This window comes from Manacus candei, unplaced genomic scaffold (assembly GCF_025592945.1).
Source record: "Manacus candei isolate 608988 ecotype Guabito, Panama unplaced genomic scaffold, ASM2559294v1 h1tg000119l, whole genome shotgun sequence".
Taxonomy (NCBI): Eukaryota; Metazoa; Chordata; class Aves; order Passeriformes; family Pipridae; genus Manacus; species Manacus candei.
The window spans coordinates 3,299,113-3,432,212 of NW_026138167.1; the positions used below are offsets into that span (position 1 = coordinate 3,299,113).

Below are 133,100 nucleotides of genomic sequence, written 5' to 3' on the forward strand. Positions count from 1 at the left end.
TGCCTGACTGTGCCACAGAAAAACAGCCACTGTCACAGGGACCTTACAGTCCCCAAAGACAACCTCAAGGCTTGGATGGTCTTAGCTCTGACTTCCTTTCTCTGGAAAGCTCCTGCTGAAGTAATTTTGCCTTTGTGTATAATTTGGAAATGTTAAAGGAAGCCATAGTGAGGGTATTTGCAGCTGGTGCTGGGGACAATAGAGAACTATCCACACCCTTTAATGTTCATTTCCAGACATTTTCATGTATAAGCTAAAAATGTATATAAACATTTATATGATACTGATGTGCATAAAACTAAAGCCTATATCCCCAAAATACTAACAGAGTTGTCTCCTCAGTAATGTGAACAAAACATAAGCCAGAGTCAGTTTTAAAGCCAAGTCCTTTCAAAGAAGAGTTGGCCAAAACAGGTGTAGAAAGCATTAAAACAAATAGTCCAGCTGAATTTTCATAACACACTGGGGTAGGTCTTAATTTATAGTTTTCAGTGAGCCCTTGGCAGTTACTGCAGCCAAACATCCACCTCACAGCTTGTTAGTGCTGAGCTCAGAACTGTCTGTTGGTGCAGCTGAACACAAAGTTTTTTGCAGTCACTATTTCCTTGCTCTTGCACCCATTATTTCCTTCACGTTTAATTGCTTGGATTTTAGCCTACCAGACCTGCAATTCCAGACAGACACTTTGGGATCCAGGTGGCTTTCTCAGACAGCTGCCACAGTCACTGTCCTGCCTGCAGATCCTGATAATCTGTGTGGCCCTACAGATCCTCCTCATCCCTGACAAACCCCCCGGCCAAGGTCACAGCGCCCTGAGAGAAGGTTGTGACTTGACACTGAGGGTTTGGTGTCCTAGGATGGGGTGTCAGCAGCCTGCAGCAGCACTGTGTTTACAGGTCATAGATGTACATTCTCCTGCTCTTCACCATCCCTCCCCTCACTCCATTTGAACTGCTCGGATTTGTATCTGGGAATATCAAAGGATACCTTCGGAGCTCGCTGTCTGAATTCCACCCTCAGCAGTTCTAGTTCAAAGTGCTGCCACTGTTTCTAAATATAACAACAGCACATTCCAAATTCTCTTTCTTTTCTCATGTTTATTTATAAATGCGTGCCAAGAAACTATAGAAAAAGGGAATTTATGCATCATTTATCATTCTGACAAAATTCATCACGCCTCGGAAAAAGGGTCACTTAGATTGCATTCCTCTTCCAAAATGACTTCTTTCTTTACTCCCATCTGTCAAAAGACATAAGAAAATGTATTTCTGCTGTAGAACTAGCTACTATAGTAAAAATAACATTTCAAGATGGTGTTAAATGTTTGCTGGTTCCATCTCTTCTGATTGATTTCTATTTCTTTTCCAGACCTTTGGTGCTGATGATGTTGTGTGCACGAGAATTTATGTAAGAGAGTAAAAACATCAATTTGCTTGTCATCTGGGATGAAGTGGAGAGCTGTGAACCCCCCCAGTGTAATGAGTATCTGTGTGTGCTGTTCCCAATGCGGTGTTGTATGTGACCATGTGTGTTCTATCTGAACCCAGAGCCTCTGTTAAGTGTATTTTGCTTTCATTTTTCAGTGCAGACACAGTTCCTTCCCACTTTTATGCCATTGTTTTCCGTGTCTGCTTTGTATTTTGTAGTTGTCACTTGCTATGGTTTCCTCAGTTATTAAACTTATTGGGCATAACTCACAGGTGTTTTGGGGTGTTTTTAATTGAAAACCCAGCAGTGCTTTGGACAGGACTGAAACACTTCCTCCCCTCTGCTGAAGGGAGTGTGGAGTATCCCTGCTGCTGGCAGGTACAGGGAACACTTCCCAGGGCAACACCAAGGGATGGAGAAAAGGAGTGTCAAGGCCTTTGGCAGAGCTGCAGGCTACTCTCCCAAGCCCAGAGCTCTGCTGCTTTCCTTCTTTCTGTCCTCTCTCCTTGGGAGGGTTGTTGAGGAACAACTCCTGTATCCTGTGATTCAGCTGAACCAGACAAGACAAGGCGAGATCTTTACCCTCTTCCCTGCTGTGTCTCTGAGGAATGCCCAGACTTTCCCTGTTGAGACATGCACTATCCAAGAACAAACCCCAGCTGCATCTACAGGACAAATAACAGTGTGATCATGACTAATACTTATTGTCAGCACAGTCAGGCACCTCAGGCCTGTTCAGAGAACCAGAAGAATCTGATAGACTTTACTTGTTTGGGCCATAAAAAAAATAAAGCTGAGGAAAGCTGCTTTTGTCCTGCCTTCTCACCTGGGACAGAGAGAATTTCCCACAGCTTCACTCCCCCTCTGTGCTACAACTCTCACTCCTGGTGATTCAACATTTTGTTCTTTGAGCAACTAAGTATTTCACAAACCAGGGCCATAGTTCAAGAAACACTGAATTTAATGTATTTATTCTGGCTCAGAGTTCTGGCTGCAGCACTATCAAGTATTAGTTTCAAGCTGAACAGACATTCCACTAATAAACCAGAAAATCTTTTGTTCTTCAGCCTTGGAAGTACCTGGAGATTGAGACTAGGAGCACTGCTTATTTAAGTGCAGTATCCAACCTTATCTGACTAGCTTTCTGCTTTGCAAGAACGATTTATCTGCTTCATGTCACACAATCACACAAGGTTTTTGAGAGGTTCAGTGTTAGCAGAGTATGTGCCCTGTTCACTGGATTGTGCTCAATATTCAGAACGGGAAAACAGGCCCAAATCTTGATCATCTTGGGACATCCCTGGGAAGCAAATTACTGTGTCTCTTCCTCACTCTCATAGCAGTGCAGAGGGATCCCCTTGGATAGGGCTGTGCAGGAATCAGCCAGCTGTTCTACATATTGCAGGATGAGCTACAGAAGCACAAGAGGAGACAAACACATGATGTTTTCGGTCTCCTCTGCTCTGACAGGTCGTGCTTGCTTTCCCTGCCATTGGCACTCAGGATACCATATTACAGCTGGAAAGAGGGTTCTTTACTTCCACACTCTGTTGTTAAGCCAAATCCTGTGTCCAGGACCTTGGTTCCATTGGTACCAATTAACACAGTGCATATTAGCTCACACCAAGATGAGGGCTGAAACTGGTTCATTGTGGTTTGGATGCAGCTGAAGCGGCCCCCCAGTAAGAATGAAACCATGAGGGGGGATGACAACGATCTATCTTTATTTTCTATCTTCTTTTAAGATCCAAATTAAAATAGTTGGGTGTTTTGTTCCAGACAAATTCCACTTCAGGAGTATGTGGGCCTACTTGTGCAATCAGCTGTGCCAAAGGGACCCCAGTGAAAAGTGCCAGGCTTTGAGCTAGCTCAGAGCTTCTCAGGGGTGCAGACAAGACTGTCTTGCCACATCAAGGCTGAGCAGTGAATAGCACTGTGTTGCAGGATGTGTTGGCACACGTCACATCCCAGAGCACCAGGAGCCCACCAACACCACAGAGGGCTTTGCCTCCACCTCCAAGAAGGTGGGTGGTGGGTGTGGGGGCTGGTACAAGCTGATGAGGCAAGGAATAGAGGCAAAGGCAGTAAGCAGCAGGGCTGGTTTGCCATTCCAGGAAAACATGGAACTCCTGGCAATCACCTTTTCTACCTGTGCCTAGAACAGCCCCAGTGCACTGTTTGTGAGGGTTCAGCAGGGCACTGGTATGAACTCACACTGTCTAAAGCGTGTGCATTATCTTCAGTGTTGTGGCAGCTTGGGGCACTGCAACATAAGAAAGATTTGAAGGCATTAGAGAGTGTACAAAGGAGGCAACAAACAGGGGGAAGGGCCTTGATTTGAAGCCGTGTGAGGACACTGAGGGCACTTGGTGTGTTCAGCTGGTGAGGAGGAGACTGAGGGGAGAGCTCACTTCCAGTTTCCTGGGCAGGGGCAGAGGAGGGGCAGGGACTGAGCTCTGCTCTTTGGGGAGCAGAGACAGGGACAGGGCCCAGGGAATGGCTGGAGCTGTGTCAGGACTGGGTTAGGTTGGATTTTGGAAAAAGGTTCTTCCCCCAGAGGGTGGTTGGGCACTGCCCAGGCTCCCCAGGGCAGTGGGCACAGCCCCAAGACTGCCAGAGCTCCAGGAGGGTTTGGCTGATCCTTTGGGGCACAGGGTTTGACTCTTGGGGATGGGCCTGTGCAGGGCTGAGGGTTGGACTTCATGATCCTTGTGGGTCCCTTCCAGCTTAGCATAATTTTGGGATTCAGTGATTTAATGGAAGCAGTGATTTCTGTGCTTCATTTCTAGGAAGGCTCATGCTAAGCTGTTGTGCTGTTCAAGCAAATATCCTTCAGAAAACTTTCCCATCAACTGGAAAATACCAAGTCCAGTTTCCATGCACTTGGCAGCTTCTATCCAAGTAGAAAAGCATGAGCTGTGTGTAACTAGCTTGTAGAGGTTATGATTAAAAACAGGCTCTTGAGATATGAGCTACCCTGAATATCTGGGAGCTTTCTTCTTCCGTCCCTGAAACTGTTCCCCTAAGCTTCATTTGCAGTCTGGCATGACAGAAGTTCCTTTCTTTAATAATTTCAGTGTGGAAGATTCACCATTTGATTAACTTTTGTGGAGTTACATTAAAGTTACTGGTGCTTGGCTAAATTCATATGAACTGAGACTAGAATTGGTCCAGGGTGTTAGTTTTATGGCTCATTGTTGAAACAGTGCAAAGGCCAAATTGCACTTTGTGAGTCCTCTTGGGTTTAAAAGCTCTTCAAATCAAGGCACACAGGGATTTGGAGTGTATTTACTGGCCAAAAACTTTACAGTTGTCTCCTGCTTTTCTTTTCTTTGCTGAGATTAAGCTCCTCTGGGAATATGGGAGTTGAATGATGCCAGGGTGACCAACAGAGAGACAGTTTTATTCACTTTTTGTGTAAAAAATCATGAATTCACTCCTCCCTAGATGAGGTGATGGAACAGAGTAGAGTTACTGTAGCTCACATCCACAAAAATTTGGCCTCGTGATGTCTGAGTGTTAAACGGTTGCGTGGCAGAACAGGGTCCTGAAAGCTCCAGGCACACAGGAGGGAGGCACTTCCACAGGCAAAGGGGCCAGGACAGTGGAGCACCTGAGGGTTCCAGGAATGCTTTGTTCATCACTTGATAGCGTGTGGATGTCTGAAGAGGGCCCCAGGGATTGTATGGATATTGTCTTCCAGAGTCTAACCAAAGACACACTGTCTGCAGCACTGTCACTCAGCCAGGGGCAGAGCTGGCTCAGAGGTGTGCCAGGGGGTGGCAGAACTGCCCCTCCTGCTCTTCTAACACTGTCCCTTGGGCTGGAAGCTCTCTGTGGCTCCAAGCACTGGCTGGTGACATGGATTGACCTCCCTGTGCTGTCCTGCACATCCCTGTGCCCCGGGAGCTCCCAGGCCAAGAGACCTTCGGCTTCATTGCCAAGAACTTTCTGATCACAGAGTGGCTGCATCAGGGACTCTTCCCTGTGAGTTTATTACACACTGGTTATGTTTGAGAGCATTTCTCCACACAAGGGCAGCAGAATGCAGTAAGCTAAGAAGGCGAGTTCTTCCTCCTTGAAGCCTGAAGGCTTTGTTGTGCTGTGGCCTGAACAGTCCTAATGGTCCAATGGACACAGTACAAGTGAGTGTTCAGACACCTAAACATGGGTGTCTCCAGCTGGTTTAGATGTCCTGTATGCCCAAGAGATCTGCACAGAGCTGGTCTGCAGGAGAGCTGGGCCTCTTTTTGGAGAGGCAGCAGGAGAGCAGGGACAAAGCCTGAGGGCATCACAACTGAGGTGGCTGTGATTGGGCGGCTGACTCCCAATTCCTGTGCCTGCAGGTTTGGGATTGTGCACTGCAGGGACCACACTGATAACTCACTGCTCCAGGAGACAAAGAAAGGGTTATACAGATATCTGCAGCTACTTGGCACACATGCAGCATTTCACAACAGCAAAACTTCCCCACATGAGTGGAACACTCAGATACAGAGGCCATATTCTCTGCCCTAGGGCAAGAAGAGTTCAATTTAGGATTTTCCTTTGATTTTCATTTTCATACTTCACTCTTAAGCTGCTTTCATAAAACATTTATTGTTTTTCTTCAGGAAAAATAAACATCCTAACCAGTAAACAGGTCAGGCAGTGAAGTTAGATTCAAAATAATCCACTGTGGGAAACTCAAAATATGAAAAAAAAAAAAAAAACTCAGCTAGAAATGTGATATTACATTGACCAGTTCAGTTCACACAGATCTGTCCCACCAGCTCCTTTTGTGTGTCTCAGAGCTGTCCCACTGCTGCTGAATGCTCCAGAGAGCTACTGCTGCTTCAGCTCAAGTGATCACTTCTGGCACTCTGAGTGCAAAGAGAGCGATTTATGACAGGAAGCTCCAAATCCCACATGGCTGCAGAGTGGAGAGTCTTTGAATCCTGTTAAAATACGTGCTGTCTGAACACTGCCATGTCAGAAGTGGGCCAGCCTGGTGCTCTGCTGACATGAAGTGTGGCGGCCACACAGCGCTTTTGCCGCGGTCTCAAAACAGAGAGGAACGTGGCAGCTGATCCCTTCTACAAGCTTGAGCACAATTTGCTGTTGGAATTTGCTGGATGGTCGCACACTGCAGCCAGAGAGGGATGTGGTGAGGCTTGAAATGGTTTCTGCAGCAGACAATACCACAGTCTTCTCCTAGATACTGCTCTCTCCTCACAAAGCACTGCTGAGAGAGGCAGTTTGGTTGCTCAAGCAGAATGGCTGTGACAGTGTGAGTGACTGCCTGAAGTGCAGGTCTCTGAGAAGCCCTGGAGATGTGTATCTCAGGGTTAATCTTCACAAGATGTTCATGTGGAGCCAGGGGACTGATTTTATCACAAGTCTGATGAGTTCACAGAAAGTCTTCAAAGGGCTGAAGCTTTGGTGTCTGAGCTGCTGCTGCCAGGAGATAAAGGTGCAACTGGAAATGCAGTGATCCTACAGAAAATGCAGATAGGAATAGCGAGAGTGGGTCAGTGCAAAGGTCCTCTGGGCCTCTCTCCACCAGAATCCAGTCCCTAAGCTTCTTCCCTGAGACCCCTGTGAGCCTGCACATCCCTTTAGCAGGCTGACAGACATCCAGCCAGTCTGCCTCCAGACCAGGCCTTGGAAATACCTCTGTGTGCTTGTGCCCCAGTCCCTCCCATTTCCTCACCTTTGTGTTTTACACACACACACACACACACAAAAAAAGGCAGGAATTTTTTACCCCCATCAAAGAGACCGAGGGATTGGTCACTTTTTTAAATGCACTGAGAATTTCTGGCACCTTTGGCTCGGCTGAGACAGACAGCATAACTGAGAAACACAAAAGCTTTGAGAATCAAGGACTTAGGGATTCTGTACATTGTGAAAGAAACAAAAAGTCTGCTTTGCTTTTGTGTTTAGTTTCTATTCTACCCTGCGATGTAAACGCAAAAAATACACCTAGAAGATATCTTAGCATCTCTGGAGAAAGATCAGTGACTACAAAAAATCTTGATGGAAAGCAGTGCTACCAAAGTTACTCAAATCTTTTGAACACTAATATATAGTCCCTGTCAATGCTGAGATTCTGATGCTATTAAGGGGTTGCTGATTGCTGAAGCTGTTGCTTTCCATTTCTCTTGCTGCAGTTGGGAGATTACTAAAATGTTCCATATGTGGAAGTTTATGTAGAATTGACACTGTGCCATAATGATGCGTGGTGAGTCTGGAACATCTAAATATTGATATTAATTTGCATGATCCCCTCTAGGATGTGCCAGGACATCAGCAATGACTACAGTGAGAAAGTCTGTCTCTGAAGGAAGCACCTAATAACTCTTTTTGCAGGAGTTTTTAACACTGAGCTTATGCAGTCTGTGGCAAGGCTAGAGACTGAGAACATATTGCAGTTATTACAGGGCTTGAAGTCCAAGTTCCTTTTCAGACACGTCACCAGCAATGTGTTTTAATCAGAAGTATTTTAGTGAAGTAAATTGGAATCATCTGGTCCTGACCAGCATCATGTTCTCTCAAGTGTGATTTATCCTGTAGTTCCTTTAATGAACTTGGTACCAATACTTTGGGATGAACAGGAAGAGCAAACGGGAAGGATCTGTAATGCTTCCATCAGCACAGGTTGGACAGAAACGTTGCTGTTGTTGACTTTGCTGCAGCAACAAAGAGAATCCTCAAAACATGTCCCAGGGCAGCTGTGGGAATGGTCAGGATGCTGTAAAAGGTCCATTTTCAGGGACAGAGCTTTCTTCCTTGCTTTGTTTAAGTAAGAGGAGAATGAATTAATTCACTGATTTATCGCCAATATTTCATCCTGCTGAAAAAATATCCGAGAATATTCTCCAGGACTCGGGATGGGGGACATCTTGCAGTGTTTCTCCTAACCCCACAGCCAGAGTCCCAAGCAGGAGGGACATGAAATCATGTTTTCAAGAAAGGGAAGTGGGAGGCAGGAAAGGTGCAGTGTGTGTTCGTGTGTGTGTGAAACAGCCCCTGGTTTTCACACAGCTCCAGCAGGCACGGCTGGAGATGAGCACAGTGCTCTCTTGCTTTTCTTCCAGTTCATTAGGAAGTGACCCAGTTTGTTCAAAAGTCATTCACTTCTGCCTTCTACTGAAGGACAGACAGATGGCATGGCTGAAAAACCTCACCCCAATCCTGGGAAACCAGGCTGAGCCCCAGGGAGAGATGTCCAGCTGACACAGTTCTGGTGACAGGAGGGGACACTGCACACTCCTCAGGTGGGGTGAACGGTGCTGTTAAATGTCCCATTCTGTTATTTTCCCAAAGTGTTTTGATTTTACATGGGGATTGGCACTGTGGCACACGAGATTTTCCACACCAACACAAATAGCTCTTTCCCCTCTCACCACAGATAGCATTCTGTGTGTTAATGTGTCAGTGGGGAACACTCTGCATTGTATATAAAAGTTAAAAAAAAATCTCAAATATAATACTTGGAACCATAGAAGGATCTCAGCATAAAGCCCTGAATCTGTTCCAAGACAGGGAGGAGGAGAATAGAAAGGGAATTTATAACTTTTTCTTACCACTTTTCTTCTTCTTTGTTTTGGCTAAGAAACAAAACTTTAGGAAGGGTTGGAATACTTTGCTGTAATTAAAAGCCTAGGAAGAGCTTCTTTGTATGCTTTTTAACTTACATGCATTTGAACAAATTGCTGTATAGCTCCCTAAACTGTTTGACATTTGCTCTTGTTAGAGCAAATTATGGTTACATCTACTTCTGACCCTGATATTTTGTGAAAGAGTAAGCTGCTCTCTTCTAAGTTTAAACAATTACATGTGCTAAATGCTTGTAATAAGTGCAGTGGCCTGTTAAATTAAGCCTTAATTTATTCAGGATATGTTAATTTTATGAATACTTTTGAATAAGTAATTATAATTTTGCCCGAAGCCTGTCATTTGGATGCTGCAATAATTAGGGTGCCCATTAGCCAGATTTCATCATCTAATAACACAAAGTAAATACAGAAGGAAACAGAGGAGAAAAAGTTTGCGTCTTGAAGATATTGGGATGAGAAGTTAAAAGCCATTTCTCTGTAAGCAGGACGGGGGCTCAGTGGGTTTTTGGAGCCGATTCAGCAGCGACACAGTTGCTGTCCCAGCTGAGTGGCTGCAGGGAGCAGCAGCCCTGGGGATGGCAGGGGGCCGCCACTCTTTGTGCTGGGCACAGCACGGGCATCCCATGGCAGCCCACTAACACCCCCCTGGTAAAGAGAACAGTTCACATGGTCACAAACAGATGAGATCAGTCTCGAGGAAATGATGAGAACCTACAAACATCCTGGTGCTCACTGGCTGGGAACGGTGTGAATCTCCCTCCCAGTTACCAGTCCTGGAGGGGTGTAATCCCTCTGTTATCCAGCACTCTGGGCAGCAATCCTGAGCTCATTCCTATGGAACTGCATCATAATGCTCCCACAGTTACCCACATGTATGTAAAGGGGCTTTTTAAAATGAAGTCTTCTCTCTGTAGTTTGGGCACGTGTTCCCAGTGGAGTCCCCTGAGTCTCTGCACTGTTCAGAGTTCAGTACTGCTGCACACCAGATGGAAGGAAGGAGCTGCTTTGGAGGGTTATCCATGGCCATAAGGTGTGAGAAGACCTTGCCTCCCACAGATGTGAGCCCTCATGGAGCAACACGGTAGAGGATGCAACACACAGAGCCAGTGCCAGTCAGCAGCCCCAAAACAACTTGCCTTTGGTCAAGGAAGCAGCTCTTGCTCCTCCTCTGCCCCTGCTTGAACAGTCAGGATGTGGCTTTCTGGATGAGTCTAGGAATGGAGGGAATGACAGGAAGGTGGATGGTCAGGGATTGCAGCCAAGATTTACTCAAAGAGAAAGTGTTTGTGGGGGACACACTTCTATCCCTTGAAAATAGATGCAGGAGTGTCCTTACACGCAAGGATGTGTCACACAGCTCCTTCACCCCACCCAGTCAAGGCCCCTGAGTTCAGTGCTGCTCCCCTGGCAGCCACAGGGCTCCTTCCCAAGGGCTGCCTGGCATGTGCTGGCCCTGCACACACACACACACACACACTCCAGACTGGGAGATCTTGGTGCAAGGCTGCTGAGGGAAACCACTGGTGTGGCCGTAAAGGGTTTCTTTGAAAGTTCATCTGCAAAGTGCCAGCTGCATTTCTAACTATAAAAATAGCAACAGTGCCCTTTGTAAATATGACTTAAAGGGCATAATTTGTCTTCTGTTGGTATAATAACTACTGTCTTCTCATGCTTAGTGTTGCAAGAACAGCCAGGAGGCATCCAGCCTGCATGAAACCTTCATCAGAGATGTTGTTTTCTCCATAAAACATGGCAAAGTCCTCTATTGTTTCTGGAGATCTTTGTAGCTTGGCTGCATTGTTCTGCTGTCTCATCATCCGTGCCCATGATAAACTGGGCACTTCTGACAATTGTTTTATAAAACTGTGGCTAGGAAAATTAAATGGCCTTTTATTTTATTAAGGCAACAAAGTGATTTATGAAAAGACACATCCCCTTCCCCGCTGGGAAGTCCACGTGTGCTTCAAGCCCCAGAGCTGACTGTGGGCTGAGAGTGTGCCTTTGCCATAGCTGTTCACCAGTGGTATTACTGGAGTGCCCAGGAGGACTGAGCCCCTCTGCTGCCCCCAGCTCCACCGTGCTACCTGCTGAACAGAGATGGTTTGAGGCCCTCCCAAGCTTCAGTCTTTGTAAATGCCCTGGGGAAATACTTCTAGGGGCAGAAAGACACACTCCCTTCCCCACGGGGCTCAAATGATCCACATGGAGGTTGTCATCTCTTGTGTTCCAGTGGTGAGCTGGAGGGACAGGAGGAGGATTAGAGCAGCACAGAAAACAAATCATTCACACAGCCTTGCTTCAGTGCCTCTCCTCTCAGCTCTCCCCACAGCAAGGCCTTCCTCCAGAGCCACATTGTTTTCACTTCACTGGGTTCTTGGTCTCTGTCTGTGCCTGGGAAACACTGTCCCATCTGCTGGGGGGTGTCTCGGGCAGCCCTCAATTGTGTGACATGAAGCTGTGCCCAGCTTTATCTGGAGTTACAGCTGAGTGCATCCAGCTTGGCTGGGCAGCCATCGGAGCTGGCTGGGGCCTCTTGGCTTCATCTGGTGAAAGGTAAATGACTGAAAGGATGAAAACAGGGCTTTTTAATTGCCAAGCCACTTGAATCAATAGGGAACTCTGCATGTTACTACGTGTGGTCTCCATGGACCCCATATGAAGGATGAAGGCAGCTGTGACCTCGCTTCATCACCCTGGCCTCAATCAATAGCTACCAGCTTTTAAAGTCCCAAAAGGTGTGATTAAGTCTCTGCTGCATGAAGTTAGCTTTCCTAGCATATAGCCCATTGTCCTGACTGAAAGGACCTGAAAGCCCTTATTCTGTGGGGGTTAATGACCAGATGTCCCTGGAAGGAAGCCCATCAGCCCTGGGCCTCAGTGCCAGGAATTACTGCAGCTGATCTCATACCCCTTTGCACCCCTACCTTAGCTGCAGTGGGCAGCACGGAGCACTTCACGTGGGGAAACAGGTCTGTGTGTGCAGGGATAACCTGTGGATAACCAGGGATAACCAGTGGTGTCCTGGGAGGGGGCTGGAAAGAGAGTTGTGTTATTCTATTCTGTTGCTCTTAGTCTATGAGAGGACACTTCAGACCCTTCCCCACCTGAGAGTGTGACAGTGCATGTTTCAAATCCGTACATCTGGCACTTTCTCTGGGGCAGCCCCTCTCATGCAGTGAGTGTGTACATGTGATAGTGCCAGCAAGGCCTAAATCAGACTGTCCCCTTGTAATATCAGGGCTTTAATGATGCATGAACAGGACAATTGCATTGTCTGTGTGAAAACAGTAAGGACAAGGTTATGGTTTGCAACAGCAGGTGCCTCAGCACCTTTAGCAGGAAGGGAATGGGCAGAACAGTGTGGAGACACAAATGAACAAAGCAGAAGTTGCCTCATATGATGTAGGTACCTGACTCACTTAGCAGTGCTAATATTGATACATCATTCTCAAAGGGCCCCTTCCATGTCACCATTTTCATGTAGAAATCTAACAGCACATCCTTCAACTTGAAAGGCCTCTGTGAGTAGCTGCTTTCATGTATTTTCCTTTTGCTCTGTCTCATTACTGATCCTCCAGAGGCTGTGAGGATGCCTCACTCCAAGGAAAACACTAATACTGGTATCTTGCTCTCCACATGGTGTTTTACTGACTGTCTGCTACTCCACTCAGGCAGCACAATTGGATAGGGAATTTGGTTAGCACAGTATAACCAGGGTGTGTGATAATTACTGGAGCATCATTATCAGTCTTATGGCATGTTTTTGCAGTTGTTAATTAAGGCTTTTATCTTCCTTTGCACATTAAAACTTTGAAAAACATTGAACAGCATTAATAAATCTCTAGTCCCTGTAGCCAGCAGCAGCTTTGCTTTTGGAGAAAGAAAAGCTCTGAAAGTCTTCCTTCCAGGCTGCTGTGCCTTGCAGGTGAGCCTGTGACAGATCATTAAGGATTTGCTGCTCAAAGACGGAGGCAGAAATCAACTTACATATGCACAGAGCATGGAGCACAGATGAATCCAGCCATGATTCACTTGGAGTGCAAGATTAGTTTCCTTTGAAATGCCATCAGAAAGCATTTGCTCACAATCTAGGTCACAGCAACAAAGGCTACGGGAGGGATTGACTGAAGGCAAGAGGAGTGAAGCTGAAATTACCTATGTCCAACAGCTGCCCCAGCCAGATGTTTGCAACGTTAAATATTCTGTGGGAACAGAGCTCTGTAGCCATGCAGAGCCTTTAGTGGGAAGAAATGGAATTGTACATTTATGTGAGTCCACACAATGATCTCATAACTCTCTTACCTGTGCTATTGCTAAAAATCCCTGCTTCTCTTTGTGCTAAAAGTGTGTTCACAGCTCATGCTGTGGGTTTTTTTCTACTGCTTCACTTCCTTTCCCTGAATATAATAATTGTTCTTGGAGCTCAGGACCGTGAACCAAACATTGATAGAGATTAAGAAGACCGGCAGATGATGGGAAACAGAAAATTCAGCCAGACTCATTAAGCATAAACAAATATTTTGAGGTGCAGTGCTCAGGCAGTGATTAGTTTACCAGCTGTAGGCAGAGCTACAGAGGAAATTAAAAAGATGGAGTATGCTGAAAACTGCAGAGGGAAAGAAACTCCATCAGGGTACACTGACTCATAATGCATCAGGGAAAGAGTGGGGTTTAGACTGGGATCTGCTGGATTTTAGGATTCTTGCTTCTCTGAGAGCCAGCCTGTCTGTGAGACACTTTCTGTGTCACGCCAGCAGTGGAGCGGAAACTTTTTTTTAACAGGCAGGAGGAGGGGGGAAAGCCCTGCATAAAACCCAAGCTCTCATAAGAGGAAAATATTGCATGCACCTTTTCAAAATCCTTCAGGATGCAGCTGCAGATAATGAAGACAAATGATACCTTCAAAATAAAGATAATAATGGAAACAAGCTATGCCTAGAATTCACCTCAGCTTCAGATTCCGATGGCAGCAAAGGTAATAGCATAATGGAGCCCATTAATGCAGTAGGAGGCAGAAACAGACAGAAACTAGAAGGATGAAGGGTTATTTAAAATGTCTAGGGGATGTGTACAAATGAGTCTGAGGCAGCAAATCATCACTGAGATCATGAAAACATGAACAGTCCTGATGCATATTGGAAGTATGTTATGGCCTCTCTACTTGCTGGTAGTTGGAGCAGCATCTCTAGTGCCCTCTCCAGAATGAGATGTCTCAGCAAACAGCAGCAAGTAGAAAACAGTCAGAATGTTTTCAGAAATACACTTCTTTTTGTCAAGAGACATCAGTGAGGCTCCAGACCTCTCCTGTCAGTGATGGATCATCAGCCGTGAAAAGGCAGTAGGTTTAAGGTAGGATCTCTACTGAAAAAGCACCCACTTATAGAAAATACCCCAGTAATTTTGGCACTCCAGAGTATTGCCAGAGACATGCAAAAGCTGGTTCCAAGATCTTCTTCCTGTTTTAGATGATGCCATGAGCTTCAGGCAAATGATGTGGAAGATGCCTGCTTGTGGGAAGAGCTTTTTGGCAGCCTGGAGATTCTCCTCATCCCTGGAAGTGACAAAAAGATCTGAGAGAAAGAAATCTAAACTATATGCACTTCTAAACCAGAATACTTGTCACCTTATCACTTTCCAGATAATGCAGCAAGGCTGGAGTGTCTTTTTGTGTTACTTCCTCTGACTTTTAAGAAAATTGGGGACATAATTTAAATGAAACTAAATAGAAAAAGCATATTTTGAGCCAGAGAGGGAACAGAGAGGATTCAAGGATGGGGTGAAACAGCTGGGGGAGTAGAAAGCCTGGTTCTTTTCTGTCAAACTCCTCACAGCATTCCTGGATGATAACACAGGCACTGCCTGAGCCCTCGTGAACCCTGAGCAACAGGGCAGGCCTGTTCCATGTACAGAAAATGTGGAGTTGTCACCAAGGTCTGTTAAGAACGAGGCTGTAGGTGTAGGGGACACGCAGTCTTGGCAGGGCTGTACTTACAGATCCCTGCTGGAAGAACAGCTGGCAGCCTGGATTAATAAGGTTTAATCTGTTCTCCAAGGAGACCGTAGATACATGACAGGAGTCTGTGACCTCCCTGGGGGAGGACTGCTGACTTCACCAGGACAGGTTAGAAATGATCTTGTAGCCCTTCCAAGGCCTCTCCTCTACTGATTCAGCATCTCATATGCTTTTCAGAATTTATCTCACACCTGCCCTTGAAACCTCAGCCTGTTCCTTTTTAAACTTACCCTGACAGCTCTCTTAGACTTCAACACATTTGTAAAAATCCCCAGGGACACAATACCATCCAGAAAACCAGCCTGTGCTGAGCTGTGTGTGACACACAGGGCAGTGCTGTGGCAGCAGGAGGGCAGTGCCACTGCTCCTGGTGGTCACTGGTGCCCTGAGCCTCCTGCAGCTCTCAGCTGCTCGAGCTGCTGCAGCAGGAGCAGCCTCTGTCACACATGCACAGTCTGTGTTACACCAGGGTCTGGGGCTGGAGGCAGCAGTGCATTACTGCTAAAGAGAAAAATACTGCCCTGAGAGAACAAAGACTTTCAGCTGTGATTAACATTTTATTGCCTGGGCGGTGGGTATCAAAGGGCTTTTGGGCTCTTCTGGAGGCACTTCAGTCCAGTTGGATTAAAATCAGCACAGCTGTTCCCCAACTGGCTTTAAAAATGCTTCCAGCAAATGCCACTTCCTGCTGTTGCTGTCCTTCTGGAAGCTGCATCCTCCTGCTCAGCTTCGCTCCAAGACTTGCTCTTCTGCTTCCTCCTCCTTCCCTGTGTGTTTGCCTGAGACCCAGCAGTGTCCATCCCTGCATCCTCCCTGCACTTCCCAGCACCAGCCTTCAGCACAGATCTGAGGAGTGGGGCGTGGTGGGGGGTTCCCAAATGGAATTGCCCACACAAACAAGTGAGGCTGTGAGTGTGGGGGATGTCAGGTTATCCTGCTCTGCTCTTCCCTCCACGCTGGCCTTGGGCACCAGGGCTGGAAAGCTCCAACTGGCTCTTCCTCAGAGATGGACAAGGGGAGCTCTGCTGTAGCCAGCTGACCCCCATCTGCTGTGGGGCTGCTCAGCAGAGGCAGAAGCACAGCTATTTCCCTGGACAGGCCATGTGGAGGGGAGACTTTGAGATGCTGAGGATGGTACAACCAGCAATAACAATTGTTTCTGCCTCTGCTGCGTGTGCAGAAATCTTTGGTAGCAAGGTTGGAATGAAGAGGGGCTGGAAAACTCAGGTCTCTGACTGCACTGGGAAGTGAGCAACAGAGGGTGTACATTTAAAAGCAAATAGCTGAGAGTGCCTGTGCAGAAGAAGCCAGGACAGCAGGACTGGAGCTGCTCCTCTTCTGCCAAAGAGCTGCTGCTGGGAGATGCCAGTGGGATGCTCAGCAGCAGAGTGACAGAAGGAGGGTTCTGAGCGTCTGAGCTCCTTTGATTTCTCTCTCAGGCACTGCCTTGCTCCAGCCTAGATTTCACTCCATCCCTAGGATGCAGATGCCATCTGCAGGAGCCGCTCGATCCAGCCTCCTGTGAGCTACAATAGCTGGGAAGGGAAAATCTAATCCAAGTAGTGGAAGAAGTGCCAGAAAAGAGACTTAACCTGCTTCCCTGCCTGCCCCCAGGAAGGCAGCACAGCCCTTTTTTGTGGAGAGACCTGCAGGGGTGAGGTGGCAGCAAAAGTGCCCCTCACAGCCACGGGCCAGGGGTGGGGCACACTGGTTTGCTTGGGCACCCTCCTACCTTAGGGTACAGATTGAAGGTAGAGCTGGGGGACTCCCCCCTTCAGAACAAGTGTGTTGGACAGGATTTAGACAGAAAGACTGGACTTGTCTGTTCCCACAGCTGACTTCTTGCCCAGTTGGCCTCTTGGGTTCTCCTGAACACTCAGCTCTGTGGGACTCTTACCTAGTCCTGACTTGGGGACCATGTTCTAAGACAGATGATCTGGTGTTCGTAGCTCAGACCGTTCCCAGATTTTAGGAAGGATGGATATGGTCGTTTGCTTCAGAGGCTGGGGTTTATCTTGCTAAAAGCCTCACACAGTGCAATATATTAAGAAGTCCTGAGCACACTCCCAACCTCTCTCTGTCCTTTGGGGCACAGTGACTGAGCTGAAAGCAGAACTTGCTGTGAGCCACATCCCAACTCACCAGAAAAAAACACATCCTTGTGGCTTGTCCTGCTGTGGAGGTTTCCATGGATGACTGAAGACTGTCAGGTGTGGATGAGCTGTCATCATATTAGAAGCATTTAATAGCAACCAGCAGTTAAAAAGAGCTTTAATACCATCCAGAGGCACTAGGGAATTGCAGTGCCTGGTGCTGAAGGGTGTGACTTCATGATCATTCTTGCCAACTGTTTCACTAAATTCCCCAAATTTCTTTCTTGTGGATATATGCAATATGTTCCATGCTTGCCATCTCTCTCTGCAGGGCTGGAGCTCTGGGTCTTTGGGATGCACCCAACAGCAGTGCCCAGCACTCCACCCCCTCTCTTTCCCCCTGCAGATGTGGGAAGTGCCCGTGGTGGCGCTTGGCAAATGGAACATTCTCCTGCAGTGAGTGAGGAAAGCGAGCAATTGGGCTCCCCAGAGCAGATGGCAGGTAAGCACTACCTCCCTGAGAGGGAAAACACTTGTTCCCAAGGGTTTTAGGAGTGTAAGCTCAGCCAGCAGAGCCTGAGCTCACAAAAAATCCTGAGATAAGAAAGCCGAACTTGCCTCCCCTCTCCATTTCCAGCAGCGTTAAGGGAAGGAGGCAACAGATGCCATCCATTTAAAACAAGCATGTCAGTAACAACCACAGCCTGAACCAAAACAGATGTCATCTCCAGGGCTGTTAAGCCTGATACTTCCCAGGCTGCCCTAAGCCCTGGACAGTGTAGCTGGAGGTTCCCCAGTTGGTTGTTGCATTTCCTGAAACGAAGCCCTCGTGCTCACAGCTCAGAGTTCAGCTCGTCTGCCATCAGCATAACAGAGTCCTTCTTCTTCCTGACATCTCGGGCAGGAGGCTTTGCACACACTCAAACTCTGCTGAGTAACTAGAAAGGGCAATTTTTCAAGCTCCCTCATGACACAGGAGGCACAACGGTGCTGCAACCTGAAAGTAGGTGCCTGGTTTCAGAAGAGCAAGAGTTCACCACCTCATTCCTTTATCAGATGTATTTGGAAGTAAAGGCTGTTCACTGGATTTCCCTTTTGGTCCTAATAAACTTTTCACAGCAAGGCTGTTCTCCCAAACACAGTTCCTGAAGGATACTGTATATTAGCCCTCCTTTCACAAGTAAAACATCTTAAAACATCTTAAACACCTCTTTCCTTCATCTGGAGAACAAAATGTGGCCAAGAAATAATTTTAGAAAAGCTACTTCCATGACACTTGGGGCTCTCCATGTACCCAACCTGAGCTTTAGAACAGTTCAGGTGCTATGTGTAGATATTTACAGAACAGCATTATCATCTGACTCACTGAGAGTCTCCTCAGTGCTTGGCAAGGACTTTTAGAGGGGGTTCAGAGTTGTGTACATCCATCTAAAGGGCAGCTCTTGTAAGAGACTAAAACTAAATTTTTGATTTCCTGGGTGCCAGCATTTTAGAGGAAAAACTATGACAGCAACTTGAATTGTTATCAGTGAATCAAGTAACAAACACTGGTCAGAGTTAATGAGTATCCCAGGGATGAGAAATCCAGGGAGCATCATTTCTTAGTTGGGCCTTAGCATGGGTAAGGAGCTTGACTTTCAGTGTCTTTTGTGACACTGGCTCACACAGCACAGACTCATGCCAAGAAGAAGTGCTTTTCCCTCTGGCAGTTATGAATCTACTTATTTTGATATTAGGGATTTTTTGTGGTGAGTATAAGCAATATCCAATAAAAAGCAAAGCTTACATTCATATTCTTGAAGATGGCATGGTGGCACTGGGGATCCTGCACTACAAAAAAAAAAATACATTTACTTAAGCAAAGATTGTATCTCAAACCATGTGGAGCCAAAAGTAAATATTCAGTCATGTTATTAGTGAAATATCCAGCCTGCCATATTCTCAGTTTACAGCTCACCTGACTCCTGTGGCTTTGCTGCTGTGGCACAAGAAATAGGGGAATATGACCATTTGATTTTTTTTTTCTTACAAATTGCTCAACCCGAACTTTACAAGCCCTTTTTTCAGTTTGTTACTGAAATGTGCCGATGCCAAAATGTCGTTGTGACCTTTTCAATCAGCTGCCCCAAGTAGCCTCAATTTTGACATAGTCTGTGCACAGATTAGTCTCACCCCCCCCTCTGTACATTCACTTGTGGACTCAATTGATTGGACTGACCTAAATTTTTAAAGTAAATATTCTAAAGACGTTTCCCAAGTTTTCTTCCTTGTTCTCACAAATTCATTCAAGTGGAATAAAAATGTAGGTTGCTATGTTATTTTGTTCCATCTATAGATGTGTAAGGATTTTTACTCTCCTCCTCTGAAGATCTCTCACTGCCTGGCAAGAACTGTGTAAGATTTACTGCATCTGAGCTTTAAATACAGCAGTCATATGGAAGCCAGGATTAGAAGTGATTTATTCAAAGGGCTCTACTTCAAACTCCTGGATCAACCTGCTTCTCCTGCAGGGGAATGTGTGGCGTGGGTGCTCTCTGGTTCTTCCTGCTGCTGTCCTCCATCCATCTTCACAGGAAAAAGGGAGGAAGACAAAAGAAGGGCACAATTAGGGGAGTGTATTGTGTTGCACTGGGTTCTCTCTGCCGTGGAACACACACCTGAGAGCAATATTTAGCTCAGCTTTTTCCACAGCAAAACCCCTGTCTGTGTCTGAAATGTGGTGAAACTGAAATTCTCCCCGTGGAGTGACTGCCTCTTGCACATGGAGCACGAAGTAATTCCCTCTATTCACATTCCCTTCTCCACTAAGACTCTGCTTAGCCTGTTTCTGTCAGCTCTAATTACAAACCAGCAGCACCCAGCTCCATTTTCTTCTGGATAAGCTCTCCCTTGGATTTGACTTATTGCAGGATGTTGGATGCCAGCTGAGAAACAGGGAATACATTCTGGAGACTGCAAAGACATCTTTCTTTCTAGACAATTACACAATACCTTAAAGGACTTCATGGAATCCCACAAAAATCACACAAAAAGCTAGTAGGCAGAAAAATGCAGTAGCTCAAGTGCTAATAAGCAAACACAAAGAAAATTTTTGGTATAAATTAAAAGCCAAACATTTTGTTATACATGTAAAAAATATAAGGAATTTGGAATATTTATATATATAAATATATGTGGAATATATATGGAATATACACGAAATATATATGAGATTTGCTTTCCAAGAATCCATCTGGTATGTAAGAAGGGCACAAACCCCTAAACATGAGCAATCTGGTCAGACAGACAGCTTTGGGCATGGTGAACATGCACTTTGGGGAGCCCCTCTGGACACATCTGGGCCACATTCTCCACCACATCCCCACCCACCCCGTTCCCTCTGCCTACAGTCTCTCAGAGATAGGCCAGACATCATTTGCAATCTAAAACAGGGGAAAGGAGGCTGGAATTAGGGTTTCTCATGCAATTTTGAGTATAACTGTTTCAATCAGTGTGTCAAGTCCCTCTGTGACTGTTCAGGAAGGCAATGGCAGTTTAGGGCAAAACAAATGCAGGCAAAAAGTGGGTCAATTAGAGGCTGAGATACAGACATCCTGCAGGTAATCTTTGCTGCCTGAGACTGGTGGTGAGTTCTGGCTGCATTAGTGTCTAAACCCCAGATATTATCTATGTGTTATAGCCTGGAGAAACTACTGCTGCTTGACTTGCTCACCACTGGGAGCGTGGCCTCGTGTTCTGCCACCGCTGCACTAAAGATCAAGACAAAAATAAAATTCCATCATCCAGCTAAGAAAAAGAGATTACTTGAGAGGAAGGGAAAAAAAAGAAAGATATGGAAAGGAAAAAAACCTCCCAAAGAAATCCAGTGTGAGAGACAGAGCAGAGCCAGGTCAGGCCCCACTGTGGGACAGTGCTGAGCACACGCCTTCCCACTCCCGGTGTGGGCCCTGGGGATGGATGTTCCTGCCCTGCTCTAGGAACCAGCTCATGGGCACTTTTCACCCCCTGCCCTGGGGGAGGTTTGCTGACAATTGTTTATTCCTCAGGGGCCGTCCTTTGCCATCTGAGCAGGAGGAGGTTGGTAAGAGAGCGGGGAGCATCTCCCCCACAACGACGGGCTGGGAGAGCTGGGGCTGTTCAGCTGGAAAAGAGAAGGTTGTGTGCAGACCTCACAGCTCCTTCCAGTGTGTGAAGGGGCTACAGGGAACCAAAGGGTTCATCAGGAACTGGAGTGACAGGACAAGGAGTAATGGGTGAAAGAGGGGAAATTCAGCTTGTATACTGGGGAGAAATCCTTCCCTGTGAGGGTGGGGAGGCCCTGGCACAGGTTGCCCAGAGAAGCTGTGGCTGCCCCATCCCTGGAAGTGTCCAAGGCCAGGTTGGATGGGGCTTGGAGCAACCTGGGCTAGTGGGAGGTGTCCCTGCCCATGGCAGGGGCTAGGAATGAATGACCTTTAAGGTCCATTCCAGCCCCTTAACATTCTATGACTCCATGTGCCGAGGCGCTGATCCCAGGGGTGGGACAGGGCAGGGACACGGACAGGGGCAGAGGAAGGGGCAGGGAGAGGGGCAGGCACAGGGAATGGGACAGGGACAGGGAATGGGACAGGGACACAGGGACAGGGAATGGGACAGGGATACAGGGACAGGGAATGGGACAGGGACTCAGGGACAGGGAATGGGACAGGGATACAGGAGCAGGGACAAGGGCAGGGAATGTGAATAGGGACAGACACAGACACAGGGGCAGTGTCACACGGTCACACTGTCACACTGTCACACTGTCACACTGTCACACTGTCACACCGTCACACTGTCACACTGTCACACTGTCACACTGTCACACCGTCACACTGTCACACGGTCACACGGTCACACTGTCACACTGTCACACGGTCCGTCCCACCCGCTCCCTCCCGCCGTACCGCTCGGTGCCGCCAGGGGGCGGCCTCGGCCCCGCCCTCGGCCCCGCCCCCAGCCCGTCCCACGGGGTGGCCCCGCCCTTTTGCCCTCTCTGTTATCGCGAGAGCGGCCGCTGCCCTCCCTCGGGTACTTCCGCCCTTTCTGCGAAGCCTCGCGGCATCTTGCGCCCTTTCTTGCCCGGCTCTGAGGGCGGTCTCGCGAGATCCTTCCCCCCGCGGGGGCGGGGCGCAGTCTCGCGAGATCCGTGCCGCGGCGGCGGCGGGGCGCGGCGCAGTCTCGCGAGAGGCGCGCGCCCCCCCCCGGTCCCTCAGGCGGACATGGTGGCCGGCGATGGACCCTCCCAGCGCAGGTCGGTCACCGCGGGCCCGGGGCCGCCCCGACGGGGGCCCGACGCAGCACCTCGCCCTCCGCGCCGCCCAGCGCCGCAGCCCCGGGCCGCGGGGGTCCTGCCAGGCGCGGCGGCGCCGTCCCCGCCCCACTGCCCGCGCCCCCCCCGGGGTATTTATTCTGTGCACTAATGGCTGCGGCGGGGCTCGTTCTGTCCCTCGGCCGCATGACGCCGGCTCGGCGGGCAGTGCTTTGTGCCTCCCGCGGTACCGAACCCCGGCTCTGTTATCTGCGCCGGTGCCTTGCTCTGTGTGTAGATGGCAAACCGAGACAACAAAGGTCAGGTGTGTGCGGGCTGTGCCCGTGACCTGCGTGACCCGTGTGCACCTGCTATTGCAAGTGCTTCTAAAATCCACCTTAGTCACACACCTGCATCACGAGCTGTCTCAATCCGTTTAGAAGCCTGTCCGTATTACATTTACTTACAGTCCAGAGGAACGTTATTTTTGGTAAAATCAGAAATAAAATCCTTTTCCTGTGAGTGCTCCGTGGGCGCTGGAAGCTCCCGTTCCTTGGTGTCTGTAACTGTTTGTTTCCTCCCCAGGAAGCCCCTACCAGCCCGTCATTGAAGCTTTGGAAAACCACCCCCAGAAGAAGTTCTACAATGTGTCCAAGCTCGGAGGGACCAAGTATGGTACGTGGTGCTCTGGGGGGTGACTGGGGTGGGACCAGCAGCAAAGGGCGCCCTGACTGCCCTGCAGGGTGGGGGGGTGCAGGCAGCAATTCCTAATGCTTGGAAGCCGAGCGTTTCCCCCTTTCTCACTGCTTTAGGAAGCTGGCAGGGGTAATACTTGGAGATTTTTTTCATTGGGGTGTTGCTGGAGTTTTCAGCAATATTCCAAATCAGAATAATTACACTTTTGGAAAAAAGGTGAAGTGACAAAGAACTCCTTCAGAAACAGAACCAGCTTTTACTGTAGTTTTGTGCAGCTTTGTGGAGTTCTGGTTTCACCTCCCCAGCAGCCTCACGTAGTCTGTGTTTGCCAGAACGTGGCTCCTGCTGCAGGAAGGGGAGGCTTTGTTTAATCCCAGCCTGTCATTAGTATGTGACAGTGGTCTGTGCCAGAAAGGCCTTTATTGGGTCTGCCTGTCCCAGTGCCTTTTGAGAGCTCCCAATTGCACATGTGGTGGGAGGGGATCCAGGGGAGGGAGCTTTACCCAGTGCCAGCTGGAGCAGGGAATCAAAACACACTTGTGTTATTCTCTCCCTTTGCTCTCACGTTAAACTAAAATACTTACATGAGGTACTTACTAGAGGCATTTGGGATTTTTTTTTTTTCAGTTTGGCAAGGTCTGAATTCTGTGTTCACAGGATTTGTGATGTGTTTGTTAAGTAAAAAATTACCAGTGGATGTTTCACTTTAAACTGGTATTTGACACAATAATTAATACCCTGTGTCTTGAAGGGGAGAGAGAGGGGAGCACAGGGCACAGAGTCTGCTGACACTTTGTGCAACAGCTGAGGGCTCTTGCAAATTCCTCCTGCTTGTGGTAACAAAGTTAATCTTTCAGATAAGCACAACTGAAGGAAGGAGAAGGTTTCTGCTGGTGGCTTTGCCCAGGGAGAAGCAGTGCCCTGGTAGTAACAAAACCAGGCAGTTCCACAGCAGTTTTTTGAAAAGCCTCAAGACAGGAGTGGAAATACAACCACAAGATACCACCTTCTGCTAAAATGTGCCATAAATCTTGGAGCAGCAACGGGTATTCCTGAAAAAGCTTGCAGGAATTTGGATTAAGAGGGTCTTTGTCTTCCAGAAGAAACTTCTGTACAGAAGTTGGAAGCCTCATGTTAACTACAAGACAGCAAAATATTAAATAACATTTAGACACGGTGTGGGGCAGCACTGGTAGCAACTCCAGCCTCTGGAATTGCTCTCTGCATTTGTTTCTAGAACATTTTCAGTTTTACCTGTTTGCCCTCTGCCTTGGGGCTTCTGGCTCTAATTGTTTATGTTAATCAGATTGCTAGTGTAAATGTTAATTGATTTCTTTGCCAGTTTTCTAGGGAGATTGTCTAGTGTTTAAAAGTTACAGGGAAATGGGGACCTGAAAGAGCTCAGAAGGGTTTAGGGCGGAGGGGATGTGGGGATGCAGACCAGGCTCCTGCTGGGTCTGGGGAGCCTTTGTCAAGTGAGCTCTGCAAGGCTGGGAGGGCAGAGACTCCCCCCTCTTGTATCCTGTGCTTCACCACCCTCCCTGTGAGCTGCTTTTTCCTTGTATCCAGTCCCAGTGTCCCCTCCTGCACCCTGGGGCTTTCATTGTGCTGTCACTGGGTGCTTCTCGGTCAGGCCTGCCCTCGTCTGCAGTTCTGGGGGTGGTGGGTGCTGCAGGCCCCTCACTCGCTGTGTCTCTCAGGGGCAGCCAGCCCACAGCACCTGAGGCAGGCACAGCAGTCCCAGAACTCTTGGAGGGCCCTGTGCTGGATGTGATCCCATTTCTGGAGATGTCCTGGATCCTGGGAAGCCCCCACTGCCCACGGGATTGCAGCTGGGAGCTCGCTGTGCCTCCTGGAGAGGAGCAGTTGGTTCTCCACAGCTGGTGCTGAGCAGCCCTGGGGCAGTGGATTTGTCACTGCCTGGTGTTGGTGACCCATGAGAAACCAAAACAGTCCCTTCTGGGAACTTGGCCTGGAAATCACGTGAGGGGTGGCATGACAGGTCATTAGATGTGGTTCTGGTGACATCTTTATACTCAAACTCACCCAGGTCTTACACTGGAAATAGGGACTTGTCTACTTGGACAACAATGAATAATGTCTGAGAAAGACACAATGAGAACAGAGTCAGCAAATTCTGTATTAATGGTTTGTGAAGAAACCTCTGGATTAGGTTAAGACCACCAATTCTAACCTTTTTTTATTAAAGCCTGAAGTTAACTTTCACCTCCTTCTAACTAACTTTTTTTGTATTTCTCCCTGTTCTCATGAAGTTGACTGCTTGAATGATGCTGAAAATAATGGGATTTGGGGGAGGAATCAATTAACCTTGATTTTGTTTTTGTTTGTTTCTGTGCTGTGAATAGTGACATTGGGGATTTTTTAAACTTGTCTCTTTTTTCATTATATTTTCATTTCCCTATTTTTTTTCTGCCAGAAAACTGCTGCTTGTCAGTACCTTAATTCAGATCAGTAACAAACTAACTCAAGTTACATTTAGTGAAATGCCCCTGTTTATATTTTATGAAGTGTGTTTCATTTTAAAAGGGCACATGGCAGAATAATTTCTGGTCTTCATGTCACTGTTTATTAAAATAATATTCTGGCAGTGGATGCTTTTGGCTTGATATCTGGAGTAATGCAATGGTGACATTTACAGTTAAAAGTGGGTTTGAATATTCTAATTGCAGTTGCTTTTGGCCTGCTCTGATCAATAATCCCAGCTCTGTGTTCCTGGGTGTCTCCCCTGTCAGCATAACATACCTTCCTGAATGTCCCTGTGTGCACACAGGGGGTCAGGCCACGGGTGTGTCCCATTCAGATCCCACAGGATAACTCACCTCCTGCAAGATGTACATTGTGCAGCTCACTGCTCCAGACTGTGTAAGGAAGATCAAACCCAAAGGCAACTGGAAGAGCAGGCTCCTGAAGCTCTCAGCCTTCCAGTGCCTAGCAAAGTGGAATTCTCCAGCAGTGGGGGATGGTTACTTTCCAAAGCTGCAGGTGCTGCAGTCACTGTGTCCCTGCTCCCCAGACACTCTGCCTTACTCCATCCGAGTGCTGTTCGAGTCCAGCGTCCGCAACTGCGACGGCTTCCTGGTGAAGGAGACGGATGCCATGAACATCCTGGACTGGAAAACAAAACAGAACCATGTCGAAGTGCCCTTCTGTCCTGCCAGAGTTGTTCTTCAGGACTTCACGTAAGTGTGGGAGCGCCCAAAGCCCTGAAAGCACCTGTGTGAACTCACGGAGCTGATGTGCAGTCCTTGGGCTTGGCAATAAATCACACCTCACCTTCGATACCCAAGGGTCTGCTTCTCCATGGAAGCCTGTGCACTGCTTCTGCTGTTCAGGGGATTCCTTGTGATAGTTCCATATGATGCAAGGGCAGGAGCTGTTCCATAGGGTGCCCTGGCTTTAGTGCAGGTTGGCAGGGCTGAAGCTGCTGGTCCACAAGGAACACTTCACAGGATAAGAGCCAGAACACAAATGGAAGTGGTGATGTTTGGCTGTAGCCAGATGGCTGATGGTTCACTGAAATACATGGAATTCTTGCTTGAGATAATTGAAGATTAAATATTGCTTACTCCACAATGAGTAATCCAGTTGAATCATGAATAATACATACATCTAAAAAGCAGTCTCTTAGGATATTAACTTTCTTTGTGATTGGACTCTGACATAGCTGAAAGGGCAGTCCTTCAGCAACTTGCAAACATTCAACTGAAGCTGTCTCACTGACTCTATTTATTAAGAAGCAAGATAATTAAAAAAAGGAATTATGATAATAATAAATTTGAGGTAACTTCTGCTTAGCAGGCAAAGCCAGTGAGGTTTATGTAGTTCTGTGTTGTATAAACATTACCCCCTCTCAGCTTTGTACTTCAGGTGTGCTTATTATCCGTGTCATAGCAACACAAATAGTTTTGTGAAATGCTATGAGCTTCAGAAGTGGCTCTGTTAGACAAAGAACACCTGCTGAGGTGTTAAAATGTACAGCAAGGTTCCACCATAAAGGTAAGGAGTATCTAAAGATTAGCTCTGCAGGGAAGCACAGCCAGACACGAGAACTGTGGCTGTGTCTGAGGGGGTTCTGTGTTCATGTCCTCACATGTGAGGGGAACATGAACCAACTCCACTGGCTTCAGAAATGGTCCAAGCCCTTTAAAACTGAGAGAATATAATAACAGGGGGTTGGCATCTGAAATGAGACTTAGCTAGATCTAGAATTAAATAATGTTAAAAAGAAGTTTGTGTGTTTTGGTGAGTTCATGTCTCAAGTGCTATTTTGTTTTTCCATCTGTCAGTGGAATTCCAGCAATGGTGGATTTTGCTGCCATGAGGGAAGCTGTGAGAAATGCTGGAGGAGATCCTGTGAAAGTCAACCCTGCCTGCCCCACTGATCTCACCGTTGACCATTCTCTGCAGATTGATTTCAGCAAATGGTAATGGACTTTTCTTTTACAAACTATACATTTTTGTTTGACAGTTGAGGTGTGGATTCATTCAGGTCCTGGTACTGTCCCATCAAATCATTTATCCTGAGTGGATCCTTGCAATGAGACGTGGTGGTAATTGAAAAAAAGCTGGATAAAAATGGCTAAATTAACACTCTTGAAGGAGAGGAAGAATGTTTGTGAAGCATTCTGGGTGAAGCTGACTGATAATCCCAATTCTGGGCAGGATTTTTCTGAAATAACAGGATCTGGCATGCTTTCCAGAAAATAATATGTCTCAAGAGGATGAGGCAGAGGGAGTTTGTAATTTTGCTTTGCTCTGTTTATATTGTTCAAACAGATAAATGTAGCTGCATATATTTTCAGAATAAGTGTACTTGGAGAAGTCTGGACAAGTATGAGGACTGGAAAACTACCAGTGTGGTTTTCCTTGTCTGACAGGCAGTGATGTGATGAACACAGCCCGGGGCTGCCTTTGCTGGAAACATAATACTGCAGAAGAGGAACAACTTGAGTTTTATTCAGTGTTTGCTGAAGGAAACACTAAATAATGTGGCTTCCCTCCACCTTCTCCCCTGCCCCTCCATCGTGGAGCCTTCCAAACTCATGCAGAATTGCATAAACTGCTCAGGCTCTTTGGGAATTTTAAAAGTTCGTGGGGAAGAGAGGCCTGTGGTCAGATGGACATGGATGTGTGAGTCATTTCTGTCAGCCTTCCAAGGGCTCCCAGGATTTCAGTCTGGTTGGTGGTGGATGTGCCGTGTCAGTGCTGTGCTCTGGCCGTGCCTGTGTCTGCAGGGACAGCTGATTCCATTGCAATTAGGCCAGCCTAAAATTATCAGGCAGACCAAGCATTGGCAAGAGGTCTCAGTGTGCTGCTTTGTAATGATAAATCCAGGCTCTGTAGCAGCATCACTTGGGAAGCTTTTGGGTCTGGGCAGCTGCTGGGCTGTGATAAGAAGCCCTTCCCTGCAGGGTGGTTTGTGCTGCTTTCACAGAGCTCCCACCTCCTGCAGACCAGGGTCTGCTGGGCTGGGGTGGGATTTACACCAGGTATCCTCTGAGCCAGCACTCTCCTGCCCTCTGATAACTGAGTATCTGCCTGTGTTGCTAAAGCAGGAGAAAGCAGTGGCTTTAATTGCAGATATGTGATTTGGTAATTACTGAGAGGTAAACAGTCATTAGTTTTTTACAAGCTTTCTTTGCTCTCCTGCACAGACTGGGTGAATGGAGGGTACTGTGCTGTATGGACTTAATTTTTTTAAAAAAACCTCCAGCTTTTCTGTCCTACTTCTGACTGACTTGAACAGTGTATAAAATTTATCTGAATCTTTGAGAATTTGGATAAAAAGCCTAATTAAATAATAAAGTTACATTTCTTTCCTTGAGAAAGCTTTGCCTGTAATTGTTCCTCTGTGGATTTAACAGAACATGTACAGAACAGTCTTAAAAAAAAAAAGAAACAAGTTGATTCTACTGTTTGGATGAGACTGTGTGAACACCTTCCAAGTTTAAAACCCTGAGTTCAGCCTTTGCAATGCTCTTTATAAAGATTTCTGGCCTATTGTGAACAAATGGAAGGAGCTGTGTGGTGTTAATCTTTCGGACAATCCAGTTCTGTTCATTTACTTCTCACCGTGCCACATTACTTAACCAAGCTTATCCAGCCGTAGTTTACTTTGCAACAGGATCGTAGTAAAATAACTCAATTTTTTCAGATGATATTTTATAATCTGTAGAAGGGATTGCAAAAAAAACCCAGGTGGGAGTGGGGAAGAGCAGACTGCTGACCGCGCTGTGGTTCTCTTTGTGTTGCAGTGCAATACAGAACGCCCCCAACCCCGGCGGCGGGGAGGTGCCGAAGCCGCCGGCCCGGCTGTCGCCGCTGCGGGCGCAGCCCCGGAAGGTGCCGTGCCGGGGCCAGGGCGGCTGCAGGGGCGGGCCCTGCGAGTCCGGCCGGCACCCCGCGCCCTTCTCCGCGCAGATCGAGAACACTCCCATCCTCTGCCCCTTCCACCTGCAGCCCGTGCCTGAGTATGCAACCTCTTCTGAGTCGCTTTGTACCTTGTGTATTGTTGAGATCTGCCTGTGACAGCTCATGGAAGTGGGATTTTTTTACACGTCTGTCTTCCTCAGCTGTGCCATAGGCAGGTTTCAGTAGCTAGAAGAAGGTCAGATGTAGCAGATATGAATTAGTCTGCAATAAATTTATTGTTTTACAAGAAGAGCTTTACTGAACTCAGTGCAGATGGCCAACTATTGGCTTATGGCTGTGACTTTTAAATTAAATTTTGATACTTCCCTTGTTTCTTCACAAGGACAACAAAGCAGAGGATCATAATCCTCTGTGTGTTGGAAAGCAAACCCGAGTGAATAAATCAGTGAAGCATTAGTTTATTTCTGAAAGTAATTTATAGCTTTTGTGTGATAACTTTTCAGAAGTCTCTGGCTCTTAAAAGTAGCTTATACATCATCCCCCAATCTTTACAGGATCCCACAGTCCATCTGTCACTGGGCTGCAATTCAGTAAATATCCTGCCCTGTAATAGCCCAGGGGAGGATCATCTCTGCCTTGCCCAGGTTTCTGTGTTATTCCCAGGTCGGTGTGTGCTGCTCCATCTCTGCCAATTACACGTAATCACCCTTCCCTTTGAGCTGCCTCCTTGGTGGGATGGACTGTTCAGATCCCAGTCTGCCTGTGCTGGACAGGTGGAGCATTGACCAGCTGATCCAATCTGCATCCCACAGATACTGTGCTGAATGCCATGGTAATTTTGTAGCTGTGGGGACATTCCTGCTCAGTGCAGGTGCAGGAGTGCAGGAGGAGAGGTGTTTTCAGCAGCACTGGTGCTGTGGCACAGCCCAGCAGGGGTGGTGATGGAGCTGCAGTGTCACACTGGCTGTCCCTCAGGGCCTGGCAGAGCACTGGAGCTGCTGAACTGCTGCTGCTGCAGGGAGGAAAGGGAAGGCTCATGGTGTAAAATACACCTCTGAAAATTGAGAGCTTCCTGGTACAAAGCAAATGTATTCCCTTCCTTGTTCAGCTACTCAAAGCAGAGAATATTCCTCTTAAGTTATGGATTACTCTATTATAACAACTATCAGTATATTAATAAATAGAACACTTACTAAGAAAAGATAGTTCATTTTATGAGGCTGCAAGTGAGTACTTGTGAAGAAAAAATTGTGGCATGGAGGGAAATGGAGGAATGGAGGACAGTCACAATTGCCCTGATGTTCTACTCAGCTGCTGAGGGCTAGTTCTGAACGTGGAGCATGTTTTTCCAGTAGCTAGTGAACATCTGGGTTCTTTACTGTGTGGGGTTTTGAGGTGTGCAGCCTGTGAGACAACTCGTGGGGGTAAAAAAGCTTCTGTGTATCGTAGCATATGCCTGGAATAGATCCCTTAAAGTATTTCTGAGAGCAGATGCTTTAGGCAAACCATACCTGGAATAAACCTGTTCTCAGGAGCAGCACACGTGGAGTCAGCTGTTTCTTACTGTTTACAGAAAGCTTGCTGCAGGGAAGCAATTATCTTTGTTCTAATAAACCACTTCAAATAGTCCTGCAGGCTTAAATGAGTCTTTCATCAAACAAGCTAAAACTACAACTTGTTCTTCTGTAATTTGAAATGCATTTTGACAGTCCTTGTGAACTTGTTATCTTCTAGGCCTGAGACGGTATTGAAAAATCAAGAGATGGAATTTGGCAGAAATAGAGAGAGGCTTCAATTTTTTAAGGTATGTCTGTGCACCTGCTGGCTTTGTGTTCTGGGCTTTTTTTAGGAGCCATTTGTCCACCAGTGTTCAGGTTTAGATGATAAATTTAAGTGTAATCATTTGGAAGTGTTAGACTCTCAAATCTGAATTTAATACAGGAGCAGAAAACTGGCTTTCTAACTTGAAAAAGTTTACTCTGATTCGGTTCTTGTCCAATGGGGATTTATGAAGCATTAGTCTTTTTAATGCCTTTTCCTGAGCTCAGTGCCTTAGGTCACAATGAATCTCTGGATAAAGGGTTCATTTATCTCCAGCCCTGTTATAAAACTTCCTGGAGCTGGGAGTGTTGAGCAGAGAGCAGTGCTCAGACATGGCTGCTCTCAGGCTGGGCAGCACAAGTCCCGTGGGGAGCATCAGCTTCTTTGCTGCTGGGCAGAGACCTGCAACATTGGCATTTGATCCTCATCATATGGACTAATCTGACATGGTTTAGGAATTCAGTGCAATGATCTAAGACTCTTTTCATATGTGTGGACTGGGAGGTTTCTCTCTGAAGCAAATTAGCTTTTACATTATTAAAGAAGGAAATGGCCAAGCTGAATCTTGTTACAAGTTTCCATGTCAGCTCTGTTAAATGTACCATCCTGAGTTTGCAGATGGTCTCACTCGGGAGTGTCAAACCTAAACTCAATTATGCTATAAATATAAATTCTGCTATAAATACAAGTGCTTAGGTTCTGTTCTCTAAATATCAGTCTTAGGTGGGCTTGAAATAAGTTGTGTGAACTGGAAGGTAAGAGATTGCTGCTGCCCTGCTTTTGAAAGGTAGGTATGAATTATTGATTCAGCCTTCACAGGAGTCGAGTGAGTGGTTTTGTTGATAATTAGGAATGTATCCAGGGGGATCAGATGCCTCTGTTTGACAAAGGAGCAAAAGCCCCCTGGGTAAATAGTAAGGACTCCTTTATTGTGTCTTAGTTTTGCCTTTTTAGTTATGTACTAAGAATTAAATATACCTTTGAAAAAAACGCAACTCTTTTTCTTCTCGTTTTGAAAACATTTCAGTGGAGTTCAAAGGTTTTCAAGAATATTTCCATAATTCCACCTGAGACTGGAACGGCTCACCAAGTGAACTTGGAATATTTGTCCAAAGTTGTTTTTGAAGTTAAGGATTTGCTCTATCCCGATAGTGTGGTTGGCACAGATTCCCACACAACCATGGTAAATGGCTTGGGTATCTTGGGCTGGGGTAAGTATGCTCAGAATAACTTCATTGCACTTGGACAGCCACACTAAAGCTGCATGTTCATATCTCAAGCATAACAGACTCTTGAATTATTCTTCTACATGTTTCTTGTCTAAAAGCAATCTTGACTAACATTTCTTTCCACTGAGAAATGACTCTGTAATTAAAAGAGAAAACAGCCAAAAACCAACTGATATTCAAATAAGTGCTGTTTGTACAACAAAAATTTGCATGAAGGTTTCTCTCAGAAAATTAGCTTTAGATATGAAATATTTTCTGCCTGGCTGTGCCATTTAACTTGAGCAGTGGTCGGGCTTGGTTTGAATCTTGGATTTTGATTTAACGCAACTCCTGCATTTCTTGCTGTGTCCGTGTGGGGAATGGAGGGATGTCCTTCACTTGCAAGAGAAGCAGCAATATGTTGGTTGTCACAGCTGTAGGCTTAATAAAAGGGTGTTCTTAGATTGTTAGGAGCTGAGCATGCAGAGTGTTGGTCCCTGAAGCTGACAGGACGCTCTGTGGTGTCCCTTCCAGGCGTCGGGGGCATCGAGACGGAAGCGGTGATGCTGGGAATGCCCCTCACCCTCACCCTGCCCGAGGTGGTGGGCTGTGAGCTCACAGGCACGGTCAGCCCCTTTGCCACCTCCATAGATATTGTTCTGAGCATTACAAAGGTAAGTGTCTGATGCTTTTTCAGACTAGAGAGAGTTTGTTACCAGTAGCACCAGTGGTGGTTGAGACCTGAATTAAACACCGGGAGTGTTTTTAGTTCACCTTTGATCAGGGCAGTGCAGAAAGGTACAAATAATCTCTAACCATTTTTATTTACTAGACCTTTGAAGTAGCAGGTTTTTCTTTACCCTTATTTTATTTACATGTCCTCTTTCACTAAAAAGTCATTTATAATAATTTTTTTTTCAAACATAACCTTAGGGTTTCAGCTTTTTATATTAAATGTTCGTGACTCGTGAATTGTTGTGACAAACATGGCTTGCATTGTACCTCTGCACATAACAAGTGTTGTTGTGTGTTCTTTCCAACAGCATCTGAGGCAAGCCGAGGTGGCTGGAAAGTTTGTGGAGTTTTTTGGGAGTGGTGTTTCCCAGCTGTCTGTAGCAGACCGAACCACAATAGCAAATATGTGTCCTGAATATGGTGCTATTCTGAGTTTTTTCCCTGTTGATAATGTGACACTGAAGCACTTAAAGCATACAGGTAAAGATGAAATTAAAATAGTGATTCCTTCTAATTGTGCTTTTGATTTGTGGTAATACAGTTTTTTTGCTTAGAACTCCATAGGTTTTACACTGTGTAGAGTTCTGATGTGGATTTAATGTATAATTAGACTTGTGCTTGAGGTTTGTGTCCAGTCTGGTTCATTTGTCTAATACCTGATTTATGAACATGATGTTATTTTTGAACGTCCACAACCCTTGTTTTTGAAAATACCTTTAAAAGAAAAGTATGAAGGAAATTCTCAGTTACATTTTGAAATGTGTATGGACTGTAAGTCTTCTCAATTTGAAATGAATCCATTAACCACCTGTAGATTCCCTGCAGAATCAAAATTTAAAATGATTACTAGAAAGGAGTGAATCTGCAGAACAAATCACGTCCCTGATTTTTTTCCCAGTGGATTGTTTCCCTTTGAAGCTCATGATTTCAGGCTAAACAAGGAGAATGACAGTTCCTTATCAAGCTGCTGCAGATAGCAAAAAAGGCTCATTCATGAGGGAGCCTTTCTGAAATGAAATCTTTCAGTTTTAAATGAGTTAAATATTTTTAACAGCAGATATGTTTGTCTGGCTAGTGCAGAGCAAATGAACAGTTTCCAAACAGTAGCCAGCAATTCTGCCTATTGTCAGCTCAGCACATGGTCTGTATTAAACCAGTAAATCTTAACAGAGAAAAGCCTTATGGCCTTCAGGGACACATCTGTAAATTTAATTAGAGTCACAACTGCTAGAGCTGGAATAACTTATTTTATTCCTTGGTGTAAGAAGACAAGTTAAACTAATTTAGAAAAAAATATAATCATTTATAAATGTTTTAAATTGTGTATCATTCCTGAATAGTTTCTGGAGGTTGGGGTATGGAAGTGGTGTGCTTGGAAAAAAAATACTTTGAATGTTACACTTAAGAATCTAAACTTCTGAAAATTGTGTGTTTTGTTTTACTTATGTCTTTAATGTGACTGTTCTCATGTTTGAAATCACCTTCCTAAGGTTTGGACAAGGCCAAGCTTGAAGTCATGGAAGCATATCTTAAAGCTGTGAAGTTATTTAGAAATGATGAGAGTTCTTCCAGAGAACCTGACTATTCCCAGGTATGCTGGAAAGGACTTGGTGGGGTTTGTTTCTCCTAAATAACTGCTGAGGATTTAACAGGCTTGTCTCCCCGTCATTTGCATTGCTTTCAGCAAAGTTATGTATTAACTCACAATTTCAAGAAGCAGAGATTATTTGCAAAACATAAGAGGGGGTGGGGAAAATAAGGGAAGTACAGTAACATTATGTCAACTAACAGATGCTGAATTTCAGTCACTCTCGAATCTTATGGATGGTAGAAAAGTTAAGGATCATGTTGAAACCCCTGGGATAAGATGGGTAGCCTTTTACAGTGAGTGGTCTTGAAAGTGGAAGCCCAGAGTTCTAAATGTCTGTGAACATTCAGGTTTTTAACAAGAGTTCCACATCCATGTCCTGCTGGGCTGGGATTGGTAATGCCTGTGCTTTCTGTTCCTTGGTTTTTTAGGTAGTGCAAGTTAGTCTAAGTTCTATAATTCCATATGTCAGTGGTCCCAAGAGATCCCAAGATAGAGTGGCTGTTAATAACATGAAGAGTGACTTCCAAGCCTGCTTAAATGAAAAGGTTTGTACCACTGATGTTCTCTTCCTAAGGTGTTTCCTGCAATCCATGTGAATCAATGTTATGTTGCCTGTTCCCTGCACAGCTGCTGACCCTCCTTATTGCTACACAACTGCTTGGCCAGGGTGTTCTGTTCTTGCTTGACAAGTGTCCCAAGGGTAGTTAAAGTTGGTAAATCATGAGTGGTTTGGCAGGAACATGAGCTTCCAAATATCCTTAATGTCACAGTTTAGATTGCTGGGGAGGAAGAACTTTAAGTAATACACAGTGTGAGCTTGTGAAACTTTTTCACTTTTTCAAGGATTTTTTAAACAGTTGTGTATTACTTGATTTCCACAACAGAATTTATCAGGAGAAAAGAAAACTCATCATATCATAAAGGAGATTCAGAAAGACTGCCAAGATTTGTAGCTAAGCAGCATTCCAGGTTCTTAACTTAGCAAATGATTTTTGCTTACAGCTTAACTCGACTTCACACAGTGAATGTTTTTACTCTAAGGTGTATTATTTTTGGTTAGGGATGTATTCAGGTATCTAAGAATGCAGCCAATACAGGAACGTACCTTCATTTTTAGTGTTTGTCACTAAAGTTCAAGACTGGCAGCAGTGTTAGTAAGAATTTATCCTGTTGGCTTTGGCTTTTATTGAGGCTGTGACCCAGTGGTCAGTCGTGCTGGAGGAAGTGGGAGCTGACTGTGGAAGGCAAAGAAAGGGACCCCTGAGGATGTTTGAGTGCTGGGAGCACTCAGGTGAGGGTGTGAAATGCTAATTACCTACTCTGGTTTAGTTACCATACTCTTACAGTTAATCTTGGACATGCTTCTAATTCAGCAACAAGTGTTGTGTAGGATTAGACAGGGACTCATAAGGGGTTGTTCTTTGCTGGACAGCAGGGAATGAGTTGTGGCATCAGCCACTTGTAGACTGGCATTTGTTCCCAACTGCTGCAGAGTTAAAGCTGCAGAGTTGTGAAGGAAGGATGATGAGACCAGTGTATTTACAGAGGGGTGTGAACTGAGGGCTGCCTGTAAAATCTGTCTGAAGGTTCCTAATGGCACAGCTGAGGGTTATTTCAAGATGAGGCTCCCCTTGGTCTCTCTGTTGTCATCCTTTGTGTACTGTAGCAGCTGCTAACAAGTATCTTTGCCCCCCAGTGTGGTGTGAAGGGGTTCCAGATTGCAGCTGAGAAGCAGGAGGACACGGTGCCTGTTCAGTATGAAGGAAATGAATACAAGCTGTCCCACGGCTGTGTGGTCATTGCTGCAGTGATCAGCTGCACCAACAACTGCAACCCCTCTGTCATGCTGGCTGCAGGTAGGTCAGGAGCACACAGCCCACAGCCTTTGTGGTGCCCCATGTGTTCACTACTGGAGGTTCTCTGCAGTGACTCGACCTAAAGGTTTGAAACTACAGACTTGTAGCCTTAACTTGTGTGTTCTGGAGGTGATCTAGGGGAAGTTATTTTTCCACAATACAGTCTCCAAGTTTGTGCCATAAAGCAGTGTTAAAGAGAGTAATTAAGAATATTTACACCTGGTAGTACTCCAGCAGGGAAGCAATTGCAGGGCTCTTGTCAGGTGACACAGTTGATGCACAGGGGGGCTTTAGCTTGGAGCCTGTCCTGGGTGATGATGAGCTGGAACACCATGGAACAGGACAGAAACTCTGCATTGCTGAACAGTTGATGTGTCACTTTTTAAGGGGTATCTGCTGCACCTTCACAAGCTGCAGATGGTTTTGCTGGAACAGCTCATGTGTCACACTTTGCTCTCATGTTTTAAGGTCCTCTGTGGGCAAGGTGAGCTTCCCTTTGGGCCTCTGTGGCCAGTCTCTAACACTGGATGGATTTGCACTGTAAGCTAGAACGTGGGAAAGACATTTTCCTTACAGAAAAGAAAATGGGAATGGGAAAAAAAACCTGTGTGTTATTATTCTGAGTTAAGAAACTTTATTCAGGCCAGTAGTTGCTTTAATAATTTAATAAACTGGAAGTTGTCTAATCCTCTGTGGGTTTTTATGCTTCATTTAACTAAGGTAGCAGCATACAGGTGTCATGTTAAGGGATATAAAGGGATATACAAATCATAATCTGTCTCTTTGGCTTTTCCCCTTTTTGTTTGGTAGGACTCCTGGCCAAAAAAGCCGTGGAGGCTGGCCTGGTGGTGAAGCCCTACATCAGAACAAGTTTATCACCAGGCAGTGGCATGGTTACACATTACCTCAGTTCCAGTGGAGTATTGCCATACCTCAGCAAGCTCGGGTAAGGCCTGGCTCCCCTTGCTGCTTGAGGCAGGTGGTGCACAGGGGGTTTGTGCCACCTGATAAATAGGAGTGCTGTTCATTTGGAGCTGGATAATTCTTAATAGATTTTCATTTTACTTGCTGACTTAAAATTGTTTTGCCCCGTTGTATTCCCACTTTACAATTTACTATGTGTAGCTCTACCCCATCTGAGCTCTGTTTTTTCAGTACTCAGCTCCTTGATTATAAGTGTTTTGCAGGACAGGATGCACTTGATCATGTATTTTAAAAGTGGAAGCTGGATGCACATTTGTCAGGACAGTCTGTACTAGTCTTCTCTTGGCATTGCTGCTGTCAAGGGTTGTTCAGCATGGTTTTGGTGGCTCCACAGCAGATTATGCTCATAATTCTGCAGCAGTGCCCAGCTGTGCCTTGCATCAGTGAGATGTAACGTCTGCTGCTCACCTCCTAAAGAGTTTTAACTGCCAAAGGAAAAAAAAATCTTAGGGGTTGCTAATAAAAGAAAAAGCAGTTTTGCTGACAAATTGCTTGTGACCATGGAATGTGTGACTTGTTTGGTTTTCCCATGCAGGTTTGAGGTGGTTGGTTATGGGTGTTCCACCTGTGTTGGGAACACAGCCCCTTTGCCAGAAGCCATCAGGAATGCAATAAAACAGGTAAAGCTCTGCCTGGCTTATTAAATACAGAAATGAGTTTCCCACCCAGTTAAGAAATCAGGAAATACAGCAATCCATGCAAAATACACTTCATTGTTGGTTTGGGCTTTGCATGATGTTTTTGCACATTTGCAAGTCAGAGAGACCTGACAATTCATTGCTGTGTATAATAAATGTTATAAATGGTATTTGTAGCATTCAGCTGGAAATTACAAAGTAAATACTTATGATCTAATCTTATGGAGGATGCAACGTGTGGGTTTTGTGTCATAAACGAAGAGGAGGTTTTTAAAGAGCTGTGGACTCAAATCACTTTAACCAGCACTGTCTCAACAGCTGCAGCTTTTTTCCTCTTCTGAAGCAGAAGAAAAATACAAGAAATAAAAGGCAGGAGAGGAGTTGACTGAAGGGACAGGAGAACACATCAGAGGGTCAGAAGGGAAAAAGAGAAGGGTAGTGGGAGAGAGCAAACTGCCTTTCAGCTGTAGTGTTAGAGGAAATGTTTGAAGTGGAATGCTAAAGCACATCTGAGGTAGCTAAGCCAAACCAGCACCACAACTTGCTGTAACAATACACCTGGGTCTGCCTCTCAGGGTGATATCATTGCCTGTGGAGTGTTGTCTGGCACGAAGAACTTCGAGGGCCGCCTGTGTGACTGTGTCCGTGCCAACTACCTGGCGTCCCCCCCCCTGGTGGTGGCCTATGCCATCGCAGGCACCGTCAGGATAGACTTCGAAACGGAGCCTCTGGGTGAGTGTTGTCTTACAGCTTCCAGTTCTGCAGGCAGGGCACGTGGGGACAGCTCTGCACGTGCATTTCAGCACCACAGCCTGGGTGCCTGAGGAGAAAGCACAGCTCTGTTTGGTGCTACCTGTGGCTAAAGCAAAGCACCCATTCCACTGCTCAGATTCGTTGCCTGTTTGGTGCCATCTCTGAAGGCCTGAATGTGTACATGTGTATATTCTAATATAAATCTGAAGGCTCGTGTTTTGTTCTTTAAACTGCTGTTCTGTTTGAAATCTTACTCAGGCATTGGCTTCAATGGCAAAAGTATTTACTTACGAGATATTTGGCCCACCCGAAAAGAGCTTCACACAGTGGAGGAAGAGTATGTGATCTCATCCATGTTTAAGGAATTGAAGGAAAAGATGGAGGTAAGAATGGTCTTTCATTCCCCATAATTTAAAGGTTGCTTTTCATTGTAGCTTCATAGTATCTTCCAGTTGAATGTGATTGGTTTATCAGTGACTTCCAAGGCTTTAAGTGGGAGGGATACTGGCATTAAAAAGTGATTCATAAGTAGTATCCAGTGAAGTAACTTGTAATATATGATAGAAAATTATTTATGAAATAATAGTAAGTAATAGAAAATCACCAGTAAGTCTTTGGTTTCTTGAATGTAAAAATATAATTAACTAATTTCTGTTTGTTTTGATTCATTTTCTTTCTTGTAGAAAGGAAACAAACGATGGAATTTACTGGAAGCACCAGAGTCAACTTTATTTCCCTGGGATTCGAAATCTACTTATATCAGATGTCCTTCCTTTTTTGATAAACTTGTAAGTACAACAGATCTATCCATCAGATGATATGCATTGCACTGAAGTAAAGGAATGGGTATTCCAGTAAATCTTCGATGTTTAAGTAACAAATTTAATTATCACTAATATTTCTCAGTCCTTGAAATACTGTTTGTGTCTCTGGAATGAGCGTAGCCTGTACATCAAAGTGCCCTCATATACTGCAGATATGTTTTATGTCTCTAAGGGTCTTGGAAGAAAATGTTTCTTACACTTTTTTCCCTTGTGTTCTTTCCCCTGCCCCTTCTCTTTCAGGCCAAAGAACCAGTTGCACCCCAGCCAGTTGAAAACGCCCATGTCTTGCTGTACCTGGGGGACTCTGTCACCACAGATCACATATCCCCTGCTGGGAGCATTGCCAGGAGCAGTGCTGCTGCCAAGTACCTGACCAGCAAAGGGTGAGCACTTGGCACCTTCACCAGCCCCTGCTGTGGCACAGGAGTGCTGCACATGGCAGAGAACTGAGCAGCAGGGCTGCTGGCCTTTAGAGCTGCCCCTCTGCAGAAAGGGGACATTGTGTGGGGAGAAGCCCAAAGTCATCACCTTCTGGGCAGCCTGTCCAGGTTACAGCAGACACTGAGACACCCCCCTAAAGAGCTGCTCCCCACAGCCCTGGCCACAGTAACAGCTGCTGCCACAGGAATGCCAGGGCAGAGCTGATGTCCTCATGTACAAATCAGTGCCTGATCTGTTAGCTGAGGTTAGTCATTGTCACTGGCCTCAGGAGCAGCGAGATGCACAGATGATCAGATCTTTTTTAACAGGTCAGTTTAAGAAAATGAAGCCCAGTTTTATAACTGAATATGGTGTGGACTCTTTTTTCTAACCATTACATTCAGTCTGAAGGAGTCTTATTGCAGGAAAGAAAAAAAAATTGGCCTTTAATTCCAGGATGGTTGGTTGATTGATGAGTAAAGCTCTCAGATTGGTACAAGGCTTGTTAATAGATGTGATGGTAATGGTAAGAGGAGTAGTGAGCTGGGTTGTTTCCTAGAACTGTCTGCCCATAATTCTCCTGGAAGTACCACACTGCTTGTAGCACTTCATAATGAAGTTGTAGAAAATCAATTTAAAATTGCAGCTTTCCTCCTGAGTAATCTAGCAGTGGTTTACACATGCTGTTCATGATTTATAATAATTACATCTTTGGAGGACTAGTTCCTTACATCTTGCACCGAAGGCTTAGATATGCTGCAGTAATTATAAAAAAATCATAATATCCTTTTAACTGGATAACCTTTAAAGTAACTGATTCCCTCTTCAATTTGCTTTTTATTCTAGACTCACACCTCGTGAATTCAACTCTTATGGGGCTCGAAGAGGTAATGATGCTGTCATGACAAGAGGTACCTTTGCAAACATCAAGCTTCTGAATAAGTTCATAGGAAAACCAGCTCCTAAAACAATTCACTTCCCATCAGGACAAACGGTAGGAATGCATTTGTTAGCACAGCTACTCTGAGATGGGGGAGCGGGTTCAGAAGTCACTCACACTGTGTCACTTTGCCATTCCACAGCTGGATGTGTTTGAAGCAGCAGAGCTGTACCAGAAGGAAGGCATTCCTGTAATTATTCTGGCAGGAAAGAAGTATGGACTGGGGAGCTCAAGAGACTGGGCTGCAAAAGGGCCTTTTTTACTGGTACTGCTGGTTTGTTTGGGTTTGGGGTGTGGTTTTGTTTTTTTCTGGAAGTACCTAAAAACACATCATGTGCTTTCTTTGTTAGAATCTTCATGGGAAAGAATCACTAGTCAGGATAAGTCAGAATTTCTTAATTATGTAACTTACCCTCTTGGGTACCAGACTTTGAGATAAATTAGGCATTTATCTAGTGGTGACCTCTCTTTGGTCTCCAGGGGGTGGTCAGTATCTCACTGTTGGAGACTGATTTCCACTAATATTCAGAATAGTAATAGCCAGCCATTGATTCATGTCCTGCTAACTCCAGCGAGGTCACTGTCTGTGACAAGCCCCATGTCATACTCCGTGGGCCTGCTCTGACCTGTTTGCTTCCATCTGCTGTAAAACTAAAAGATACTGCAGTGCACTTAGAGGACTGGTGTAAACTGCTGTCTTTGCTCTCAGTTTGGTGGCAGGGTTTTGGACATGAGGGGTGTGTGAAGGTCTCACTGTGCCTGCTGCTCTCCTGCAGGGTGTTAAAGCTGTGCTGGCCGAGAGCTTCGAGAAGGTGCACAGGAGTCAGCTGGTTGGGATCGGCATCGCTCCACTGCAGTTTCATCCCGGGGAAAACCCGAGCACTTTGGGTCTCACTGGCAAAGAGCAGTTTTCCATATTGTTCCCTCCAGAGCTGTCACCCAGAATGACTGTGGATGTTAAGGTATCTTTGCAATATTTTTAATTTCTCTGTTGAACGTGCTGATGATCGAAGGCAGAGAAAGATAAGTTAGTCCTGATGACAGGAAGCAAAGCAGGAAAAAACAAGACTTAATTCTCTTGGAAGGTAAGCTTATAGTGCTGCCTGCAGGTTGGCATGGCTGTTGAGGTTTCCCAAAGCACATACACACATGTCCTTTCTACACAACTTTGTATGCAACCTGGAGTACCTGATTGTTCTTTTGGGTGTTGTTTTCCCTCTCCTGGGCACTGTGTTAGGGTAGAATTGAGCTGTTGCTCATTCAGGCGCTTTTAAAGACAAGGGTGTGATGATTTGAGAGAGGCTTTGGCTCTCCCAGAACACAGTTGGTGCCACCTTAGGGACATGGTGTTTTCTTGGTTACAACAGGCACGTCTCCCACTCCCAGCTCCATCTACACTGGGCACTAAAACAAGCCCCCCATCTGCTCCCAGCAGTCTCGGGGCTGTAGTGGCACATAAGAGGGTTGAATTCCCTTGTGTTCAACAAAACATGGGGTTAGAATGTTAGCTGGGAATAGGCCAGGAGAAGTGAAAGCAAAACTTAATTAGTTTCTCTTTTTTTTGCTTTTGTTTTGAAGACGAGCACTGGAAAAGTATTCAGCGTGATTGCCTTGTTTGAAAACAACATGGAGATAACTTTATACAAGTATGGTGGAAGTCTAAACTTTGTGGCTCGAAGATTCTTATAGTAGCTACTGACTGTCTGGGTACCTTGCATAACTGGTAACTCTGCAAATGCCTTGTGTGAACCCAGGAATCTGTACTGTGGAACTGCAAACAGTCCTAGTGTGCTCAAAGTTACTTCGTCCATGGATGTAAAAGATTGTGAATCATTGTAACTGCAACAAGATCCTTTCTGATTTTAAATAATATTCTAATGGTGCTATTAAACATTGCTAAAATCAACATGTGTATTGTGGCAGAGAGCTGTAAGTATGGAGGGGATGTTTTATCAGACCATTTTGTAAATAAACTATGCGAAATCTGAAACTGATTGTGCTGAAGATTCTTATGTAAGAAGATTTTCTGCAGTTGTTTCCGCTCAGTTTTTGCACCTGTAAATCTGTTTGTTGGTTTAAGGGGAGCAGATGGCCTGGAATCTTAAAGGCCAAACAGAATTTTTTTTTTTTCATCTGGAGCTTAAAAAAGATGCGGAGTTTTGAATTTCTTGTTCTTCAGGTTATGGGCTGAACAAAAAGCAGTCCACGTGAGGCCCGTGGGATCCTGTATCACAGATGATGACCTCCTTACCTTTATTATGGGATTATATTTCATCTGGATACAGATTTAAAACTGCTCAAGCTATGAAATGTGTGCTTAGAAATATGGGAAACATTTCTGCATTTAAAAACAAAGCTCACGGTTGTTTGGTTCATGCAGGTTTGTTGGTGCCCTTCTGTTGAAGTTTGTCATATCTGCTTCAAGGGATGCAGTTTGTTGTTTGTGGCATCAGATTTTCCTGTGCTGTCTGCAATATCATCAAACACAGTACCTCCCCGAAGGGTTTTAGCCTTTACAAATCTTTAAAAACATCTCCTAGGACTGTTTAAATTCCTCTGCTTTAATTACAGCCTGTGTCTAATAAGTTGTCCTTGTCAGATGTTGAAGGGCCAGGTGGCCGTGCTGCCTTTCACTGCTTTCTCATTGCTGTCAGTCCACAGCTCTCCCCAGGTGTCCCGTTCCCCTGTGGAAGAGCCCAGCACACTGGAGGAGTCTCCTGTGGCACTGCAGTGGCTGTGACTGTCAGCACACGGAGGGCAGACCCCGTCCCACAGCTCAGATCAGCACAAGGTGCAGAGTTGCTGCAGAGCTCGTGTTCCCACTCCCTGAGCGTTGCTGTGTCCCAGCTGCCCAAGGAGTGCAGCTCCAACCCGCTCCCGCTGTGCTCCTGTATCCTGAAAAGATTCCTCACACCTCCAGGGGTCTGTGTAGAGATTAATTGCTGCTGGAGAACAAAACTGCAGTACTTGCCTTTTGCTTGAAGACTTTTTGTTCTTGATAAACATTGTCTTAAATATCAAAATATTAGCTTTACTTACCTGTGCTTTTAATTTATAATCAGACACTAAGCTAGCTGACTTGCAAACTAACAGATGCACTGTTCAATTCTTTAAATAGTATGTTTGACATTCCTTAAAAAAATCCCCAAACAAACCCCCCAAAACCTCTCACAGTTATATAATTACAGTGTATTCATTTTTTGACTGTTCAGAGGCCAAACTAATTTAATTTCACTGACAAAACTTCAATATATCTTTTTCTATTTTATTAGACAGAGTGCACTAAAGTTTGAAGTTATGTGTAATCTGTTTTTATGTTTCACTAGTTTGATGTGGTTTCCTTTCAGGTGAGATGAAAACCCTTCCTGTGACTCCTGCCACTGATAAGGGGGATCAGTGGATGCGGGTTTGATTGTAATATCCAGCTGAATGCTGAATGAGTCCCTGCTCTGTGCTACATTCCCACTGATTCTATCCAGAGTGACTGAGCAGATCTTACTCCTTGTACAACGGTGTCTAATGCTATTTTATCCCAGCTCAAAGTGTATATTCTTGATTTAGTTCAAGAAAATGTACATTACTGGGGAGAAAATGGGAATTTAGTGCTGGCACATTGTGATGCCTGATGCAGATGATAAAACTGCAACTCCAAGCCTGTTTACAGCTTGTGTAACTGCTGAAGCTCGAAGGGAACACAGCCTCCCACCCTCTCTCAATGCTTCAGGAGACAGGGATCCAAGCCCTGCCAAGGCAAACTGGTGGAGTGAAGTTAAGCACAATTTCAAGGGATGTGACTTGTCTGCAAGTTGTCACCCGTAAAGCATTCAGCTCTTTTCAGAGCCATGATGGCTTTCATTACCACAGCAGCTGCTTTAGTTCTGCTGCACTGCTGTGTCTTACAGTCCATGAGAGAGAGAGGGGGAGAGGGAGGTTCTGAGCCGTGCCTGGGGCTGCTCAGCTGGAGGCTCCTGCTCTTGTTGCTGCAGCAGGTCCATCTCAGGTCAGTGGCACCTGAGCTGTGCAGGCTGACTGCTGCCCTTGGGTCTGCGCCTCTGGGTGCAGGGGGTCTGTGTGGGACCCAGCTCCTCCCGTGGGGGGAACTGCCAGTGCAGGTAACACCCCATCATCCCTGGGAACGTGCCTGTTCCCACTCCTTGTGCAGCAGTGAATGTTGTAAAGCCCAGCTCAGCAGCCCAGCAGTGAATGTTGTAAAGCCCAGCTCAGCAGCCCAGCAGCCAAGGGAAGATGTTTAACTTAGGCCTGCTGGGATCCTGTGAGCTTTAGGTGGGCAGCAGTGACCCCTTTAGGTGGGGCCTCTGGCAGTGCAGGGCATGGACAGAACTGCTGTGATCACCCCCCAAACGCTGTTCATTAGACCTCTCTAGTATCTCAGGAGGACATGTACCTCTCTGAGAAGTGACTCGCTGTGTTAGATGTGTTTAATCCAGACTTCTCTCTCCATTTTGATTTGGAGGAAAAATCTGTTACAATTTTTCTAAATGTTTTCTCTCCTTGCTTCCCTCTTCCTCCCTGTCCCAAACCAGAAAGCTTTGGGATAGTGTTGATGTTCATACATTTTACACCTAAGTATAAGAACATGAAACCATGTATATTAATCATATTTAAGCAACTGCAAATCAGTATCTGCTGTTTAAAGCCAACAGAACAGTGTAAGTTTTAAGTTCAGTAAGTATTGTAGAGATAAACCTTGTTTGATTGATGAAAATTGTGCATAAAATGTTACCAATGCTGTAAATTATTTTTAATAAAGAAAATTGTATCACAGTTCTTGTATGTTACCATCTGTTTTGAGTAGAATGGAATACATGTAAATTGGTACTGTAAGTGTGTCTGAAGGGGTGGGGTGGATATGGGAAAGGGATAATATTATGTATTATATAATTATGCATGTTTCATTTTCTTGTTGGGATTGTCACGTGGGCTTGCTAAGCATGTTTAGGTGGTATCCAAAGATGTTCTCTGTGTTAGCTGAGCTGCAGATACCAGACTGGATCTTACATCAAATGATTTTTGACTAACCTTTTTCTCCCCTTCAGAGTAATGTATGATTTAGGATCTAGATGAAATTCTGAATTAAAGCACTGGCCAAGGTCACAGCTGTGACAAGGTCCTCAGCAGTGATTTGGGGATGTCTGACACTGACCCAGCTGTGAAGACTTGCTTTTTCAGGCTTGAATTCAACCTGCAGGTGCTAAATTACATCTGATCTTTCTACAGGTATGGAGAGAGGCTGAAGCACAATCTTCACCCTGTGCCTTGCCCCACAGCCAGGGTGTGCTTCCCCCCAGAGCACTGGGCAGGCAGGAGAAGCACAGAAGTTTATAGGTCTTAAGTTTTGGCACTCCTGGCTGGCAACTGAGGCAAGAGTAACGAGGTACAGATCTGCAAAGTGCATTGGAACTTTGTTTGCAGAGAGCAATATGCTTCTGTAAATCTTAAAGCACAGCAAGAATGCTTTCCTGCTGTATCCATCTTGTTCCAGCGAGCTAAAGCTTCAGTCGGCCTCAGAAATTAAGAGAGGGAACCCTAAATATTTTTCAGAGCTTTTATTCTTGAAAAAACTTAGTTGTGTGATTTCTGGTGAGAGTAGTTGGCCAGTCACTTCTAGTAACATCTGTTCTGAAATTGGAGGGGGAAAATTTGTTTCTTGGGCAAATAGTTTCCCTTTTCTGAATTGCCTGTTTGATTAAAATAATGTTTTCAAGTTCACATCCATAATATTACAAATAATACTGAAATAATGGGATGGAGGATTCCTAACTGATTTACTTATAATCCAGATGTTTGGGTTGTTTTGTTTCCATGGTTTGTTGGTTTGTTTGGTTGGTTGGTTTTTACTTCAGTATGCCTTTCCTAAATTCCTTTTTTTCTTCATGTTCAGAATTCTGTCACAGCAGGATCTCAACTACTGTAGATTAATTTTTTTTTCATTAGGAGTTTCAGAAGAGATTTCTTCATTAATCTTGAGGTTTGTCATTAAGTCTAAAATTCTCTAGGTCTGGACACGTGGCCTCAGTCTGAAGGTACAGTCCAAAGGACATCCTGAGCAAGATGCTTTAGGTTTGTTATGTATATATATATATCTAGTCTTTGGTCTAAGCATTTGGCAGATTTTGATCTCCTGTGCTGATAAAAGGATTTAACCGAAATAACCGAACGGGCATCTCCCGGCAGCACTTTTTCTAAGTGTCTTCGCTCTGTGACAGTGTTGCCAGTGTATTTTAGGTGCTGGAAAAATCTCCAGGAGCAGTTAATTAGGGGTGAGATAAGAAAGGGTTTATTTGCCAAGGCAAGATGTTACAGGATGCGTGCCGGCGGTGCCTGAGAGGTTACATTTTATAATATCATCCATCCAGTCCCAGATGTGCCCACCCTGTGGCCTTTCCTCTGGTCCGCCCCGGGTCCACCTCCTTGAAATGAGTCTGGGGTGTATTTTGGGACCCCCCCTTCCTCATCTTCATCATCATCAGAGCACAAAGGGTACATAGTTACCTAATTCCTGACCTATTCTGTGGTTTAGGCCCTGATATGCTGTTCTGTCAACCGTCTAGGCCTTGCCTTGACAAAAGACTAAACACTCCTGCTGTATTCAGAAGCAGGATTGATATGGGGAGCATAGAATGGGGTAAGAGGGTTAAGGAATGTATAAAAAAGGGTGCTGGAGAGAGGGAAAGGAACAAGGGACAAAAGGGAGGGGGAGGTTGCTGCTTTTAAAACTTACTTCTAAAACTTACAAGTCTTACAAATATTAGAAAAATAATAATAATTAAAAAAAAAACATTAGGGGCTTAAGGCATCACAGGAAGTGGTGCTTTCCCTTCCCTTCTGTTGGACAACAAGAGCCGTGCCCGAGGTTTCGCTCTGGGCAGCGGGAGGAAGGGGAGGAGGCGCGGCCGGGGAGGCTCCTGCGCAGGGCCCGGGGAGAGCCGGGGACCGGCTCTCCCCGGGCCCTGCGCAGGAGCCTCCCCGGCCGCGCCTCCTCCCCTTCCTCCCGCGGGTGCTGGGGAGCGTTCGGGAGCGAGGGCTGGGCTGGCGAGGCCCCCCCGGGCCGGGCAAAGGTTGTCGGCGCTGCCTTCGAGTCCAAGGGTTGGTTGCTCGTCTGTCTGGGGGGGGAGGCCGAGCTCGGGGTCCCTGCGGCTGCGCTGCTGAGAGGGGGGAGCTGAGCGTCTGTCTGTCTGCAGGTTTGTGCTGCCTTTTCTTAGCGCGGGGATTGGGAAGGCCGTGGCCAAGCGCGAAGATTTAAATTGCTTTAACGTTAGGATTTACTAAAAAAATAGTTCTTGTCTTTTGCAGGCGTGAATTCGGAACTTCCTGGTCAGGGATTCAGCAGCTCTGTTCCTTAGGAAATCATTCCTGCCTATCAACAATACCAGGTCAGGCTGCTGCTCGAAATGAGCTAATAAAAGTACTCCCAGTTAATAAGCTTTTGACATCTGCTGGTTCTGAGCAGATGGAGTGCATCACTCCAGGAGTCTTTCCTAAGCAGCTGATAAGCTGTGATGTAAAACCTGGGCTGGCTTGGTGGCTTTTCTTTGGGAACCCTCCTCCAGTAGCTGAATGCATTTTGTTGCAGTGATTACTGCTTCTGATGTCAGAGTACAGATCATCCAGCTCCTCTTTTTCTCCTAGAGACAATGTCTTCTGGAAATGACTGTCGACCCCAGACTTTGACCAAACCAGCATTGAGTGAGAAAGAAGCAGCTGAATTGGTTGACAGGGTGTTTGGATTAAATGTGTCTTGGCTGAGGCCACTCCCCAGCTATGACGATCAGAACTTCCACGTGGGTGTCTCGGGAAACAACAACGGGGCTGAAGGTGCCGATGAGTATGTCCTGAAAATCACCAACTCGGCAGACAGCCGGGAGCCTGAGCTCATCCAAGCGCAGACCCAGGCCATGATGTTTCTCAGTGCTCAAGGCTTTCCTTCAGCTACTCCTTATCTCACAAAAGATGGTTCCATAATGTCTCTGGAGTCGGGAGGTGAGCAATTGCCAGCACCCTTAGCTCAGCAGGAGCTTGTGTGTGGCACACTGTGTGGGTACTAAAGGGAAACTCTGGGCTTTTGTTTAAATATTAGGGGATATGTGTCAGGTGACCTGCATTCCACCCATAATAGTCCAAACTTAAAATACCAGAAGCCAAGCAACTCAAAGAAGTAATAATTAACTATGAAAACACTTAGGAAATCACTTCAATATAACGAATTGGATAAAACATTTATATGACATGTCCATGCACAAGAAAAGGAAAAAACCACCTCATTGACTAAGTGATGCTTGAAATTATTTGCCTGCAGAATGGTGTAAAATACAGTTCTAACCCATCTATGAATCCACAACAAATTGCTTTGACAGTGCTAGGAAGAAAGATTGTGTTGACATTTGGCTTTTACTGTCACTGTAACCTTCATGCAAAATCTGAGATTCCTGAGACCTCCTGTTCTGCTGCAAAGCTGTCAGTGGGTGTGTGTTGGCAGAGTCAGTCCCAAGCACAAGGACTTGAAATCCAGCATAGATTGCAAGTGTGTTAAAGGTTTCAGCATCATTGTACAGCACCCTGGTAAATCAAATCTTTGCACGCAATCTGTTTTATCAGCTACATCTGACGACTCCAACACTGGGATAAACCTTTTTTGCCTCTTGCATTAACTGATACTCAGTAGCACATATGGAAGCGACTGACAGATCTGTCCTTGCTTGTCAGATCCTGGGAACAAGAAGCACATGGTCAGACTGCTGAACTACCTGCCAGGAACGCCGGTGGCCAAAATTGCCCCCAGTGCCCAGCTCCTGTATGAGATCGGTAAACTGGCTGCCAGCCTGGACAAAGCGCTCGCAGAGGTGAGTTCCCATCTGCAGCCTCAGGCTTCTTTCTCCCTGAGTGTCTCCTCAGCGTTTGTTCCTGTGCTCTGCCTGCTCTCCCGGGCTGCAGAATGCAGGCTGGCTAATGCAGGTGTCACTGACTCATCCCTCAGTGTCAGCTCCAAGCTGGGCTGCTAAAGCCTCTCCCCGCTCCAGGACCTGTGATGAGGTGTTGGTGATACTCTTGCAGTGCATTTTTGTACCACCTACTGGGAGACAAGGATTTCCTTCTGCTTATGCAAGCTCACCTGCTTAGTGTTTCAAACCTGGCAAATAAGGAGAATGAACTCGAGGGTGCTCACATTAGAAGCACACCAAGCTTGTTTTAAAGGATTTCTGTGTAGTGCACAGCTGGCTGATCCATTCCTTTGAATTCCTTTTGACTTGGTGTCTTTCTCCTGGTCATTAGCCCTGTGACCACTTAACATAGGTTCCTTCCCTACAGTGCCAGCTGTGCCAACAAACAGAGGTCTCTGACACTTCTCATTTGCACTGCTACCACTCAGTCTTAATGCAAAGTAAGTTATTCCTTTACTCTGTAATTATACAGGATAATAAAGGTGATAAATCAGCCCGTAATTAAGTTTGATACATAAAAGAACTCTTGCATTATTTATTGCCTTTCATTAACCTTTCCTTCTCATGTTCTGACTGCTAGCTTCAGACAATTATGAAATGTGAATTGCCAGCTTTACTAACCACATTCTTAAATTACAAAACCATTTTTCAATTGGGAAAGATAACTTGCAGTTGCCTTCTGGCACACTGGTCACACTCTTTTAATGCGATTAAAACAATTTATATAGGCGAGCTGGTCTCAAAATAAGCCTGTGACTGATCCTGCCAAGGAGGAAGTACTTGATGAGAAAGCAAATTCTGAGGGAAAAGGCTCTTTATGCCCTTAACATATGGATTATCATCTACCAAGGCTTGTCACTTAAAAGAAAGCAAATTCCAATAATTCTTGTCAAAACTTCAAAATGTCGTTGGCACTAAAAATAATACCTAAGGTATTAAGTTTCCTGACAACAGACCGGAAAGTACAGCCTGTCTTTTTTACCCAGTTAATTTACTTTATCACCTTGACAGCAAAGCACCGTGCCATGCTTTGTTTTGTGCCCCAGCTCGTATTGCACCCCCTTCTCTGGCGGTGTCTGTCTGGCTCAGATGTGCCTCGCAGCCCCGAAGTGGAAATGAGTTTATGGCTGACCCCCTAAGGCGTGGCAGTGACGAGGGCTCCTGACTTACCACCCTTACCGGCAGGTGGCTTCATTCCTCCCGACGTGTGGCTTTCCACAGCGTTAGGGATCCTGTGCTGTGATTTTGGTTTAGGCTCGATGATGTTCCTTGTTCATACACGGTCTGTTTTGACTGTCATTTAGTGATCGTTAAGAGCCTTAATTACAAGCATAGTTTTTTGTTGTTGTTGTTGTTTGTTTTTTTTTAAGAAGGAGCCAGCTGCTCTCATGGGAAGTCTTTTTATTTGGTGCTGGTCAAATCTGGCCCACAGGCCACCCTAATAAGCATTCGAGGAGTGCAGGTGTGGGGTGTGCAGTGGGAGAGATGCTTTTCCTCTCTGAGTGCCTTTTCCAAACCACCTTTTCCATTTGCTGGTTAAGGACCTTGTTTGTTTGAAATAGCGAGGCCTGGCTGTACAAAGACAAATTCCTGTAAGAATGAAGTCATGGTCAGTGTCTCCAAGAAGGACTCTGTCCCCAGGGGTTTTCACACACCAGCTGTTCCTAAAGCTTGTCCCCAGAAGCTGCCACCTTTAAAAGCACGGAGTGTGCCTGTTCCCAGCATGCTGGCAGGTTTTGTGTCTCTTCTGCCCTGACATCTTTCTGCAGTGCCAGCTGTGCAGGCTGGGCTCTGCCAGCCTGGGGCTCTGCCTTGGCAAGGCCTCAAAGTCCCCACATCCCGTCACACTATGGACAGTCAACAGCAATTTTAGATTATTGAAGTGACAAATGACTTAAGATAATCTTTGTACCTAAACCATGGGAAAAAACCAACATTCAGGCTGTGTGTAGATATTAAGATGCTTGCCTTAATCATTCTTCAGGTTATTCTTTTACTTGATGCAAAGCAATAGTGCAAGTAATGGTGCTTTTCAGTGAGTCTCATTAGAAACCTGTTAAAGTTAATAGGGGCTTTGAATCAAGCCCTTTAATCACAAACCCAGCATTTCTACTTATGGCCTGTTTTATTGTGTGCTTTTTCCAAAGAAATTCCACCATCCATCAGTAAAAAGTCTGCATCGAGGTCAGTTCATTTGGAACCTGGCAAATGTTCCTCTTCTAGAGCAGTACATTTATGCCTTGGGCCAGAACAAATACCGTGCAGTTGTGGAACAAGTTATTGAGCAGTTTAAAGGGAAAGTGATACCCAAGCTAAGCAGTTTTCGAGCCTGTGAGTATTTTGTTCTCATTTTAACTGTGTTGAAATGAGACACAGAAAATTCTTTCAGGAGTTTGGGTCTGTGTAGAAGGAAAAAAAAAAAGGCAAAAAAGTAAATCTCCTTTCTCCCCCACCTAGACATGGGCAAACATTGTGCTCAATGGACACAGCATCTGTAAGCCAGAAGGAATGTGCTGTCCAGGGTCAGGGTCAATTCCTTTCTGCTGAGTTTGCTTCCAGTTAAGGTGATGATTTTCTGCTGTTGTATCAGCTTACTGTTATATGAGTGCACCACTTCCTTTCTTAAAGGCCCAGATAAGTACTTAATCATACTTTTGGAATTCTGCTCACATTGATCTCAATGACAATGTGACAGTTTTATAGTTGGAAACTGCTACTGTGTATTTGGAAAACAGGTAGCATATCACAGGTTAGTACCAGACCAGTCAGATCTTGAAACATTCCCTCCATCCACTGCTGTCAGTGCGGTGGAGGTTCCTGGGCAGCAGTAATGGTGTGAAAGGCACCTCTTGATGCTGCAGGGGACTCGTGGTTTTGTAGTTGAGTGTTAGTTTGAGCGTCTATGCATCTTCTTAAAGCTCTTCCACTGAGAAATACGGGAGGGGGGGAAAGTTAAATTCTGCTGCTTATTAATTATTAAGTACTGTTTCTGCTGTGCTTAGGTATCAATCATGGAGATTTTAATGACTACAACATCCTAGTAGACTGCAGTTCTGCTTCCCCGGAGAACCCCCAGTACAGAGTGTCGGGCATCCTGGACTTCAGCGACATGAGCTACGGCTATTACGTGTTTGAGGTCGCCATAGCCATCATGTACATGATGATCGAGAGCCCAGACCCTCTGGGCGTTGGGGGGCATGTTCTGGCGGGGTTCGAGAGCGTGGTGCCGCTCACGGCTGAGGAGAGAGGGGCCCTTTTCCTCCTGGTGAGCGGCAGGTTCGCGCAGTCGCTCGTCATTGCCGCCCACACGGCTCTGCTGTACCCGGAGAACAAGGAGTACCTCATGATCACGGCCAAAACCGGCTGGAAACACTTAATGACAATGTTTGAGATGGGCCAGGAGGCGGTGGAGAAGAAATGGTTTGAGACTGCCCAGGCGTACATGCACCGCGCACCTGCCCCGTCGGTCGGTGGCTGCTGAGGTGTCACTGGCAGTGACACTGGACCAAATAAAGGCAATAAAGTGGGCGCTGCCTGGACTGGATGGGACTTGTTTGCAGGCAGGGGTGGGAACTGGGCTTGGTCTACCTTCCCCAGGGGCTGTGGCCATTTCTCGAGAGTGTGCCCGTTACTGACCCTCAGGGCACAGCTGTGGCTGTTATTGGCAAGAGTGTGGCTGTCACTGACCCTCAGGGCGGGGGTGTGGCTGTCACTGACCCTCAGGGCACAGGTATGGCTGTTTCTAACCCTCAGGGCACGGGTGTGGCTGTTCCTGCCCTCAGGGCACAGGTATGGCTGTTTCTAACCCTCAGGGCACAGGTGTGGCCGTTTCTAACCCTCAGGGCACAGGTATGGCCGTTCCTGACCCTCAGGGCACAGGTATGACTGTTTCTGACCCTCAGGGCGGGGATGTGGCCGTTCCTGACCCTCAGGGCACAGGTATGGCCGTTCCTGACCCTCAGGGCACAGGTGTGGCCGTCACTACCCCTCAGGGTAGGGGGGTGTGGCCGTTCCTGCCCCTCAGGGCGGGGGTGTGGCCGTTCCCGCCCCGTTCCGCCGGCCCCGCCCCGCGCGCGTCAGGGAAGGGCAGAGGCCCCGCCCCGGCCCGGCGCGCGGCACCGCGCAGGCGCGGCGGCCATTTCCGACGCGGCGGTGAAGGCTCGGGCGCGGCCGCAGCGCCCGGTTCGTGCCGCGGGACGGGACCCGCCGCCCCCGCCCGGCCCAGCGGCTCCTCTCCGGCCCGCCGTGAGTGGGGGCGGGCGGCGGGCGGGCTGGGGGGTGCGAGGCGCGGCCCTGCGCGGCGCGGGGGGCGGCGAGGCCCTGGCGTTCCGCCGCGCTGAGGATGACTGTGCAGTGCGGGCGGGCGGCAGCGCCCTCTGGGGCCGGGCCGGGGGCGCTCGGGGCCGGTGCCGGTTCACGTGTCCCGTGTTCCCCCGCAGGCCCGGTGCCGGTTTACGTCCCTGTGTTCCCCCGCAGGCCCGGTGCCGGTTCCTGTGCCCGTTCCCCTTTCACATCCCTGTGTTCCCCCGCAGGCCCGGTGCCGGTTCCTGTGCCCGTTCCCGCTTCACGTCCCTGTGTTCCCTCGTAGGCCCGCTGCCCGCGGCGCGTCCCCGGCACGATGGTGAGTGACCCCCTCTCCCGGGGCTCTGCGGGGCGCGGTGCTGCCGAGTCACGGCCCGGGCCCAGCTCACCGGCTGGTTGGGTCTGTTCTGTCACACGGGGACTTGGAGGGTTGGTGACAAGGGACTGACGGTACTTACTGAGCTATTGCTTTTTACAGTCTCGAAGATATGACTCCAGAACTACCATATTTTCTCCTGAAGGTATTTTTTAACTCCACACTTTCAAGTAAACTCTGACTGCTCTATTCATCTTCTCACTTGCATGAAGGTTGGTTGTTTATAGCATGTTTCCATCTGTGTATGAGTTAGAGAAATCATATTTACCCAACAGAAGTAGTACCCAGTTCTGTAAGGACACCAAGGGTCCGAAGTGGACATTTCCAAATTCATTCTGACTGAAGCAATAATAAACCCTTCCCCCATCAGTGAGTAATATCACCTGCCACGTTTTTGAAATAACTATTTATCTTTTATTTGATATGGGTGGATTTTGTCACTGTTCCCTAAGACTGGACAATATCCTGCTGGTGCAGTCACACCTCTCCTTGTTATTCTTACACATGCTGAAACAAGTGTTTGCACACCATGTTTTCCTGTTTCTTAGATGGAGGAACTCAAAAAGTTCAGTATCAGATATTTTCTTTGATTATCAAAAATCCATTTTGGCTCATTTTGCTGCAGTAGAGACTTCTCCAGTTGTTTTTTTTTTTAATTTTTTTCAAGAGAGGGTATTTTCCCCATTTTTGGATTTTCCTTCTCTGATTCCTTCCTCCTGTTCAACCTGTTAATTTACTATCAACTGGTAATAGACTGGAGAAGTAAGAGCAGTTTGTATAACGAGCATCTGCCAGATTCTTGCAAGTTCAGGTCACCGTGTGAACTCGGTGGTTTTGGGTGTTATTTTTTGACATTCTGAATTGAAACCCTCTGCCAGGTCGCCTGTACCAGGTGGAATATGCCATGGAAGCCATCGGACACGCGGGCACTTGCCTGGGAATTCTGGCCAACGATGGAGTCCTGCTGGCAGCGGAGAGACGCAACATCCACAAGCTGCTCGATGAAGTGTTTTTCTCAGAGAAAATATACAAACTTAATGAGTGAGTCGAAATGACGATCAAATGTCCAGTGATGTTATTAGTAACAGAACACTGACTAGCACATAAGCTGCTTTTATTTAATTTGAAGTGTTTACAGTCTTTTTGTTTGGTGTTTTAGGCAAGTATGACTGTTTCGTCGTTGCTCACTTTAGTAGTTCTCCTTCTGAAGCAGAAATATTGCTGGGTTTGAGGTTTTTTTATCTCTAGGAGAATTTTCCAGGTGGAATGGCCTGTTTGTTGTGCTGTGCCATACGGGGTAATGGTATTGCAGCAGTTCAGAAAATGGGGAATTCTGTTTCACAAAGTACCATTGGGGGGCAGAATGAAGAATGCACACAAGAACTACCATGCTACTTCAGCTCAGTATCCTCCTCTGAGTCTTTGTTTTTCTTTGGTGACTCAAAGAGAACAAGATTATTGGATGTCTTAGGCTTCTTTGCCACAATTGTAGCAGAAACGATACATCTCCCAATTACAACTTCCATTTTAGTTCTCTGGAAATTAAATTTGGGATGTCACAGCAAAGATTATTACAGATTATGCTTTCTTGCCTGTAAGGGAGGTAGAGCTTCATCCTTGCTGGAAGGTGCACATGAAACACAAATAGTTTTTCATCCTGTCAGCCTCCCATTCTGTGTTGATCGTGAAGGCAGTTAGAACAGTAGGAAGCACCGGATTTTAGAGGAGGCAGTGTAACAGTGCACTGGAGCAGTCCCTAGAACAGCCCTTCCATCTTTGGGGAAACTCCTAATTTCACAAATCCTTCTTGGGTAATAAAAGCTTTGTAGCAACATCAGGTTGGGCTAAAGAGTTCTTAAACAATGAAGGATGTGAAGTGCTTGGTTTTGTCAGGGTCACATCCAGGTCACTGAGTTTCAGTGACACAGATGCCGTGTGTCAGCCAGCAGCTCCCACTGGAGGCCTGTCACATCCGTGTGGCTCCATGTCAGGTGGCTCCTGAGGGGCACCTGCATGTACCTGATGGCTCCTGTAAAGCCACCCAGCACTTGATCATCCTTGGCATGACCCTCCTCTCAGAACTCTCTGTGTAACTCATGTGCTGACTCACCCACATTCGCTGTCCAGCTCTGCTCTCAGGAAATGGTTACTGAGATTTTTGGTGTACCCCAAAGGCAGGAGCTGATGAACCTGTTTTATGTGGCAGCTACGTAGTTTTGATCAGAAAAGCCTTGACAGAAGGTGTTGTGCTTAGAGCCCTGTGTTGGCTGGAGGTGGATGGAGTTCAGTCTGTGCTTCCATTGCAGGGACATGGCTTGCAGCGTTGCAGGAATCACTTCAGATGCCAATGTTCTCACCAACGAGCTGCGACTGATTGCCCAGAGGTGGGTCTGCTGGGAGTTAACATGCTTTTACTTGCCTGCCCTGTCACATTTGGTTCCCTGCATGTTAAATCAAAATGAACATGCCTTTAGTAGATCAGAAGTGGATTGAAATAGAACAACTAGATCAAAGAGGCTCTAACTTGGGAACTTGTTTCCTCTTAAATGTTGTACAGGATACTGTTAGCAAAACAAGTTTTGAAAACCGTTTTTTCTCCTCTTTGATATTAGGTATTTGTTACAATATCAAGAGCCCATTCCTTGTGAACAACTAGTAACAGCTCTGTGTGATATCAAGCAGGCTTACACACAGTTTGGAGGTAACGAAGTGCCATGAGTCATTGTGTTATTAAATGTCTAAGGAACAATTCTCTGACATAATATGAAGGATCTAAATCTCTGGACAGCTCTACTGAATTCTTCTCTTAACAAGTTATACTGAGAAAAACAATAGCCTAATTTAAGAGGGGAATGGGTAGTCATGGTTACTGCTTTGCTGCTGAAGGTGCTACTTTTTATTGATTGGGAAATTGATGGCTCAGATGCCAGGCCATTGCATAGAATGCTTTGAGTGCTCTTGTATTTAATCAATGCCTTCAAAAGACCAGTAGAGAATTGTATGATAGGCAGCTTTTCAGTGTTTGGGGCCCACCCAAAATGTAACACTTCAAAAAATACTATTTCTGTGGCTCGAGCAACATGTCAGAGAACGAGGTTGTCTTGTTCCTTAGTATGTGAACATTAGTATGTATTCTCTGTTTTACATATATGTAGTGTGAAAGAATTACCTTTTTATGTACTTGGCTTTTGACGCTGTTAAGTTAAACACTTCAACAGCTAAGCTACATACTTTAAATATTCAATTTTGATTTAAAGTCCTGAGATGATAAATTACAATTTGTGGAGACAGAAATGAGCTGCTCTTAGGGTTAAATGGAATAAACCTCTGCTGCCCCCCACCCCACGACTTAGAAAGAAATGCTGGCATGCTTATCTCAAGCAACAGAAGTGCAGGACTGTCTGTTAAATCCCAGTTCACAGGAGTAGATTTGGAAAAAGAAATCAAAGAAAATAATTGTCAGTCATGACCAATCTCGTTACTAAATTTAGATTGCTAATAGCCTTCTTTTCAACAGGAAAACGTCCTTTTGGTGTGTCGTTGCTCTATATTGGCTGGGATAAGCATTATGGATTTCAGCTGTATCAAAGTGATCCTAGTGGAAATTATGGAGGCTGGAAAGCCACATGCATTGGGAATAACAGCGCCGTAAGTTCTGGGGCTTTTCTTCTCAAAAAACAAGGAAAAGGGTGTAAATTGCACTGTACTAATTAAACTGAGTTGTTGGTTACTAGTGCAGAAGAGATTTACAGGTAATTTCAGCAATGCTGCTCTTACTCATGTATTGATACTGTCTGCCAAAAAGCCCAGCAGTTTGGTTGATTGCCCAAAGATGCCTTTTTAATTTCTGTCAAATTTACAGGCAGCTGTGTCAATGCTAAAGCAGGACTACAAAGAAGGAGAAATGACCTTAAAGACTGCCCTGGCATTGGCCATCAAGGTCCTGAACAAAACCATGGATGTTAGCAAGCTCTCTGCAGAGAAAGGTGAGCTCCTACAGTGACACAGGGAAGGCACATGCTCTAGGTGTGGGTTGTTGGCCCTTTTGTCATGCAGATGTAGGGGTGACACAGTGAGTGTGTGTCTGGGAGGAGATGATGCAGAGATGATGCTCTTGTGTGCTCTGCTTGCAGTCAGGCTGCTGGCAGGGGGAGGACAGGAGCCTTCTGCTTCCCTGTGATGCCAGAGCTCGCCCTTGTGCTGCTCGCTGTGCCCGCAGGACAAAATGTAACGCGCTGTCTGTTCCATGTGTTTCAGTTGAAATTGCAACACTGACAAGAGAGAACGGAAAGACAGTGATCAGGGTTCTGAAGCAAAAGGAGGTGGAACAATTGATTAAACAACATGAGGAGGAGGAAGCAAAAGCTGAACGTGAAAAGAAGGAAAAGGAACAAAAAGAGAAGGATAAATAGAGTATGAAATCAAGTGTTGTCTAGATAATAAAGGACCTGCTTCAGTAAAAGATAATCTGGATTTCTGTCTGGTAGAAGCCTGCAACTACGCCATGGAGGACCCAGAATTACTTTTGATGAACCAGGTCCTTAATCATCATTTAGATAATTAGTTTACCGCTCCTTACATTGACCAATAATTGCTTTAATTCTTGAACACACTCTCTTTCATCTTCTATTTTTTATTATGGAATAAAATTTAAGAAGAATAGCGATGGGTGTCTTTATTTCCTTAGTAATGCCTGGATATGCACAATCTTGAGGAATTTATTCGCTTTAAACCATTAAAACAAGATGTATGCTAGTTGGTAAAGAACAAATATGGTGTTAGAATTGTTAGAATTTTGTGTGTATGTGTGGGTTTTCCTTTTAAGGTAGTGAAAAGAGCTCCATAGTTTGAGAAGTCATTTCACAAATACAGAATTAAAGTGTGCTGGCATGCCAAGTTTTAGTTTTGGCCTATTTTGTTCTATAACAGGCTCTGTCAAACTGATGGTCTTGCAAGCAGTAGTGTTTTAAAAATGCCCTGTAGCAAATGTGTTCAGTTTATCATAGCCTTCACCAGTGCATGTGTTTTGTAAGAAATTAATCATACCACACGAGCTGTATTCACACAAACTAGAAAGACATTTTACAAAGGCCATGTGAAAATGTTAATCTATCTTGTCAGAATAAAAATAGGTAAATAAAAGAGTGCATGATTTTAGGCCATGTTGACTATTTCACATTTTATCCTGAAAGAAAGTTGAGATGTTTTATGTTTAGCTTAGTGTTGCTGATACTTCCTCAGAGAATTTGGTTCCTTTCTCTGGCACAACAGCCTTAAAAAATACCAGTTAACAACCTGAGAAATCATAATGTTTGTGCATGAATTAGAAATTATTATAATTTTTGTCCAGCTTGCCCCTATACTGAATGCAAGAAAGTGTACTTGCCAGATAAGCAAAAATCTCTTCTGGAAAAAAAAATAGAGGAAATGAAAACAAGTTATTGAAAATTATTGTGCACCCTTTCAGATCTCAAAAGCAAAGTGAAAAGCTCAAGTGACCTGCTTAAATGTGAGGCCTTACTTGCTGAATTTCCAGCTGTGACACTGGTGATCCAGCCCCTTTGTGCCCACCCTGGATTGTGTCCATCTTGCAGCTTTTTTGGTTGGTTGGTTTGGTTTGTTGGGAGTTTTACCCCAAAGGTTATGTGATGTGTACAGGAGTGAATATGACCATTTAAAGAAACTGAGTGAATCCATGCAGTGTTTTGTTGTTAATCCATCCCAGACATTTTTGACTAAAATGTACTTTGTCAACATGGCCAGAAATGACCCTTCATCTCCACTAAACCCATTTTGGAGCTCGCTGCTGTGAGAGTCACTGTTGAGAGCAGAGGGAAGGAATCTGCCTTGAGGTGTCTGTGCTGCCCCTGGTGCAGAGGCCCTGCACTCTGGCAGCCTCTGCAGGGACAGCAGGGCTGGCTGGGGGCTCTCTCCAAGCTGCAGGACCTGCTTGGTCATTCTCTACAGCTCAGTGCAGGCCAATTGCTTTAGTCCTTTGCACTGAACTTAGACAGCACATGGTTAATATTCAAATTTTACAGCCAGTAAAAGTTGGACTGACTCTTCTTTACACCCTGTGCAACAGCAGGTCTTCCAAAGTAACCCAGGAATGGTGTTTCATGTAACGAGCCCTGAGCAGTTGCAGACAACGTGCAACGGGTAAGATTCAATCTCCATCATAAAGGGTTGTATAAATACCTCAAGCTCCATTTTTATGTAGGATTCCAGTGCTCAGTCTTTCTGTTTTTTGATGCCATGAATGCAATATATCAGCATCTTTTGCAGATTTCTGGATCACTGATGATGGTTATACAAGTGCTTGGAACATGCTCTAAAACAGCAATGCCAAAATGGAGTTTTGTCTCACTTCTCAAAGATGACTTGCAACAAAATGTGATGGGCTCCAGCAATGCTTTCTGTCTTTTGGGAAACCAGGAGAGCATCTGAGCTTGTGTTCATCGATGTATATAGACCATGCAAGGCAGTTTGTTCAGTGCAGTAGTGTAAGTATTATTAGCTTAGGATATAGACTTACTGAAATATTTTTTCGTAAATGCATCTTTTTCTAACAAAATGGGGATAATCTTTGTTTAAAGAACTACCAATAGCATTTCTTTGCCAAACACTGCATAATTTGCTGGTAAAGGAGAACATTTTAGATACTGTAACAACAAAAAAGTTGGAATGACTTAAATAATTTTTTGATCTGTACTCTATTATGTCTTGAAGCATTAAGTTGTGTTTTAAAAGATCTATTTATTTAAAGGTTTTGTTTACCCAAAGCAAAAGTAGTATCAAGTACTTTATGAGTATAATCTTTGAACAGTAATTACCAGTTTAATTTAAAAAAAGTCATTTCTCCTGAGTGCCATTAATAGCTGATTGTGAGCTGAGCCTCAAGTACTGCCTTGGAACAGGCAAGTAACTCCAGCTGGCACTCCTGCCCAAGTTGTACAGCAAAGTTCTCCTGAAATAAATTTAATTTCTGATTTTTTTCTGCATTTGAGCCTAGGGCAATAAGCAGATGCTGGGGATCTTTCATGACTAGAATCTTCCTGAGCCATCCTTGCAAGTTCCTTACCTGTTCTTCCTAGAGATAAGAGCAGTGTTTGACTGCATTGGCCTATTGTGTTGATTCTGGCTTTGTGTGTTTAAACAAAAAAAACCTAAAAAAAAATCACCACCATCTGTGCCTTTTCTGGGAGTGGTTTGGGGATAAGTCGTAAGAACAGAAAATGATTCCGGCGATACATTTGAGGTATCTTTGCTAATCAAAAGATCTTCCTGTTCTTTGTATGTTTTTTTGGTGTACGTAGTGTTCACGTAGAGTTTACAGTGTATTACATAAATATTTTAAATATTTAGCTATTGCTGTGGCTTAAATGTTACTTTAACACCAGAACTTTGTGTGGTGCTGTGGAAGGTGACAGATTTTTCAACTTAGGTAGAAGTATTTACTTGAAACTGTTTGCATAATATGATGTTTGTAAACTTAAAAACTGGGTAGCTTATATCTCACTTGACTGCATGATAGAACTTGATAGGGCAAATATGCAAATATTCACAAATAGATTGTCCTAAGAAATTGTAACGTGGTTTGTTATTCTAAGTAGCTTAAGAGGTAATGAAACTACCGCTTCTCCAGTGATATCTGTGCTGTCCTTGCATCTGTCAGAGTAAAAATACAGTTAGCTTGTTTTCTAGGTGACTGTATCCTGTTCAAATAAAGTCAAACTTACTTCTAAGCCTGCTTCTTATCTGACCTCCTTTAGGTTTGCTTCCCTCTTCATCCAAACATTTTACTTGTTAGTTACGAAAGCGCCCAAATTGAGATGAAAAGCTTCTGATGTTAAATTCGACAGCTGCTTCTGGTTTGTTATGGATTTCCTTCTGTTCATAACCTTAAAATTAGGGACAATCCCTCTCCACTGCGTTGTGAGAATGAATACATTAATGACTGCAGGGTGTTCAGGTGAATGGTTTTGGAGGCCACAGAGCTGTATGTGGTAACAGATAACAGAGCTAGGTGTATACAAGACATTAAGTCCAAGAATTTGATGCACTTGGGTGCTTCATACATGAGAGAAACTGTGTAACTTCAGACTAGATGAGACTCTAGGACTTAAATGTCTTTCATTTTCTTTAAAGAATATTTTCCATTACAGTTCTTCTGTAGTAAAAGCTGTCCTCATTTTCAAGTTTTAATTGCGGTTACTTCTATTGCAATATGAAAAACCACCGAAGTAACTTGATCTAAGGGTATCCTTCACTGGCTTTAATCTGGAGAAAATTCAGCTTCACAAAGTTTTTAGAATATTTCTGATTTCAAATAGAGAACTGAGCAGCTTGCTATTTTTATCTGTGTTTAATTTGGCGTTTGGCTTTCCAGTTAAACTACTCTTCAGTGCACAGTAAAAGCTGCCATCAGCCAATTTACTGCAGATTCTGAGAGCAGACTCTAGTGGGGACCTTCAGATGTCACCTCCTGCAGACAAGGGCCCTTCGAAAGACACCATTACTCATGTAATTGTTTCGGCTTTCACCTAATGACAAATACTAAACTTAACACGCTGGTGTTAACATTTTACTGCAAGCTCAAAGCAGCAGGAAGAAACAGCTGCTTATTTATAACTACTGTTTTCTAAAACAGTAATAATACAACATAATTAACATGTGCCAGATGACACTACATGAAATATTTAGCAAAAGGTTGGGCATGTAACCCAGACACTTTAATCCTTTTATATCTTACAGCATCTGTTTTGCCTGGTTAGGACCCAGCTGCACACAAATCCACAGTTATGTAATAAAACCAGTTTGCTATGTCCTGCACGTTCCAGTGGCAGCTATTTCAACACTGTTAACGAGACTTGAAGGCTCTAAAATGCAGTTACTGCAATGCACACACACTCTGCTAACAGAAATACAGATTTTACACCATAACCTTACGTTAGGAACACCAGGTGCAGTGCAGTGGTGAATTGAACCAGTTGTCATCAAAAACTGCAGAGTTGCAATTTCAGTACAAATATTGCCAAGTAATTTTTGGAGCAACTCAGAAAACGCCAGAACTCTGGTGTGTCACAAAAGAAATAAAATAGCGTTCTTTTGTGCCTTGTTTTGGGCTAAAATATATTTTTTATTTACTCTAAAATCTTGGGTTGACCACTGCATACACACTGAGCATTTCAAAATAGGAGAATAGGAGTCATGCTGCATCCTTTCACACATATATCTTTTGATTGTGCAGTACACAAATGGATTCTCACTATATAAAATGACCATATTTACTGCAGAGTATTCAAATCAATAGGAGTGTGCTGGAAGAAACTCCTGGGTAAGCAGCCTTTTTCTGGGTGCTTGCACAGACTGCATTGTGCCTTGCACAGACATGCACAACCCAAATATGGCTGCAGGGTAAGATCATACAGAAAAAACACAAGTTTAAAAACTAAGGGATTAAAATGCTCCAGTACTCTGTTCCAGTCATTGAGAAGATTCACAGTTTATACAGAGGGATGCACTATTTTCCTGGAAAAGAATTTTGACAACTGACAACACACTTCATGAAATTGCTACTTTGGGTAATGCCCGTTTTAGGAAGGTATGAAGTTGCTAAAATTATTTGAATTAAATAAGGACCTTATTAAATAAGGACCATTTTCCTGAGGAATATGGTATCTAGCACTTTTCATCTTGCAGCTGATTAACACTTAAGCCACCTAGCCCTTATTTCCAAATCTTTTCTCTCTGTAAAATATTAATATCCCAGATGTAAAAAATGCATTACTGCCAGTTGCTTCTATTTTCTGTGGCAATGTGCACACCGTTCATTTCTATTAGGACGATTTAGGAAAAATCATTGACTGAGTTTCACAGTTCGTGCACTGAAAGTTGTCTTTTGTAGCAGATTTTATTGATCTGATGCAGAAAAAAAGGTGGGTGTTTTGTACAGGGTATTTATTATGTATGTTATATATAATATCTGTTATATATGTTATATATATATGTGTTATATATATTATACACGTTATATGTTATTATACATATGATGTGTATCTATATCTATAATATATAGAGAGATGGAAATATCCTGGGTCTTTGTAGCTTGCATCAGTTTTCCTATTTATTCCTAAAGTTCCAAAATATTCTGATTTAGAAACTTCTAAAAACCCTATTCTTCTAGAAACTTAAAAAAAAAAAAAAACCAAAAGAAAAACAAAACACCACACAAACCTACTGTTTCATACAGAACAGAAATTAAAAGTTAGTTTAATTTTCTTTTTCTTTTTCGCTAGAAGTCAGTGAAACTCACGCCCTCCCAGGAGCACGGTGTGGCAGCAGCAGATGCTGACCGGGGTGGTCCGCCCGGAGCTGTGTTACGGGCGGGGACGAGCCTGAGGGAGCGGCGGTACCTGCCGGGAGCTCCTGCGGCGGCACCGCCTCCCGGAGCGGCTCGGGCAGCCCGGGGGGCCGCGGCGGGGGAGTGCGGGTGTGCGGAGGTGTGTGGGGGTGCAGGTGTGTGGGGTTCAGCTGTGAGGGGGTGCAGGTGTGTGGGGTTCAGCTGTGAGGGGGTGCGGGTGCGGGACACTCGAGTCCCCGCGGGGCCGGGACCGCCGCCCGCGCCCTGCGCTGGTTCCCGCCCCCCGCGCCCCCTCACGGCCCCCGCGGGGCGGGCCCAGCTCCGCCCGGCTCCCGCCGCTCCCGGCTGCGGGGCTCGGAGGCAGCGGGGGCCGTGCCCCAGCCATGGCCGGGCGTGGAGCGGGGCTGCGGGGCTGCGGCCGCGCCATCCTGCTACTCCCGCTCCTGCTCAGCTGTCTCTGCGCGCCCCTGCTCGCCCAGCCCGGAGTCCCGCAGGCGGGTAAGGCGGCGCGGGGCGGCCCCCGCGGGGTGAGGGCCGGCGGGGGGAAAAGGCACCTCAGCAGGAGCCGGGAGGGTGTGGGAGGGCAGGGCACGGCCGGCCGGGGGTCGGAGCCCTCCCGGCGCTGTGCGGGTCCGCCGGGGATGGAGGGGGTGGTTCCGCGGCCCGGAGGCTCGGGCGCCGCTGCCTCCCCCGGCTGTGCCCGGCTGGGAGCGGTTCGTGAGGGGAGACGGGCGGGATCTGTGTGTGGGGAGACGCCGCCGGGGCTGGGGCCGCCACGGACCTGCTTCGCTTTCCACGGCACCAAGTTTTGGCCGGACTCGGCTGAGGTGCGGCCGGTGCCGAGGGGGAGCGGGTCCGGCGGGGGCCGAGCAGCGCCGGGGGAGCTTCAAAAAAGGGAACGGGACCTGCAGGGACCGCGGCCAGACCGCCTCACAGGGCTGCCCCGGGCACGGAGGGGAAGGTGCCTTTGCCAAACTACGGCTTTTCAGGTGCACGCCAGCCTCGATTGCCACACGTTTCATTACACAGTGGTTATGCTTTCTAAATGTGTGTGTACTGTGATACACCTTAAGGATTTCGAGTGCCACAGCTTTCCCCTTTTGCTCTGCTGACTGGTACAGCTGTAGGTTTGTGTGCCTGCAGCTGGTACGGAGGTGAACTTTCAGAATATATTTTAGTAATTGCAGTTTCGCGTATGGATGTGACTGCACATAAAAACAACCCTCTTAAGAATTTACAACAGAACTCTCTCTAGTTTGGTCATGTGTTATTTCTTCGACTTCAAAAGAGTCAGTCTCGTAGTTCAATCAGGGTGTAACTTTCCAAGTTGAAGGATGTAAAACAGCGTGTGAATCTGGAGTGTTTATAGAATTACACAGAGATTAAAGGAGCAAAATCACTCGTCAAAGATTTATTTAGAAACAGTTATTTTAAAGCGTTGCTTGTATATGATTTATGGGTACATTGCTAAGAGTTTTGCAGAATGTCTTGGAACCATAACTGCCATATTTGCAGGCAGAAAGAAAATGAATGAAAAATGAATTTGACCTTTTTTTAAATATTAACTCAAAATTGAAAAAGTGGTTGTAAGTGTGGTTTGTGGAAAGTTGATTGTGTTGATGTCTTGGTTTTAATTCAGCTGACAAATACTCAGTCTCTTATTGCTAAAAGATTATTCTTTGTCTCAGCATTTGGAAGAGTGTTTTTCATCATGAGAGAAGATACTGCTGTGCAAAATCATTTTGTTACATTATGTGATTTATATGACTACATGTAATTACCCACAGTTGTCAGGTTAAGCCCAATTTGGCCTTTTGGCACAAACCAGCAGTTTTGACTTCATTGAGAACTGATCATACAGAGTAAGGATAACATTTTCTCTTCACAATTTGTTTGCTGTAAAATAACACGAAATTTGCTGTAAGAGTGCTTGTAAATTAATTTGGTGTTTTCTTTCATTAGTAGTGAACTAACATTTTATCTTGGATAACTCTGAATTGTTGAGGCAAAATACTTGCTGATTTAAAGTACAACCAAATTATGAGTTTTGTTCCTTACACTGAATCTTAAACTAAGAGGTGAGACTTAACTGCCCAAAAAATGAGGTTACCAAGCACCTCTAGCATTGCTGTGCTGCAGACCTGTGGTAGTGTTTCCTCAGGAGTTCATGCACCCAAACTATTTCCAGTCATTTTAACAGAGCAGATCCTTCTCCCTGCCCAAAAGGGAGCTGCAAACCTTCCTGCTTGTATGGGTTTCTTGTGATTTTCCTCTTAAAATATTCTGTGCTTTCTTTGGAGATTCTTAGGAAAAACATGAGCATTGATTTGTGGAGAAATGTCTGTGTTGATTTGTAGAGGGAACTGTGGAAGGAAGCACTTGCAGTTTCCTAGTTTTTAGAATGGTAAAACCTGGGGTTTGTGTGATATTACATGTTCTGAAATCTTCTGCTCTGTATCTAGTTTTGAGCAGAGTGCCTGGTTTCTAAACAGAGTCTCTGATTTCAGTGAGCTGTAGGGTTGTGTGTTCTGGTGTATCCAGGGCTGAGATTGAGCTGGGTGGGCAAAATGCTGCTGTGGCAGAAGGTAACGCCAGTGGCTGCACTGGCAACTTGTGAGGAGCCCCAGCCTGTGTCTTATTTACATAAATCCTGGATTTGTGTACACTTCCGTGATGCACAGCCTCTACATTTATATGTATAAATGGTTCTACTGATAAGATTCTACATCCTTGTTCTTCCTGTTTCTCCCTGAGCTCTGCACTTGTGTGCACCCTGTTTGCTGCTTGTTCTCAGCATTTCTCAGTGCAATCTTCACGGTCCATCTTCAGTCCTTAATGACAGATCAGCAATCAGTGGAAAGGATGAAATGATTAAAAAACGGTTTAAAGAGAGATGACAAAACCCTGGATCTGTTACAGGAACAGTCCCCCTGATTTGAGAGTGGTGGAATTTTTGCCCTGGGGCAGCCTTTTGCGGTGCCCCGGCTGTGGGGCAGGGAGGAGGATCCCGGGGCAGCTGAGTGGAGAGCTCGGGAGGAGATCACAGCCCCCGTTGGACTGCAGGGGCTGTCAGTCAGGAGGTGCTGCTGGCAGCAGTGTCACCAGAGAGGTCACAGGGTGTATGTTCCACAGGAACCACAGCACAGCTGTTCAGAAAGGAGTGCTTTGTGCTCCAATTATCTCCTAATCTAAAGACTGACCACCAATTCATATCTATTTCTTGGTTAGTTACAAACTACCTGGCAATATGTTATTCTGTTACTAATCAAACTTGTAAATGTATTCAAAAACATGGGCCATAATTATACCTTGATGTTAAGTGAGTAGGAGATAGTTTAATTCTACTTTACAATTATGAACTCAGAACTTTAATTTTTAAATTTGAGTTGGGTGTAAGAAACACCTTCCCTGCTTTCTGTGGGCAACTCTTGTACCTCTGGGCATGTTGGTAAGTACTGAGCAGTGTTACAGTTCAAAATTTCTCATAGCTTCATGTCCAATAAATGTCATTTTATTTTGCTATTGGTTGGGCAGAGGTTGATGTGTGAGGTAAGAGGGAAGGCAGAAATCCTCACAATAGCTTGAAAGCCCTGTATATGGGTATATATATGTACCTTTTCTAAGCTTGTAGATGTAGCTTTTTAAACAGGGGAGAAAAAAAATAGTTCTGGGGAGTTCAGAATGTAATAGCTGGCTTTTCTGACCCTTTCTCAGTAAACTGGGTGGAGTTAGTAATGCTGCTTTGACTTCCAGACATCCCAGAAAAGATGATTTTGATCTCTCTAAATGCTTGCTGTTAATTAAACGCTTGACTGTTCCTGATTGGGTTCTTGGCAATTGCTAAAGCAAGGGAGGAAAAGTAGGCCAAAAAATTGAAGACCATGCAGAAAGTGTGAGTCATGGTCCTTTTGAAAGGGAGGGGGGAGTCAGTACAGAAATAAAACTTCCATTTTATGCTTCATTTACTATATTACATGTGTTTTCTACTTAATGAAGTAATGGTGGGAAATCATCTCAATAAATACGAGTGTACTGAAAGCAGGTGTATTGTATATATTCATTCACCTTCCAGGCTTGTAAGAAAATTATTAGTTGTAGTTTGTAGTAGTTAGATTTGTGGGTAATAGTCTGTATGTTATGATAACACAGAGTTAAACAATATAATGTTAACTACAAAGTATGGATATTTTGCAATGTTTATTGTCCTTAGCAGTGTTCTTTTTCACTGTAATGGTGTATGGGTTATAAATGTGCATCAGTAATATGTATTACTTCTGAATCCACATCTTAACATAAGGCTTCTAAAAAGGGACCCTTTCCTTTTTCCCATGGACTTCCTTTGAAAATGCACCAGGTAGTGGTGCAAAGAAAACCTGAAATCATTAACACTCAGCTATATCAATTAGCAAATGCTTTGAACTGTGCTGTTTAATGTGTAAGGACCAGCATTATACCTGCAATCCCAATGTGGTTCTTAGACACATTATCTAAGGAAGTGCAGAGGAATGCAGAGTTCAAAGAAAGCTTATTCTTTGGAGAAACATGGACTGTGGTGTTCCCTCATTTAAAAACAAACAAATATTTATGAAAATACATCTGAGATAAAGCTGCAACACTGACTGTTTAACTGGTAGTTCTTATAAAAAGAATAGTGCTGCCAAATCATATTAACATGCTAAGAAATTTAATCCCATAATGGTACAGGAAGAAACAATTTAAAAAGATGGATTTTACAAAAGAAGACCACTTTTGTGATTTATCTGTGGCATTTAAAAAGTCTGCCATCAGCAGCACAAGTGAAATTTTGACTTGAGAATGTGAACAAGATGAATAGACATGGACATGTTTTGTCGTGCTGTTCGTGCATCTGAGACCCATGTAATGCTTCCTCCTGTTTTCTAAGTAGTTCTTCCAAAGTACTTTAATAAAAGAAGTTTGTTAAGTGCTTAGGGAGGAAATGGTAGAACTGAATTTTTAAATACAATTTTGTCTAAGATCAAGTGTTTCATTAGAATTTTTACTTAACCATTTTGTCAGAAGTGTTCTCCAGCTATTTCAGGGTTTAAAAAAATTTGAATCATCAGTCTGCTTTGTGCATAAACATTTGTTTCCTTTGTGCAGAATTCAAATTTAGGCCATCCAGCATCCCATGTGATTTAGGGGTTGTTTGGGTGGGGTTTTTTTGACATGGCATCCCACAGAGAGGGAGTGAGAAGGGTTTAAGGTGCAAGTAATCCAGTAAATGTTGTCAGTGAGATTTCTCACTGCACAATACAGAACTCCCTTTGACCGAGGCTGCAGAGGTTACCCTGCCCCAACAAAAATGAAGCCACACAAATACAGGCAAGCTTAGAATTGCCCTTCAAAGGCTGCAAATCTCCCAAGTTTATTTTTGTACAGGGAGCTTGTGGCAGGGGTGATGCTTCCATAATCTCTTGCCATCTGATTTAGGATGAGATTGTACTCCTGGTTGTTGGTTTGCTAATCTTGCTAGTCATAGGTTTTAACCTCTTTCTGTTTTTCGTGGTTATTCTGCTGCCTTAAACCTCTGACTGTGTTTTACCTGTTCTCTTCTGTACATTTGTTCTGCTTGTCACCAGTTCTTCACAATTTTGTTATTGATACGGGGGGTAACTGAGAATCACACCCTTTGTTGTAATCTTAAAAGCATATCCACAGTGGAAAAGAGAATGAAACTCGTGCAGTCTGTGCAACAAATTAGTTGAATAGTCCTGTTAAATAAAATATGCAAGGTAGGGGTGGTTACTTACTTTACTTTTGCTAATTCTTAATATAATGTTACCATTTCCAGCCTCCCCAAGGAGCTCTCCTTTGTATTAGCAGTCTTTCATAGACCAGTATGCCCCAGCTTCTTCATAAACAGAATAAACTAGAAATACTGAAAAGCAGGGATATTTCTGTGATAAGAAAAAAAAATTAGTCAAACTATATTGTTAGTAAATAATGGTCATTGTAATAGATCAGTGAGTGTACTGTAGGTCTGAGTGTAAAACGTTTGGACAAAGATCTGTAAGAGTATAAAAGCAGTAAAATAACGTGTCCCCATTTAGCAGAGCAGAGAAGTTGCTGTGTTTTAAGAGAAGCTGAATCTGGAAACAACACATGCCCTGAAATGCTGTGTTGCTGCACAGGAGGTCATCTTACAGAACACAGAAATGGTGAAAGTGCAACTTTGCCTCTGCATTGCTTCAAGGTCAGTTAATGCAGAGAGAATATCCAGCTGCACAGTCAGCCTCAAACTGTACAAAAAATTCAGTTGAGAGTTGTAACTGTAGAAGGGAAATGTAATTAATGGTAATACAAACATTAAGTATTTCTGAAACATTAGGCTGAAATATACACAAAACCATCCATAATTCAGGAAATAGGGATATGGAGATAGAGAAATCAAATTGTGTCTTCAGGAAGCGTTCTTTTGGATGCCTGTAGCATGTAGGACTTGGCAACTCTGTGCATACTTACAAATAAGGAAAATTCCTTGGCTAATGAGGATATACTGAGCCAATTAAAATAAATATATTTTAACCTAATAGCTGTGAAGGCAGCTTGTACGTGTGCAGCCTTGTGTTGCTGCCTCATTTTTGGCAGCAATTCTTGTGTGCTGTGAGTTTTCCTGGGCCTGCCTGAGGTGTGTTCAGTGGTACAACCCAGGCTGCCCACAGCTCCCTGCTATCACACATCCCCTGTGTCAGCAGCCTGGACATGGAAAGGGGTCCAATTGTAGAGCAAGTACAGATAATCCCTCTCCAAGAACAGTGGGTTTGTGAACAGATGAAATTAGGTTTGTGTTTTGAAGCAGAAGGGGGAACTGTCTGAAAACCCAGATGTTGATTGGGCCCACAGCAAGAACCACTCAGCAGCATGTTGGTGTGTGGGAAGATCTGGGGGGAAAAGGAGTCCTGCTGCTCCCCCTTTGCTGATCCTGTCCCTTAAGCTGCATTCTGCTGTTGCTCCTCCTGTGACATTTCAGAGAAAACCCAGTTAGTATTTAAATACTGGTATTTAAAAAACTAGTTAACTAGTTTCAGTTAAAATACTAAAATCCTAGTACTGGACTGCCCCAAAGCACCAGTGCAGAAGGCAGGGAATTGCCTCGTTGGGCCCTGCAGAGCTTTTTGGATATTTTGTCCAAAGGATCTTTAAATTAAAGCCTTTTGCAGCACAGCAGAGCTGCTGTTGTCACAGTTTGATGAGCGGGAAGGAACTTAAAAACTTCGGTTGCCTGCCTTGGTTGTCTGGGCTGCAGTGGCTGCAGTCACACACAGCTGGGTTAGGCCAGCCCAAATTGATGGCTTTGGCAGTGGTAGCCAAACCTCTGCAATAAATGCAAGTCACTGTTGGTCCAACTCTGAGGCAGCTTTTGCTGGTTGTGTTGGAGTGAGAACTGACACCCTCTGCAGGTGTGACACTGCCTGATACACAATTTGGTGATCCCAGGTAATTCCAGAATTCTAGTCCTCCTCACTGTCTGATAACCTCTGATTTACTGAATGTTGATGGTGATGAGCTTCAACTGGGCATTGTTTCTGCTGCCTTTAATTGATGCTTTATTTCCTTTACCTTCTTTTTTGAGAAAGATTAAATACAACCAATGTTTTTTCTGCATGTATTGGTCACTACTTGCTCTACTTCTGTTATGTTGACTAAATTTACCTCCTCTCCAAACAAAATAGTGTTAAGCTTTTAAATCTCTCCTTGTATGGATGACTGTCTCCGGTTTTAATCTGTTCATGACATTTTCTGGTGCTTTTCTGTTTCTGATATATCTTTTTTTAGATGGATGCTGTTAGTGAGCACATGATTTCTAGAGAGGTCATGCCATACATTTATGTAATGGCATAATATTTTAAGTCTGCTTTAAAAAGAGATGGTGACAAACTTCTTTCTTTTGTTTGCTCTGTCCCTTAAAGTGAAAGTATTAATTGTTAGGTCTTTTTGGCAGTAGTTTCAGTCAGTTCAGATCTCATCAGTGAGTAATAAAAATCTCTGTCTAGAGCATATGTTTGTGTTTTCTGGTGATTGTTCTGACTTTTGTCTGGGAATTGGAGAACCCTTCCATTCAAGGTGATGTGTGTAGTTTGTACTGATTCTTGAGGCATCCTCAGGTGTTTCACACCACATTTGAAGGCTGTTCTTACTGAGTTACTCAGTTAGACACTGATCTTGCCTTTTTTCCCTCCCCTATCTCTGTATCTTCCCCAGGTTTCTCCTTCTCTTGTTTTTTTAGGGCATATGACATTTATGTGGGTTCTCACAGTGGATAAACCTTAGACTTTGCCTTTTTTTGTGTGTGTAGCAGGGTTTCTTCTGACACAGTTCAGTGAGAACATGTAGGTAAAAACCAAATTTTTCACAGATTCCCAAAGATAAAAGGACAGCAGTTACTCAATGAGGTGCTTGAGGACAACTTACATCTCTCCTTTAAAGTCCAGGCTGCTCTCTCTACGCAGTTTCTACATCTACAATACTTCTTTTTCCAAAAAAAAGCTCTGCCATGTATTCCATTCTCTCAGGGGACAAAAGAAGTTTCTACTTTTTTTGTAAGCTATACAAAGACTTCTAGCTGTTCCAGTCCTCTGTCTGTCTCCAGGCATTGAATTGACTCCTTGAGAGCTACAAAAAGAACTAGAAAGGTGCTTTCCAGTCAGTATAACATCAGGATAGGTAGAGGATAGGCTGGGAAATAGAATTGCACAAGCATTTAAGATGCAAAACAGTGTGGGGGGGAAAGTGCTCTACAGGCAAGAGCAGCAAAGTTTATACATGACAGATCTGGCCAAACATTAGAAGAAATAATGTGTAAACATGAAATCAGTGGTAATAAATTCCTTTTTTCATAGGTGTGTCTGAACCTTCTTTCATTGCTAAAAGTGAAGATCGTTTGTTCAAGCACTTATTTGAAGACTACCAGAGGTGGGTTCGTCCAGTGGAGCGCTTGAATGACACAATCAAAATCAAGTTTGGCCTTGCAATCTCTCAGCTGGTGGATGTGGTATGTATAGCTAATAAGTTGGAGTGGTTTTTTTCACTAACTTTAAAATTCTGGAACATAATGTCGTGTGAAATAATTGTGCATATTTTAGCTTAAACACAGTAGATTAATCTTCTGAAATTATTGTCAGTGTAATGAAAAAATGCACTGTGGGTGCATCCTCATATAAACATACTTAGTGACTGGAGTGCTTTCAGAAGTATATTTTGTACTCTAAATTACAGACCTCTATGAACTAAAGCAGCTATCTACTATGGTTATTTACTATGGTTATTTTTTGTAACATATGCTTTTCTTTATAGGATGAGAAAAATCAATTGATGACAACAAATGTGTGGTTGAAACAGGTATGTGTAAAATATTGATGAAAAATTCTGAAGCTTCGTGACTGCAAATGAAAATCTGGAAGAAACTTTGCTAATTACTTGTATGTTTAAAAAAACTTAGTTGCTGAAAAGTTTTCATTCAAAAGCTTTATTTAGAAAAGCAGGGGTTGCTGTAGTGTTCTGTAAAATAGCTTTGGGTTCTTTTTCTTCTGGGATATTTGAGATTGTGGGATAAACATCACTGAAGAGTTTCAGTTTCAAAGTTGTATATGCTTGTTATAAGGAAATACTTTTCCCTCTTAGGAATATTTGGGTTTGGGCAGAAAAAAGCCTGAAGCTTTATAATAATCAGGGTCCAGGGCTGAACTTAATTGGCAGTATTAACTTGGGAAATGCTGCTCACAAGTCATTCTTGATTTAACTTAGCAGAATGTTTGCAGACCCCGATTATACTCACTGTTTTTGTTTGGGCTACTTCCCTTCTGTTTGGTTGGTTGCATTTTTTTGCTTTGTTTTGTTTTTTCCCCGATGATTCCCTTCTTTTCCAGTAACTGTAATTTCAGGCCAAGTTTTTATTTTCAGGGAAACTTTGAGACTACCTAGCAAATGTGTTGAACCACTTTAAATGAAATAGGAACTGACCTCTATATATGTTTAAAATTCTGTTTGATGGCGAATTCTTAGAAACTTAAATTCTTCCTCTTGAACTTGTAGTTCAAGTGTAAAATTACCAAAACACTACTGTGCTTTTAATGGTGCTATTTTTAGTGTTGCTGGTAGAAATCAAAACTGCCTTTTAAGAGTTGCATCATGATGGATTTTTTTTCTGTCATGGAAATGTCTAAATTGCTTCTGATTAGCTTCCAGTGTTTGGTATTGATTCAGAACAAGCTTTTTTCAAACTTAATTTATACAATTAAATTATGTTATAGCAGCCCTTACTTATGTATACATGCTCTGGAAAAGGAACTTCATATCTTAAGTTCTGTACAGAAATAATGTCAAGTGGCTCTTACAAGAGAAAACAAATACTGAGTGAGGTAACTACATGACTGTTCAGCAAATGAATTGGTTTATACAGATTTTAGAAGCCAGTCTCACTGTTTTGAATTGCCTTATTATCTGTTTTCATCTGGTGTTGCCCTGCTTAAATCTGCTTCCCCACAGTAATGATTTTTGCATCTCACATATCCACAGGAATGGATAGATGTGAAATTGAGGTGGAATCCTGAAGACTATGCTGGAATAACATCTATCCGTGTCCCATCAGATTCCATTTGGATTCCAGATATTGTGCTGTATGACAAGTAAGATTTGAGTCTTTTCACAGAAAACCCATTTCTGTTCTGACTTTGCTGTCCCAGCTGGTTCTGGGAGGCTCATTGGACAGAACCTGTGGACATTTAGTAGGGCTGAGGCTGCTGGAAGAATTTGCCTCTGAATGCAGAGGGACTTTGCCATTTTAAATGCCAAAGGTTTTGCTTTTCTTCTGTATGGCATTTCTCATCTCTTTAAATAAAGTTTATTTCCATTTCTTCATGTAAACTCCCTATGAGAAAGCAATGTCTTGCACAGTGCTGAGTACAAACAGTGTAGGGTGATGGGAGGGAAGCAGCTAATTTATACTATTATAAGTCATATTTAGCATGGAATTGAAATTAAGTACCCTCAGCTTTAAGGGGGGAATTGTGTTGGGTTTATGTTGTTTGGTTTTTTTTTCTTTTGAAAATCCCCAAATATCAGATGCAATAACTTTTGAATTGACCTTTCTGCTCAACTCAGGTGCATGTACAGTGCTTTACATTTCCTGACTTGTTGAATCAGGATAAAAGGCTGTTGCAGTGATTGTAAATTCCAGTTTGGAGGTGGCAAACAAGTATTTTTTTTACCTGCTTCATGACTTTTTTTCCTTGATAATTATGATTAGGCCAAATTGAAAAGTACTTATGCTGCATTACTAATAGAAACACCACAATTGGGTCATGCTGTTGAAGGTCAGGGTTTTCACAATCCTTTCATAAGTCAGAAAGTCTGTGCAAGAAAGTTGCACAGACTTTTTAATGACTTAAAAATACTCTTCACTCTTCCAAAGCTGTTTACCTTTGTGGGATTCAGACCTAACCAAAAAAAAAAAAAAGACTATGAAGACAGTACCAAATTTTGGCTTTCAAGGGGGATAAGGGATAAAGAGCTGAAATGCCAATAACAAAGCATATTTTGCTAATTAAATGCACCCCCAGACCCCCGTTGTAATTGCAATTACTCTCTTCTCTCAGTGCAGATGGACGTTTTGAGGGAACATCTACAAAAACTGTGGTTAAATATGATGGCACCATTGCTTGGACTCCACCAGCAAACTATAAAAGTTCCTGTACCATTGATGTAACCTTCTTCCCCTTTGACCTCCAGAATTGCTCAATGAAATTTGGGTCCTGGACTTATGATGGCTCACAGGTTGATCTAATTCTTGAAGATTATGATGTTGACAAAAGAGATTTTTTTGATAATGGGGAATGGGAAATAGTGACTGCAACGGGGAGCAAGGGAAACAGGACTGATGGCTGCTGCTGGTATCCTTTTGTTACATATTCATTTATAATTAGGCGTTTGCCCCTTTTTTACACGTTGTTTCTCATCATCCCTTGTATTGGACTTTCGTTTCTCACCGTCCTTGTCTTCTACCTGCCTTCAAACGAAGGCGAAAAAATCTCACTTTGCACTTCAGTGCTGGTCTCTTTGACTGTTTTTCTTCTTGTCATTGAAGAAATTATCCCCTCATCTTCCAAAGTTATCCCACTTATCGGAGAGTACCTGGTGTTCACTATGATCTTTGTGACCTTGTCCATCGTAATAACCGTCTTCGCCATCAACATCCACCACCGCTCCTCGTCCACGCACAACGCCATGGCACCTTGGGTCCGCAAGATCTTTCTTCACAAGCTTCCCAAGCTGCTCTGCATGAGAAGTCACGTGGACAGGTACTTTGCCCAGAAGGAGGAAACAGGGAACGGGAACGGCTCGGAATCCTCGAGGAACACCTTGGAGGCGGCTCTGGATTCCATCCGCTACATCACGAGGCACGTCATGAAGGAGAACGAAGTTCGTGAGGTGGGTGAGTTGGTCCTGTCACACTGATCCTGTACACGTGGAAATCAGAAAACCCAGTTATGGTTTACTGGGCAGTGTCCTGTTAAAGATGTGCTAGGGATTTCCAGGCTTTGTGCTCCACTGGAAGCTGTGTAATTGTTTCCACTGGAAAGAAGTGCAAGGATGGTACAATGCTGAGAGTTCTTATGGATATTGGGCTGATACAGCACAGTCCTTGGGTTCTTTAAAAGTCTTTTGCTTTCTTCTAGCAGTTAGGTTCATGTTGTTGGTTACACATTGTGAGGCACTTGTGTACTCTAACTGTTCTCTGCAGAGCTGCTGAGATGAGGAGATATTTTTCCCTTGAATGTTGTACCTGGAGGCTGTCTGAACAGTGCCTTATATTTTACTTATATTCGCCTTATATTTTCAGAATAAATATGACCAAACCGTGTTTTTCACCTTTCAATTCCAAATAAAAACAATTTCAATGCTCTAACTTCTATTAGTTTAAATACAAGCTGTGGCCCTATGTAGGTCAGTTTGTGCCGAGATCAAACATGGACTAGATGACTTCCTAAGAGTTCTCTTCTACCCTTATTATTATTTGTCTCTAAGTTATATTAAAAGATGCCAAAGGCTTTTTTTCAGTCTGTGCATTTGCACTCTGAACTGCCCTAAATGGATGTTTACACCACTTGGGTAAGAGCACTCTGAATCTGTTTTCTTTACATGCTTTTTGAGCTGGCACCATTGGTACACCAGAGACTTAAATGCAATCTGCAGGCTAGTTTAGAAATACAGAAGTTTGTGTGTGGTCTCATGATACTGCTGCCTGTTTCTGATGGCACGGCCTGGGATTATTTCAGTTTATATGGAAAAGGCTCTCTTCAGAAGCTGCTGGTTGCTAAGAGTGTTCTCACAGTCTAGGAGTAAGCAAACTCCTCTCATGTGCCCTCTCAGGACTTGATTCTGACATTGTCACAAGGGATCTGGCCTAGATTCTTAATAAATGTATCTGCTGTACTGTTAAAGCAGCATCCAGCAGCTCTGCATTGTATGAACAACAGAAATAATTTGCTATTAAATACATAATTCCTTGTATATTATGGGTTGCTTTTCTTTCTCCTGTGAAGTTACTGTATTTGACTGTGAGTGACAAGAGAAGTGATAAGTATTTTGTTTTTCAGATGTGATGTTTTTGTGACTCTAAACCTCAGAAATTAACATACAGATGAGTGGGGATTCACCTGTGTTTTATTGCTTGGGCTCCAGAGAGTTTGCAAGCTTTAATTGCAAAAGTTGTTAATAAACACTATCTAGCTAGTGCTGTTGTAGCCTTACATCTTGGGAAGCATGAGGCTTGGGAAATGTGGAGAGCTCCAGTTCAACTCCAAGACAGTTGTTTGGCAGGGATTTCATTTGCTTGCACAGTTATATCTGCTGTACTTGCAAAACTGTGTATAGGTATGAACAATCCTATAAAAAGGAAGGTAGTCTTGGAAGTACAGTGAGTGTTGTCCCCAGAGTGCAGTTCTGTGCAGCAGTAACTTCACAGCTTTCAGATCTTGTTTGTAACACAACAGCTGCTCAGTGCTGTAATTTTATTTATTTTGTTTTTTAGTTTGGGAGGTTTAGTGTTTTTTGTTTAGGTGATGGGAGGGGTTGTTGTCTTTTTTTTTTTTTTTTTCTTAATAACTTTTGTTTCTAGCTCCTGCCTGGGATTTCCACTTTATGCTGTCGTGTGGCAGGAATGCTGCAGTGTGTTAGAAAAGGGCATACCAGTTTCATCTCTCTATAGATGAGGATTTTCAGTGCTTGCCAGGGTTGGTTTCTGCATTAAAATCTAATATTGGTCTACACAGCTTACCAGTCTTCACAGGGGGCAGTTTGCTCCTGTTCTACCTCTGAGTGTAATTATAAAATGTTGTTAAACAGGATTATCTAATGAACAAGGCTGAAAAAAGTGTACTTTGAAATGATTAAGAATTGCAGGATGTGGTACTGTATTTTCACCTGTTCTTGCACATACTGACCATCTCTTGTGCTCTTTTATCTCTTAGGTTGTTGAAGACTGGAAATACATTGCTCAGGTGCTTGATCGAATGTTCTTATGGGCTTTTCTTCTGGTTTCAATCATTGGATCACTTGTGTTATTTATTCCTGTTATTCATAAGTGGGCAAGTATAATAGTACCTACACATATAGGCAGTACAAATGCATAAAAGATTTTTGGAGCTGTCTCCTGCTAATATGGCTCCAAAGAGTTTTGCAGTAGCTCTGTTTCCATGCTCGTTCTTTGTAGGCATGTTTCTGATAGAGTGAAAAAAAAAAACCAGTCCAAAACTAGAAAATTAGGATTATATTAAAGCATGGCATTCCTAGGACACATAGAAGTCAATTTGCTTATTGCCAGTCTACTAAGTTACTTCTAAGCCAGGTCAGAATTAAAAGAACTTTCTCAAGCACTTGCATGTATGATATATGAAAAAAGCATACACTGACACCTACTGCAAAATAGAAGGATTTAAATTTTTTTAATGATGATCACTGTAGTCCAATTATTAAATTACTATATAAATTGTTATACAGAGTATTATATTTGCAGTTACACAGTAGAGTTGCTTATTTCGATTTACTATAGTATAAAAAGGAGAATTTTTATCAGCTCTCTTTAATGTGCTGTAAAAGTCATTTAAAATAATAGAAAAAATGCAAGTTAAACTTCCTGCATGTCCAATATACAACTGAAAATAGTGATTTGGCCATGTTTTGCCTCTATAAATTTTCAGTGGAATTTGCTGCTAAACTGTAGATCTTGTCAATTCTATGATACTAACATGAACATTCAATAAGCCTTAAAATGCCTAAAGCACATGTGTATGTTGATGTCTCCATCAGCTTTGGAAAGGAAGGCAAAGACAGTTAAATGAGTTCCCAAGTTGCACAAGGGCTGGAACATTCAGGTTTCTTTATCCTTGATGAAGAATTTGATACAGTTTGTAACTTGCAAACTTGTTAACTGTTTCCTGTCTTTGTGTGTTTCTCAGAATTAAGTTTTTAAGCAGAGGTTTTTAATTTTTTAATTTTAAGGAACCTGGGGGAATGTCTTTCTGAAGGAAAGGTTATTAAATTATTATGCCATGGAACCAGATACAGATGATGAAGTTTTCACACGTTTGTTAAACTGAACTCAAGAGACCTGCCTTGAGTGGGTTCTCTTGCTTATAAACCCACATGTAACTCTAAGCAGCAAGGACTTACAGCTTTCCATTCTTTCTTTTTCCTGAGATTGTTGAAAACAAACTTGCAAGTTTTCAATTATTCTATTAAAATCTATTCTTTACATTGATTCCAACGCCACCTTTCTTCCTTTCTTAAAAGGTTTATTTGTGGAAAAGACTCTCAAATAGTTGAGTGTTTTCCCACACCAAAGTTTTGTCAGTGCTCTTCAAAATATAGTTGTTATCCTGTAGGACTAGCAGAGCAATGCCAAGCTAGAGCAAGTCTGGGGAAGTTTTTGTTTGCTTAAGTTACTACCTTAATAATAGCAGGTTTAGATGAGAAGTTTTAATGTAAATGGTGGTATCTTCGATAATATAAGCTTTTATAGTGGTTATAAATTTGAAAACCAGACACATACTCCCCACACACCCCCCTGGAGCTCCTTTAGCATAGCCCTGTTTGATTATAATAGTGATTGCTTATGCCATAACTTATATATAACTGAATGTTTATTTCAGATTGTCTTAAACTGTAGGATTTTCTTGGTTTTTTAAGGCTCACAGGTAGAGAAATGATGCCAGGCAAGCCTTTTTTTAAAGAACAATTTATAAATAATTCTGATTGTAAAGGGAGTTACTCTTCTTCAGCTACCCAATTACATTTGGCATTGGATATCTGTGTTTCCTCTACTGCCATCATAATTTTAAAGGTGAGCTTGCAAAGATTACCTGTTTTAATCCATTAATATAAGAATTTTAACTTCCTTGGTATTACTAAGATTAAACAATGCATCAGTGACTTCTCTGTGTGGAAGTTGCAGAAATACTTTAGAAAACTTGTTTCCTGTTCAAACACAAAATTTCCTTTTATAGTCTTCCTTGGGTTTGAATTACTGAAATTTACTCTTACCCAAACAGAAAGCAAAGTAAGTAAAAAAGTAGATTTTATATATATCTATATATAAATATATATATATTATTTTATTAACTCTCCACCTTATCTCTTTCCCCTTGTCAAGTGATGTCTGTAGACTGCCCTGATGGGCAGCACATTGCCCAGTGGAGTCACAGTCCTTATAATAATTCCCAATTTTTGCAAATGCATGAATTTCTTTTAGTCACTTCCACAGTCTGATCATGGTAGATTTAGAGCTGACCCTGGAATCCTTGGGGTCTGCAGCTTATCAGGTGTGTCTGAAACAAGAGAATGTTAACAGACTCAGAGAAATGCACCTTTATCCTGTAACTTATAATGAATGTATTGAACTGTAGGCAATGCTACCTTATCTAGGTTTTTGTTACTTGGTCAAAATAAATGGAAAAAAAGGCACCATTTTCAACAGTTTGATTCTCTTTATTTTCATAAATGTCACACCACTTTGATACACTGTATTTCCAAAAGGTTGGTACAGAGAGAACAGTTAATATTTGTACAAAATATGTTCTCATTACAGTATTTTGTTGCATTCTTTATTCATGCTCTTAAATAACTTGCAGTTGCTGATTAAAAAAATGAAGATATATATGCCTAAGCAGTGATTTTTAGCATACTTTACAGGACTATTTTGTGTCATAAACCCCTTTGCCTCTATATCCAAACTACCCCATCAGTGTTTTGATCCTTTACACCACCTGCAGACTGTCCCAGTGTGTGTTTGACTTGTACACAACTCTAAACATCACTAGGTTTGAGTAGCTTTTTTTCCTGCCAGTCTCCACATCCATTACCCTGTGGGATGTGCAGAGTTTACTTCCTGGCTGCTCTGTTACCATCATCTGCTATTTAAATTGGCTTTCCTTTTGGAACAAACCTGCCTGTGGTCCTTTCTTCCCACGCCGTGGGGCAGTTTACACTCCAGGTGGTGATGTCTGCATTCCAGCACTTTGGTACCTGTGCCTTCCCAACCATCCCATCCACATGAGGGCTTTCATGGAACTCAGGATGAACTTCTTCCAGAAGGTCCTGTCATGGGCTCAAAGACTCTTGGTGCCAGACTCATGAAAACAGCCCAAAGCATTCAACCCTTCTTTACTTTCCAAATATTCATGTAATTTTCTATTTCTTTATTCACCCCTTCTTAAACCATTCCTATAAAGTTTAACATTCTACCTACATCACTTCCTGTTGTGGCAAGAAGTAGCTGTGAAAGCACAGCTCCTGTTCCGTGGAGATTAGCTGTCATAAAGGTTCAAAATCATTTCTTTTCCCACGTTTTTAACAAAGCCTTCTTCATCAAGCAGAGCTGAGAGTTCCTTATTCTGCTACACATGGAAGAGACATGGGGTGCTGGGGTGGCCACACAGAGTTGGTTGGCAGTTTTATTTGATTTCACAACATATTATTTAACCTTTACATGTCATCTCCAGCCATCAGAGGTTGTAAAAACAACCCTGCTGTTCCTAGGATACATACCAGGATGAAAACCCACAGAAAAATACGATCGATGACCATGGCAACGTACTTCCAATCATCCTGAATCTGGAAAAATTAAAAAAAAAAAAAAAGGAAAAAAGAATAGCAAGTTGGCATGTTTATTAGGGCAATAATTTGCATTAGCAACTAGTGGCATTTTATATAGATTTTTCTGTGTGTAGGTGTCTTTCATGCTACACAACTTACACATCTCTGTTTTCACTGACTAATTCATCTTGAAGAAGCTTTATTTGAATATGCTCTTTGTGGCAAAGCCAAAAGCTGCTACTTCAAATACAGAAAGTTTTTCACCAAGACACTGGACTTGAGGAGATACAACTTCTCTTCTCTGTGCCAAAAAATGAAAATGTAAAGCTTTACATTCTCAGGTGAAGAGGTCTGTCCAGAAAACTTGACTGAAACAGACTGCTCCTACTCATCTTTAGGCAGTAGGTAAAAAGCAAAAGCTAATTGATATATAGTTATTTGGTACTTTTCTTATGTAGTACTGAAGTTTGATTGTTCTCCTGCATGGTGTAAAATTCATCTCTGTACTTTTCCTGTAGAGGAGGTTTCAAAAAAACTCAGATTTTTTCTAATTTTTTTTTGTTTTTTTACAATGAGTGTTCTAACAAGAGTGACACTGAAACATTATATGTGCTATATATTAACAGTAACCAGGTGATCATTTTAGTTCCCATTGAGATTGCAATTTAAATTTTTACTTTGTTTTTCTTCAGGAGCACTAATAAATGAATAACGCGTTAGTTGGTTTTGAAATTCAGGCTTTTTAGCTTACAACTTGCTTGTTAGGGCAGACTTAAAAACCCAAAGCAACCCTGTATTTTTTGTACCAACTAAATATAAATAAAGCTCTGATTTCAGCACAAATGAAGTAAAGTGAGAATGAGATTAAGTGCTATACTGCAGAGGGTTTAAATTCTGTGATAATTGTGGGGGGGTGGCTACTGCTCATAATATGTTTGAGGGACATGATAGAGAGAAAGCTTTCCATTTTTGTTTTTTTTTTATTGCATTAAGATGCAGCTTTATGAAAGATGCTGGTCCCAGTCTTGCAGCAGTTGCCTCATGTAGCTACAGAACTTTATTCTGCAGCAGCAACAGAATGAACAACATCATCCCTACGAGGGACATCCACTCGTGGTTTTGTTGTTGATGGTAAGCTGTGGGAGGGAGAATGTAACTTCCCAAAGGCCACAGAGTCAGCAAATTCCACTGTTAAGATCATGACTTGGAAAATCCTAACTTGAGCTCTGGTGGGATGGATGCTCTCCTATGTTCCCCAGCAATGGTGACCTTAACATGCCTCATTCAGTATTTATATTGTCAGTAAAGAGAATGTTGTGCAGCAGAGCTGCTCCCCAGTTATATCAATTCAAAATTGCACATGCTTGTACACAGCTTGGGTAATTTACTTTTATAAAATAATGGTCTCTGTTGTTTTGGGTTTTTTTGCTTGTTTGTGTATTTGAGGTTTTTTTCTTACAAAAGACTCCAATGACAGAAGGTATCTGCAGTTTGAGCAATAGTAAAGTATGTCCTTACCTCTTTTGCTTCGTTCTGCATTTTCATATTTTCTGCAATATATTTCACACTTTCAATAGCATCTCTCATTTCTGGTGACAGAACTGAAAATGAAAGCAGGGGATCTACAGACTCAGAGCTTGAACTCCTGGTGAGGTTGCCACTGAAATCCGAGAACTTGGTGCGTTGGTACTGGCAGCAGCTGCATGCCATGTCTTGACACACAAAGCCATCTTTGCAGCATTTGGCTTCAGAACTGCTGAAGCAATTAAGGTTTGAAAACTCAGAAGTGAAGGGTGGCTTTGGCTTCTGGTTGGTCTCTTCATCACTGGCAGGCCTTGTCATGAACATGATCCTGGGAAGTAAGTTCAGGAAAATGGTTCTCACCCACACGGGCATGGTGTGTGTCTTGGGTGTTCTGTAGTGCACATTCAGCACAAATACCGTGATGACAATGGATAGAGTTACAAATATCATGGTGAAAAGGAGGTATTCCCCTATAAGGGGAATTACCAGGGAAGTAGAAGGTATGGTTTCTGTGATAACAAGAAGGAACACTGTTAAAGATAGAAGGACTGATATGCAGAGTGTCACCTTCTCACCACAGTCTGAGGGCAAATAGAAAACTAATACAGTCAGAAAAGAAATCAGCAGACAGGGAATAATCATGTTGATGGTGTAAAATAAAGGCAAACGCCTAATGTAAAGAGAATATGTGATATCTGGGTATATCTCTTCACAGCAGTTGTATTTGATGTCATGTTTATACCCAGGAGCTTTAATAATAGCCCATTCTCCACTCTCCCAGTAATCTTTCAGGTTCATTGTGGAGCCAATTAAAACTAAGTCAATTTTGGCTTTATCATAAGACCAGGAACCAAACTTCATGGTGCAGTTCTGATAATCAAATGGGAAGTAGGTTACATCTATTTTACATGAGCTTTTAAATATAGCTGGAGGTATCCAGGTCACATCACCCGTGTATTTTAGTAGGGCCTTTGTCTTGTCATCAACCTGGAAATCCCCAACTGCACTGTAAAACAAATAAAAATAACAAAAATTAGAATGATCTACTCCAGGTAGATCATACATTCAGATCATATACATTAACTCTTTAATCTGCTTTGGGAAAGTCAGCAATTACTTGTTGACTTGGAGCTGAATTGCATGTGCAGGACTGAGCCAGTGGCCACCATAAATTTGCACAGTTAAACTGAAACAAGCAGCTGTATAAATTTACCAGGGAGGAGTTGAAAGGGAATATTATTAATTCCCTTATTAATAATATGGCTCAGTGCAATCAATATTCAAAATGGCAAATAGCAGACTGCAAATGGCAGTTCAGCTAGATAAGTCTTGTGGGTCCCTTCCAACTGAACTATTTTATTCTGTTCTATTCTAGATCAATCAAGCACATCAGAACCCAGGGGCTGATAAGAGGATACCTGTATTACTGGTATTCCCACCTCTTCTGTGGACAGTGCAGGTAGTAACTATTGAAAGAGGGATTAGGGTTGGGGTGCATCTTTGCCTAAGGAGAGTATTTGGTGAGGGGTTTTTTTTGAGTCCCACTTTGCTATCCTATATGATCCATGTGACAATTTCAGTTGTTTCTATGAAGAAGTAAAACTAAAAAAGTAATCTGAAGTTTTAAGACCACTGTTAGAAAAGGAGTGTCACTGCTGTTGATCCACAGAGCTAAGTTTTGGATCTGGGTAGGTAAGTCCATCTCCCTGAGAGCTGCTTCCCTACTTAGCAGAGGGAGCCATTGAGTGGTGGTTTGGCTCCTCAGTGTCTCAGCAACTGACATCTAAAGAAAACTTTATCTGTCAACACTGTTATTAGAAAGGCTGTGAATTTAAATTGCGAATTTAACTGCTCAAAAGCTGGAAGTTGCATTTTTTTTTCAGTTAAAAGTCTGACTCACAGACAAGAACTCTCCAGTCTAAGGGAATTCCTGCCAGCTCCCCTGGTAGACAGTGATACAAATAACAGTAAAAGTGAAGGGGCAAAACCAGGTTCACTTTGGCTTGCCCACTTGCAGCTCCAGGTTAGAGCTGGCTCCTGCCCAGGGATGCTGGTGGAGCTGGCATGGAGGTGAGGACAGCAGTGGGGGGTGTGGGACACAGGTGTGGTGGAAAGCAGGCTTCTCAGTGTATTCAGGGAACTTGCTGCTGATTTTTTTTTAAACTGGTAACATCACCCCCCTTCTTCCTGAATTAAGGAGATAAATATGCAAGAGTCTTACTTGTTATATAAAACAATATCTGGCTTCCAGATCTGGCCAGATGGTACTCGGATGAATTCAGCACCTCCGTAGTCTGCTGGATTCCACCGAAGCTTGTAATCATTCCAGATCTAATTATGGACAAAATGAGTCTGTTAGGTTTGTGAAGAAACTGAAATTCAGTGGACTAGACCTGAACCAAGTGTTGTCATATCACTCCTAGGGTTGTTTTATTTTGGATACGCAGTGTTTAGCTGTTTTTTTAACAAACATATATGTGTGGTGTTTGTTCATATGCAGATTGTAGGTGGGCCTAGATATGACCTTGTTGGTCCTATCTAGATGTGACTTATATGTCTGTGACTCTGTGCCAGGAATGTCTACTCAGCAGTTGAAACAAGGTGAAGGAGTAAGACTCTTGTCAGAGAACGTAGGACTTTAATAATAACTTCAGTCTCAAGAAACCAGGTATCTGTGAGATGGTGAGAACAAATTCGTGGAGGCCGTGGGGGTAGGTGTGAACATCGAGTGAGGGACCCGGGGTATGTGGGTCAGAAACAGCTGCAGGGTGTGGTTGCTCAGTTCAGTAACAGCCTCGGTCCTTAGGGCTCGTTAAACCCCGCTTAAACAAAATTGAATATCAAGCTGAAAGCGGGAACTAAGCTGGTTATTCAGCTGACTGCAACAGTGAGTAACTGCATTTTTAACCTCTAAAGACCCTTTTTAAGTGAGGCAAACACTTTGGGTTTCTTCTCACTTTCCGGGAACCAAACCAAGTGATGCTGTGCGGGACAGCCGTGCTGAGTGTCTGCCAAGGCAGCTCGTATGAGAATCTTGAGAGCAAAAATGTTTTATTTAGCGACTCCCGGACGGTGTAGCAGCGCTGCTCCGCTCCCGTCCCTTCCTATCCCATCTCTTCCCATCCCTTCCCGTTCCCCCGGGCAGAGCGGGCCGGTGGCCGCCGGGAGGCAGCAGAGCGCCAAGGACGGGACCGGGCGGCGCTGCCGGCGGGGAGACCGGGATGCTGCCCCGGGAATGCCGCCCGGGAATGCCGCCCGGGAATGCCGCCCGGGAATGCCGCCCCGGGATGCTGCCCCGGGAATGCCGCCCGGGGATCTTGCCCCGGGAATGCCGTCCGGGGATCCTGCCCCGGGATCCTGCCCCAGGAATGCTGCCTGGGGATCCTGCCCCGGGATGCTGCCCCGGGGATGCCGCCCGGGGATCCTGCCCCGGGGATGCCGCCCGGGGATGCTGCCCCGGGGATGCTGCCCCGGGGATGCCGCCCCGGTGCTCCCCGAGCCCGCAGCCCCCTGGCAGGGCGGGCGGCTCTCCCCGGCCCGGGTGCCCCGGAGCACTCCCGCGCTGGGGGGGAAGGTGGGTCACTACTCACGTGCTTCAGCCACAGGTTGGTTTCCATGATCTGGTTGACTTCGTCCTGGAAGAGAGAGTTGTGTCGGGAGAGCTGTGTGGGGACAGGCCGGCCCCGCCGCGGCGCGCGGTACTCACCACCTTCACCAGCTGCGACATGGACACCTCGAACTGGATGATGACCGGGTCCGAGACGTTCTTGACGGGGCGCACGAACTTGTTGTAGCTCTCGAAGAGCGCCGCGTAGAGCCGGTGCTCGGCCTCGGAGCCGCCGCAGCCTGCGGAGGACACGCGGTGAGCACCGGGGCAGAGCCCCCCCCTCCGCCCGCTCAGCATCCCCTGGGCTGGGCACTGCCCGAGCCTCGCCCAAGTGGGCAGTACCGTGCCAGGGGGGTACAGCTTGGGCTGGGGAGAAGAAAAGCAACGAAGGGTAACGCTATGATAGACGTCTTCTCACACACATCTCTGCAAATGAGTTAAAAAGTTTTGGGGAGTTACTGAAGAGCTGGAGGTACAAAAGCCCTTTCCCCTCGCAGGCCCGGTCCCCCAGACCTGGCAAAGCTGTGGAGCACAGGAAGGGGAAAGTGCAGCCCAACAGACCAGGCCGCTTGTGAAAGGTCAGAACGTTTTGCAATAGGAGGATTCCCAGGAAACAAATCTGCTTTCCAGCCTGAGTCACGATTGTGTGATTATGGCAACAATAACATCCTGCTTCTTAAAATATATTTAAAAAAAAAGTATTAAAATTTATTAACTGTTATATTCAAAGACTTTTCAGCACATTCAAAGAAATGTGCTAATTACCCGTTTTTTTATTCTAAATAGGTTTTATTTATAATAGATTTGTATTGTCCCTTTGCCACTCACAACTGCAGTTCATGGTACCCTGTGGCCTACAGAAAAACTGCAAACTGAAATTCTAAAAAATTAGGGTACTTTACTTGTTTCGGGATGAGGTGTGAGAGCCTGTATTTTACATTACCTTTTTCCTCTTTAACTCACTAGGCAATGACCATCCTAATGCTATTTAAAAAGCAGTGGTCTTTTATTTTTAGAATGATCTCTTAAAACTCTCTTAAACTCATTCTGGAGTCCTTACGAACTCCAACTGAAAAGGAAAACGAGGCCTGTTTTGTCATTAATGGATGGCACTATGCAAATTTGGCAAAGGCATGAACTGAAGTCTGTTGAACATATTCTACAGTTCCCGTGAAACACAAATATGAATCTACAGATTTGCAGGGACATGGGGTTTTTTTGTCAGTTGTTTTTCAGCAGAGAAAGAGGAGGGAGGCAGAAGTATCTGCAGGTGACTGATCTGAAATGTTACACAAAACAGGCGTTACTTTCCAATCTTTGTGAGTCCTCCCCTCTCTCTCGAACAAGAGGGTCCCTCTCAAGTGAATCTACTCAGCTAAAAGTTCGTTTGTTTGGGTTTTGGTTTGTTTGGGTTTTGGTTTGGCTGATTGGTTTTTGCCCCTCTCCCCTTCTCTTGCTCACTTAGAGGGCAATTTTGTTTTCAGGTTAGTGAAATCATTCAAGCCAACTTGCAAGCTAAAAAATGAACGCTTTTGTAATTGCCAATCTTGTCCATATTATTTATTGATGTCTCTTATCTCTCATATCAAGATTTCCTGGCATAAATACTCTCGAATCTTTTAGGTAAATAATTTCAAAACTAGATCTTAACGACTCTGTTATAGTCAATCCCAGATTGCCAGCCTTTTTACATGTCACTAGCATTAATTAAATCCAGCATCCACCGTCTCTAGAGAAGTGCACTAATGTGGTTTTTTTTATTTGAATATTTTGGTGCTTTCCATATCTGCAGAGGGAAGATGGGCTGTTTGCAGCTTGTATTTGAAGCTCTTTAACGTTACCACTTTCTGGTGGTCTTCTCTGCAGTATGTGAAACCACACCTTTACGTGTAAGGTGCTTTTCCTTAAAGTTAAAATGGCTTTGTGTGTCCTGTTTGGCATCTTTAATCAGGACAATTAAATACTTTACAACGATAAACTTTAAAAACCCACCCACCGAACAACAAACTGTGTAACAAAAAGAGCTGTACTAGGATTTAGCCCTTAGCTTGGAGTGAGCTTCTTAAAAATAATTTGCACCAAAGCCATCTCCTGTCCACCTTTTCGACCCCCCCTTCACCACCAAACAGTAACAAATGAAGGATCACTCACCTTGGCAGAGGAAGCAAAGAGCAGCAGTCAGGAGGAGAGCGGGGATGCTCTCCATGGTGTTATGAATTACTGCCTGTCGACAGAGGCTGTTGGAGACGAGCGTCGCTGCCAGGACTGTGCGAGCACAGGGAGCGGGGAGAGCTGCGCTCCTCCGATGCGTGAAATGCCTGAAGCAGCAGCCGGCAGGACCCTGAACAGCTCTGCGCAGTGAGCTCCCATTAGGGTTGCTGTGCTGCCCCCTTCCTGGCTACCCGGGCTGTCAGAGCTGGGGAAATGGCAAACAAATTGCAGGCCAAACAGATGTTATTGTAGGCAAAGAGCAGTCCTCTGGCAAGGATAATGGGCAAGAGTCCTTAAAATGGTGCATAAATGAGCCTGGTAGTCTGACGGTGCTAAAGATTTTTCCTGTCAGCTGCTCTGTAGGATCCTTCTCTACCAGAAGCTCATAGCAATCTACTAAGGGAAGTTTAATTAATAAAAATCTTGTAATTGAATTGTGCTGAAATGAATGTTGACATTAGGGATGCTTGATTTAGCAGTGAGCTGAGATCTTGGGACCTGCATTTACAATTGTGCTGTTAACATCGAGGCTTTTTTCCTGCCCGTGTCTCGTCTCACAAGCGCATGTGCTGGGTGCTTGGCTGTATAAAAGGATGTGCTATTCCCAGGAGTAATTAAAGGCATGTGCAGTTGTTGACAGGATCTAAGCCCAGAGTGGTAAACACAGCAGCTGGGATCTGGCAAGAGCCAGGGCTTTGAATGGAGAATTAAACTTGATCAAACCGGTGAGAATAACTGTCTTTAGGCCATTCCTGCTTTCGTTGATTAGAAAGGTGAAATTTGAGAAGGGAGTAAGAGCACAGGATCCCACAAAACCTCATTGTTCATGGGGAAGGACACTGGGAAGAATGGGGAGTTGTGTTTGAAGTTCAGTCATAAAATCCTGATTTACAAAGGGACTCATTCCCCAGATGCCCATCAGCTTCCTTGTTAACTTCTGTCACCTTTTGTGTCCCCCCACCCCTTGGATGACCAGATGTCCAAGGCTTGCACAGCTGCACTCATCTGTGTGGAAGGAGGGAGCAAGGGGGAGAGAAAAATGTGGGATTCCACCCTCATTTTTAGGACTGATGAGAGAGAAGCCCTGTGGGACAGGAGCTGCACCAAGAGGTGCTTCACTCCCTGCTCTTAGGGGTTGGTAACCAGTGACCCCTTTGTTCTGTGTTAAGAGGTAACACGGGGAGAAAGAGCACCAGGCTGGGTTCAGCTCCTGGCACTGAGCTTGTTTATCCTGTTAGCCCTATCTCTCAGAGCATCATTCACTCTGTCTCCAGACACATGCTCTTATGATAATTTCTGTAATTCTATTAGCTTGGAGGAAATAGGCTTTACTGTCCATTTGATTTTATTTCTTTTTTTTTTTTTTTCCCAGAGAACTCGGCTGCTTGGTCTTTTAACTTAACCCTTTGTGGATACTTTTGTCTTTGCCTTTCCAGGACATTGAGACTAAATGCCTTCCCTTTCTGCTTCCCTGCTATAAGCAGCATTATAACTGAGATTTCTGTTTGTTCTTTTTAATCCCAACTAGAAATGAGTTAAAGCTTCAAAGACAATATCATAAACTCGTATTCCCCAAAAGTCAGTGCTTAGCCTGGATAATTTGGAAACATCTGATCTGCAGAGGAAGCAAAGAGCCATTACATCAAGAGACACAGGTACTTCAGTTTAATTAGCTGAGTTACTGAAATTTTCAGTGGTGTTTATGTGGCACAGATGTTTTGTTCCCAGCATCCCATGCTGGAGGTGCTGGTGAAATCAACTCAGGATTGTGGTAGGATTATTTTTATGGCCAAGGGAGAGTGATGTGATGAGAACACGTCACCATGCCTGCATTGCAGAACTACATAGAAGAAGAATTTGTCTGATTAGGGGGAAGCTGATCTACCCAAGAAGATCTGCAGTAACAAAGTATGCAGCCTTTGCTTTTTAAAAAATATGCTCAGGTATCAACTCAGGTAATGAAGGAAAGAATATTTTCACACCTTTGCTGGGATATTGATGCTCCCTCTTTAAAAATCCAACACTGCTGTTGCTCCCGGTTTGCTGTGGCTGCAGGGGTGCAGAAACAGTCCCAAATAAATGCACCTGGATGCAGGTGGTATGTGTGTGTGGTGGTGGTGGCATTTCTACACCTTCTGATGAAAGGCAGGATTGGTCAGGATTAAAGAGGTTTATAATTCATGTAAGAGTTGAACATGATGATCCTCGTGGGTCCCTTCCAACTCAGAATATTCTGTGAAATCTGTGATGGTGGGGAATGGGGAGAGAGCCAACAGAGGCTTTTCTTCACTGGTAGGGAAGCAGACTGGTTGCACACTGCTATTGAAAAACAATTTTAGTATAAAATACATTTTGAATGTCCATTTTCTTAAATGAAAAGTATTACGGTAAAACCCCGGAAAAGTGGAAATGTTGAAGTTCATTTTGTTTGGTGAACTGGGATATTATTCATATTTGCTTGCAAGATGACATTTTTTACGTTTCCTTTTCTCCAGAAATCTTTTATTTTTGAAATTTCATCAGGAAAACCGAAGTGGAAAACCCTGTAATGCTCTGACAAGTTAAACTGGGAACAGTTCTATCTATTACATAGGTGGAGCTGCTGAGGGTTAGGCAAAAACAGTGTTTGCCACTTTGAAAGCACAGTTTTAGGAGGTCAGATTTTTCAGGATTTTAGGACTTGGGGTGAAATTTTTCATTCCGAAGTTTTCTCCGGATTGAATTATTTCTGGAAATGTTAAACACACAGGGGTGGTTTCCAAGGACGTCCTTAGGAAAGCTGATATTGTTCAAGTTGTGATTAAAAAAGGAGTACATGGAAAGCACCAGAGCCCATTTCCTGGATGAGGAGCTGTGTTCCCCAGGCATCCCCCTGGGGCCAGCGATGTGCCTTTGGAGAGCTTTTCCTGGGTTTGTCAAGTCTGAGGCCTTCATCTGCCTGCACTCTGTGTTAGCTGCTAGCTGAGCTGCCAAATCCTTTCTAAAACTTTCCTGTGTGCTGAGGATAATTCAGCTGAAGGCTGTGGTTACAGAGCCAAGTGCTATCAGTCTTCACTGCTCATGAGGATGAGCCAGCTCTGAGATGGGAGCACCAGGGGCCTCCTTTCAGCTGCGCTCAGGCAGTGAGGGGGAGGATGAGAAGGAGAAGGGACTGGGTAGAACAGTAAAATTTGGTGAGAGGGTGAGGGGGGGACAGAGCCAAAAGTGCTGTTGGTGCTGGTAAAAATGGCAGAGAGAGGGGTCTCTGCTCTGCACAGGCCCCGTGTCAAGTGGGGGGACTGCAGGGGCCGTGGCAGACTTGGTGAACCTTTGGTTGTTTAGGAGGGTGAGCCCCCTCCCTTCTGCCCCCAAGGGATGTGCAGGGTCTCTCACAGCCCATTAAGTCTGTGCTGCCTCTCTCAGACTCACTGGTCAGGGTTATTTTGATATTTAAAGGGCCTTCACCTTTACACTGTCTGCACAGCACTGGCAGCTGCTCTGCCTTCCCTGTGGCTTCTCTGTCAGCAGAAAAAACTGTTTAGCAGCTGGGGCAGTGTGTGCACCTGTGCTTGTGATATAACCTAACACAGAGGATTATATGTATATATATATATATATTTTATATATATATATATAACCTGCACTGGGAGGGCACCTCTCTGCTCCCAGGGGCTGCCTGTGCCCCATCTCACCTCACAGCTGTTCAGTTGCCTGCAGAGAAACAGCTCTACTCCCTAAGTCTGAAAAGGAGAAGGAAACATTTAAGGCAGGGAAAGCAGGTTTGACTTTCCCCCGCCCACCAGTCACCCCGGGAGTGTCCAGACTAGATAATGTTTGGGGAGGTGGCCAGGGCATTGCCCCCATTGTGAGAGCAGGATGTGGCAGCTTGGCTGATCACAGGCTGTACCTGCACCAGGAGGGCTGTCCTGCAGTTATCCATCCCCACCTGCCCCCTGTGATGGACACAGTCACAGTGCTTTGAGGAAGGGGAGTGGGAGGGAGGATGACAGTGTGACAACCCTTTCTCCTTCTAACATATGACCTCAAGGAGCCTCAGCCACCCCACTTGTGATACTTTTTCACCCTAACCTTCCCAGAGTGCTGGGCACCAGGCCATGCTCAAGTGTTCAGGCCCTCAGGAGAGCCCTTCCAGGACTCAGGGGTGAGCGTGTGGGGTGAGGATGTGTGTGCCAGTGGTGCAGGGGAGTTCAACCACGGGCTGGGAAGGAGGGAATGGGGTCCTGCAGCTGCTCTGAACAGTTGGAAAGGTGGATGGAGCTGTTTTGGCATGTCTAGATCTATGTAGTTATCTGGAGCTTCCTGGGAATGCTGATCTAGGGGGAGATGTAGCTCAGTTTTGATGAAGGCAAATAGATCTGGAACTGTTGTCACCTGTGGCTTGTTGAAGAACATAGGTTTAGGAGTCAGCTGGTCCTCCCCTAGGACAGGTGAGCCTCAAATCCCCTGCACAAGTAGTAGAGGATTTTAACAGTTTGTTCTCCAGTCATTAGTTGTGCTTATGAGTGGTGGTACAATTGTTATGTATCCTGACAACACCCCAGGGGAAAGCTGAGGTTAGCCAGGAGCCCACTTCTCTTCTTGCAGGTTACCTGGAACAAACTGTGGTGGGATTGTCCTGTGATGGGAGTCTGGGGCCTCCATCTGTCCTTTGCCAAAGCCTTTGAGACTCCACATGCCTTATGTGCTTCCCTAGCTAATTTGTTGAGGATTAGACTTAAATCCACATTAAAATCTCCCCAGAAAAACACACAGGTCTGTGTCTTCTCAGGTGTCCTTCTCATTCTTGTTGCCTTTCACAGTTGTCTTCTCCAGTTGCTTTCCTGTGCTCTCAGCCTGGGATTCATTAAAGTGTATATGAGCCCCAGGGACATGAAAGTTGCAGGAACATTTGAGGACCAAATCTATATAAAGGAAAAATGTATGTTTTATTTGTATTTCATCAATGAACAGAGTATTATCTATGTGTTTGTTTATCATACATTATTTTTGCTGTTGTTGATCGTTCAGCTGTCGGGGATGGCAAGGTGAGAAACCTTGCAGTGGTTACCTCAGAAGTGTGTTTCTATTTTTAGGCTCAGGTTTAAGAATCAAACCCACTTGTAAAGTTCTTTATACATCAGACACAAATTGTTTTGATGCATTTGAAGGAAACAGATTTCATAGCAATGCCTTCTTCGTAACAGGGAAATTTCAGTATTCTGAGGAAAGGAAAGATCCTTCCTAAGGCAATGTATTTAAAATATAGTAATAATAATAATAATAATAATAATAATAATAAGCCAGGATGGCATGTTGTACAGTAAAAGCCTTTTTCTGTAATGTTCAGATTTCAAACAATTGAAAAAAGGGCCAAGATATCACCAGAAGTACTGGACTCACTGGAAAAAATTTTTAGTTTTCTGCTTGTTTGGTTTTTTTTTCTTACCACAGTAAGTCAAGTTCTACTTTCCTTTTCCCTACCCTAAGGGATGTAAGTGCAACTCACTTGGCATCTCTGTGGATTTAACAGAGGGGAACTGAGAGTAGAATGGGACCCAACATTTGTGTAAATATTGACAATTTTAAATGGCAACTAAGGGTTCATGGCAGCAGTGTGGTTTTGAAAAAGGGGTTGCAGAAATAATCCAACAGTCCCCAGGACACAAACAAGGACAAATATCCAGAGGAACAGCCTGTCCACTACCATGGCAACATACTTCCAATCTTCAATGACCTGGAAGAAAAAGCCAATTAAAGATATTAGCAATTTGTCATATTCTTTTGCTCTTCCTCTTGCTAATGCTGAGTTTCTGTTTATGAAAATAAAAGGAAACAGATCTCAAGGTTCAGGGAATGAACTGACTTTAGGCTTGGTAAGGGATTTTTCTCTTACAACCATTCTGAGCAGTGGAGAGAAATACAGTGAATATTTCTCAGCTTTCTTGGATGCATCAGGTCCTGAGCGTGGCTGCCTGGTGAAGCCAGTCCTGAAGGACCCACAGGATAATCCAATTAAGGATATTTTTCCTTTAATTTTGGTTTGCAGATGCTATTAATCTCAGTGGGCAAAAATAGGTGGCATTCTGCTGTTAAACAAGGTTAGCTTCAGAATTCTTTTCTTATCAGCAGTCATCTTAATCAAGGGGTTTAATGCATATTAATACCGTTGCTTTTATTAAAATCCCTTTTTGCCTTGCATGTGTTGTCTGTGAAAGCCACAGCCTTGGATTTTGTCTCAAACTGAAGTGACTGTCTGGCTATTAATGTAAAATGGGAATATATTTTATATCTCAGGGATATTTTTTTCCTCTCTCATTGTTTCTAGTTCCATGTGGGACATCCTCACGTTGATGACTTTACCATGCTGGTCAATTGTCTCACATCTTCTATTAGAATATTACATATTTTTTTCCTTCAGTGCACACTTTTAATTTCCACTAATGGAAATTAAACTCTTCTGAAATTAGACTATGTGAATGTACATGAACAGTTGTTATCAGACCATGGTGATGAAGGAAGGAAGCAGAGAAGAAAGTTATGAATCTAGAAAAACGATATGTAATATTGGAGGATCGTATGTGAAAAGCATTAAATGAATTTTTAATGTATAAAATACCCTTGAAAATTGTTCTTACTATCAGTTGCAAGCTTTGTAGATCCTTTAGTGTGCAACACATTCTTACAAGAATTTCTAAGCTGTTAGCCTTTTTTCTGCTCTGTGAAGTCTGCTGCTCTTCAGTCAGCTTCAGTGTGTATGAGCTCATGTCTAATGTTAATAGCTGAACTTCTTATTTATATTGACAGTAATTTCAGTTAATAGAAAACATGAATTACTCAGCAGCATGCTCCTCAAGGGACTTCTGCAAGATCAGAAACCAGACTCTTCTTGTTTGAGGGAGGGGGAGCACAACGGGAATAGAGAACCCGGAGCCTGACTGGGATCTGGGTCAGAGAGAGGACACTGGTGGGTATGAAGAGGGTTTTTCCTAACTGTGGGTGCCTGTCTAAACAAAACTGTGAGCCAGCTGAGTTTTCCAAGCATTATTCCCAGTGTATTATCTCAGCTTTGGTGTTCCAGCTGGTGGCCTGTGAGCAGGGCAGCAGCAGCACTGCTTAAATGTGTCCTGGATAAAGTATTTCTCGTAACCATTAACGAGTCTGATTTATCTCAAATGAAAGAAGCAACAGCTCTGCTGGCTTTAGGTTTTTGCTGCTACCCATCGTGTTTGCCATCTATAGACAGGTGTCTTACCCAGAGAGGGTGTTTGCAAAGGCCTTCTACCAACTCCACTAAATCCTGCTGAGCCCAGTCAGGGAAATGAATGCTGGAGCTGCAGGTACAGTTTCTGGTTAACTTGGCCTGGCCATCGCTTGAATCACAGTCTGACTGAATACGATGGAGAAAAATAGTCTTTTTCTAACCTGGAACTGAATATTGTTTTCTTCCCCTGCCAAGCACTACTTGAATGTGACAACACAGCTTTTTCAAGGGTGTTTCATGGTTAACTGAGCAATCAACAAACTCTCTCTGTAGAAAGAGCCATGTTACTTATCAGGAGAGTATTCACAGTTACCAAATTGCTGTTCATTAAGTCCTTTAATGGCAACAATTATTTCCTCTTACGAGCTATATCTAGAATCTCTCTAAAAACCTGAGAGTTCAAATACACTTTCTGAGGAAGAGCATGTTACAGAGGAGGACAGGAGATGAAGTTTGGAAAGATGGGGCTGATTTCTCATTTTTACTTACACTCTGGTCGTTGTCATCACTTTTCATGTGCTCTGCTATAAAACTGACTCCATCAATTGCTTCTTGGACTTCAGGAGAAAATTTGGTGCCTGTTCTTAACCTAAAATCTCGATGACTGCTGATATTGTCAAGTGTCTCAGAGACTTTCGTATCATACTTTTTGGCAGGAGCTGTATTCAAAAAATAGGTAGAGTTCTTGTAGAAGTCAGCTGCCTCCATACAAGGGTGCTCTGCTTTGGTCTTTTTGCAGTTGCAGGGCTTTTGCCGTGGGGGATTGTTTTCTGGACGCTTCATGAACAGGTAGGCTGGGAGTTTTTCAAGGAAAACCACCTTTACCCAGGGGGGCATCATGTGGGTACTTGGAGATCTGTGGTGGACATTGAGTACACAGACACTGGTAACTATTGAGAAGGTCACCAGTACCATTGTAAACATGAGATACTTCCCAATCAGTGGAACGTCGAGAGACGTCGGAGGGACAATCTTGGAGATCAGCAGCAAGAACACAGTCAAGGCAAGCAACACAGAGATGCACAAGGTCATTTTTTCACCACAGTCTGAAGGCAAGTAGAATACCAGGATGGCTAAGGACGTGATTAGCACACAGGGAATGATAAGATTGATGGTGTAAAAAAGAGGTTTCCTTTTAATAATGAAGTCATACGTCACATCGACATAACTGGGGTCCAGAGGATTCACAGTCCTCCTTCCTGGCAGCGCCACAATGTCCCACTCCCCGCTCGGCGTGAAGTCGTCCATGCTCGCCATGGAAGTTTTGAGCACCATATCGATTTCTGTGTGGTCGTACGTCCAGGATCTGAACTTCAGGGTGCAGTTCTGTTGGTCAAAGGGGAAATGCTTGACTTCGATCTTGCAGGCACTCTTGTAAATGGCTGGTGGCAGCCAGCGGATGCTCCCGTTGTTCTTCACGATGGCGTTCGCGTACAGCGAGACCTCGTACGTGCCGTCCGCGCTAGGGGACGAGCAGAGACAAAGGAGAGAGGGCATGAAACACTAAGAGGGAAAACACAGCTCGGAACAGAAGAGCAATTTATCAGATTGTTGTTAAATAATAGATATACACCTCTGTTTCATCCAGAGAAATCAAAGTACTTTGTAAATGTTTGTTAAAGCAACTTCAGCTCCCTCCGTCTCTGAAGGCCGAGTGAAAATGAGATCAGCCCACGTGAAAATGGAGGTGCCTTTGATCTGAAACACAGGCACTGCTAAGAGCACAGAGCACACTCCTAAATGACTTGGACGAGGAAATAAGGATGAGCAGCATTAGTTAGAAATGCAGGGAGAGTGTAGGCAGAGGAAATGTAATTATATGGTTTATAATTTAGGACGTCACTCCAGTTAATGTTTACTCATTACAAAACCAGAACAGACAAGCCACAGTGTTCTTAGTGCCCACAAATAATCTTGGCTTTGTATCTCTTCCCACTGCTGAACTTCCACCAGGGGAGTCTTCTGCTTGAAGATGGGCCCTTTAATTCAGGGAGCAGATCATTATCCCTCAGTGGTCAATATCTTCTCCTGCCCAATGTTCCTGGGCAAACAACTTAGGGCTGTTGAACCCATTAAGTATCCTGAGGTAGTACCCTTGTTTGCTGACAAGACATGATGGAAAATAGGGTTATTTCAGTGCTGAGGCTGATTTTTTTTTCTCAGCAGGGAAGTGCTGCAAGTATCCAAGGCTTGGCACATGTGGAGCTGTTCTCCGGATCAGTAAGGTTTGGCTCTGGGAAGGGCTCGCCTTGGTGAGGTTCTGAGTGCCTGGCACTGAGCTGAGACCCCTGTAGATAATTCATGCAGGCAGTGGAACAACCAGATGCAGAAGTGAGTGGCTGCAGCACAGGGGGGTTGTTAGTTCACTGACAATGAGTAGCTATTTTTTGACAAATCAATAGCATCTTAGTTCTCACATATCTGTGTCTCCCAAGTTAGCTTTACTGTCCTGGCAGACAGTGTGCTGGGCACACTCCTGGGTTGAGAAGGTGTTGGGTTTTGTGCTGACTGCCCCATCTCAGCTACTGGTGCTGCCTCAGAGCCCTGTGCAGTGCTGTGCATGGACAGAGCTGTGGGCACAGGGATGTGCTTTGTGTTTGCCTTAGGACTCACTGATGCCAATGAAACTCTGCTCCAGCAGCAGTAAATTACAGGGGCTTGTCCTTTATCTAAAACTTCAATTTGGAGCTTTGTACTGATGTAAAAATCCAATATGGTGAGGCTTGTTCCCCTACATTTAAGAAACCTTTTAAAACTGTTTCCTTCTATTCTTACAAATCACTAAATGGTATCACTTGGGGAGTAGCAGAAAGAAGCAGAGGGTACGGGCACAATTCACCAGAACAAGCTTCGAGCAGCCAGTACATCCTAATCCACTGGCTGAATTATTTTGTTACTAATACACTAGTTTTAAGTGTTCATCAAATCTGATTTGTTGTAGGATTCCAAGGACTTAACTCAGATATATATAAACTTCCTGGGTTTCCCATCTGTATATGTTCATAAATCATCATCTGTTTGTGAATTCATTGGTTTTCAAAGTATCATGAAAGTATTAATTTTGATTATTTTTCCCCCCCAAAATTTATATCATCCACTTCAAGGCTTTGCTAGAGACTTAAACCAAAGCAAACCAAAATTGTCAGCTACTAAAATTATCTTTGAGGCCAGTGCCCCGGTCAGATGCAGCTGATACTATCAAACAGTTACAAAATTCAGTTCTATAATTTTATCAGACCTACTTCATTGTTTCTGGTGCTTGTTTCTTGGTCAAAATTTTGTTTATTGTCTGCATAAACTACAGAAGTTGTACTTACTTATTGTAAAGCACAATGTCTGGCAACCAGATGTGTTTGGCAGGTATTCTCAGCATCTTTATCCCTTCGTAGTCTGAGGGCTTCCAAGCCAGACGATAATCAATCCACTCCTACGAGAAGAATTGTAGAGCAGTGATGGGAGTTTCCAGACCAGCCCTAACAAAACAATCATTTGATGGAGGGAAAGCATTTGTGGTTTGCAAGGGCACATCTCTGTGGGTTTGGTTACCTGGTTCAGCCAGACATTTGTAGTCATGATCTGCTCCCGTTCATTCTGCAGGGAAAAGCAGAGACAAAAGTTGGCCTCTAAAATATTTCACTTGATTGCAGCAACAAGATTTATTCAGTGGGGTTTTGAGCATGTCTCCAACTGTGCAGCATGGCTTTGTTCAGTGGGTTTCAAGGCAGGCAGGATGGCCAGTCTCATACACATGATGATGACCAATAGTAACCCCACAAGTGTAGAGCTCCAAATGCCTTTTAGCAAGAACAGTTATGGCTGGAGTGATTTGGGAACAATCACCACCACCCTACCCAGCTGATTTCCTCCCCCCACCCCACTTCTCCCCCTTTGATTTACAGAACAGAAGGTACATTTGGCCACTGGGAGGGCCTCCACGAGGTTGTGTGAGGTTGATGTAAGGTTTGCCATGTGAGCTCTCAGCTGGCAGGCTCTGTCCTGTGGAACTGCTGTCTCTCTGCAGAGCAGTCCAGAAGTGAAATCTCTCTACAGCAGATTTGTCAGAAGGATTTCTGCAGGAAAACAAGTTAATTCTCTGATCCTGAAGATGCTTGGGATTGTTAGAGCCTATAAAATGCCTAATTTTGTGTTCTGCTTGAAGAGTGAGGATACAGAGGGATAGGGACTGAGCTGTGCTGTTCTCGATCCCTGCCCATTCATCTGCTCTGTTTAGGCTGTGATCACTGGGGCCTCTGGGACATCTTGTTTTTTATGCCCAGAATCTGAAATCTTGAGGACAATGTGCCAGTGGTGGTAGTGCAGTGTGTAGGGAGGTGTGTCTGTGTCCAGGTGGAATTCTCCAGGAGAGAGGGAGCACTCACACCAGAGTCACCTGGTATACATGGCATTATATCCTGTGTATATATATCTGTACACACACAGAGGCTGAATATTTTATATACATATATATAATATGTATATAAAATATATTTTTATCTGTCTGTCTATCTATCTATCTAATATCCTGTGTGTATTATATACACACAGGCTAGATATTATATATATATATGTAATATCCAGCCTGCATGTATGTATGAAACCTCAGCTGTTGTACAGTTTCCCTTTTGTTCCATCTGTGTCTCTCTCATTTCCTCTTGCATTTCAGACTCTAGATCCTCGAGGTCTCTCAAAGTTTGCAGCAGTGCAGGCAGTAGCCCTTACACAGATTCTGGCAGGGAGGCAGCCATCTGTATCTTTGTCACCCAGGGAGAGAGCAGCACAGATAGGAGCCCTGATTCAGGAAATGATTCCCACTTCTGTGCTGGCTCTTGTTCCAGTGCAGTAAATGCTAACCTCTCTTGGCAATGATGTGTTTGTACCTTGGAAGAACGTGCTAACCTTGTGGGTGAAAATGTCTTTCAGACCCATTGAAGTAATTTTTATTGAATACGAGGAGTTGCGTAGATGAGGATTGTTTTAACCATGTTAAGCTATTCCAGCCAGAACTAATATGCCTTTTTCTTTACAACATCCCACTGTTCTTTGCTTATATGTGTGAGATTTTGATCTGGCTTTGTAGCTTGTTTTCAAACCATTGAACCTCTTCTTTGAAAGAAGCAGCAGAAGATGGTTTAGCATTGTGGGCACAGTCCAGGGTGGATCCTGACCTGGGGTAACTTACTGTAGCTGTACTGAAACCAGTGGAATGATTTTGAATTTTAGACCAATGCAGTTTTATAGGATGAAGATCTGGCCACTGTCCTTGATTGCTTAGGCATAGACTGATCTCCCTGCAGCAGCTGCATTATGAGGTAGAAAACCAGTAAATTGCATGTGTGGGTTGTGCCTATTAAGTAGTATTATACAAATGAGAAAAGAGCTGGGACACTGTAACACCAATATGACTATTACAGTGCTGTGCAGGTAGTAATGAATTAAAAGGCATAGCCTAATTTGAACTTACCACACTGATGAGCTGTGCCAGGGAAACCTGCAGTTCTATGGACACCAACTGGGAGGAGTTGACAGCCGGTCGAATTAACTTGTTGTACCTGTCAGGACTCAGCAGGTGGTTCATCAGCTTTTCTTCAGCGTCTGCTGCTGTGCTTCCTGTAAAACATCAACAGGATTAGAGAAGGGAGAGCAAAGTGACATGATAGAGGGATCACAGAATCCCTGTGCATCAGATCATCTTCATGGAATAATGAGGGCTTTTGACTCTCCAGAGACTGTAGGCTTATGTGAGCAGAAGGATGTGGTGCTTGCACCAATATCTGTTCTGCTGAAGCTGATTGTCTTTCACAGAGCACAGATCAAAGCAGATCAACTGGAACCCTTCGGGTTTTTTCACAGTAAAATGTGAAGCTCAAATTGATATATTCTTTTGGGATTACACTTAAAAACAGACACCACCCTCTTAATAGCAGAAGAAGAATTATTCTATGATCCAAAGGCAGGGGGGCCAGCTGTGACTTCTCTCTTTAGTGCTGTAGGAGACAAAGTTGCAGGTACAGGTAGAAATTAAAAGACTGATTTAAACATGGAAAACCAGAGGATAAGCTGAAGGATACTTAAAGATGTTTTAATGACTGAGGACTCTTTGGTAGCTACTGATGATTCTGTTTCAGAATTTGAAAACTCAAGGCAGTATGTAAGCCTTAGTTTGTGTGAAAGCAAAACCTGATTTGTGGACTAGCACAAATACCATAAATCTTAGATTGCCAAAGCTGGAGTTTAATGATTACAAAATATAGTATCTACAGGTTACTGTCAAACAATCCTGAACATTCTCCATGGAGGAGAACAGCTTCTGGCACAACCCCAGAGAGAGCTGAATCTGTTCTCACGTTCTTGAATGTGCTTTTTAAAGCCATTCTAGTGGACTTTTCAAACCACTATAGACCACATGGTAATACTGCTGACTGAGGTCCTGGTAACATCCTGCCACCAGAATTGACCCAGAGAGACTGTGCTGTGTGTTGAGTTCTGTGATGGTGATGGATACAGGTGTTACTGAAAGCAGGTTCTAATCCAATGGATACCATGATTCTTCCATAGGAAGGGTTACCTAATTCAGATGCAGAGATGAGGGTAGTGTCCCTACAGCATTCTTACTTCATTATTCCCCAGAGCAATTTCAACAGTAAAAACCATTGCCCATGCAAGTTTTTTAAATTTGTGGTACATTAATTTGTTCTGTTTTTTTTTAAGTTGGAGCATATCTATGAGATCCAGAGACAGGCAGATATCCAAAGGTCAGGATCAGATAAGCAGTCCAAGTTTGTGTGCACTTCTAGAAGGTGCCTAGTTTCCATGTGGACTGGGCTGGAAGTTGTTAGGGTGAGCAAGTCTCTTGAAACTTGGTTCTTCTGAATCCAACTCAGGTTAAAAAAATACCCCAAGAACTTCTCGTTTCTGATCCAGTAAGAGAGTGGAGAGATGTAAAAGGAAACATTCTCGAACAGAGCTTTCACATCTAAGAACAGCTTTTACTCAAGCTCTGTGGAAAGGCTGAGATGAAACACCAGGCCTGATTTAAATCCTTTAAGACCAGCATATGCTACAGCACTGGTAGCCCAAATTTTGTCACATATACTTAACCATAACACTGTTCTTCAAAATAGGCTTTCCAAGTACTCCCCAGGCCATTTGGGAAGACAAATTTGGATGAATGCATCTGTGTTGGTTGGGCCAGTTTGTTTTTTGATTCACACTTGTTTTGTGCCTCCCTGCAAGTCGTTACAAAAACCCTTGTACCGTGTGATATTTTAATATTACAGTTATTCTCAATGTAAGCTGCCTAATCAAAAGCTTATCAAACTAGAGCTATGCTGATTCTTGCTGAGCTCCAGATTCTGGATTTTTCTTGTGCATTGCATTCAAGGAAGAGCTACATTTGATATTGTAAAAAAAGGGGGCCACATTCTGTGTTTATAAGGATAGATTAGAAATCTTGTGGTAGCTAAAGAGAGAATATTGGTTATTATGTTGTGTGGTTTGATGGGGTTTTATGTTGGTTTTGTTCGTTGGGTTTTTTTAACAAACTTTCCCACTGTTGCACAGGGAAGTGACATAAGCAGATGGCTATAAATAAATTGTCATTTGGTCACTGAATGCTGCTAGCAAAGACTGAGTTCTTGTTTGAATTGTTAAATATATTTTCACTGTATTTCTGCCTTTGTCCATAAATATTCTAGCCTAGAGAACAGAGAGGAAGCAGTAGAAATTGCAGAATATTTGCAGAAAGCTAATTCTGGATTTGTAATTAGGTTTTTTCTTTGAAACCTGCTTTTAGCAATCCCAGTTGTCTGGTCTGCAAATCAAACCAGGGTCGTCTGGTCTGGATGTCTGACGAGAGCAGCTCAGATTTCGAGGTACTGACTCTGTTCATAAACTTGATGCAGAATAATGACAAGACACAATTCTAAAAAATTATTTGTTCAACAGTGAATCCCTTTAAGAAATTATTATCTGTTCTCAGTGAAGGAATTCCTGTAATGAATAATTCTTTGTAAAATGGCATCCCATGCCAATCTTTATGATTTAACAATCAGAAGTAAAGGTCAAAGGGGCTCCTCTTCACCTCCCTCAGCTGCCTGTGTCACACACCACTAGATGTCAGCCGTGCCCTGCCTCAGAGCTTGCCAAAGTCAAGGGAAAGGAAAATGTAAATAAAAAGGAATGGTTCTTGTATAAGTTTTATAATCTATTTTCCATTAACAATCTACATATGAACCAGATGGCACCTAATGAAAACAAAATTCCCAGGCATTCAGGTTCATCCTTCTGTGCCTTTCATGGCAGTAGCCAGGCATTAGAAACTCCTCTTTCTCCTCTCAGAGTTGGAACAAATAAAAGTGCAGTTTCTCTCCAAACTGTTTTTTTCTTTCCCCAAATAACAGTGATCACCGCAGATGCTGCAGAGGGAAGACTGATGGTTTTAGGCAAAGGATTGTAACAGCAGTGATCTGGGGCTGGAGTATTTTTGTGTACTGAAAGCAGTAATAGAGAGAACACATTGGGGTGGATCCTGAGCTGGGGAAATGATTTCAGCTTCACTGAACACACCACACATCTGCTCTGTGACAGCAGTTGCCACATAACTTGCAGTAACATTCTTCAGTAAGTTTGGGTTCTCTGTGGGAGCATGACCATTAAAAAAAAAATTACATCAAGATGCTTCCAGTCTCACAGCAGGAGACACAAAACCCTTTCCCTTTTACATGGTCTAATTTAAATGCATAAAGTGAAGTAACTTGTCATCCTGTGTTATGTTGTTTGTTTTCAGTGTAATGACAAATTTGCTGGAGTGATTTCCACAGAAAAGAAGCAAATACAGAAACACAGGCAAGTCCACTGTTATCACTAAATTTAAAAATTTAACATAAGGCATGTTTCCTGTGTTTCTCTGACTTCACTTATTGTTATAAATGTTGAAATAGCATTTGTTTAAAAATAATTTTGTAGCATGTGTTGTCATTTTAGTTCTTTACTCTCTCACAAATAACTTATGTGGACAATAGTGACATACCAAATTCCCTTCTGTAATTAGCAAAGAGCAAGCAAGAAGCAGCAATGAGACAGTTCCATTATCTTCTCTAAAATTACTTTGTGATGTTGTTTCTTTTCAGCATACTCTTGAGCAAAAAGGTTTTCACGACCTCTTAGAAAAACAGCTGCTAAATTGGAATGCTTATTGTTCCAGTGGAAGTACCAGTGAATTTACTGTAGTTTAAAGACTTTTAATTTTTTAATTAATGCAAAAAAAAAAAGGAAATACTAAAGGCTTTTATAAACTAAGAATCTAAAGTAGGTCCTCACTCTTCATTTGTTAGAAAGCAGATGTTTTATAAAGTTACCTTTCAGTGATTGAAGGAAAAAAAAACAGCTCTGGGATGAATAGGTAATAATGGGAAATGTGTGATCTTTGTCTTGGTTTGATTTCAGCCACTTTCTCTGAGAACACTTCACTGGAGTCTCTCCATGGGAAGAAGCTCCCGTGGCAAATGCACTATTTCCTGCTGCTGTCAGGTTGTTCATGTTGGCTAAAACACATGGAAGAAATCCTGATAGACTGAAGAAAATGTATGTTTGCTTTTTTTAGCATATATTTATATATTACAACTTAATTTAAGCTATGTACGTGCTAATATAAATAATTAGGAAGTATGAGCTTCTCGACATACAGGAACTTGAGCAAATAATTGTAGAGGGATGAGAGCTGCCTTATTTATGGTTCATGGCTCATTTTTTTCACCCTCAGCACAATATCTGCTTTTCCTATCACAGATGATCCTGAGAGCATCTAAAGGGATAACATTTAGTGATTATTATTGTCATCTCCTACAGTTCTGTCGTTTTACATCCAACTTAACTGTCTGTCCATATCCATCGCAGTGCATTTGCAGCTACCAAACAAGCCCAAAACAACACTAGAATAATCAATTTTATGCATCCTCTCAAAGTCTGCAAAACCTCCTGAGGTGATAGTTATGAATTGTCTGTGAGCTTTTATCCCAGTCCTGCCTCCTGGCCCCCAAAGCTATTGCTGCTCTGAAACTGTACCCGAAAGAAAAGGTCACTTACCGTTAAAACAAAGGGAGCCCACTACAAAGAGGAAGAGGGTGTACATTTTCCTCATGGCAGTAACCAGGAGAGGTGGTTTACTGTCCCTCAGTCAAGCCAGCAGGCAATAGGCTCTGTTGTCAGGGATGCACAAGGAAAAGATGGAAAAGCAAACCTGAATCTTGGAGGTATTAAATGCCCGGAAAAGAGACAGACAGTAGGACCTGACAGAAGCGTTCTGCAAAGTGGAGTTTTCGTGAGCAGAGTGGTCCCTCCCCCTTTGCAGCTGTTTAAAGAGCTTTGTGAAGAGGGAAAGCACGTAAGGAGAGGGAACACAATGTGATAATGTTGAAAAAGAGGAAAGGAAAGCGCAAGCTGAAGGAACACGGTGTGCAAAACACAACTGCTTAATTCTTGCTGCTAGATAACATTTAGAAGGCTTTCTGGTTAATAAGTGCAATGGGTGGGAATAGCTGTGTGGGAAAAGCTGGATACAACTTTGTGCCATAAAACCTGCTGGTGAAAGACATGTCATAAATTAAAGCCCCAGCAGAGGGTAATTTTCTCTGTCAAGGGAGAAAGTTTATTGCCTACTGTCAACCCTTTTCCACTCCAAGGCCCACACATCTGATCTCTTTAAAAGAGAGCTCCAAAAAGCTTTCTGGGAGCAGCAGGAGAGGAACAGAGAATTTGTCTTTAGCATCTGATGGGATTTTTTAAAGAAACCTAAAGCAACCTGTTGTGAAGTAGCAATAGCAATAAAGATACCCTAGAGGAGCATTAGAGGCTCCATGGAATTCATCTTTTAAAGCTAAAGGGTTCAGCAAAGTGTAGAGTGTCATTTGTTTTGGGACTTGCATGTGGGAAGATTTGTGTAGAAGGAAGAGGCAAGATCTTATGTCCCCTCTGCAAGCACTGTAGTCTATTTTATATCTCTATCTTATATCTCTATCTTCTATCTATTTACCTTATATAGTCTCTGGATATTTTCTATCCAGGCTGAAGTCCTGTATAGAAAAAAAAAAGGGTGTTAATCTTCTAAATACTGGTTTGTCTCCATATTGAGGTTCCTGTCTGCTTCAGCTGGCCACAGGATGCAGCTCTGCTCTTGTCCCATCTCCCAACAGACTATAACACCACTGGCTGGGATGGAGCCATTCCTGGTTTATCAGCATAACACACCACACTTCTGCATCTGGCACAGTTGCCACCTGGCTGGGGTTATTTGGAGAAGATCACCTGCTGCTGTTTTTAGGCAAGCTGTCAGTATGGTGTTGAATAACTCATTGCCTTCACCTTAAATGTTTTAGCCACCTTCTTTTTCCACTAAATATTTTATAACTTTGTTGTCTTTAAAGGAGGTAGCCCAGTACACAAAGAGACTCTACTAAATTTTTTTGTAATTGTACTGTAAAAACCTATGGAACTTCTCTAAACAGGCTATTTATTATTACTGGCTCATTTCCTTGGGTTAGGAGGATGGATTCAGTGAGACAAATGGAAAAGCACTGCATGGACTTCTCTTTGGATAAAACAAGTTGTCACATCAGCTTTGATGAAGTGGCCTATGCTGTTGCCTTTCCTTCCTCTGAAAACTCAAGGTATGTCAACTGTACCATATCCTCCACTGAGGACTCCCAGCAGTTCTTTAAAAAGTTCACAGCTTTCTACTGTGAGAAGGATGGCTTATATTTTCTCACCTTTCTTCACCTGCAATCTCAACCAATTTCCTTTTATATACCTTTAGTAAAATGCCCTCTGTTATGATCTCTCAGGTTTTATAGTGTTTTTAACTTAAAACCCCCAACTTTGATCCCTTATAGCTTCTGAATTTTTATATATATATATCTAAATGCATGCCATCAATTTGTTTAGAGGTGGATTTATTGTATCTAATGCTATGCAAACACCTCAGATATAAAAGATTTTGTGGCCTATGTAGGAATTGATGGTTGATGATTTCTGTATACTTAAAAAATTGCTACTGCACACAGTTGCTGACTGTTAGCCACACCAACAGAAATGCTCTGGCTTTGTTGCTGATCTCAATTATTAAGTTGAGCCTGGTATTAGAGATCACCTGTGCTAGTTCCTGCCTGTTATTTTTGGTCATTTTTCTGCTTTCATCACTCCTTTTCCCCTCTTATTCACTATCCCTTAGCTGGAATTGGTTTAAGTGGGGGTTGTTTAGCCTGGAGAAGAGAAGGCTCTTGGAGGGGCCTTAATGTGGCCTTTGAGTCCCTTAAGGTGGTAACTACTGTTTTAATAGGACAAGGAGCAATGTTTTTAAACCAGAAGAGGTAGATCCAGACTAGATCTAAGGAAGAAATTTTTTACAGTGATGGTGTTGAAACAGCAGAACTGGTTTCCCAGAATGGTGGTGGATGCCCCATCCCAGGAAGCCTTCAGAGTCAAGTTGGACTGGGCTCCAGTCTAGTTGAAGATGTCCCTGCTCATTTCAGGGGTGGGTTGGACTAGGTGACCTTTAAAGGTCCCTTCCAACCCAAATTATTCTATGATTCTAAATAATGTGGAATCTGAGGGGGAGGATGTTGGTTTCAGGAGAGAGACAAACAGAAGTTTTCTACTGGGATGAAAAGAGCCAGTGCAGTCTGAGTGAGTACCTGTGACCAGACTAACTGCCTGAAAATATGACTATTTCTGTGTTCTTCTCCAGTATTTAATTAACAGCATGTAGAAAAGGAGCCCTCAGAAAACTGCACTCTTGCAACAGTGACAGACCCTGGGAGGTGTGTCCCAAGCAGTGTTTATCCCGAGCCTTCTTCTTCTCACTGCAAGGCCTGCCCTTTGTCAGAGGCTTGTAGGGTCAGAGACCTTGCTGCACTCCTGAGCCTGCTGGGTGAGCTTGTGTTTCATAACATGCAGGGAATTGCTCTCCAGAGCTGAGCCTTCATTACTGAGGGGATGTTTGAGCAAAGTACCAGCCTGCTGGGCAGGGAAGACGCAGCTGTTTCTGCGTTTTTATTTTCTGATGTCTGACCTGTTTCTCCCCAAAGGCAAACCTTCCATCTGCCAGCACAGCCTCCGTGCCTGTGCAGTGGTTACAGAAGGAACATGTATGGCCCCTGAAGCCACCCTGCTTGTACCATCTATGCTGCTTGGTGCTTGAGAGTTGAACAGCAGCTCGAGTATCACAAAATAGGTTGGGACTGCTTTCCTGGAGCCGTGGGTCATCAGAGGGTCACAGATCATGCCCTGATTGCACTGGCTTTGCTGTTGAAGCTGAGGTGGACAGGAGGAATTACCACAGCTGGTTTTCTGGCCATATTCCCTCCTTTGCCATCCACTTGTGTTCTTTCATTCTGACAGAGCACGCAAGGTCTTCCTTCATCCCTTGTGCTCTGCCACTGTTTTCCCCACAGTGATGCTGCAGGATTCCATTTGCTCATTAAGCTCAGGTCCTGAAAAGTCTTTTCAGTAAACATTAGCATATGTGATTTTCTGGGTTCTCATGTTAATGCACTGTGCAAGCATGGGAGTAGCATGGCAGAGAGCCATCCACCAACTGGCTGGGGGGTTGTTCCTGGTGCTGTAGTGCTTCACATGCCTTGGGGTATTAGAGCTCTTAGATGCATGAGGAATGCAAGATGTTCAAGTGCCCAGGAAAACTGGCAGTCCCCTTTTTGTGGATTTATCATGCTGATTTCAAGCTGCTGCTTGCATTAAGAAAGAACCAGTCAGAAATACTGGAGCTTTCAGAGTGGAAGCAGCCTGGGGTGTAGCCAGCTTCCTTAATGGGACAAGTACAGGTGCAGGCAGTTTGCTGCAAAAACAAAAGCTTCCAGGTGGAAAGGCACCATTAGTTTCCATTAATTGTGATGCTGAAATGAAGTTCAGGGCTGAGGTCACAGCTCAACTAGATTGATAAGAGACTTATGGGCTTGTTAAATAGTGGCCTTACAGAACACATGGGACTGGCTGACTGACTGCTGCACAAGCAGAACAGCTGTCACCTTCTGCTTGAAAATTACTACAGAAAATGTCAACTAATGGCAGGTTTTTTTCCTGTCACCTTATGCCTGAGTGAACTTAATGATACCTACCAAAGTCCTGGCTCATGTGAGCAGCAGCAGCAAGGCTTCCTTTGCTCTCTATTGGCTGAGGACTGGAGCTCCTTACAAGTAACTTCTGCAAATATCCAGCAGGCCCTGCAGGTAAAATCCTAGTTTTCCCTACTCACCAGTATCTGGATGAGCTGATTAGAACAGCTGTGCTGGAGCCAACATTCTGCATCCCTGGAATTTTTTTCCTTACAAATGCACTTACAGTCCTGTTAGAGATGGTGATGGCTCAGTCATTCTGGTGCTAATGTTTTTGGGTTAAGTTGCACTGTTGCAGCTTCATTTAACAGTGCTGTAGTGTAGCCCAATTTAAAATCTGCAAGGCAAAACAAAACTGTGGCCCTGTAGTTCCAGTAACTGTCAGCTGGATGAGCCTAACTGTATCCTCACAACTGTTAGTAGGAATCAGTGGGAAGGGCAAGGATATGTGTAATATTTAGTCTGTTGTAATCTAAGGCTTTGGAATTTAGTAAGCTTTTTTTGGATTAGTAGGTGCTTTATACTGGAAGACTAGTTTTCATCCAGAGGCTTACTCTACAGAGATGGACTGTATCTATGTGGTAATAAAATCTGTTTCCTGTAGCACCTCTGTAGTTACCTTTGCCTTGCCAGATGGATTCTAAGCAATTCATTACAGGTATTTGTAATAAGCTGCCTTCGGGCACAGCACCAGCTGCCTTGATGGCATAACACCATCAAGCTTTTGCAAATGGCAGTGCAAAACAGAGCTGTGGATGCTGCCAAATTATCAGGTAAATAACACTCTTTTAGGATTTCAAACAGTGATGCTATATGTTATCCCATCAGAATCTGCTCCAAACCCACAAAATGTTCCAGAGAATTGCCACTGATAGCACTGGGACAACGTTAGTAACAGTAATGACTCTTCAGCAATGGATGTGATTCCAGTTTTCATGGTCAAAATATGAGTTATTATGGACAAATGAAAAGCCACCTTTCTGCTCTGGTGGCAGACAAAGCCTCTCTTGGAAAAACAATGCTTTCCTTTTTATGGTTAATATTTGAAAGTTGTCGCCACGTGCTGTGTGAGCTGACAGGTGTGTTGTGTTTGTAGAGTATTTAGAGCAGTAATAGTAAAGCCTCTAACACTCACTGATTATCATCATCTTTAACCTCCGAAGTACACAAGTGTAACAAGGCCAGAGGGTCCTCCAAAGCAGCAGCTGAAGGATGCTATTTTGGAGCTGATGCTTTTGTTTTTACTGTTCTCTTTTGCTTCCTTTTACACGCTTTGAGATTCGTTGCAGGGCAACCTTTTGACTGCCCAATATATGACTGGCAAACAGTCATGCATTCTTTGGCCACATTTTAGAAGAAGCTGTAGCCATTCCTGCAATGCCTGCATTTTGCATGAAGTTAATAAAAAAGGGGCTAAATATGTGCACATCCTCACCAAAACCAGTGTGTTCCTATGTGGAGCATGGGCATTTTTTGTGTGCTCTTACTTTTTGAAGCAAAAACTCCCAATATAAGATCCAGGATTGGAAGCTCTGTTTATCTACCTTGCTACATTATTCTGACTAAGAAGCTGCTTCCTTGCCTGCCAAATCACTGTCATTGTAGCCCAGTTTCCAGTTTTGGTGTAACAGCAGAGTGTGTTGTGTCTCTGGGTGTGTTATATCTTTTGGTATTCACAATGCTTTCCAGATTCAGTAGAATTGTCACTTTAATCTTCAACCCTATATTTGTTACCAAACTGAACCTAAGAGTCAGTTACTAAGGATTTGTTCCTGGCTTTTTCAGTATTTACACCTTTCTACTGAAATATGTGTGAAGCCTGTAGCGAAATCCTACAGCAAACAACTGTTTACTATAGGTGCCAAAAATTATAATGCAGAGAACATGCCTGTGAAATAAAACAGAATTACCCCAAGAGTAAAGAGTAAGCAACAAATGCACAGTCAACTACACAGTATGAAATTTTAATGCCATTTACTACTGCCTTCTGCAGTAATTGGTGAGCTGTTGAGGAAAGCTCCACTGCCTACTAAAAGGAGATGCTGTGAATAATATCAATTGGTATTTTTCAAGCTGTTGTCAAATTTAATGTTGCAGGGCCAAACCTGCAGATCTTGCACAGACTGTAAAGTCATGTGAGGTTTATCTATGAGGTTGGCAAATTTCGTACTGGACAGAGTTGTATTAGAAGGATCACTTTTGTTTTGGCAGTAAAATGATTTTTCTTCTCAAGGTGACTCTATATACTGCAGGATGCTCACAGCAATGGATAAGTACATAGGGGGTCATCTGGAAAACCCAGCAGTGCTGTGGTGCAGGACACAGGTCACTGCAACATTGTGAAGAGTTGTACTGGATTTCTAACCCTCACTCCTCCCTGAGGCAAACCTGCTCACTCCTTCCCTGCTGTCTGGGCTGGGCCCATGCCAGGCCAGTAATGGCTGGTTTGTACACTGGGGCTTTTAGGATGAGGCACTGGCATTTGTGGATTAATCTTCTGAGGCACTTGTGTGCCAGAAATAAAACAAACCATGGCAGAGTCCAAAGGTTTCTCTCTCACACACGATGGAGGGAATCATAACTTCTGGATCTGCACATCCCTCCAAGTGGAGGAGTAGAAGAGTGAATGATGATTATACTGTTTGAGCTTTACCTTTTTATTTGGAACTGCTACATTTCAAAATAAGCAAATTCCAAAAGTCCAGAAAAAAGAGGGCTTTAGGATACAAGACTGAGGGCCAGAAGACATGGGCTTTGTTCTCAGCTTTACTGGGAGTCTTCAGGGCTGTGTTTAGCTGAGTACCATCATTGTTCAGTGCCCAGGTGTAAAGCAAGGGTAAGGATTTGCAAAGAATTAACTAATTTGTAAAGGGCTTGGATGGCAAGGAATGAAAAAGAATCATGAAAACACAGGGGAGCCCTGTAGTACTTTGGCTTTCACATTTACACTTCTACTACCAAATAGGCTTTTGTTTGTTAATTAACAAGTGAATGAAAAGGATGCTGGGTTTGTCTGCCCTGGAGGGAACCTGGCAGTGCTGCTGTGACAGGACTAGGGATCTTTAACAGCCTTTTAACTTCATAATCCCTTGTGGCTTTCCTTCTCCTTAACGACTGAGATCCAGATGTGGCTACAGTGGTGAATACATCTTAGACAATAACCTGCATCATCACTGCCTCGGAGTGAGGGCTGTCCAAAGCACACTGAGGGTTGGCAGAAGCCTGTTAAGGAGTTAGACATCCAAATTCCAAGTTTTCAGGCTTCTACAGTTTGAAAGTACCCAGACTGTCAGTGCAGCACAGGAGGCTGTTAGTGAGATTCCTTTTAATTTGAATTGCTTTGAAGGAACACACTGGAAAATAAAATCCAGTTTCAAGTTCAACAGAGTTTTGCTGGAGGCTGACTTTGTTGTGGCAGCTGTCAGTGAGAGCTGGATCCCCCTTTGGAGTTGACTTCAGCCCAGCAGGAAGCCCAGTCTAACAGCTCTCCCATAAGAGTTCTGTGTGGAGTTCTTTGGGTTCCTGCAGCCTTCTGGTGGTTGCACAGGGTGGTAACAACAAATATGAAGCCTACATAGACCAATATGAGAGCAGAAATGCCTGTTGTTTCTGCTTCTTGGCAGCTGCTGAAACTGTGAAAGTGCAGGCAGTGGGTTGGTTCTGAAAAGAACTGAATAGGCAACCCCAAGTCAGGTGCCTGCAGAAGCATGGAAATTCAGTATACAAGCTCTTTGGCCCTCTTTTTGGTGGAACAGAGCTGAATGCTCCCTGTGATTTTAATGTTAGAGGCCCTGAAGAAGCTGACTTGTGCTTGGAAAATATTTAATGTATAACATGGAAGTATTTGATCTCTTTAAACTCTTCAAAAATTAAACATGCTAAATGTAAAGAAATGTCACCAGAACAGATGTGCAGGGCATGTGGTTCTGTAAATGTGGGAGTGCACTCTGCATGGAATCTTCAACATGAGAGACTTCCACGTGGAGGTGTTTGGGTACCAGTCAGATCTGTTCCTGCTGCGGTGCAGAGAGGGATGGAAGTGAAAACACAGGTGGAGATGCAGGCACAGCCTCAATTTTTGCCTAGAGAGGGGCTCCAAACTTAATTGTTTTAATTTGGGGCTTTTATATCTGCTGAGCTTGGGAAGTAGCAGTCACTGGGAGACTTGTAGCCCAGGGATCTGATCCCAGAGGAGGGAACTGGGACATGGAACACTGTGTTGGATGGGAGGGGGGTGGAAACGGTGCCAGGGCTGAAGTGGAAGTCTGAGCAGGATCTTTTTCCAGTTGTGCCTGTGCTCTCCACAGGACCAGCTGGACCTCAGGCTGTGTGTGAGAGCAGCAGCTGGGGCTGTTCTGAACAGTTCTTTGAGACTCCTTGTCATGACCTAATGAAAGTGGAGACGTGTAAAAGCAGGAACAGCAGATGGCAACCAAGAGCTTGGCTGCTGGTGCACACAGGGCCATAGTGGAAATTATGCAGGATAACGAAGCAGTTGCCAGGCCTTGGATTTGCAAACTGAGTATTTGTATATCCAATAACAAAAAACTTTATAGAGCCATGTGTCTGACAACCTGTTGGGGTTTTTTTTCATGTCACTTGCAGTAGTAAAAGATCCCACTCCTGACAGCAAACTTTGCCTCTTATAGAACTTGTGAACCTTCCTCAAACATGTAACCACAAGCATTTCTTCTGCCCTTCCTTCAACTTGGGCCTACTAGGAAAAACTAAAAGAATAGGAAACCATTTAGAAAAACACTCTAAATGACATTGTATATTCATTATTTTTCCAAGCCGAAAATAGAGCTCCCTAGTTTGCTACACGATAACTTAATATCTCAGCATTACACATCAATATATATTTAATGCAGAGACATGAGCATCTAAACACAGGCACTTCTGTTGTTTGGGGTTTTTTGGTAATTTAGAGTAAGAATCCAAATTTCGATTTTTTAAGTATGTCGAGCTTTGGAAGCTGCACCGGTGTCCCAAATTAAGTTTTTTTCTTTTGCCTTACCCAGCACCCCACAGCAGAATTTGTTATTTCCAAGTCAAAAGAAGCAGTTCCTTCTGTCTCTTCAGATTTGGGTTTGGTAAGTCTCTTTAATGCCTCTGGTTCTCTCATCTGCGCTGTGTGGAAAGCAGTAATTTGTGCTGACATCATCTAACTACCCTGCAGAAAAAATATGTTGCAAATCACCAAGGAAAGGGAGAAATTTATCTATAATTTAGGGCAATAATGGGGCTTAATTCACCAAGTCTCACAGCGTCTCACATACTGACAGATTCTACTATCATTAGCGACGTCTTGGGATTCTGTTGTGTGGATATAATCAGTTATGACTGAGAGGAAATCATTATGAGGGCCTCAGTTTTGTAACCACTCCTGGGCTTTATTATCCTTTGTGGCAGCTGTGCCTGTGAGAGCTCGGGAGTCGTTTATTTTTCCAAGCAAGGAAACCCACACGAATTATTGATATTTTGGTTGTGGTGAGGTGCTGGTGCTGAATAACAGGCTGGGTCCTCCTCCCCAACAAACCTCTGTGACAATCTGATACATTTGATTCAGAAGGTAATAGGTCTGACTCACTGGGTACTTTATTTGTTTCCTAAGTAGTACATATAAGCTAATTAACAAAGCATCTGGCTTACTGTATGATCTGTTGGGTTTTTTTATCCTGTATAATTAACCTGTGTATGTGTGTGAGATTCCTCTCTAGCTGTCCATAAAATCTCTGTCAAATTAGGTTTGTGACATGTCTGTCCCAGTGTGTGGTCAAAAACAATATGTTGTCATATAAAATTTAACAGCAGTCACTCTGAATGTGGACATGAGCTAAATATAAGCATGGGATACATTTGCTTGTCAGTAAAGGTGGTGTATTTTTAGAATTTGACTGGAACCTTACAATTTCTTATCCGTGATTGAGAGTCTCCAGAGACTACCTATGTGTCTTGCATAGCCAAAGACTTATTTTGAGTTCTATCCAGTGCAATCTATGTTCCATCTGCTCCTAATCTGTGGCAGTCTGAAGCATGCCAACATGCAAAGGAGCAAAAGCCATCCCATTCTGACTAAGCTACGACCATGTCTGTGATGTTCTTGGTACAGTCCCATCTGAGGTAGTAGGAGTAATTGATTTAGTGGGATTGGCACAAAACCAGACAGGTCAGGCCATATCAGTGCTGAACTAATTTCTTGAGGATTTTTCTTGCTGAATTTTTTTTTTTTAAATAAATATGTTGTCATCGTTCCAGCCGAAACGCTTTGATTTTGAGCAAGATGTAAACACTGCAGTCACTGAGCTGGAGATATCCTGAGGTGAAATGCTTCCAGTCTCTCACTGCCACTGATTTCCTTTCCCAGAGTTTTTAAAATACTCACAGTCCTCTCTTTCTAGTTCTTTTAGTTTAAGTGGCCACTTTTCCATGTGCAGTCCTTTGAAAGTCAGAGCTAGGCTGGGTATTTCTGCCTTGTGACTGACAGATGTGCCTGGACTTGCTATGATTTACATGACTGTTTTTTCTGCCTAAATACCATTTTGTGGAGGTTTCAGTTACTTCTAAGTGCAATTAATTTTTGTAACAACTGTCAGGGAGAGGTTCTTGCTCACCTGAAGGCAGCTGCTGATTGTGAGCATCTGAGGGAAAGGTGAGTCCTGTGTCATTAGAGCTGTGAGGTTTGTCCAAAGTGCTACACTCATCCTCCCAGCCCTCCTGGTGACCTGAGTCCCTTTAGACCTTGCCCTTTGAGAAAGAAGATGATGTTCTTGAGGCTGCTGTCATTGAAACACAGAGCTAAAGCAGCCTTAAAATGTGAGATGAAAGAGGCTGGAAAACAGTTTCTCCAGGGATCAGTTACAGTGGCTGAGAAAGGGGGAGAAGCTGCCCAGAGAGCTTACAGTGCTTGATGTCTTTATAAAGGCTAAATGTGCCAGGACAAAGAATTTAAAATTGCTGTTTGCTGAAGATTTATCATCAGCCTTCAATTTAAGATGTGAGAACAGCAAAGGCCTTTCATAGTGTCTCTAGCAGTGTCAAGGGAAGCTAGCCTTGATAAAGTGTATCATTCCAAGATTCAAAACCTTCTCTTTCAGATTAATCCCTTGTGTTTTGCTTAATTCTCACAAGAAAAAGCTCTTTTTTAATATGCAAAATTTATAATCCATTTATAATCAAACTGTCTTGTGTTTCTGTGGGCCTAGTGGTTCTTTCTGGCTTTGGGCTACCAACACTGGCACCAGGGAGGCTGTGGAAAGTGAGTGACTGGCACAGGAGAGCAGAAATGTGTGGGTTAAAAAGATACAAATATCTGTGCTGGGAATGAAATTGGATTTCAGGCTAACAGGATTTTCCCCCTGCTCTCAAAGCACATCTACAGGCCTTTGTCAGCTGGGGCTGAGGAGGAGAGAGAGAGGGAGGAGCTGTTTGTTGGTGCACAGAGGCTTCCAAGAGGTGGCTTTGGGGAACCTCATGTTGTATGGAAGAGCCCTCTGCTTACAGAGGAGACTTTCTGTGACTGAGTGGGTCTCTTGGTAAAACAGACAGCTTCAGAGAAGGGTGGTCACAAGGGAGCACAGCATGTTTGCATGTGATGTAGCAGCTTTCCCCCCCTTACATCCCTCTCTGGCTGTCTGACTGAAATAATTGCTGTGTGTGGGTGGGAGGAGATATCACATCCCTCAGCTTTCCCAAGTTCTGTCTCTGCCAACTTTAATTCAGAGGACTCTCCTGCCTGATGTCTTACTTCCCACTCCCCATCCCATGCCTGCATGGGTTCCTTTGCCAGGGACACCTCCAAAGCTGCAGAAGCAGAACTGATCTCAGCACACCCCCCACTACCATGATGTGCTGTTTCCTGTTAAGAGCCATGCTGGTTATACCCCAGTTTTACTCTCCAAAGCACAGCTGAACTGGAAATGTCAGTCCAACCTATTTGTCCTGGCCCTTATACTGTGTCTGAGCACAGGGTAGCAGGGTTGTGAGCCCGTAGGGAACTGCAGATCCCACAGGTCTTTTTTTTTCCTCCTTATTCTCTGCCAAGCAATTATGATCATCACACTGAGGTTTATGTTGGCTTCGGTGCTTTTTATAAAATTATCTTTAGGGTGTTTCTTGTTACCTTGTTGTGTGCACTTGGAAAATCCTTCAATTAAAGCAGATTAGTATTTTATTAACATGATTCATATCCAGGCTGTTTTAAGGCAGCTGCAAAAAAAAAAAGAGGAGGAATCTCATAGAGGTGGTACAGAGGATAAAAGACTCCCAGTTGGAAAGGTTATGCCTGATACTTCACTCTGTACTGCAGTCTTCACAAAAGCTAGCTTTGAACTAACTAGGAAGCACAGTGTAGAACATAGAAATCCTCTGGAGTGCTGCTAATCTGTATGAATGTTTGGGAAGTGCTGGAAACGATGCTTTCAAGTACATTTGAGGGGCTGGTGTAACCACCTGCTCACAGCTACGCTGCCAGCAGGAGCAGCTTGCAAGATGGGGATTTAAACGAGGTGTACAGAGGATTTGGAGGTTGTGCTTTTCAGCCCTGCAGTGCCTACAACTCAGACAGGAGTCTGAGGAGACAGGCTCCACAAACCGTGGGCAGCCACCTTGTCAAGGCATGAGAAGGGCACTTCTGCAGGTGAGAGCTGTAAGCACTGAGCTGAGTACCAGAGTGCCTGGGGGGATGTCTGTGCCTGGAGAAGAATGGGAGAATCCTTTGTCCCTTGTCTGTCGACTCCTCAAAGTATCTGAAAGCTTACACACCACTTTGCCTGAGGTCATGCAATGAATCAAGGCCAGGCTCTCATCCTGGTAGGTGGTGGCTTTTTTATACAGAGTAAGCCAAAGTATTGTATTTGGGGTTAGCACCCAACTACATACAATGTGAATTTGTGCCATAATTCAAGCAGGTCCTACTGCCAAAAAAACACCAACAAACCCCAGAAACTCAGGTACCCAGTCTCATTCTCTTTAGTTGCTTGGGTCATTCAACAACTGCTTACAGTCACGAGTAGATCAGAGCCAGGCACTTCAGAACTGGCTGAAAATAGAGTCTGGTTTGCAAGGCTGTGTCTAATACAGGTTCCCTGATGCTTAATCAAGGTGAGCATATTGGGATTTCTCTCCTCTGCTGGTTGCCTGTCTGTGGAGGTGCTGAAGTGGTTAAAAGCCCTGCCCTTCTGGTGAGCACAGCTTTAATCAGCTGTGAAGTTTCAAAGGCATTGGGGGCCAAGTGGACAGGAATGTGAAGTGAATGAGAAGTCTTGTTTTATCAGCAAACAAGGCTAGGAATATAAAGTTACTACCCACAGTTGTTAAGGAGATGAGCTTTTCCTTGTTTTATTTGCTTTTTACTCGTAGGGTATGCTTTTTAATATTAGGATGGTACTTACATTGAATCTTATTTTTCCAACTTTCTGCTCTGCACCTTTGCATCTTTCACCGTTGGTAAATCCCAATGTCTTTGTGAATTAACTATCCACAAGACCTTTTCACTGTTGAGTTTACAGAGACATCCTTTCCTTCTCTAACTTTACTCTTTGCACCTTGTCTCTACCCACCTCCTCCTCTTTTGCTTAACACTTCAGCTGTTTCTGCTTCCAATTTTATCACACCAGTGGCACCAGCAAATTGGCAAATGCATGAATCCACTTCAGTGATGGCTCTCGCTCTGTTTGCCAGTAGCCAGCTGGAGAACTAAGTGCTGGTGAGCCAGACAAAGTCTGGTTTCATTGAACTTCGTATTACTATGAGATTACTATGAGATTACTATGAGATCCAAACCACCCACCCCTTTCTGTGTGTTCAGTCCTGCTAAGTTCTCCCAGAGCAGCATCAGAGCTGGTTCTGTGCACACTGGATGGACAGGAGGTGTAGGGTCAGGCTTGGCAGCTGATTGTGGTCAGATGTCGTGGTCTTAAGTACAGCAGAAGTCCAGAGCATGAGTTTAGGAGCAGACTGGAAAAGGGCACATGGGCTTCTGTGACCCCCCAGCTGAGGAGCTGTAGGCTGTGGGGTGGGCACATGGCACGTGGAGGACTGATCACCTGTGTGTTCTTTATTATGTTACATGACAGCAGTGCTGGGGATTGCAACCTCTGGCTCCCACTGCATGTGTTTGTTACACAGAGGCAGAATAGTGTCTAATATTCCAGGAGCTGATAACCTGTAGAACAAGATGCCAAGAGCAGGGTAGTTGAGAGATGTGGCTGGTGAGGGTGACTAAAGCCATCCTGGACAGCACTGAGCAGGCACCACAACTAAAGGGAGGTGTTCTGTGGGAGCTCTTCACTTTTATTACTTACCTGTGGATTTACAAGTGCTCTAAGGAGGAGGCTGAGTTCAGAAAAGAGCAGGTGCAGAAGCTGGTAGCTCTCCACATGAGCAAGGCTGAATTTCACTTTTGCTTAAATATCAGTGATTTCTTCCCCCTCTGAGATCAGTTATGCCGACTCTACAAACCCAAATCTTAACCTGAGTACAATCTTCTTATGCCAGGGTCACCTTAATCAGGTGGGATGAAAAATGTGTGCTCCAAGTCTACCAGTAAGACATTAGAATTCCTGGTGACTGGCTCACTATTTATTGCAAGCATGTTTGGTTTAAATAATAAAAAAAAAAAAAAGTCATGTGCTTTATTTTTCCTTCTATCACCACTTAGAGAACCATTTGGGTCCAGCACCAGGTTGCTGAAGGGGGAATTTTCTGATGACATAGCAAGAGTTGATTACTTTTGTGAGGCAAAAGACAAATAGCCCAACTCCTGAGATGTGGCTTCGGGGCCAGCTGTGTATTCCTGCAGAAAAAATTGCTGTTACTGTACAGCTCACAGGGGACATGGTATTGAACTGGCTTCTGGTACTTGCATTACGTCTGGCTCCTTGAGTTATGTGCTTCTGGGGGAGTTTATCATGTGCTGCTCCTGTTTGGCTCAGGAGTGTGCATTTCAGTTCTGAGATTTTTTTTTTTTTTAATCTTGCAGCAATTTAAAAAATCGGAGTATTCTACCATTATAAAGGATGATTAGCTGGCTGGGTTTATTTCTGATAATTTACTTAAGTCATCTAAATAACAGCAAGATGGTAACAGCTAAAATATGAGGCAGTTCTTATTAATTTTTCTCTGTATCCAGGAGTTTTGGCTTAGAAGCAGGAAAACAAAACATTCTCCATAGCTGAATTCAACAGTGACTAGAGTTGGTTCAGCTGGTTCCTTGGTTGTTCATTAAGAGCACTTGGGTTGCTTTAGAAGTATTTCTAAAAATTAATCTAGTGGTGTCTGCTTTAGGTTAGGTTTAGGCAAAGAACACTTTCTTAAGCCCCAGAAAAACTATTTACAACAGCTTAAATATCAAGCCAATGAGGTAAAAACTAAGATGTTTTGTATTTGAGGAGAATAGAAATTCCAACTCCCAGTTGCACTGGGTTTATTGACAGAAGGTTTTACCATCCTTTTTTGAACCCATTCTGTCAAAGTGTGATTGTTTTCTGATTTTGAACAGAAAAATTCACAAATATAGGCAGTGGAATAGAAAAAAAAGTCTGAATTCTGCACAGTATACCTTTCAATGATATTTTTGGATGCCTGCTCTGGTAAATGTCAATTATTTTGCTCTATGAGATTGAGTTAAACTGACAGAAAAGGGAGATAATTAATTCTAGTAAGGTGAAAATACCCTGTGAGTTACAGTGTGCAGACCATGCAAAGTGAAGTTCCTCAGTCTGTGGTCATGCTCTCAACCCCTTAGTAGGCTGAGAGGTGCCTCAAGTAGCACCTTGCTCTGGGCCACAATAATTGACTGGCCTCTGCAGAAATTCAGGCTGAAGTTCACTTCATCTCTCCATCAGACATTTATGAGTTTATTTATTACCAGCAGCGTGGAGCAGTAGAGTTCACACTGAACATCATGACCTAGATGCAAACATTTTGGCAAAGTGTTATTGATTTCTAGGGAAGGAGGATGTTTCAGACTCCCCTCCTTTGGCCTCTGCTCCAAAGGCTTGTATAGGTGGAACAGCAGGGACTGTGCCCCTGCTGAGACCCTTCAAAGTCTGCAGGGGCAGCATTCAGTGCCCTGAGTGCCAGGCTGTCTCCTTTGGAGATAAAGCTGCATAGGAAATGTGGGCAAGACCCTCATTTGGTTCACCTAGGTCACTGGAGTGATGTTTTGAAGCCTCCCTTGATGGGTTTGTCCTCACACGCTGTCTTTATTTTCAGGGTCTGAGGGAGGTGTAGAATAAGAGAAATATTTTGGCTTGTTTAACAGCCAGTCAGGTCGTTTTGGGGAGTTTAGAAAAGTACATGATATTGTTGTGTGCATGGGAGAGTGAGGTGGCTGGGGAAGTCATCTTGGTTTTGCTTAGGCAGTTTTTGTCAAGGGCTAGGTAAGCATGAGTTACAGCTGAAAATTAGTCCAGCCAAGCTTCTGGGGAAGGGTGGTTTGGTTTTACTTCAGTGCTTTCCATGTTCTAACAGGACAAAATCAGGGAAGCCTTTCTGAGCTCCAAACACCATTCCTGTTTCTCCTGCCAGCTGGCAGAGCCTTAAGTCATCTCCCTGCTATGCTTTGGGCAGAATTACCCCTGTTACAGTCTCACTGAGGTCAGTGGAAAGATGAGACTAGATTTCTGGAAATGTGTTTTCTGTCCAACCTGTGTTCAGTTCTTCCTGTTGCCTTTGTCCATGATCCCACTCAAAAGCAGTGTGGTTAAGTTGGGAGTATTCCAGGACACTGGATTTGTGCAGCAGATGCCATGGAAGGCACATAATGCTGGATGGATTGTTTTCTCTAACCAGTGTGCACGTTAAGCACTAGGCTAAATCCTTTTGGATTAGATAAGTGAGAGGAAAAGAGACTATTTCTAGAGAGTATTTTCTTTCCATGCCCCTGATTTTTGTGTATTTATGATTTTGCTCTGAACTGGAATCAGCATGTTTGGCGCATTTGATCTTTTCAATCTATTGCAGTTATTAAGATTTGAAGTAGCATCCCAAAAAAAGTGCTGATTCCTTGAGGATGACTGAGCAGCCAGGGCAGCACTTCAGCACTTTATCACAGCTCTGCTTGCCAGCATGCTACGTGCTATTTATGTCAGCTCTTGTCTTTCCCAAGTCCTGGCTGGAGAAGAAGTCCAGCAGGCTGGGATCTGCAGACAGGCCTCACGTGAGCCCTGGTGTTCCTGTTCACATGTGGTGTCTGTAATAGCAACAATGTCTTTCACACAAATGCTCAGACATTCCTAAAACCAGCCATCTGAAACACCCAGGCCTTACTCCCTTGTGTTAATAATGGTCTAAATGCCTTCTCTGGTCCAAATATTTATTTATTGCTTGTTTTACTTTGTGCTCTATGCAGGCTCTTGAGTGTTTGAATCTTACATCAATCTGAGAATAACTGTGGAAGTCCCACAGATTATAGCCTGAAGTGTGGAATAAGGGAGTGAGGCCCAGAAAATTCCAGTGACTCTTTCCTTTGGATCTGGAGTTTCAAGTGTAAGAAGTCTGAAAATGCAGTAGCAGGAGTGTATGTGCCATGTCTTGGGAGGCTTTGTGTGGGGAATGGAACAGTTCAGTTGGATAAGAGGCAAGTGGGGGCACAGCAAGAGAGAGCAGCGAAGCTGGAGGAGGTGGAAATTGGGGCTGAAGTAGGGAAGGTAGAAATCAGTCTGGGAGGGTGTGAAGAGGTGCTGTGGAGAAATAGCTGTGAGAGGAAGGTACCATGAGGGCAGGATCAGAGAACTGACTAGAACTGCTGTGAAAAGAGAAAGGTGAGGCCAGTGAGGCAGCTGGGAGATGACAGGGGGGGGCTGAGAACTGAGGAAGGTGGGGCTGAGCTCACATGAGGGGAAGAAGGACACCTACAAGCAAATATGGTAGGTAAGACCTGGGGATAAAATGACTGAAAATGATGTTGTGACTGTGGAGAGTGGGATTATCCCACAGGTATGGCTTAGAAGCTAGATATGTGGAAAAAGACTTAATATTACCTCTAAGAACCCCCTGAGAAGAAGAACAAGAGAGAATGAGAAGAATGAACAAGAGTGAAGATGGGATCAGCAGCATGTGACCTGAGACTGTGAAGCTGAGAGAGATGGATCCTGAGGGGCAGATACTCTGTGACCCTGGGAAGAGGAAAATGTGGACAGGGCAGGGTCAAGGCCATAGGGACTGTGAAAGGGAGGGATTGAAATCTGGAGTAGAGGTGTATCTCCTAATCTAGAGGAAACAGCATTTGACCCTTATAAGTGGTGAGTGACCACTTAACACAGGTCAAGTGGCCTTTGTAAGTCATTGAGTGCCTTCCCAGCACTTTTCATAACAAGTAGAACCTTTGCAGAAATGCCTTGAGGTGTTTTCGAATCCCATGTTTCTTCCAGCTTTCCATTATTCTTACCCTGACTTGCAATTGCAGCTGAACAAGCTCTAAACATGAGTGCCTAAGCTGATTGACAAAACACCTGCTAGATTGACTGAACTGGGATTCTGCCTTTCCCTTTGGGAGAAGTCTTGATCTTCTCTAAGAAGAAGTAAGGACATATCAGAGCTCCAACTGGGGCTCCAGGTCATTTCTGCCTTTGCAAAAACCAGTTTATTGCTGTAAAACATAGGGTCAGTCACTGACTCTAACAGGGATTAAGGAGTATCACGGCAAAGTCTCTTCTGTCACCTTTTGACGCATCAATAAAATAGCAGGAGAACTACAACTATTGCTACACACTTTTAATTATTTATTTTTAACAGAAAGAAGTACTATTAGTGAGTATTAGGTGATACAGGCTTGTGAGTTTTCTTTGTTATGATATTTAGCTCTCCATTTCTCCTGCTTTTATAGACAGCTCTGACATGGTTGGATTTGTTAACAGGGACTTAGCTGAGGTCTGATGTGTGCACTGTCCATCACCCTGCACTAGCTGCAGGATCAGGAATGAGTCTGTCCTCTCAACTTCAGTTCAGCTGAGGCTGGAGGCACTATAAAAGCAAAATCTTTGCCCTCTGAGAGGATGGCAGGTCCAGTTTGGGTCACGCTCCACCGCTTGTGCTCAGCTGGGGCACAGCCTGACTCTCATTTCACAGCTGCAGGGGGGTGTAGGAACAGCAGCCCCTGCGTGAAAGAGCACAGAAACACGGAAGGTTTTGTGTCCAAAGGCATGGATCGAAGCCTCCAGAGAACAGCATCCAGCTCTGGTCCTTCCCCCACACTCTCAAATGCACACACATGTGCCCATGCACTGACTGGGAGCTCTGATGCACGGACAAAAATCAATATGCTGCTCACATTAGGAAGATAATGGTGGGTTATACCTTTGGTGCTGGGATCAGCTCTCTAGTGTGTAGTGAGCAGAGCTGTTTCTAATGCTTTAGAGCAGTACAAATTATTAATATTTAAATATATATGCCTTCTCTGTTCCCCTTTTCCTGAAGGCATGCTGTTGTAGATCATGCTGTTCCAGAAACCAGTAAGAAAATGGACACACTGTTTTGCTCCATTTTCTTTTTAGTAATTCCAAACATGTCTGCCTTTGGAGTCTCAAACTAACACTTTCCTAGACCCATTCATGATGACTCTCCTATTACTTTATTTAAGGGTAGTAAGCAATCTATTGATAAGTATATTTAATTAGCAGTGTTTCAGCCTTGTGTGCATTACTGTGTTTGAAGAATATTGAATTTGAATGCTTATTCAGCATTGTGAGATCATGCTGTAACTCCCTGCAGTCACATTTTGATTTAATTACCTGAAATAACTTTGTATCTTTACCAAACCAATCAAGCAAGTTTCTTATTCAAGTCACTTCATTGTGTGACTATGAGGCAATTTAGCTTTGAGAGAGACACTTCGAATGGGTGTATGTTTTGAATATAAATGCAGATTTTCATGCTGTTATTATCCTGCTAATGATGGTATAGCTTTGCTAACGACTTTTTTTATCAGATTTAAATGTCTAAATAAAATGAGGAAGACTAAAGTCCAGGATTTTAAAAAGTGTGGTCACAGCTGTGGGTAAGGGGTAGAGGAGCCTCCTGTGCCCAGTGTCAAACTTCATTTGTGTGCACAGGGATCACACAGTCTGCTCAAACTCTCCCTTTCTGTTCTTGTTAGTTAATGCAGTTCTTGCATTTAGGGTTGAATGCATGTTTCCTCTGGAGATTAGGAAGCAACGTTGAAGATACATTTATTTCAGATACTTAAGGACAGAAATTAAAGTGTAGTATTGCTTTTTACATCTGTAACTTCAGATGGCTATAGTTCAACATGCTGAAGTAATCTAAATATTGTGTCTGATTGCAGTAGTGAGAGGGAATTTGGTAACAGCTGATAATATAGATGCTCTGTAAGTATTTGCACTGGTAAAACTGATTAAAAAAAAAAGGCAGCACTGGAAGAAGAATCACAAATGAACATCACAGGGTGAATTTGGTATCTACTTGAAAGTGGTTTTTAATTCTTTATGCATTTTAAAGAATTGAAAAGGCTTGCTTAACTCATAAAGAAAGAAGGCTCTTTTCTATAAAGATGCAATAAAATGGGAGTAATAAAGAATTAACAGTATCAATTTCCTTATGGACTATCACCTTGAAATGGTTTCAGTAAAGTACAGGAGTTGGATAAAAAGGCAAACACTTTGGAGGATGAATTTCTTTAAAGGAAACTAGGGCTCTTCCAGGAGAAAATAACTGATTTTAAATCAAGAAAATTGAATGGAAAAGATGCCCCCCGTGGTTTATAACCAATTGTAGGTGCTGTGGGATGCACAGAATGTATCTCATGGGAGCACCAGCCAGCCAGCCACTCTTTTCACATGGAAGAATTCACTCCAGGTGTGGTACCTTTTACCCCAAACACTCGGATACAAAGTACTTACCCTGACCTCAATGAAGCCTCTAAATGTTTAACAGCTCCTGTTGATAAAATCCTGCCTTGTTCTTCCCTGGTGGGGCTGTGGGAGCAGGGCTGGCTGAGAGCTGCAGGACATGAGTTTGTGCCACTGTGGGAGTTCTCTGAAGCTGAAATTCGCCCCCAGTAGTTCTGGGGTTTCTTTTTGCATCACTCAGAGATATTTTTAATGAATTGCAAGTATGCATTTCTCTAACCAGGGGGCTGCTCTTTTTGCACCTGTGACTGGTATGATCACAAGTGCAGCTTTACCAAACAAACTTCCAAATTCTTTTAGAATATTTGGAAATGTCTCAAAACTCTTTTTATAAATTTATCTGCTCACTCTTGATCCTCTTCTACCTCTGTCTTTGGATTCAGGAAAGTACATGGCTGATGTTTATAGGCACATCACATGGAGCTTCCCTGCCCATGTCTCTCAGCACAGGTGCTGTCCCTCAGTGCTGAGCAGCACGAGGACAGAGAATGGAGTGAGTCTGTGACCTGGACAAAACCAGGAAGGATTGCTTGAGACCATCAAGTTCTTACTCACTTGATGTGAGAACAAATCCACTTTCTAGGATATGAAGTTAATTCTCTAAGTCACTATCTCTGCTTTGTCCTTTTCAATTACTTCATTTGAAAGTCAGTGGCTATATTAAATAAACTCCTGCCAAAGGGGTTTGGAAAATCTCTTTTCTAGCACATCCCCAGGGAAAATTATTTAAATTATTTGAGAGAAATAGAGAGAAGAAGACTTGGCAGCACTAATTCACCATTAGCTACCAATTATATTTGTGGATGGTCAATATCATACCAGAAATAATGCAGGATTACTTAATTATCTGCTTCATGATGCTGGCCTGCTTCCCTTTCTGGTTATCCCACTTAAAAGCAAGTAAAAGCAGAGAAGAGAAGAAGATCATTTATGGTTTTGGTTTTATTTTTTACCTTTCAGTGCAAAAGTGGGACTTGATTTTGCCTCTCAGGTGTGAGGCAAAACACAGGCATTGCCTATCCAGAGGCCTTTTGACCCACATGAGGTTTGTTTCTCCCAGCCTGGTTTGTAGATGGTGCCTTCAGCAGTGGCAGCAGAGGATGACAGTGAGCCAAAGAGACCTCCCTGATGTTTATCCACAGGGACCCCACCTGAACTGTGCCCTGCTTCTGCATTGCCTGCTTGACTGGAGAAAGCCATGATTTAGTAGTCAGTGTAAATAAGAAGAGGATTAAATTATCACTGTGACATGGCACTGGCCACAGTTCATTTGCAGGGCAAAGCCAGTCAGGCTTTGTGTCAGCTAACTCTGGACTGATGTACACTTGGCACTGCGTGAAGTTAAAGGGATAAACCAGCTGTGACCCTTGGCACTGCTTCTCCCCCTGCCAGACAGCTCAGTGGGCCACAAATCAGCACCAGGCAGCTGTAATCTTAGCCTGGAAGATGGGTGAGAGTCAGAATTGCACGTGGTTTGCCTTGGGCTGAAGAGGGCAGTGGTTTGGGGAGGTCTGAGGGCTGTGTCAGCCCCTGGGGCAGAGCAGGCAACGGGGAAGGGAAAGGTCTAGGGAGTGGCAGTTTAATCCACTGCCAATTGCCTGTCATTTTATATGGCAAAACAGGGAGTTTCAATAGGAAAATAAGAGGTTTCTTAATTGAGAATAAAAACGTGCTTCTTCCCTTCTACGGCAGAGTGGAGGGGTTTCAGCTGGCTGTGGTTCAAGAACATTTAACTCATATAATCTTTTACATGAGTGCTCATCCTGGGATCCAGAGCTATGCTCCGTGGAGCTGTTGCCCACAGGATTAAAATGAGAGCTCTCCTGTTTGTAACTCTGCCCATAAATATGGAAGAGCTGTCTTACTCAATTATTGTATTCATACTACAGTGACTCTGCTCATTTTCCTTTTTCCCAGACATGAAAAGAGCAACCCCCCTGATTTTCACATGTGTGATAAGAAGCAGTGAGAAATGCAATAATGTTCTTTTTTGCATTACTGGTCTTAATATTGGCCATTTGCCCAGTAACTTTTCATGCAACTACTTATTTAGTAGTCTGATTCCTTGCAGTTTCTTTGTATATACCATAAAGAGAGTTACTTGAGACATGCACAACAGAGAACATAAGGTAATTTCAGATAGTTCAGCAGTTCCCTATTCCTGGTAACTTTTTCATTTCAACAACTAAAGGATTTTAGCTTTTACTATTTTTCTTTATACTATATGTGTGTTCTAAAAAAAAAAAAGTCCTAGAAATAGTAGAGAAAATAAACAGACCTGTAAAAACAAGATGTGTGATAGATTAACAGGGGTGAATTTTTACAGGAGCACAGACAAGTTTTCCAGGTATATTTGGAGGACATTGGTTATATGGCAAAAAAAAAAAAAAGGCTTTTAATTTAGAAATTTCTAATTTCTTGTAAGGTGTTTAGTTTAATCCACACATGACCAGTTGAAGGAAGATTATGCAGTGAGTAATGGCCTTTCAGGACTGCTTGAGCAAAGGCTCAGACTCAGAGTCAGGACACCTATTGTAGACCTGGCTCAGGTCTGCACCATGATTTTGGTGCCTCCACCCCATCAGCTTTCATTTCCCCTCTGACCTTGGCTATATCTTTTCTATTTAGGATGTAGATGTGTCATAAGTCAGATTCCCTTTGATGAAGTGCTTTTGCTATGCAGTCATAATCTCTGCTTCTGAAATAATATTTCCTTAAATCTGCCTGGGCAAGGGACCTCTCTCAGACTTCTAATTTAGGAGCTGTTTGGGACAAGCAGAGCCCTTTTTTTTCAGTGCCAATGATTTTTAATTGGAGCTGGATCTCCAATGCAATCAGAGAAATATTTTAATTTGCTTTGCAGTATTGCCTCCTCCTTATGGTGAATTAACACTGCTGGAGTAACTACTCTTCAAACAAGTCTCCCAGCCAAGAGCTCTGCGCACTCCTCTAGCCCCTGTTGTGAGGATGAGAGTATCAGAAAGCTCATGAGCTTCAGGCTGGGGGGAGGCTGGTGGTGTTGTTTGTTTTCCCCTGTGGAATTTGGAGTTACTGCTTACCCAATGAAATCCTGAAGGGACAGTGGAAAGGATGCCATTATCAGCCGTGGTGGGGAGATGTGCTGGCCTGGTTTGGTCAGGGGCTGTCAGAGGGGAAGGGACTTGCTAATGAGCAGTGAAAGGAGAAGCAAACACAGGGTGCACTCTCCACTCTTAAAACTAGGTCAGTCCTCATTAGGCAGTGTTTTCATATGTCACAGAACAGATAAACCCCAGAGTGCAATACTTCTTTTCTGAATATAAATGGACTCGTGTTAGTTTTGTGATGTAAGAACCTACATTGCACTGTACTCTTATTTTAGCATTAATGTTTGCCCAGCTCCTGCAGAATGCTGGATGTTAACTCATTGGAGAAGTTTATGACTTGTCTTGGATTTACTGTCCCAAGCCCTGCAATCCTGATTAGGTTTTGCAGCAAGCATGTGCAAATTATGCTCCGAGTGTCTCAAATGGCATTTTCCTGCTCGTAGCTCTTGGCTGCTGATCAATGTGCAGAAATGCTCTAACATTTAAATGGCTCTAGAAACTTCACCAGAGTTACTTGCTGAGAGCAAACTGCAACATTAAAGCTTCATTTCACTGAAGCTGCAGGCTTTCACATGCCCATTCAGCTTTGGCATGAACCCTCCAGAGCTGAAGCTGCACCTGCTCCTTAGATGCAGACTCTTCATCATGTGCTAGTCTTGTTTTGCAGGGCACTTGAGAGTAAACCCCTGGAGTGATCCTGAGGAGTAAAATGTCAGTAAGGCTGGGATCCTTATGCTTTTAAGCCAGTAGCAATAGAGCTGGCATCTAATGTGTTTCTCTTCCTGTGTGCTTTGTTTGTTTTGTTTATTTTAGTTGTTTTAAAGATAAAGAAACCTACTTGCAGGAGTCCTGCTAGTGTTTGTGCAGATCTCAGCTTGTACTTTACTGACCTGTGAACACTGGACCCGTGGCTGTAGCTTCTCCAGGTTTGCCAAATGTAAAATGGGGAGAGTACTTCTACCACATTTGAAAATGGCCAGTTGGGAAGAGCTTTGGTAATATAAATTTTACCTTTAGGTGAGAGAAGAAATATATATAGGAACTTCTCCCTCTTCAATTTTCT

General features: G+C 43.8%; 7 protein-coding genes and 1 long non-coding RNA gene across 25 annotated transcripts in view; 6 read left to right on the forward strand and 2 right to left on the reverse strand.

Moving 5' to 3' along the window:
- The window catches only part of CRABP1 (cellular retinoic acid binding protein 1), a 13,134-nt gene extending 11,437 nt beyond the window's left edge, over window positions 1-1,697 (forward strand). The window contains exon 4 of the mRNA XM_051770348.1: window positions 1,369-1,697. Coding sequence (XP_051626308.1) covers window positions 1,369-1,419 — 51 coding nt within the window. The 3' untranslated portion in view covers window positions 1,420-1,697. The remainder of the gene's footprint in view (window positions 1-1,368) is intronic.
- Window positions 1,698-22,260: 20,563 nt separating this feature from the next.
- Window positions 22,261-43,253, forward strand: IREB2 (iron responsive element binding protein 2). 3 transcript variants are annotated; one of them, XM_051770320.1, is made up of 22 exons: window positions 22,261-22,407; window positions 22,990-23,079; window positions 26,135-26,300; window positions 27,408-27,545; window positions 29,376-29,591; window positions 31,228-31,297; window positions 32,342-32,525; window positions 33,057-33,196; window positions 33,566-33,737; window positions 34,748-34,848; window positions 35,277-35,393; window positions 36,545-36,704; window positions 37,515-37,650; window positions 38,224-38,308; window positions 38,902-39,058; window positions 39,338-39,462; window positions 39,763-39,867; window positions 40,144-40,286; window positions 41,170-41,317; window positions 41,406-41,528; window positions 42,040-42,225; window positions 42,842-43,253. In XM_051770320.1, exons 1-22 carry the CDS (start codon window positions 22,389-22,391, stop codon window positions 42,950-42,952), a joined length of 2,892 nt encoding a protein of 963 aa, XP_051626280.1. In that variant the 5' UTR covers window positions 22,261-22,388; the 3' UTR covers window positions 42,953-43,253. The 3 variants fall into 3 exon arrangements, with proteins under 3 accessions (XP_051626280.1, XP_051626281.1, XP_051626283.1); XM_051770323.1 differs by lacking the exon at window positions 22,261-22,407 and adding an exon at window positions 22,587-22,893 and having other exon boundaries at window positions 22,988-23,079; XM_051770321.1 differs by lacking the exon at window positions 29,376-29,591.
- A 5,012-nt stretch (window positions 43,254-48,265) lies between these two features.
- On the forward strand, window positions 48,266-53,762 carry HYKK (hydroxylysine kinase). Of its 5 annotated transcripts, none has more exons than XM_051770307.1 (6): window positions 48,266-48,370; window positions 48,578-48,657; window positions 48,914-49,264; window positions 49,988-50,124; window positions 52,371-52,554; window positions 53,226-53,762. In XM_051770307.1, the coding sequence occupies exons 3-6, from the start codon at window positions 48,919-48,921 to the stop codon at window positions 53,702-53,704; spliced, it is 1,146 nt and encodes a 381-aa protein (XP_051626267.1). In that variant the 5' UTR covers window positions 48,266-48,370; window positions 48,578-48,657; window positions 48,914-48,918; the 3' UTR covers window positions 53,705-53,762. The 5 variants fall into 5 exon arrangements, with proteins under 5 accessions (XP_051626267.1, XP_051626268.1, XP_051626269.1 ...); XM_051770308.1 differs by lacking the exon at window positions 52,371-52,554 and adding an exon at window positions 50,591-50,663 and having other exon boundaries at window positions 48,295-48,469; XM_051770309.1 differs by having other exon boundaries at window positions 48,296-48,469; window positions 52,371-52,407.
- A 4-nt stretch (window positions 53,763-53,766) lies between these two features.
- PSMA4 (proteasome 20S subunit alpha 4) lies at window positions 53,767-59,563 on the forward strand. Of its 9 annotated transcripts, XM_051770313.1 has the most exons (9): window positions 54,307-54,468; window positions 54,756-54,844; window positions 55,004-55,046; window positions 55,780-55,942; window positions 57,208-57,285; window positions 57,514-57,602; window positions 58,419-58,549; window positions 58,764-58,887; window positions 59,159-59,563. In XM_051770313.1, exons 2-9 carry the CDS (start codon window positions 54,842-54,844, stop codon window positions 59,311-59,313), a joined length of 786 nt encoding a protein of 261 aa, XP_051626273.1. In that variant the 5' UTR covers window positions 54,307-54,468; window positions 54,756-54,841; the 3' UTR covers window positions 59,314-59,563. The 9 variants fall into 9 exon arrangements, with proteins under 9 accessions (XP_051626271.1, XP_051626275.1, XP_051626270.1 ...); XM_051770317.1 differs by lacking the exons at window positions 54,307-54,468; window positions 54,756-54,844 and having other exon boundaries at window positions 55,024-55,113; XM_051770311.1 differs by lacking the exons at window positions 55,780-55,942; window positions 57,208-57,285; window positions 57,514-57,602; ... (1 more) ...; window positions 58,764-58,887; window positions 59,159-59,563 and adding an exon at window positions 53,767-54,102 and having other exon boundaries at window positions 54,163-54,468; window positions 54,700-54,844; window positions 55,004-55,112.
- A 6,028-nt stretch (window positions 59,564-65,591) lies between these two features.
- On the forward strand, window positions 65,592-84,760 carry CHRNA5 (cholinergic receptor nicotinic alpha 5 subunit). 4 transcript variants are annotated; one of them, XM_051770366.1, is made up of 7 exons: window positions 65,592-65,762; window positions 74,126-74,277; window positions 74,580-74,624; window positions 75,801-75,910; window positions 76,880-77,711; window positions 79,754-79,783; window positions 84,369-84,760. In XM_051770366.1, exons 1-7 carry the CDS (start codon window positions 65,648-65,650, stop codon window positions 84,420-84,422), a joined length of 1,338 nt encoding a protein of 445 aa, XP_051626326.1. In that variant the 5' UTR covers window positions 65,592-65,647; the 3' UTR covers window positions 84,423-84,760. The 4 variants fall into 4 exon arrangements, with proteins under 4 accessions (XP_051626326.1, XP_051626327.1, XP_051626325.1 ...); XM_051770367.1 differs by having other exon boundaries at window positions 84,375-84,760; XM_051770365.1 differs by lacking the exon at window positions 84,369-84,760 and having other exon boundaries at window positions 79,754-82,202.
- On the reverse strand, window positions 83,257-91,857 carry CHRNA3 (cholinergic receptor nicotinic alpha 3 subunit). The gene is made up of 6 exons (XM_051770363.1): window positions 90,658-91,857; window positions 88,606-88,745; window positions 88,490-88,534; window positions 87,121-87,230; window positions 84,894-85,905; window positions 83,257-83,393 (listed from the first exon to the last, which is right to left on the reverse strand). Exons 1-6 carry the CDS (start codon window positions 90,710-90,712, stop codon window positions 83,265-83,267), a joined length of 1,491 nt encoding a protein of 496 aa, XP_051626323.1. The 5' UTR covers window positions 90,713-91,857; the 3' UTR covers window positions 83,257-83,264.
- Window positions 91,858-95,623: 3,766 nt separating this feature from the next.
- CHRNB4 (cholinergic receptor nicotinic beta 4 subunit) lies at window positions 95,624-108,326 on the reverse strand. The gene is made up of 6 exons (XM_051770364.1): window positions 108,041-108,326; window positions 103,419-103,564; window positions 101,504-101,548; window positions 101,275-101,384; window positions 98,447-99,419; window positions 95,624-96,430 (listed from the first exon to the last, which is right to left on the reverse strand). The coding sequence occupies exons 1-6, from the start codon at window positions 108,093-108,095 to the stop codon at window positions 96,290-96,292; spliced, it is 1,470 nt and encodes a 489-aa protein (XP_051626324.1). The 5' UTR covers window positions 108,096-108,326; the 3' UTR covers window positions 95,624-96,289.
- Window positions 107,420-117,133, forward strand: LOC127462075 (uncharacterized). The gene is made up of 3 exons (XR_007900286.1): window positions 107,420-107,539; window positions 109,495-109,620; window positions 117,102-117,133. It is a non-coding gene; the product is annotated as an uncharacterized LOC127462075 (long non-coding RNA).
- The last annotated feature ends 15,967 nt before the right edge of the window (window positions 117,134-133,100 follow it).

What these genes read in the sequence shown, in the direction of transcription:
- IREB2 (XM_051770323.1), top strand. Translation starts at nt 22,703, where the DNA reads ATGGCAAACCGAGACAACAAAGGTCAGGTGTGTGCGGGCTGTGCCCGT. An exon ending in CTTGGGTATCTTGGGCTGGG is followed by an intron (nt 32,526 to 33,056) that starts GTAAGTATGCTC and finishes TGTCCCTTCCAG; the next exon opens with GCGTCGGGGGCATCGAGACG. An exon ending in TTGTTCTGAGCATTACAAAG is followed by an intron (nt 33,197 to 33,565) that starts GTAAGTGTCTGA and finishes TCTTTCCAACAG; the next exon opens with CATCTGAGGCAAGCCGAGGT.
- HYKK (XM_051770307.1), top strand. Translation starts at nt 48,919, where the DNA reads ATGTCTTCTGGAAATGACTGTCGACCCCAGACTTTGACCAAACCAGCA. An exon ending in AATGTCTCTGGAGTCGGGAG is followed by an intron (nt 49,265 to 49,987) that starts GTGAGCAATTGC and finishes CTTGCTTGTCAG; the next exon opens with ATCCTGGGAACAAGAAGCAC. An exon ending in GCTAAGCAGTTTTCGAGCCT is followed by an intron (nt 52,555 to 53,225) that starts GTGAGTATTTTG and finishes TGCTGTGCTTAG; the next exon opens with GTATCAATCATGGAGATTTT.
- PSMA4 (XM_051770310.1), top strand. Translation starts at nt 53,767, where the DNA reads ATGGGACTTGTTTGCAGGCAGGGGTGGGAACTGGGCTTGGTCTACCTT. An exon ending in TCCTGACCCTCAGGGCACAG is followed by an intron (nt 54,103 to 54,162) that starts GTATGACTGTTT and finishes CTCAGGGCACAG; the next exon opens with GTATGGCCGTTCCTGACCCT. An exon ending in GGCGCGTCCCCGGCACGATG is followed by an intron (nt 54,845 to 55,003) that starts GTGAGTGACCCC and finishes TGCTTTTTACAG; the next exon opens with TCTCGAAGATATGACTCCAG.
- CHRNA5 (XM_051770365.1), top strand. Translation starts at nt 65,648, where the DNA reads ATGGCCGGGCGTGGAGCGGGGCTGCGGGGCTGCGGCCGCGCCATCCTG. An exon ending in TCTCTCAGCTGGTGGATGTG is followed by an intron (nt 74,278 to 74,579) that starts GTATGTATAGCT and finishes TTTTCTTTATAG; the next exon opens with GATGAGAAAAATCAATTGAT. An exon ending in AGGAGAACGAAGTTCGTGAG is followed by an intron (nt 77,712 to 79,753) that starts GTGGGTGAGTTG and finishes TTTATCTCTTAG; the next exon opens with GTTGTTGAAGACTGGAAATA.
- CHRNA3 (XM_051770363.1), bottom strand. Translation starts at nt 90,712, where the DNA reads ATGGAGAGCATCCCCGCTCTCCTCCTGACTGCTGCTCTTTGCTTCCTC. An exon ending in TGTCGCAGCTGGTGAAGGTG is followed by an intron (nt 88,535 to 88,605) that starts GTGAGTACCGCG and finishes TCTCTCTTCCAG; the next exon opens with GACGAAGTCAACCAGATCAT. An exon ending in GATATTGTTTTATATAACAA is followed by an intron (nt 85,906 to 87,120) that starts GTAAGACTCTTG and finishes TTTGTTTTACAG; the next exon opens with TGCAGTTGGGGATTTCCAGG.
- CHRNB4 (XM_051770364.1), bottom strand. Translation starts at nt 108,095, where the DNA reads ATGAGGAAAATGTACACCCTCTTCCTCTTTGTAGTGGGCTCCCTTTGT. An exon ending in GGGCTCCCTTTGTTTTAACG is followed by an intron (nt 103,565 to 108,040) that starts GTAAGTGACCTT and finishes GATGTTTTACAG; the next exon opens with GAAGCACAGCAGCAGACGCT. An exon ending in GACATTGTGCTTTACAATAA is followed by an intron (nt 99,420 to 101,274) that starts GTAAGTACAACT and finishes CTCGTCCCCTAG; the next exon opens with CGCGGACGGCACGTACGAGG.